Source organism: Mus musculus, chromosome 9 (assembly GCF_000001635.26).
Source record: "Mus musculus strain C57BL/6J chromosome 9, GRCm38.p6 C57BL/6J".
Lineage (NCBI taxonomy): Eukaryota > Metazoa > Chordata > Mammalia > Rodentia > Muridae > Mus > Mus musculus.
Window position 1 is genome coordinate 96,943,169 of NC_000075.6, and position 127,409 is coordinate 97,070,577.

The 127,409-nt window shown below is 47.3% G+C and overlaps 1 protein-coding gene, 2 long non-coding RNA genes and 1 pseudogene across 6 annotated transcripts; 1 reads left to right on the forward strand and 3 right to left on the reverse strand.

The window, feature by feature from the left end:
* Window positions 1-313: 313 nt before the first annotated feature.
* Window positions 314-75,187, reverse strand: Spsb4 (splA/ryanodine receptor domain and SOCS box containing 4). The gene is made up of 3 exons (NM_145134.3): window positions 75,026-75,187; window positions 52,407-53,253; window positions 314-1,536 (listed from the first exon to the last, which is right to left on the reverse strand). Exons 2-3 carry the CDS (start codon window positions 53,098-53,100, stop codon window positions 1,409-1,411), a joined length of 822 nt encoding a protein of 273 aa, NP_660116.1. The 5' UTR covers window positions 53,101-53,253; window positions 75,026-75,187; the 3' UTR covers window positions 314-1,408.
* On the forward strand, window positions 71,197-79,047 carry Gm16010. Of its 3 annotated transcripts, none has more exons than XR_871043.3 (3): window positions 71,197-73,173; window positions 73,459-74,598; window positions 74,825-79,047. It is a non-coding gene; the product is annotated as a predicted gene 16010 (long non-coding RNA). The 3 variants fall into 3 exon arrangements; XR_871044.3 differs by having other exon boundaries at window positions 72,459-72,860; XR_003948079.1 differs by lacking the exon at window positions 71,197-73,173 and having other exon boundaries at window positions 73,182-74,598.
* On the reverse strand, window positions 99,073-99,701 carry Gm18291 (predicted gene, 18291; annotated as a pseudogene).
* On the reverse strand, window positions 104,993-112,041 carry Gm19325. Of its 2 annotated transcripts, none has more exons than XR_871045.2 (3): window positions 111,544-112,041; window positions 110,524-111,445; window positions 104,993-105,322 (listed from the first exon to the last, which is right to left on the reverse strand). It is a non-coding gene; the product is annotated as a predicted gene, 19325 (long non-coding RNA). The 2 variants fall into 2 exon arrangements; XR_871047.2 differs by having other exon boundaries at window positions 110,524-110,634; window positions 111,233-112,041.
* Window positions 112,042-127,409: the final 15,368 nt, after the last annotated feature.

Below are 127,409 nucleotides of genomic sequence, written 5' to 3' on the forward strand. Positions count from 1 at the left end.
GCAGCAACCAGCACTGCTCCCTGGTGGCCAACTGCATTCAGCCCCAGAGCCAGGTCTTGGGTTTACCCTGACTGACTCTGGTCACCTTGAACATCTAAGGCTTCAGCATCAGGGCTTATAGGAGTCTTTGAAGATCCTGGGGACAGAGTGTCTTCCAGATCGGGTCTCTACATCTCTGTGGTTGGGGTTCGAATGTGGACGTTTGTGTGTGTGTGTGTGTGTGTGTGTGTACAGAGAGGCACTCCCAGGTTTGATGTCTGTGGATCTGGGGACAGACCAGGGAGGATGATGGATAGAGCACTTTACACACAGCTGAAGGACAGAATGACAAACTTTTATTAGAAATGTTCCTTGCTTGTAGGTCACATTCACATTACAGTGTAGGCTGCACTGTCTGGCTCTGTATCCTACTCTGTGATGATTTCCAGTTAAAACTGAGTCTGGGTGGAGGGTATCTTGGAACACACAAAAGATGCCAAATGGTGGCGCTGGCGGCAGCAGCAGCAGCAGCAGCAACATTCTGTGAGAGGATAGGTCTCAGGTCCTGCAGAGACTGTTATACCCACCTTTGCAGTCCCAAGGCCACACCGCGGGGCCCCAGCTGATAAATAAACGGTGCATCACACACATATTGGAAACGAGAAACAAACTGGAAGTCTCCTACAGTGAAAAAATAATTTGCTCAAAGAAAGCTTTGTGACAGCCAGGCTTCACCCTGAATGATGGCTGCCAGAGCCCTGGATACTCAGGGTGTCTCAGACTTGGTGTCACGAGGGCCCCATCTTCCTTAGCACCTTTGGGAGAAAGCCACCTTCACCACACTCCTCTTTCAAAAAAAAAAAATGCAAACACTACTTACAATGATCATACCCAAGAAGAAACTCTGTCCCCAGGGCAAGTCATCAGATTCATGTCCCTGAATAAAGTGGGGAGGGGAATGGCCAAAGAACTTTATCCATGACGGAAGAGGGCAGGAGGGGATGAGGAAACCGGCTCAGAGAGGTAAGGCCAGGTGCTTTTGCCCTGCTGTGGGACCCTGGACTCATCTCTCAAAGTGGTACCAAGTCTTAAAATGGAGGACAGTCTCTCTGCCCTGGCCAGGGGCAGGCGTGGAGGAGACCATCAAGGGCTGGCTTCTGTCATTCATTATTCAGAACCCATTTTCTCTCCACTGGCCAATTTTCCTGGGTCTGTCTGCAGTGGGGAACTAACTGGATGCCGTCTCCTGCCCAATGTTTTATTCATTCTCTTGAGGAAGATAATGGTCTCTACACTCTGGTTCACGAGGTGGCCTCCTGGTCCTGGTCGGTGGCAGCAATGGCAACAGGCATTCCTTTTCCAAGTCACTGATGTGTCCTGACGCTCTGGAGCTGTGTGACCACAGATGACAGCCGATCCTCAGCGCCGCTCACTGGTACTGCAGGTAGTTTTTCAGAGACTGAGGCAGGGGCAGGGAGCCGATGTCACGCAGGCGCTGTCGGCCCAGGGCTGAGCGGATGGATCGCCGGCACAGGTCCATCAGCGGCAGAGGCTCAGCTGCAAAGACAGTGAAGCAAGCGTGAGTGCCCACACCTCCTCACTCCGCCTAGCTTGCCTGCTGCCTACCCTTGCCCCTGAGCTGGCTCAGTGCTCCCTGCTACTGAAGAGCCATCCCTGCTTGCAGTAAGAGGCACTCAGCAATGATTATGAAAGGCAGCTGCAGCTGCTCAGACTATAACGTTTAGAACAACCGCTAAATAGTGGTATTTAAAGATGAATAGTGGAAACAAAGTTATCCACTGCCAGGGTAAGTTCTGATGTAGAATGTGTGGCTCAAAACGTTTAGGATGATTTATCTCAGGGTACTCAGGAGGCTGAGGCGGAAGGATCATTTGAGCCCAGAAGTTCAATACCAGCCTGGGCAACACAGCCAGATCCCGTCTCAAAACAAGCAAGCAGACAGGTTAGATTCCACCAGGCTATTGAGATTCTTTCAAACCCACACGCTTTCCCTCCAGTGTTTATGATGGGCAATGGAAGGACACATTTTCTTACAGCACTCAAGTTCTGGGGGACGGGGGAAGGGAGGTAAGTTAAAATCCACCAGGGACCTGGAAGGTGGCTCGAGGGATAAAAGTGCTCCCCACACAAGCCTGATAACCTGACAGTGAGCACCAGAAGCCACTTAAAAAATCCAGATGCAGCTGCGGGCATCTGTAAGCCCAGCACACCAGTGTAGAGATGGAAAACAGATGAGACTCTGACTCAACATGGTAGGAGCGAACCCATTCCCCAAAGTGGCCCTCTGACCTCCATACGCCCACTGTGGTGCGCTGGCACCTCTCGATACAGGACAGTTTACTGAGTTACACCAGCTCACTGCAGATACACATATTAATTCTTTCCTCTTTCATTTCCTGTGGTAATCCTAGGGATACAGAGACAACTCAGCCAGGGCCAGAGCCAGCCCTGGAGGTGAGCTTGTGGTCTGGGATTTCCTTATGACCTAAGATTTTTAAGTGAATGAATGGTTTTGTTTTTGTTTTTAATTTTGCATGCATGGTGCTCTGCTTGCATGTATATCTGTGTATCATTTGTTAGCCTTGTGCCCAAAGAGGCCAGAAGAGGGTGTCGGATCCCCTGAAACAGAAGTTACATACAGGTGGTTAGGAGCCACCATGTTGGTTCTGGGAGTTGAACCCCTAGTCCTTTGGAAGAGCAGCCTCTTAGCCTCTGAGCCATCTCTCCAGCCCCAGCAAGTGAATTATTTTAAAAGTGTTAATATAGGAAAGAATTCTGAGCGCAAAGGGACAGAAACTAGGCAGCTTCCTGAAAGCTTCGAGGAGAGAAACCTGAATAGGGTTTTGAAGTATGGGTAGGAGTGTTATAGGCACACTGAGGCTGGGCAGTGTTACAAGTAGAGAAAACAGACAGGGATCAGGGATCAGGGAGACAGGGAAGCTGAGGGCAGGGACAGGGCTGGTAGCTGAAACAGACCAGTGGAGAAAGAAGATGACAGTGGTCCTATTCACCTGTGACTGACATATGGCCTCGATGTTTTGCGCTACAGCTAAGCATCCTTTCTTTTCTTTTCTTTTCTTTTCTTTTCTTTTCTTTTCTTTTCTTTTCTTTTCTTTCTTTTTTTTTTATTTTTCAAGACAGGGTTTCTCTGTATAATCCTGGATGTCCTGGAACTCACTCTGTAGATCAGATTGGCCTCGAACTCAGAAATCCACCTGCCTCTGCCTTCCCAAGTGCTGGGATTAAAGGCGTGTGCCACCACTGCCTGGTTCTAAGCATTCTTTTGGCAACAGAGTACGTAGGATTGTGGTCAAATTATAAGGAGCAAACACAAATGGTCCGCTGTGTGGGAATGGTATCAGGAGGGAGGGGCGAGCAATGGCAGCTGGGGTTCGAGGGAACTTCTTCGAGAGGTGCAGTTCTAATGGGCCACCACCGGAATCCAAGTGGGACTCTCATGAGGGCCAGATAATACATCCAAGGCCACATCTTGCTGTCCTTTGCTGAGGCCAGACCGCAGGCTAGTAGCTTCACTTTCTCCTCTTATCTTTTGATTCTCATACAAAAGGAGGCTACCCAGGGAATGCCAGCCGTGTATCCCAACCTGCCCTGCCCGGCGCGCGCGCACACACACACACACACACACACACACACACACACACACACACACACACGTTCTTTTGGGGGGCTCAATTCATGCAAATGCATGTATCAAAAACTCATAACAACCCCCGGGGCCAATAAATATCATTATCATCTCTATTTTAAGGAGGAAAAGTCTGAAAGAGAGTACACAAGCCATCTACCTAAGGATGCACAGCTGGTAAGTAGAAAAACCAGGACTCAAACCCCTGGAACCAGAAGTGGGAATTTATCTTCTATCTCACCCATGTTTACTGAGCTTCTGCTTGGCCTGTTGCAAGGGTGAATGTATCTCACTGAGGTCTTAAAGTGACCATCTGAAGTCAGTGTGACTACTCATTCCTGGCTGAGAGAGAAGGAAGCTGAGGCTTGGAGAAGAGAGACTTGTGCAGAGTTGTAAAGCTTGCATTTAGACTGTCATACTGCCCCTCTCAAAGAACAATAATAAAAAGGTGGGCCCAAGGCCAGAGTGAAGGTGGAAAGGTGGAGCCACCTGTCTTCCAGACTCCTGGCAGACTGCGTGAGCCACAGCCTGAGACTCTTGTCTCTCCCTTCCCCCCTCCATGGCCACTTTCCAGGTCACAGCTGCCCACCTCCCTGACGATACTGTAACAGAGGCAATGGAAGCAGCCCTGTTGTTGCTCCTCACCAGTTGGGTGCCCAAATCAACTCTGTCTGTTCACAGAGGAGAAAACAAATCAGCTCTGGGCACGAAGGGGCCCCAGGTACACGTGAACCCAGGGCGAGCCTCTCATGCATAATTTTAAGTGAAAGAAAAGTGTGTCATGTGTGACTCCCCAAAACCCTGTAAGTTCAAAAGTAGCTGATGACATTCAGGGCATGGCTGGTGATGCTCAGGGCGTGTCGGGTCATATTCAGGATTTGGTGACTGGGGTGGCGGTAAAGGCAGAGGGGTTCCTTTTAGATTTGTGTTTGGCTTTGCTGGTCAGCTTGCCTTGATGCCGGCAGGCAGCAGCTTGTGACCTGGACACTTTCTTTACCTAATATTCTTCAAAAAAGTTACATCTGAAAAAAGGAGTTCACTTCCTGAGTCAGGGCCTTAGTCTCCTGGGACAGGGAGCAGGTGTGAACACACAGACGGACAAGAATAAGTGAAAAGGAGAAGAGGCTGGCTCGGAAGCCCAGTTCACACTCAGTCCTCTCAGCCAGAGGCAGCTGGCCCCTCCTCTCCCAGCCACACATCTGTCATCTGTAAAATGGGACAGGATGGCATCACTTCAGGATAGGGTGTCGATGGCATGGCATAGCCTGCCCTCTGCCTTAACAAGGTTCTTGCTGAAGAATGCTTTAAAGCGGTCAGCGCTAGAAGCATCTTTGAAAACATTGTTACACATTGTTTCAGTTTGCTACCCTTATGGACAACCACTTTCTGCTCTTGACAAAGACTCCCCCAGGCAGCTGCAGAGTGCCCAGTTTTATGCTATAAACATCCCAGTCCTGTTGAAAATCTGGGGTAAAATTTCCTCAGTCATCTGTCACTAACCCCTGTGTGACCTATAGAGGACCACAGGATTTCCAGAGACTCTGTTGCCATCTGCAAAAAACGGTAAGTTAGCTCATGGAGTTAGCTCAAAGAGTGCACTGTCAGGAATGTAGACTGGTGGAGAGTCTGGCACAGAGACTGAGTTCATGGCTTCAGCTGCTCCTTCGGGCTTCTTATGTCTCCCCACCTGCCCTGAAACCCGCCAAGATGTGAGCCACCAGCCTACCATCATGCCTGTGTGCACCGTGTAAGTCATGAGGTGGGTGTTAGTCAATCGGAGGCAGATGGGAAAGCATTTGAGTGACAGTCCTTAAAAGCTGATCTTAGAAGACCTGGGCTATAACTGTTTGGCTTTTCATAAAGGAAATGAGATACGCAGCATACACAGGTGTCTTGCCTGCATGTATGTCTGTGCACCACGTGCACTCCTGGTGCCCCATAGAGGCCAAAAGAAGGCACTGGGCCCCTGGAACTAGGGTTACAGACAGCTGTGAGCCATCATGTGGGTACGGAGTCCTCTGGAAGAGCAGCAGTGCTCTTACTTACTGAGCCCTCTCTTCCTCCCCATCCACTAGAATTGTTCAAGTGTGAGGGTGTTGGGTAGACAGTAGTGAGCTCCATGGAACAGCCTGGGCTCTACGCTGGTGCCCTTCCCAGCTGAGTGACAGAAATGATGTGCACACTTCTCCTGTGTGTGTATGAAGTTATGCCACATCAGAGATGGAAACCAAGGAAGGCAGTGGCAGGCTAGACAGCTGGGCAGACTCTAGGAAGACATAAAGCAAATGTGACAGGGTGGTGGAGACGTGAAGCAGTGAACCTGACAGCACTGGCCACTTGGGGTGAACCAAGGTTCAGAGAAGCCACGAGCTCCACAGACCACACATTGTGAGAATCTACAAAGAATAGTCAGACGCTTGGGGCAATGGCATTCCCATCACCACCCTAGCAAAAGCCTGAGTCTGCTAACTGTCTCAAGGGAAATGGCCTTTGGCGGGAAAGCCCTGCTCAGTGTGGAGGGAGGGTCAGCAGAATGGGGCATGAGCAAACACTTCAAAGTGGATGGAGGAAGGATGACTGGTGGGAAGGAAGGCCATTTTTATACAGGTAAGAATGGAAGACCTGAACTCTGCCCCTCAAGTGGCAGGGCTGCCTCGATTTTCTTCTCCAGCTCCAGTGTCACTGCCAGAGCAGCAAACGGCCTGCTGTGACAACCTATGTGCCTTCCCATGGGTTCAGGTTGGCAGGACAGATTCGCACTGCGTCCCCGACAGTGGAAGCCTTAGGGAACCGTACCAACTTAGGTTTCATAGGAACAAATGCGCAGGACAAAGGGAGCTGGGAGGGATCTGGAAGACGAACATGGGGTGGGCCTTGGAGCCCAGGGCTGTGCTTGCCAAGCGTCTAACTGAGAAGAGGCAGATATCCAGGATCTACGTAGACAGGGTAGGCCCCAGGGGGAAGCTGGCTCTCAGCGGCACTCTTCAGAGGCAAGACTGCTCAGAGGAAACACTCAGCTCTCTCACCAAGGCCAATTTTAGGCACTGGTCTACAGGGCCATTCTCAGAGGAGCAAGGGATCTATCTATCTGCAGACCTGAGCCTGTACATCATGTCTCTGTCTCCAGGCCTTGTCTGCCTCCTGGCCAGGCTCTTGGGTGCGTGTTCACTTCTAGCTTTGCTGCATACCCAGCCCTGTTGGAGTCAGACGCTGGCGGCTAGCTACTGTGCTTCTGCCAGCTGTGAGGAGGAATGGGCTCTGGGAAGTGTAGCCATGCCCTGCTGGCCGTGATCAGCTCTGATGGGCCTTTGCAATCTCTAAGCCAACGTGGTTTGGGGTTGGGGCGGGGTGGGGAGAGATGGGGATGAATGGCTATTACGTATCTAGCTTCAGAGAGCTGGGCTGGGGTATAGAGGCCGGTACTAGAAGGAAACCCTACTTCAGCCTGTCCTTGGTTCACGGCCAAAGCCAGATGCTTTCAACAACAAACCTGAAATCTCTCTACTAACAAAAGATATCATATATATATATATATATATATATATATATATATATCTGCAAAGTGACAGAAAACCAGTCTTTGAAATGAAAGGAATTCTAAACATGTGTATTTCTCTTTCTTCTACTTTCCTATTCCTAAATTCTGATCAGAGCGATCAATGGCAGTATTTCTGGTGCGTTTGTGATGTTTCTGCCTTGGGAGGAATGACGTGCCCGTGAAGGTTGTCAGAATCTAAGTGAGGTCACCATTGCCAAGTCCTAACAACAATAAATAAAGCGCTTGGTTATAAAGGAGAAGGCTCTGTGCATGTGTGGCTGATCACAAGAACTGTGCACAAAAGGACCCGCCAGAAGTGTCACCTCGCCTCATACCAAGGCCACCACAACTTTACCCAGCCCCCAATTCTGCAGAGACATCTTAGGCAAGGATGATTGTCTGAAAATTGCTATACCACCCATACTTTACATGGCTTTAGCCTTCCCACGGAATGCCCTGCTGTTCTCAATTCAACGTCATCATTCTTTGGTGAATCTCTCCAACTGCTGTTCATGTTGACATTCCCCTCAACTTAATATTTGCTTTGCTGCTACTCTGATAACATTAGGGCCATTGTTACCCGGGACCTCTACCCTCGCTCTAGGCTGGGACCTTCATTAGCTTTGCCGAGTCATCTGTATGGGTTTCACATGGGGCCCTAAGATTTGGGATCTGGGGGTTCATGCTGCATCCAGACAGCTCTTACACATTGTTCTACAGGCCAGGGTGCTCTGCAGAGATCACCACATTCTTTGAGGGAGTCAAATTCCCGTGCCCTGTCCCCTCCTTAGGTTGGATCCCTATACTTTGAGCTCAAATACCAGGGTCCCTGGCCCACTCCCAAGCCCCTGCCCAACTCATGTTCTCTCCTAGTTTCTATATGTACTCTGAGCCCTTCGGTCTCTTCCGACGCCACCATGAAGCAGCCTCAGATGTCCACGCTACCCTCTCAGACAGCTCCAACCTGTCCCTCTGCTCTTCCCATCTCACTCCACAGCAAGACCAGCATCATTATGATGACCAAGCCCAAGAATTCTGAGACAAACTGCAGTTGAAATACTCTGCCCTACTTGCAGATCTTGTCCTAAGTAGGAGTTTGGGGGAATTTGTTTTCCCCATCCCCAGCTCCCATCAAACCCTGAGCTCTTGGGTCCATATGGAATCATTTTTTTGTTATCTCCTTCCCGATAAACTCTGGCTCCCATAGGCAGGACCAGGTATCATCCCTGATGCCTGGTCTTACTGAAAACGGCAAGGTCATTAAGATGGAGAAGCTCAGGCTGTGGGAGGCAGAAGCAGCTTAAGTGAGCCTTCTTGTCTATAAAAGGTACTGAAGCACATCAAGCCAGGTAATGAGTACTAATAATAGAAGGTAGCCCTTTCCTGGGAGATGCTCTGTGATCACCGTACAAGTGTCAGGACCTGAGTCTGGCTGCTTAGAGCCTATGGGAGGCTGGACGTGGTAGCTTGCACCTGCAATCCCAACACTCCTACTGGCAAGTGGAAACAAAGATTGCTGGAAACTCACAGGCTAGTTAGAGATTCTGATGCAAACAAGATGGAAGATGAATACGTGTGTGTGTGTGTGTGTGTGTGTGTGTGTGTGTGTGTGTGTGTGTGTATGTGTGTGTGTGTGTGTTGTGTGTGTCCCAGAGCTTCGATGCAGGATAGCTTGATGTGCTGGTCTTGGGCAAGGACATCCCTAGTCACACAAAGAGAGAGAAACTGCCCTCCATGTTTCCTCTTCTGATACATCCCTGGGGCTACTTGCTGTCTAGCAGATACTAAGATAACTATGCCCACCATGGGTGGGGGTCAGGGCTGTGCTCTCTGAGACAGCTGGTGCTATGGGTTGGGTTGGGGCCCAGGAACGGGGTTCCCATTCCCAGGGTGCATCTGTTCCCATGCTAGAAGAGTGAGGCATGTGGGGCAGCCAGACCTGTCCCCTAAATGGGAGGTTAGTCAATGCCATGAATCCAGGGTGGTCCTGATGAAGGAAGAGGTAAGTAGACAAACTGAACAAAGAATCTTGTAGGTATGCATATGGATGCTGAAAATCAGTAAGGAAAGAGCAAAGGAAGAGTAAACAGAAAACTCAGCCACCATCACGCAGCAGGGGAGTGTGGGAAGGAAGGGACAGAAATAGGCACAGAGGCACTCGGTTGTCAACTCAACGTTCTGATCTTCCATATGGGTGGTGGATTCGGGCATGCACAGTAAATCTCAAATGAGTTGATAAGCAAATAAATAAGGAAGTTACAACAAAAGAGAGCAGGGCGGAGGGGGGGGGGACTGGCGGTGACAGTGAGTTATGTGTAAGGTCATGGCTGAGTGACGGAAATGACCCTGGGACTCAGTAGTGTGAGATGCACTCTGTCGCTATCAGAAGTTCAGTTAAAAATAGCAATGAGGAGAGAGCAAAACTGTATGAGAGAATTAGAGTCCTGGTCTAAATCAAACAAGAGCTTGGCCAGAAGATGAATTGCAGCTAATTCTAGCTAATGAGTAATAATGAAGTCACTCCTGCCGGAACAGAACTCAGCATTGCCTAAGAGAGAGAGGCATTACTACAATGGAGAAACAGCCCTGACCTGCAGTTGAAACCTAAGTTGAGTTCAGGCTTGATAAACCTGGTTGCTTTTTTTTTTTTTCCCCGTTTGGTTAAATAAGGTCATCCCCTGCTTCACAAGGAACAGTGGGAAGATCAGGTAAGGGGCAGAGTCCAGGGACTTACTGAAGGTCCTGGCCTTTGTGGCACTCAATGACAGCTATTAATATTTCAGAGCAGCCAGTGTCCTTGGGACCAAAGCAGAAAATGAGGCAGTTCGTGTAGAAGGTAGGGTCTGCCTGATGGGGCAAAGCCCGTGTTGAGAGCCACAGATTGGCTCTAAACTAGCGGTTCTCACCCTTCCAGATGTTGCAACCCTCTAATACAGTTGTGGTGACCCCCAACCATAAAATCATTTTTGTTGCTACTTCCTAACAGTAATGTTGTTACTGCGATGAGCTGTAATGTAAATATCTAATATGCCATCCCTATGAGAAGGTCAGTCTACCCCCAAGTCACAGGTTGAGAAACACTGGGTCAAAACACATCCGAGCAGGCCAGAACGGCTACCATGTGGGAGAACCAGGGCTCAGCAGCTCTGGGACTGGAGCCTCTGCCAGCCTGCTGTGGTTTTAGGAGCCGTGCTCTAGTTCTTCCATCAGAGGACACCTGGAGGGGCTCACGACTGTTGACACACTCAAGACCCTTTGCTGGGCTCTTGAACTCAACTTCTGCCATCAGTTATGAGACAAAGAGCAGTTAGGTGGGAAGGTTCACACAGCACTTCCCACGTCACGGAACTTTCTTGTGGTTTATAGCCCTCATCTTAGTTAGTTCTCACAACAGCGCAGTGAAGCAGTGGTTTATGTAGGCCCATTTACAGATGTGAAGAAACTGAGGCAGAGAGGGGTCGGGTAACTAGCTCAAGGCCACAGTTGAGTAGTGCTTACTGTCTGATTTGGGAGTGTGTGTGTGTGTGTGTGTGTGTGTGTGTGTATGTAAAAGCAATCTGCCTTCCAGCCCTGAGGAGAGTGGCTAGCTGGTCTCAGGAGGCGCCTTTGCCTTGTCTCTCTTCAATACCCCTTCATGTGGTGATGTCATCTGGTGTGTTGTGCATTAGCACTGAAGGTGGCCCTAACCCCAGCAAACCCGGGCTGGCAGGAGAGCCCGTGTTCTGACCCAGAGGAAAAGAATTTTTGCCCACTATCAGACGGTTAACAAACGGGTCCACATGGGGTCTGGACCCCTATCTGAGGTGTTTTTCCCTGGAGTCCCAGTGACAAGGAACACATCTTTAGTCCTTGAAGCAGCCTGGGTTGTGCTACTCACAACTGCTAGGCTAGCTGGCACCGTTTCCAAATAGCCAAGGTCAGACAAACTTCCTTCCACTTAGGCAATGTTACCATGTTACCATGTTAGCCTCTGGCTAATCAGCAGAGGCCCTGGGGGCTTAATATGAAGGCCTTCTAATGGATTTTTTGCGTCCACGTGTGAACTCAGAGACAAACCGGGAAGCTTGCTTTTCTTAAGTTCTGCAAAAGTGATGAGTAAATTGGATCCTTGGATCCAGTCTGCTGCTTCTCTCGCCCCTCCCCACCTCAGCCAAAAGATTCAATTATGCTCAGGAGGAACCAGTCTTTCTGGGCAAGACAGCTCCAGAAGAGGAAAGTCGTGTCTGCTCAGGAGCGAGCAAGGAGCTCTGTTCGTCAGGATGAGCAGTGCGCCTGCGCCAGGATGCAGGATAAGGATTGGCAAATTCAGAAGCGCTGACTCTGTTTTCACTTCTGGCTTCATGGGGCAGGTGATGCCTTATGTTGGCTAAACTTCAAAAATGTTAATGCCCAGTGCATGAATGAAAACCAGCTTGAGTGGCACATATGTTATAAGGTCGGGGGCTGCAAGTTTCAACCTAGCAGGACCAGGAGTCTCCTAAGAACATCCTGAAGAGCGGGTGTGGAGAGTGGCAACAACACCCAGCAAAACAAAAAGCACATACCAGAGACCGGTGTCTGGCTCCAAGCAGGATCGTGGGCCCCTGTTGCCAGGCTCTTGAGGAAATGCCAGCAGAGAGACCATGTGGCTTCCCAGTTTACCTAGACTTCGTAAGGGCAGACAGAGCTTTGGGGGTCTAAGACCTGAACTCTACAAGACACCACTCAATGACAAGAAAACTGATATAGTGGATATAAAACGCCTACAGCATCTGTTTTCCCACAGACCCAAACATCTTATTTCTTATTTTACAACAGAGACGGTATGGCAGACATTAAGGGTTTATGAGCCCAAATATGTTGGCAGGAAAAACATTGACAAGGAAAATTAATTATATATGTTCTAATTAGGTGGTGACAAAACCAGTTCCCCAAAGTGGCCCAGACTGAGGATCCTGTTGACCTTGGTTGGTCATTGCCCAGGACCTGTCGCAGCTGCCCTGATGACCCCTGCCAGCATGTCCCCTGGCCTGACTTGGTTCAAACTTGGCTTCTTGTTGGGTCCTACTGCCATGCCAGTACCACAGCCTTGCTTGACCACTCCAGAGGACTGAGGGGGAAACAGAATCTGGCACCCCCAGACCCATGCAAGCTCACTGACAGGATGGTCAGGAGATTGGGCAGAGGACACATCTGTGAATTTAGCTGCACAGTCCTGGAGACGGCCAGGGATACCAACTGTATCACAGTGGAGTGTGGATCACTACAACAATGAGGGCTACGACAGCAGCCAGCTCCCGCGCCACGTCTACTGCGGCAGGTGCTACTTTAACCCGCTAGAAACCTACTCATCTACTCTTCATACGCCTCAGCAGCTTCAAGTACAGGCAAGGAAGGCTCTGTCCTGCCTCCACACCCAGGGAGCCTCTGGGCTAGGGAGGAGTCCCTGAGGATGCTCACCCAGGAGAAAGTCTTAGCCCGGCGGCCATGGCCTGTGATGTCCTGAACCATGGCTCTCCACCAGTGAATAGGTTGGAGAGCCTCTTCTGCCAAGTGGGCAAAAGCCTTTTGCAGATGGCATTTTAAGAGAATCAGGGTTAGGGTTAGGGTTAGGGTAGCATCTAAGGGGAAGCGGCTTTGGACAGGAGACTCCTAGGTACCCACAGTAAGGAAAGACCCCAAGGTCTTCCAAGAAACAGGACTTTAGATCTGTCTTGGCAGCTCCGTGATGTGGGATGTGAAGGAAGGTAGTGCTGAAGACTGGCAGATGGGAAGAGCTCACTCTTTAGATTCAATCAGGACGAGGACACAGCAATTCTTATCCTTACAAAGCTCTGTCTTTTCCAAGGACCTTTACAAATACCTGTTTACTGTAGGAGTGTGAATCATTCCAAAAACTTGCTCCAATGAACAAGACTAATGAGGCCCCAAAGAACCCCTCTACCGGAGGACGGGACATGCAGCAAACGGGGAGAACTGCTGACTTGGTTTTGTACCGGCAAACTGAGACATTTCCACGCCTTTGTGCTTTGGCTGCAGCTCCCATAGTCCATTCCCCTTCCTGATTCATCACCCCGGCCTAGGGCCCAAGGAGAACCATGTCTTGAGCATCCACTGTGCAATGGACTCTGACACAGCATCTTTCATAATCTTCCCTTTAAAGAGGAGTTGGGTAAAGACTGAATTAAATAGCACATACAAAATTCCAAAAGGGCACATAGCAATGGATGTCTATTGACTTCCTGGTTCCAGGCTCAGTTCCTCTAGGCACAGGAAAACACTTAACTTGCCTTGATTTAATGAGTGATCTGTCATGACTTAGGAAGTACTAGCAGGAAGGATTTTAAACACTCACAAAAATGCTAATGTTTCTTCAATATAGTCGATCCCTCATTCCACACTGGCTTTGATGGGGCATCTGGAGAGGTTGGCGGAGTCTGGAAATTTAATTGTGACCCTTGGGTAGACAGCCTGAGAACTCAATTCCTGATAGATGTGTGACAGAGCAGAACAAATATTCCCAAAGGCTGGGCTACAGAGGGCCAGTGACTGTCAGGCTGGAAAGGCTGGGGGCCTAGCTAGTGACAGCTGCTAGAAAAAACAAAACAAACAAAAAAAAAAAAAAAACGAGGTGTTTCCCCTTAAGGAGGAGGTTGAGAGAGTGAGGTTGGGGAGGGAGTCTCTGTGATGAAAACTCTGGATGCCATGGGAGCTAGCATTAAGACCCCATTTAGCAACACCGATTAAGGAGCTAGAAATAGCACCCAGCTTGTCTCGAAGGCCATAAGTAAAACATTCTTTCCTGCATTGCTTCTAGCCTTCAGCCTGCTTAATTGAAGCCCAAAATAAAATACCTGGAAGGCCTCTTTCTGATGGAAGGCCCTTGTTGTCATAGTGACCAGACATTCGGACCAAGATGAGCTGAGGCTTGGTGCAGGGCTGCTGGGGAGGTGGGGAGAAGAGGAAGAAAAAGAGGAGGAGTGGGGAGAGAAAGGGGGAGGGAGGAGAAGGTTGTTAACAAAACAAAACAACCACCAAGGCCTCCTGAAATCACAGTTCTACACTGAAGGTTGTTATGACATCAGCCTATTGCCTGCAATGTTTACAAGAAATGGTGGCCTTACCCATCACCTTTCCCCACTCGTGGTTTGACACACTGTGATCAAGGAGACAGGAAACAGACCTGCCAGGGCGAGAGCGGATGTAAGAGGCAGAGGTCTGAGTTTTGAGTCCTAGCTCAGTCCTCGAATAGCCAGGTGACCTTGGCTCTGTACCTACTACTGTGTAAGAGCTGCCACAAGACAGAGATTGAAGGAGGTTCCTGAGTTCCTGGAGCATAGCCTGGGGCTCTAACTGAAGACAGAGATTCTCCATCTGCTGACTCACCTCCGAGGTGTGCCCCTCAGGGTGTGCGGTATACCCTGCTGCCTGTACCTGAGAGGAATATACAAAAATCCAGCTGCTTCAGTGGCCTCTGGGGAGGTGGCAGAACACAGGAGTGGGCAGACTTAATGATTGTCATGTTTAAATTAAACCTTATGGATGCATTTAAATAAGGAAAAAAAGAAATTAAAAAAAAAAACCACACCCAAGTCAAGATTCCCAGGTTTTGACGGGTAAAGCGCGCCAGTTACATTAGGAGTTCCGCTGCCCTGAACTCTCTCGGGGTCTTGCTGCACTCTCCCTCCCACTAAGAGCCCTTGCTCAGATCTCTGGCACTCTGCAGTGTCTCTTTAAAGCCTCTATGCCTTTGTAAGCCTTTGTGCCTTCACACATCCTGACCTGACCCCTCCTCTGACAAGCCTTTCATGGCTTTCTCCACCAAGCAGTCTCTTCAATGTCCCCTCCAGTATTCCTGCCGTGTGTCCCTCCACAGTTCTCTCTCGGGGGCCCAGATGGTCATTCTCTCTTCACTGCACTGCCTACCCTTTATTAATGCTCATCTGACCAATCCTAACTCGGTAGCTGCCCCAGTGAGCTGGGGGCTCTTTGAGGCAGGACCTCTGAATGAGTCCTGGTGGCCTTTGAACAGAAAGCTGCAATCCTACAACCTCTACAATCCTCTGCAGGGATAGTGCACTCATTGTTCAGTTGCTTTTCTTGTTGATCATCCACCCAGACCCTAGGGCTCCTGCTCTCATCCCACCTCTGGCCTCATCAGCATGCCAGGCTAGTAGATTATTAACATCTGGAGCCAGGCACGGGGAAGAGCAAGCCCCTTTGGCAGGAATTAAACCCAGTAGATTCGAGCTTATGGGCTTTTCATGAGTCTGTGACCCCGTGCTAATTCATTCTGAAGAATGCCCATGGGAAGGTGGTGGGGGTCTTCACTTAAGCTGCCTCTCTGCTGGGTGCCTGTGGTAGCCATCCATCCATGGGAAAGAACTACCAAGCCTAGGTCCCTGGTTTCTATAATTTAATCCATTATGTGACTCAACTAAGACCCAGATCATTTTTAGACCTCATCTTTAGGACAAGGCTCAGGACCATGAGTCTCTAAGAACCTAATCACCTCGACCTTGTGTAGGGATTTTTCTTTTTCCGGTAGTGGAAATCAGACTCAGGGCTCCTCCTGTGCTCGGCAAGGGCTCTGTCACTGAGCTACACCCCTAGACGTCTTTCTTAGCTTTGGTTTTGAGATGTGGTCTCACTAAGTTATGCAGGCTAGGCTGGCACTCTCTCTGAGTCTCTGGTGGGCCTGATCCACGTGATCCTCTTGCCTCAGCCTCCTGAGTTGCTAGGGTTACCGGCTTGAACCAGTAGATCCCACTCTATCTGAAGGCTTAACACTAATCTTAGTGGGGTAGAACAGTGAGAGGCCACTATGAACAAACACAAATCTTCACTTCCCATCAGGAGACCAAAAGAGGGAATGGAAGAAGATCATGAGCCTCTAGGATGGGGTGCAGATGTCAGGCACTTCTGGGGGGGTACTCACAAGCCTGAGGAAATCCCTCCCTCCTAGGTCTCTAAGTAAGGACACCTGGGGGATGTGTCTTCAACTAGACTGTTCAAACTGACAGCCAGGAGAGCAGGAGGCAGGCTACAGAACACAGACAATCTCCTCTACCTCTAAAGCCACCCTTTGGATGAATGAAATGGCACTGCCAAGGCCAGCCTAGATTTTCACTGTGGTTTTATAATGTAAATAAATACAATGTAAACCATTTATAAACGTCTATCCTGCTAACCCTTATGTCGGTTACTGATGGCTTTCTATGATTTTTGCCCACTGCTTCCTCACAGTCTCACTCCTGCAGGCGCCTTCAAGGGTGACTTGGGTTGGACTTCCTCTCAGCCCTGAAAGAAGTTGAGCAAACCAGCACATTCCAATGCAGCGGCCACGGGGATTGGTTCAGGGTGGCCATGTGACCGAAGGGACCTAATCAGTGTGCCCTATAGGACTTACACTGGGCAATGCTGATGCAAACTTGAGGTTCCTTAGGGCCCAGAGTTGTTTGGGGATCTGATTCCAATCGTGCTGAATGGGTTCCTGGGGCAGACAATCTAAGGTCAATATGGAACACTATATTTGCATGGGTCTTTCTTTCTTTAAAGATTTATTTATTTATTTATTTATTTATTTTGTGTGAGTACATCGCTGTCTTTAGACACACCAGAAGAGGGCATCAGATCCCTTTATAGATAGATAGGTGGTCACGAGCCACCATGTGGTTGCTGGGAATTGAACTCAGGACCTCTGGAAGAGCAGTCAGTGCTCCTAACCGCTGAGCCATCTCTGCAGCCTCTCCGTGGGTCATTTTATTGCATTTTATTGTAGTTTTGAGAGCATGGTAGCTTGAAGTTCAGTAAGCTGCCTCAATGAACCAGAAGGGAGGGGAGGCCAGAACTGTTCGGAGCTATAGTAGAGAGAAAAACAGACGTCAGGCAGAGAGGCCGGAACAAGGTTTAGCCTAGCACTAGTCTTCCAGAAAACACATCCTTTTCCTTTCTTAACTGTGGCTCTGCGGGTTATGGGTTCTGTTCCTTATAAGAGAAAAAAAAATATCCCCCTCTGTGCCAGGTTGCTCTGGACCCTGACCTTGAACTACAGAATCACAGGTGAGTCTGATGAAGTACGGTAGCATCCCTGCTCTGCCCTCTAGAGGCAGACATAGTCATTGCCTTTGTGTCTGTGTTGGAAGACTGGGTCCAGGGGGCAACAGACACATTGGCTCTGGAAGAGTGGGACTGTCGCCTGACTATTAGCTTTCTCTTCCCCTTCGGTTCCAGCCTAGCCTCTGGGCTAGTGAATAGTGACACACCTACCTGGGCCTCCCTTCCCACTTGCTCTACCAGTCCTGTTTGGAAAGGCCCTCTCAGAGGTTAGCTCTGTGAATTCTAGGTTCTTGCCATCATCTTGGCCAGGTTGACTATCTAGATTAACCATCACAAGGGGAATGGGATGCGAAGTGACCTAAGGGGTCTGGGATCAGAGGACAGCAGAAGAGGACCAGGCCAAGGGCACTGTTGGAAGAGTTAGTGTGACTTTTAGAAAGGGGTTAAGAACTTGTGAAAACCCTCCACGGCCTTCACCACCGGAGCCTCAAAGCCCGTCGCCTGAACATTTCTCTTCCTGTTCACTGTGACATAGGAAGGAAATGAAGAGTCAAGGGAGCTCTGGGTTTGGAGGAAGACTCCAGCGAGGTCAGTCGACAGAGGGCTGCATAGCTAAAGATGAGCCACCCAGGAAGCTGAAGGGGTAGCCTGCCTCCACTGCTGTGGCCAGGGTACAACACTAATGGGAACTTTGGGCTCCAGTTTTCAAGTGGGGGTCTCTCCCATTGGCTCCAGGCTGAGGTGTAGCTGTCTTTGCTCGTATTTACGCCCCTGCAATGCAAAAGCAATGCCACCAGGTGGCAATGAGGAGTTACCTTGAGCGGTGTGTGTTATTCTAAGTGGGCATTTTGGATTTGCTCCCATGCAAATGCTTTTCGGTTTCAGCTCAAAGGGTACTTAGAATCTATAACTATGATCAATTTGAGTATCGCTTTAGTAGCGAGCCGCTGAATTATAATTGGGGTTTTTATACATGGTCCCCTCATCTCCTCTACACTAACCCTCCTCTCCCACTTCTGTGCTAGGGATTCATCCCAGGGAGATGCACGCGCTAGGTAAGAGCTCTACCACCAGGCTGCATCCTCGGTCCCCATCCTATGGCCATCTTTCTAACCCTGAGTGGCGAAGCTCTGCCAGATTCTAGCTGTGTGTCTGGAGCAAGTCACTTATCTCTGAGCTCAAAGCAAATCTCTGCACTGTGGGGGGTGGAGTAGGGAGATGGGGGTGTGTGTGTGCACGCACTCTGCACAGGGCTTTCTTGAGGCACACAGGACAGATTAATGCAAGTGGGTGCCTAGTGAAATACTCTATGTAACTTAGGAAGTACCCGACCAGTGACAGGTAAAGACAAAAGGAGCAGGAGATAAGGGGAGGCCAGAAATCACAGTTCACAGTGTATGGGTGGCTACCTATAGACACACCTCAGGAAACTAATCCTTTTCAATTGCAAGGCAAAGCCCTTCCTGCCAGGTATTTTAAGGCCAGAGCCCTTCTGGAATGCTCTTTACCTTGTGGTAAACTTTGCAAGAGCATTCCCACCAGGTGCCTTGCGGATCTCTTAAAAGGTAAAAGGGCCTCCCTCACCTGTGGGAAAGCCAGCCTTGAGAACACGATGCTAAAGTCTCAAGTTCTTTACCTGACACCACCCTCCAGTCTCACTGCCTCTGTCTCTTCTCTGTTCTCCACCAAGTGGCTTGGACAGGAGTGTCCCGCCAGGGGTGAAATCTTGAGTCTGCCCCTCCCCCTAGTAGAGCCACAAGGCCTTGGTCGAGAGCACAGCACTTCTGCAAGGGAGCACTGGTTCACTTCAGACTGTAGCGGTACAAATCATGTGACGCTTTATTTTCCTCAGCTTGCATGGGCAGAGCTAGCACCTCATAAAGTGACGGGGAAATATGTGGCTGGTTTCATAAACCAGGGCTACAAAGGCTCACTTGTGCTGGGCCAGCCACGCAGCCTGTGTAGGCTCCAAGGATGCCTCACAAGCCTGCCCAGGTCTGGGCAGTGAGGTCCGCAGACAGCATGGCCTGCTTGACACCGGCCACCTGTGTGCAGACCACGGGACCTGGCAGCATTTCAACTGTGCCACGCCGCCGTCACCTCTAACGGACCTGCAGATCCTCGGCTGCCAAAAGCAATAGCCACCAGGGGCCATGCCGAGGGGATCCTTGAGCTGGGCCTGGGAGGCCTCAAAGAGGCTTCTGTGGCCAGTCAGGGGGAACCACCCAGGAGCTGTCCACAGAGTGGCAGTGTCCGGGTCACTGGCTGGCTCCAGCAGGCTCCCCTCATAGAATCCACCTACAAGTTCCCTCCTGCCAGACTCTTGTCTTCCTCCCCCTCCCCCAAGAAGTGAGGACTGTCTGGCCTTCCGACCATTGCTCCTGTCTGGTGTGCCTGGAACATCTTTACCCCGGACCATTTTTGCCTGCACAAGGGCCGCCCCTGTAACGCTGCACCCATAGAGACTGGTCCTATCCACAAGCTGACAGCCCTCACTGCCTGTATCCCTCACTCAGCCCCTAATCATTCCCTTATGGGTGAGGCTTATTACTTAATGCCAGGATTATTTATTTCACCGACACCTCACTGACTGAAAGCTGCTGGAGAAAGAGCCCTTTCAACATCCGTGGATTTTCCTGATCAGCTCTCATCTTAAGCAACCAGTGTGTTTTTAGCTTGATCTCTTAGGGTGGGGATTTGCTAAAATGCCCGTGCCCTCGTCTTGAAAACAACCCCTCTAAATAATGGAATCCATTTTGGACGGCTCAGCATCAGAAGGGGAAAAGGTCACTTTTGGTACCGCGCCTTGCTCTGTGTGGCTTCTGAGGTTGGGGCTGCTTCTTCAGAGGGCCTTCCATGACTATTCCAAAAGGTTCTTGCTCTCTTCCTGGAGGCAGGTAGTCAGACTGCGGAGCAGCAGTGGGCTGGGGCCCCTCTGGCTTCACTGTCTCACGTTCTTGATGCTTTTTCTCTGACTGTAGCGGGAGGCAGCTAACCACAAGTGTCTACTTGAGCTGCTTGTCTGTGAACTTCAGAGAGCTTCTGGGGAGACTTAAACAGACTGCAAGCTCCTTCCAAGGCCCCGAGGAACTTTCCCAGCCACTCTAGCGGGCATGAGCAACTAAATCTGTTCCTGTGTCCACACTTGCTTAGTTAGGGCCCCGCTGTGGCCACCCGTGCCTGCCCTGAGTATCTCAGGAATCTGTCCTGAGTGACTTGCTCCGGGGGTGTGGCTTCTCTCCAGCCCTCCACTGTGGCATCCTGCTTAGGATTAATTGCATTTTGGAAGGGCAGACTGGACTAAGACCGGATGGGCTCAAAGCATGCATGACCTGGCACCATCTGCCAACTGCTGTCTTTAGAGGGATGCTGTTTGACACCTTCGGGGACTCTATAGCCTTGTAGCAAAGAGTGGTTGTAATCCCTGATCTTGGAAAGACAGAGATGTCAAAGAGATTTAAGTAACGCATAGGACAGGCACAGCCACTTGGGGATATTTCTGGCTTGTTGTTTTGTTTTGTTTTGTTTTGATCTGATATAGGCTGAGATGGAATCCTCCTTCCATGTCACAGTTCCAGTTGAGGAGCTAGCATTGAGCACAGGCTGACGGGATACAGGGGCTTTGGGCAGGAGGATTAGGGGAACCCTGGAGTCCAGCCAGCAGGGACAAGGATGAGCTGTGGCTGTCTAAACTCTCCTTGGTGACGCTGTCCTTGTGCAGCCATTCTGACCGCAAGGCATTCGGAGGTGCCGTGCCTGGTCCTGGGCAGTAATAATGAATACAATTCCACTCTTCCCCTGAAGTATCCTCATTGAAAACTCTTCCAAGTTGAAGGTTTTACTTCTTGTACGCTGGCTTTGGCATTCAGGGAGCAATGCTTGTCTCCACGGCCTTGCTTCCCACCATTCTCCCTGCATGCCACCCACCGCCACCGCCTCAGCCCTGTAATCTTACCTCAGGGCCTTTGCCCAAGCTCATCTTTCTAATGTGAATAATTTGTCTCTCCCCATCCCATTTAACAGACTCTTACTAGGTAAATCTGCCTCTGTATCTCACAAGGTCCCTCTGTTAGCCTTCCATGATCCCCAGGACAGACCAGGCTCCTGTTATACTCCTCTTCTGGACCACAATTTCTCCTATATGCTATCACCATAGAAGTAACTACATGATATTTTCTGCAATTGCTTGGGCTATTTGTCCTCCCTGCTAGGTGTCTTCCTTGGCTGGCATCCCCTCTCTCTGTCGCGTGCATCATCACAGGAGCCAGCATGAAGCATACACTCAGTGAAGTGCACTTTGGCAGGCAGTGACTGTGCCTTTCACTTGTCTGGGCCACTCCAACCTGCTACCTGTTCTCAAGCCCTGTCTGAACCCTGATCCCTTGGTCTTTCTACCCAGACACACCTTTTGCATTAGCCACTTTCCTATTTCTGTGATAAAAGACCATGACCAAGACAACTTAAGGAAGGGAGGGTTTATTTGGGGCTTACAGTCCCTGAGGGATAGGACAGGAGCCCATCACCACTATGGTGGAAAAGCATGGCAGGAAACAATGGCAACTAGAACAGTAAGCTTAGAGCTCACAGATTTTTTAAAAATTTAATTTATTTAATGTATATGAGAGCTCTGCTGCATATATACCAGCATGCCAGAAGAGGGCATCAGATCTCTTTATAGATAGGTGGTCATGAACCACCATGTGGGTGCTGGGAATTGGATCAGGACCTCTGGAAGAGCAGCCAGTGCCCTTAACCACCAGAGCTCACAGCTTGAACTGCAAGCAGGAAGCAGAGACACTGGGCAAAGCCCACCTCCAGTGGCATACTTCCTCCAACAAGGCCATGCCTCCTAAGCCTTCCCAAACATAGCCACTAACTGAAGACCAAGTGCCTGAGACTTGGGGTGTTGGGGGTGGGAGACAACATCTCATTCAAACTATTACACATTCCTTGCCCACTGCTTGCCGTTTGATGAAGGAATGAATGAGTCACGTGGGAGCAGGAGGAGCTGGAATGGCAGATAAGCCACACGAGAGCCCCAGGTGCTCCGCTGCCTGGCTGACATGTCTGGAGGATTATCTGTGGATCCCAGGACTCAGGGGTGAAATGGCAAGCGTCCTTCTAAGCATGAGGGAGACCCTGAAGTGTCTCCAGTGAGCCACAGCAGGTAGTGGGAATGAATAGTGGAGGGCCATGAGGACTGATTTAAGGCCCACAATGCACTATTGACATAGTTTGTGTTTAGCAAGAGGCTAGCTGTCTAGCTTTTTTAGAAAGGTAGAAAATATTCAGATGGTGGGAAGAGCTGATGTGTCCATCACTTAGGAGAAATAGCAAGTGAGTTACTCCAAGAGTCCTTAGCAGGGATCACCTCCTGAGGTCGCTAGCCCTGTGCTGGTAGTCTACCTGTTATGCTATTTGCACCTCAGATAACTATAGTAAGTGTGGGTTGTTATTTCCACTTTAGAACTGAGACAGGGGTCTGGGATGGCTGAGAAATTTGTCTGGGGTTCCAGAATTAACATGGCCCAGATAGACAGGTGGACTCTCAAGCCTTTGTCACAGCTACAGAATGAATGAGGTCAGGCTGGTATCCCCAAATCTAAAAGTGCACATGTGTTTAGGAAGACAAGTTCCTTGGATTATTTTTGGTCAAAATTTCCCCAATCTCGCCAGACTAAGGGCCTAGAATGCAGAGGAGAACCAAGGAAGGATGACCCCTTGGGTTGCTTGGCCCTGGGAATTATCGAACAGCCAGTAGGGGATGTAGCCATCTCCAAAGGTCTGGGCTATTGGGTTTCACTGCCCTTTCATATACTTCCGGGTAGTGTTTCTCTGAGTCAGTGCCCTTGACTTACAGCAAGCCATTATAGCTACAGGCCTTAGAGGAAGGTACTCTCTACCCCTTGTTTAGCTTAGCAGAGCAGCAGCTCCTTTGTGGGGTCCTGACCACTTCATTGGGACTCTCTGTTGGGTTTACACCATGCGTTCAGTAGCAGGCCGCTATGTGGTTGCTCTCCAAGTGCCATGAGTGCCCAGGGTTCTTTCCCCTCATCTCCTAGGCACTGGCCACACCCAGGGCTACCAGACCCCAGAACTTGAGGGACTCAGTCCAGAGACTCCCTTCCCTTTTCATCTCCACCCCACCCTGAGACTCACCTACTACTCCGGCCATCTCGCTCATGCACCTGGCCCCTTTGCTTAGAGAGGTTACACATAAACCCACGGGCTGGTTTCCTGATGGTGCCAAAGAATGTCACAGGTCGGTGCACAGAAACATTAAATATTAAACAACGGAGATGTGTTGTCACAGCTCTGGAGGCTCAAAGGTTAAAGTCAAGGCATGGCCAGGGTCACCATCTTCTAAGGCTGTGAGGGAGACTCTGCTGTGCCTAGTCCCTAGCTTCCAGTGGCTCGCCAACTGTATATGTTTAGTGTGACTGATGTACGCAACCTGCTGGTCTCTGGCCTATGCCTTCATGTTCCTATGATTGCCCATGTGCATTTCCCTGTCTCCTGAGAATACCAGTCACAGAAATTAATGCCTCCCAAGTGATCTCATCTTGATTCACTACAACTACAATCTGAGTAAGGTCTTGAAGGACTTCAGTTCACAGCCCCTCTGCCTATGTGAAGCAAGAGCTGATGAGGGTTATGAGGGAGAAGAAGTCATCCTGGAAGCATGGGCTAGGTTCATAAGATACTTACTTCCTGGGAAATCATGAAGGAAAGAGGGAGACATGAGTACAGCTCAGAGGTGGCCATAGGAGCCACTGCATGTGGTCAGCACAGCCGCTGCCGCAGATGGTGGCTTCTTGAGCCTGGGCTATCTAAGACAATGCTGGGTACATGTCTGATCACGTGTAGTTCACACCTGTCCCCGACAGAAGGAGACTCTTGGAAGGAGGCTGACCAGGGCAATGTGTTTTAGACCTCAGCTCAAGTGAAATCAGGGAACTAGACTTGAGCCAGCTCTGATGCCAAGTCTTGTTCTTTGCTAAATCTAAGTTCACGATAAAACCCTGTTCCAGCAATACAAGTAAGTGAACTTCATGGGTTATAAATTCTCCTCTAAGGAAGTGTTCCCCAGTCCTGAGATTCTGCAGGAGACGAACTGCCATCAGATGCTAGGAAGTGCATACTTTAGATTAGAGGACAGAGAAATCTTTTCTGGAATATCAGGTAGCATTCAGTACTGACAATCTCAAGACAGTTGACTGTCTTTGGCTTAGTATCTTTTACTTCTAGGGAACTTACCATGCAGAAATGAATTCAGTGGTTGGAACGAGTGCAAGAAAAGCATTCTGTGCAATGTTATTTCTAAAGAGGCAAGTCAGCAATGACCTCAGTGTACAAAGTACAGGACACTGAAGTTACAGTACAACCAAATAGTGACCTATTAGTCATCAAAACCCAATATGATTTCTACAAACACTACCATTATCTAGTTCTGGTATCTAAGCAGTTAGGTAAGAGGAGGGAGACAAACTGTCATTATCTATAGGCAATACAACAGTATGCCTGGACCACCCTAGAGAACTCCAAGAGAGCTTAACTAAGGGAATAAGAACTCAGAGAGGCAGTTCATTACTGACTGGTAGGATCTGCTTCCTTCCGAGATAAACAACAGTTTAAGAAGTATAACAGAAAGTAGGAATCTTTTCGCAATAAAAACACAAAGATGAACCACCTAGGGATAAGCAGGACAAGAATTGACTATAAGAAGACTATTATAAGGACAAGAATTGACTAAGACTCATAAGAGTAACAATGTAGACAGGCTGAAGGCCAAAACTGAGAGCTTGAAAGAAGTGGTGTATTTTATGTTTGGATGGGCGTGTTCAATGACTGGATACGTCAACTACCCCCCTACCCCTGCCCAAGGATAATGTCTAAACACAGTGTGAGCTCAGAATACCAACAGGACTTCTGGAGACCTTAACCATAACTGATTAAAATTTATCTGGAAAAGTAAATACAAAAGAAGGAACGGAAAACAATGCTCTGAGAAATGACTTGGGTGTGGCCCTGCCAGCTCTTGACACATATAATCATGGCATTACAGTAATTAAAGCCATTTAGTACTGAGCTCAGGACAGGACTGGACAGACCCACCAATGAGACTTGGCCTTTCAACACAAATTAGTAAATATCTATTGGCTGATGTGGTAGTTTGCATGAAAATAACCCCCATGGGCTCATATATTTGAATGTTTGGTTCCCAGTTGGCAGACTGTTCAGGAAGAGTTAGGATGTCAGCCTTGTTAGAGGAGGTGTGTCACTGGGGGTGGGGTCTGAGGTTTCAAAAGCCCAGTCCAGACTCAGTCTGCTGTTTATGAATGGGATAGAAGCTCTCAGCTACCTCTCCAGTGCCATGCCTGCCAGCTGTCATGCTTCCCGCCACGATGATCAGAGATTAGCCCTCTGAAACTATAAGCAAGTCTCCAGTTAAATGCATCTTTTTAGACATTGCCTTGGTCATAGTGACTCTTCATAGCAATAGTAACTAAGGCGACTGGTAAGAAAATAGTCTAATGAGAAAGAATGGACCTGAGGCCAGCTCCCATGACCTGACATCTCTGGTATCTGCCCTGCGTCTGTTTTTGTTTTATGTATTATGAGGATTTCATAAGGGTCATGTATGTGACGTGCTCAGGAGTGAGCATTCGCCGACAGTCACTGTTAGCATCAGTGTGAACACTGAGAACCCCAGTGCATGCCTGAAGCCACAGGACAGAAACCATGTTAGTCACTTTTCTTGTTTCTGTCGAGGAAAAAAGGTTTGTTTCTGTCTTGCGGTCCAACATGGTGGGGCTCTGGTTGTGATGAGAGGCAGTTGGTCACGTTGTGTTTGTAGTCATAGAGACAAAGGAAGAAGTAGGGGCGAAGGGAGACAGGAGGGAGAGACGGAAAGAGACAGAGACAGAGACACACACAGAGGCAGAAACAGAGAGAGAAAGACACAGAGAGAGGAATGTTCCATTTGCTTTTTAAACCTTTTCATTCAGTACAGGATCCCAGCCCATGGGAGGATGTGACCCATATCTCTTCCTCAGATGAACCTCTCTGGGAACAATCTTACTCTAGACCAGACCAACGTTTTGTTCCTAGGTGATTCTAAACCTTGTTGAGTTGGTAATTCCGATCAGCTATCACAGAGCCCAGTGATCCAATACCTTTTCCACCTCAAATGTCCCAGACACTGTGGTTCTAACTTTTGGGGTCTGAGGTGTAGCAGCCAGGCTCACAGCAATTGCTTTCTTCTCTCTCACTATCCTACAGATTCATTCATACACCTTAGCAATCTCACTATATCCTTTGCTTTCCTTCCCTTAGTAAGTTGAGCCTGTTTGCTCAAAAGAAGGACTTAACACATTCTTTGTAGGAAGTCCAGATTGCTAGCATCCTTTTCCTGCCACTTTGGAGCCACTCTTCTGGAAAGTAAGCATTCCTTGAACAGGCACTAGGGTAGGTCCCTAACAGCTGATCCCATGATTTGACAGTTCCCGAGAGACTAGCAGGCAGGGAGGTACACAGCATAGAGATAGCAGACAAAGGGCTACCTCGGGTCCTGGGTAAGCTAGAGTGGACTGTGAGAGATTTCATCATGCTACTCAGAATGGCATGCAATTTAAAGCTTATGAATAATTTATTTCTTGAATCTTGCATTAAACACTTAGGTACCATGGGTTGTTTTTGTTTTTGTTTTCTCATTGAACATTGTAGAAGTCAGGGGCCTGGTTCTTCCTCCCATCCCCCCCCGTGCTCTCAGAAGTAAGACTCAGACTCAGAATACCTTGGCCACATAGCTAGGGTCTTCTCTGACTAGATCATAACTTAAGATAACCCATTTTGCCACTTGGCTGGCTACCTGTGCTCAAGTACCATACATCTGTCTTGTCTCCTTACATCTTCTGGGCGGATCTTCCTGTGCCTGGCTCTATCCCAGAATTCTTTCACCTCTTGGATGTCCCACCTTCCATTTCCTGCCAGCATGGGCCATAGGCTTTTTAATTGACAGGTGATGAATCCATACAATACACAAGATATTCTCTCTACGGAAGATGATCATTTTGCTACGTGGTTAGAAGCTTACTGACCTGCTCTATGGTACTAGGCATGTGTCGCCTGCTTGTCTGGCTCTCCCTCTCAGGTGCAGGGAACCTGCAGATCCTGTCCTGTGTCATGGGGGAGGTCAATCTGTCTCCTATGGACAAACAGCAGAATCCACTGTCCCTCGTGTAACAGGAGGAAGTCAAACTGTTTTCTATGCCCAACGTCAGAAGGGAACCAGAGCCTTTGGTGAGAAACATCATCTCCATACGCATCCTTCCTGAGGTTTCAGGCCATTGGTGGGCGTCTAGTCTAGTCTATAGTTCGGTTCCTTCTACCCTAGGCTCGTTAAAGACTAGAACAACTGTGAGAACGGAAACCCTCGAATGACAGGTCAACAGAGGCCAAGGCTGGCTGCAGTGATGGCCTCTGTAAGAACAGAAAGACAGTGGCTCACACAGGAGCTGAGAGCCCTGCAGGTAGCCTGGCTCCTGTCACTACCACAGACATCAGGGAGGTGGAAACAAAGAGAAATGGTATTTCAGGGTGATAAATTGGGAAGCCACTTACAGACCGCAAAAGGCTAAGTAAGCATGGGAGAAGTAGTCACAGAAAGATCAGTGGGGTACATTCAGCTGACCAGGAGTCAGGGGAAAGTGCTGCCCACCTTAGCTACAAGCCACTCCATGTAGACACAAGCCTTAAGTGTCGCTTTCCCAGGACCTTAAAACACAGTGAAACCTGGGGAGAACTGGTGGGTCCAAAGATAGAAAGTTGCAAAGTTAAAATAAATATACATTTAGTGGAATTATCTGTTGGGCACTTCCACACAACTCATGACTGGATCCACTGAGCTCACACCCACTGTGGCTAGATTTATATATTGTAACACACTTACGATGCTGTCCCCAAATGTGTGACATGTGACGAAGTGTCAGTCTCTGTCTGGCCTCCACCTTCATGATCACATGTAGTCTACATATTTGTCCAAGTCTCCCCATCTCCTAATGACATCAGTCAGAGAGATTAAGGCCCACCCAAGTGACCTCATCTTAACTCACCATATAACTACAATGACTTCATTTTTAAGTAAGGTCACTTTTTGAGACACTGGATATTAGGGCGTCCACATATGAATTCAGTGCAAGCTAGACTAGACAGAGGACACAGGAACAGAGAATCAGAACCCCGGTGGTCTCTGAACTGACCCTGGATACAATCTATTAGGGATTTCCAGGCCTTGACTCTGAGAGCAGGTTGGAGCAGTCCCCTGGCTTCCAACCAAGTAGACCCCAGATTTACACTAGGGCCACATCCTGGTCCCTCCCTCAGGGTAGAAGAGTGGCTCTCTGCCCTTAGGACTGTCTAGCCTCCATGCTCCTTGGACCTCCTAGAGAGCTTCGCATTCCAGGTCCTAGATGCTCTTAGGCAACTAGGGGAAGCCCCCCCTGGCATTGGTTAACAACCACCAACAAGCAGCCTACCTGCCCAGGGTCTGTTCCAACTGGCAACAGAGCCATCAGACACAGGAGCAACACAGGGGTTGATGGTGCACACTCTAGTGGAGCTGGGGGGTGGGGGGGAGAGGGGCAGGGAGCAGGTGGGCAGGCAGGCCTGTGTGAGTTCACTGGAGCTCCCGCCAGGCTCAGACTTTATGCGTTTGTATTCACCGTAGCCATGGCACTCCAGGCAGGGGTCCAAACAATACAGAGGACACAGCTGCAGAGGCGCTTAGAGCCTCACATTTTCCCCTCAGAGCAGCCCGGAAATCCCTTCCTGAACATGCCAGTGTGAAGACTCCCTCCCAGGGTGCAGGGCAGGTCTGATGGCATCCTCGTGACTAGTGTCAGGCATGTGCCATGCAGTGGCCCTGGGAGGGTCTCTGCTTTATCCTTCAACAGGCCTCACTCCACTGTCTTGCACCTCGGCCCTGGCCCTGGTCCAACCTGCCTAATTCCTCACCCTGTCCTCCATCTTAACCTTAACCTCTTTCCCTGCTGCAAAATCAAATAGAAACCATGTAGAGTTCAACCTACCAGGGGATAGAATCCCATCCTAGCTGGCCAGGCCTGGACTCCATACCATCCCTTCCCTGTGACTAAACACTTCCTTGTCTTCCCAGGCCAAGGCGAGACCCTTCAAAAGCTCCATATTTCCTATAGGACGACGGCGCCTCATATGAAGGCAGAAAGACAGACAAGCCCAGGCAGGGGCACTCTCAGGCTAGCTCATGCAAAGAGTACAAGGTCTGGGCTAGAAACCACTTAGGGTAATGCCCGGAAGAATAGGACCTGGGGGGTGTTTAGTCATGACAGTGAACAAGGGCTGCTCTCAGGGATAAAGAAAAATCTGGACAACCCTAGTCTGAGAAGTATGGCCACTAGAGTCTAGAGTGTGGCCACTGGCCAAGAAGGGGACAGCCAAGTCAGCATCAGGGGCCCCAAGGATAAAAGGGCCTCAACTAGCCTGTATCCCAGCTTGGCAGGTAACTAGCTTCCTCCTGGAATACAATCAAATGGTTGCTACTAAAAGCCTTTCCTTATAGCCCTTTGAGGGTAATTAAAAATCAAAAAGGCCTTGAAGCAAGCACAAGCTAAAACCTGCCCTCATCAAGGCCCTCTCAAGGATTGTCTTCCAGCAGCCTTCCGCTCACCAGCTGCCCTCTGAACGGGGATGGCTCTCCCAAGGAGATTGTGGGAGCCGGCACAGAGACGGACACAGCCAAGTTCATCATCAACGATGCATTCATTCCCAGCTTCCCACATGCTCCCTCTGCTTACCTCGTGCCGGAGCTCACAGAGGCAGCTCAGCAAAGCTCACCGACAAGGCACGGGAGTAACAGAACAGCAGTGGCCCATGGCAGGCAAGGAGGAAGAGGACACTGGCGGTGCCAGCCTCCAAGGGTGACCATGCCAACTGCTCCCAGGTGGTGAGGCTGTGGCAGGAGCTGCCATGAAGTACAGAGAACACATCCAGCTTCCAGCCAAGAGCTGGGCAAGCCAGGATGACACAGGTCACTTTCAACTGCCTGCTAAGTTCTGCCTGTATCTTTTACTGGCATCCCAGAGTAGAGTCCTGCTCATCTCTACCGCCTAGAGAAGAAACCAAGGTACAGAACAGGGCTGTGATCAGAAAGAGGAGCTGTCAGGAGACAATCATTTAGTCCAAGTTCAGCAAGGCATGGCTTGGGCTCTGGGTGGCAGGGGAAATGGGGGTATATACTCTGTGTCAGTTGACAAGGACATGCTGGCTTCTGGTTTGAGCCTCTTCTTGTAAAGCTACAGTCAGGTCTGAGGAGACACTGGCTCTGTCACTAGTGAAGGTTTCCACATAGCATGTTCTGATCAGTCCTTCTCGACTGGTCACCTGTCGCTGGTAGAGAATAACAGGCAGGTGAGTGGAGGAAAAGACGACAGAACTTAGACTGATTTCTCCCTGAAAGAATCTCTTCCCAGCGCTAATAATGTTAATACTGATGGCACTGGTGATAGCCACTATTTATCAGGTTCTGTCACTTTCCAGGTCTCAAGTTGTGCAAAAGAACCCAGTGTCACCCTGGCACATGCATAGAGGATGCCAAAGTGCATAGGGATACAATAACTTGTACCGGGTCTCTGACCTGGTGAGAAGGGACACTTAGGTTTGAACGCAACTCCATCTAGTTCAAAACTAATGTTCCGGCTTCCTGCAATCCCAGGCTTCACCTAACCCCATCCTGCTGGTTCTGGCTCCCTCAAGAATTCCGGAGTCATGGTCCTTAATGTTTGGCTCTCCATGGACTGAGTAGCCATGTGGGTGGAGCAGTCTGCAGGTCTGCGCTGGAAGAGGAAAGTGACGCAGAAGTTACAAATGTTGCACTGTCACCTTCTCCATGAGTCTCAGACTGGGTCCCTCAGCCACAGAGAATGACCCCGGCCCCTGTGCCACCTACAGTATTGCTGTTGGGCATAACCGTAAGCAAAGCTTAAATCCACCTTTTTTGCTGCTAAGTGGCACTTGTTATTCTTTAACGAAGCCACTGGTCAGTGTTAACAGGTAGTGCAGGGACCAGAGAAATAGAAGTCCTTGCTGAGACTATTATGGAGTGGACACTCAGCACCTCCCTCTGTCTTTGATCCTAAGCTTCTCGCTGATTTGATGTGGGAGACCTTTAAGTCCTATTGCTCCAGCAGTTTCGAAGGTTACCTGTGTGGCAAGTCCAGTGTGGCAAGTGGATCTCAAAGATGGAGAACTCAAAGGAGGCAGCACTGTGCTTTTGAGATGATTATTCCTCTCCTAATTGGCAACAAGCGCACATGTACAATTGCACAGGGCTACGGTGACACTGACGGGTGGTGCTGGGGCCTGACCCTGTTTTGCAGAAGGAGAAACCGAGGCTTGGGTTTTAAGCATTATAGCAGCTTCACTCCTACCTAGGTCTTCCAGCAGAGCTATGAAGCATCTTACACTGACCCTCTACCTACACAGCTCCGTTTGGGATGCCTGATGGCCTGACCCTCTTGTGTGGATGTCCAGCTCCGACAGCCACCCCCACCTGCAGTCCTCCAATGCAACTCCATCGTCTGGGTTGCTTGGACACAAGGTCTTGTCGTCAGCCTTGATTCTTCTCCCAGTTTCATATCAAATCCAGCATCCACATCCGGCCATTTCCCTGGGTCTCTTGACTAGCCGCCATGATTCTCACTGTATGAGTGCAGCCTCTGAGCAGGCCTCCCTGCTTCTACAATGATTCCCAGCACCATATAAGAGTGTTAAAGTGATTTCCTGCCCTCTACCCCTAGAAACTGAAAGCTTATTATGTCATTTCTTATCCCCAGAGTTTGCGGAGACCTCGAGTCCCACTCACAGACACTACACTTGGCCTTCCTGTCTCTGCGCCTGGCTCTTCTCTGGCCCCATACCTCATCTCATCCAGGTTCTTATGCCATGACAGCGTTTTTCCTGAGAGAACCATACGACTCATTTCCTCTCTTCGACTTGGGTTCTTTGCTCAATGTTACCTTCTCAATGAGGCTGTCTGTAACTACTTACACTGTCAGCTCCAGCAGCCCCTATATTCCGTTCTCTGACCTTTTGTCTAGAATGATTATCATTAGCTGAAGTTTTGTTGTGTGCTTACACCGACTGCCCATCTCTACCAGTGACGTAGAAGCTTCCCCAGGGCAGGTAGCTGTGGCTGGTTTGTTTGTCCCAGCTGGTCCACATCCTCAGTGCCCATCCTATACAGAAAGTACCCAGAAGATAGCTGCAGAACAAGCAGGCATTCATTCTGTCTTAATTTACAGAGTTAATGGCGATACCTATCAAAATTGCAACATTGCATTCAACATTCACATGAATTCACATGGAACCACAAGAGACCAGGGGTAGCCAGAACAGTCCTAAGGAGTAAGAACACTGCTGTAGGCACTACAAGGCCCAACATCAAATTACATTTCAGAGCTATAGTGATAAAGGCACCCTGGTACTGGCAGACAAGCAGACCAATGGGACACACTACAGGACCCAGAAATTAAAAACAACAACAAAAAGAATGCTGCTGGCCAATGGCATTTCTACCTGCAGAAGAATGAAATTAGACCTTTATCTTTCACCTGGTGCAAATGTCCATTCAAAATGGAAAAGACTTTAATTTGAAACTGTAAATACAGAAACATAGAAAACGTAGGGAGTACCCTCCCAAGATACTGGGGTAGGCAAGAATGCCAGCAGTCCGGCAACTAGCCCTGAGCAATCAACAGATGGAGCACTGGAAGATAAAATGTTTCTGCAAAGCAAAGGAAATGCTCAGCATTCAGATAGCCCACAGGATGGGAGAAAATCTCTATCAGCTACACACCAAACAAGGGGTAAATATCCAGAATTTACAAAGAACTCAGACATTAAACAGCAAAGAAATAAAACTGCCAATCAACAAAGGGGCAAATGAAGTAAACAGACAGTTTTCCAAAACAAAGAAACACAAATGGCCAATAACTGTTTTTACAAGTACTCAATATCCCTAGCCATCAGGGACACACCAATTAAAACTAAATGGTGGAGATGCTTCAGTCAGACGGCTTTCATCAACAAATCTGACAATAAATGTTGGAGAGGATGTGGACAGAAAGGGGTCCACTGTTAGTGGGGATTAAAAATTAATATAAGCACGGTGGAAATCAGTTTGGAGATTAAAAAAAATCAAAATAGAATTACGATATGTCCCAGCTACTTGACTCCTGGGCATCTACCCCAAGAACACTACACCTACCACAGAGCTATTTGCCTCCCACGCTTATTGCTGCTTTATTTACTAAAGCAAAGAACTGATCAACTTAGTTGTCCACCAATAGATGGGTGACTAATGAAAATTTAGCCCATATGTAAGTGGAATACTAGTTAGGGCTAAAATAAATAAATAGATAACAAAATCGCAAAAGTTTCAGAAACACTAACAGGCTTTTTAATGTATAGTATTGAGAGAAGTCACACAATCTCAGAAAGAAAAAAGCCCTCGTGTTCTCCCTCATTATGGGGATGTAGCCAACACTGCTTATAGAGACTTAAGCACAGTACGTGTGTAAAGAGAACAATAAAGGCTACCCGTAAAGGATGAGCAAAGACTGAGGGTAGGCACTGAAAACCAGTGTGAAAAGGGATATAAAGTGAATTGTGTTGGTACATGGTTTTATTTGCAATTTTTTCAATACATAAGAAAGTTTGTAAAATTAAAAAAACAAAAACAGGTAAAACCCAACCACACAGGAACTAGATGGTGGAGAGAGCTGGGGAGGGGTTAATTTGGGAAGACACACACATACACAGACACATACACAGACACACACACAGAGATACACACAGACACACACACAAACACACCACACACACAGGGCAGGGCAGTGAGGTAAGATGGGAATTCCTGCTCAGCTTCTTCAATCAGAAGCACTTGGCAGGGGGACAGGTCCAGTATCACTCACCCCCGCAGGCAGGGCGCATGCTCTGACCAGCCTGTGGCTTTGTAAGAAGCGAGAAGAGTGATCCTGCCACAGGCCTTGAAGGGACTCTCCCAAGGTCACAGAGCTGATTAACAGCAGAGCTGTCAACACCCACAGATTTTGGACTGATTCCCGTGAAATCCCTGAAAATTGGTTTTTCAACGATAACAAGCTTTTGACAAATTCCCCTGAAAATAAGGGATTGCTTGGTCCAAACGCATCCATCCCTCGTTGGGCGGCTGACCCTGAGGCTGCTGGCAGTCATCAGCCTGCAGCCAAGATATCCACTGACTATGAGTCTTTACTATAGGGCCGGGGTGTTGGGAAGGTCATGGCCCGGGTCACTGGCAGATTGCCTGGCTAGCATGTGAGTTCCATCAATCCCTCCATCCCTAGCATTGGGAAAGGGAAGGTGATATGGCTGTGGTCCAGGCAAAGGAGCCTCAAGACCTGTTCAGACTCACTCACGCCCCACCCTAGACTCTGGCTTCTGGTGCAGCCTCATCCTCCTGCCAGCCCAGGCTCCTCCCGACTCTGCCCCACTTGGCAGGATGGACAGTATCACCACCTCTGCCCACCCCAGGCCTCCTCCCGTTTCTAAGGTCAGTGGCACCTGGGATCCCTCTGGACTGTTTTGCTGGGCATGTGGGTTGGACCAGGTCTGGGGGTGGGGGGTGGTGCACTCTGTTCTTCTTCATAAAGGTGGGGGAAACTTGATCAATGCTGGGGCCAGATACTGACCTGTCAGAAGGGACAAGGATTCCTCAGATTTCCCCCCCCCTTGAGGGTCACCATCTAGCTGGACGAGTCTCAACCATGGTGTGGGAGGCTGAGGCTGTCAGAAAGGCCTGGGCACCAGCCTCCCAAACTCCTCCTACAGAGTCTCATTCAGTCACCAGGGAAGCAAGCTGTCTATGGGGGAGTCCAGCGCTATATGTGCCCTGAATACCAAGCACGTGTATGGGGACTGCCTCTGTGCAGCTCCATGGGAAACTGCTCCAGAAGGCCAGTCTTAGCTTGGATTACATCAAAGACGATCTAGGAAAAAGTAGCTTTGGGAGAGAACCTTTGGAAATAAAACTGAGTTGGGGAGACCAGGAAGGTAGGCAGGCAAGCAAGAAAGCAGCCCACAATGGCCCTCCCTTAGACGACGCCCTTTGAGCCCTGATATAGAATGCCTCTCAGAACTGCCGTACAAGGTCCCTTGTGTCCTGGGTTGGGGGAAGCACAGAGTGTTAACTTCTATAAATCTCGGCATCATCTTGTTGGCTAGACACTGTCTGAAGAAGGGCACAGCAGGCTGCGGCCACAGGGGTGAGGACACACAGAACACGCAGGGGGCATTAGACTTCTTGTCTTTGTACACATGGATTCAGAAAGCATTAAGAGGGCCTGGGAGGATGGTTGGTCATTCAGCTTCCATATGTATGTAAACATGTGCACATGTACACACACACACACACACACACACACACACACACACACACACTCAAAGTAAAGGCAGGGAAAAGCAGGAAAAAGCAGGAAAAGTCAACTTTCTTCTTGCTGCCAGAGACAACCTTGGCTAAACTGGTTGAAGTCAAACAGACCCCCTTACTCAGGGTTCCGTCTTCTTCAGGGCCGTGTCCTCTTTGGGTGAAGATTCCGTGGAAAACCCCAGCAGTAAGCTGTTCATACACGCTCACAAACGCAGAGACGTTTTCAACATTTACTATGGTGCCTCTCTATGTCACCGCTCATCTTGGTTGACATCTCGTTGTTCTTGTCATCTTTAGACTTAACTGTAGCGCAAGCCAGACTGGAACTTGGTGGTAATCCCACTGCCTCCGTCTCCCAAGTGTTGGAATTAACAGGTGTGGACTGCCACACCTGGGTCTGTTGTGTTGCTAATTTCTTATGGTGACTATGTTATAAATTAAATTCTGTCATGAGCTTGTCGGCCTGGGAAGGAACACAGAACACCCAGGGCCTGGTGTGGTCTGCAAATGTACGGATTCATCAATCTGGGGATGCAGCACCCCGTAAATGAGGGGGCTCCTAGATGGCCCAGTGGGCAGGATTTTCCATGATGTATGCTTTTGTGGTGCCTGTCACTCTGGGCTCTTTTGTGTCCCCTAATGACCGGGTGACAGCTTTCCTGGAAGCCAGTGCTAATAACAGGTCGTATCAGTGTGAAAGCCCCCTGACCTTCATCCATTTCCAAGAGAGGCCTCCGGGAGGGTTCTGGGTCCAGAGGGCCTGCGAGGTGGGGCACCACTGGCCACTCCCGCCGCCCAGCAGAAAGCAGATTCAGCACCCGGCCCCACCCTCTGCTGTAGCTCTGGCTCTTTGTCAGCAGACAGCACAGCTTTAAATCTCAGCTCTGGGGTCACTTCCATTTTCCTGCTCACTGGGCAGAACCAAACTTTTGCTTCTAAAGAAAAACCCATCATTCAGGGTTGTAAGTACAAAAGTGTCCTGTCCCACACCAGCCACCGACACGGCCAGAACCATCGCCCCAGTCAGTCTAAGCAGGTGCTAGAGACTGCCTTGCCTCCAGACTTCTCTTACGTGAAAGAAATGCAAACATCCCGTTTTTGTTTAAACCTAGGTATTAGTGGTTTGGATCACCAGCAACCAGACTCAGTAACCACCGGCACCCTTCAAAACTCCCACCGTAGGACATGTTTCCTGACTAGCTGATCCTGAACCCCACCAGGCTGCCTCCCCTGTGCCTGCGCCACCCCTACCCTCACCCCCTGAGCTGTTCCCGCTGTCAGAATGCCGCATCTCCTTAGCAAATACCAGCTTGTCCACCCAGGCCAGCTCCTGCAGTTAAGTAGTCAGCCCTGTTATGCCCACACTGGGGGTGGGGGTGGGGGGTGAGGTAAGAGGACTGCTCAGAGTTCTACAGTAGCCTGGACAGCCTGGGATATAAGTTTCGATCCTGTCACAAAACAAAACAAGATCCAGCCAGTCTGGGGAAAGCTGCCCTGGAGACAAAAGCTGTGGTACATCTTCAGAGTTCCCATATGCTCTGGGTCTTCAGGTACCCCAGCCCCGTTCCTATGGTTATCCAATGTAGAGCTTTCTATGGGAGTCCTAGTAACAAGCACACTGCCCTGCCCTCTCCTGAACCCTGGCAGAAAGTAGAAAGTAAATGTTTATAGAAAGAATGAAGCCTAAATGAAGACACACAAAGGGACCAGGAGAGTGTGTGGCCAAGGAGGGCTTCCAGAAAGAGGAGGGTGGCCTGAACATGGGCTGTGCCCATTTGGGCAATGAGCCAGGCTGCTAACTATGGCCTCGAAAGCACACATTGCAGACCCTCAGGAGATCTTTGTGTGACTTAATGAAGCATAGCCACAATGCCTTGGAGAACCTAAGAGTGGTCACAGCCCCCAGCTACAATCAGTGATTGACAGGGCAGCTGCCTGCAAAAGCCCCAAGCCCAGGGCAAGGAGGGGGCAGGGATGATGGCGAGCACTGGGGGCTGCTGAACACAGCTTAAAGGATTGCCATCTGGGGTAGGTCAAAGGTCTCCAGGGACTGTTTTGATTTATAGGCTGGGGCAGCCACCTAGGCGGCATGAGGGGCATGTGGAGAGAGCCTGTAAAGGGGAGGGGGAGGGGGAGAGAAGGGGCTATGGGGGTGGGGTGGGAGGCATAAGCTTGGGGCTGAACAACCACCTGCATCTGAGCCCAGCTTTTAGATGTTCTCAATACAGAACGTCGTAAAAGAAAGCGTGGGATTGAAAACGCAGAGAGGCATTGACTATGTGTCTGCTGTCTACCTGGGTGGGTACTGGTGTTCCCATGGGGGAGAAGCAAGCTACATGGGTTCTAGGTGGTGACACTTGGTCTTTGCCTCAGAACGGCTCAGCTTCCCCGCCATAATTATTATACTTGACAGATGATATCCTGTGGCTGAGTTCTACAGCTTACGATAGCAGAGCTGTATGCCTGGCCCAGACTTCCTACCCAGCTGTAGACCTTCCCTAAGCCCTGGCACTCGTCGGAAAGGGACACTGGCTACAGCCTAGTCCCACAAGGAGACTGTCAGCCCCCTTCTGTCAACTGCAAATGTGTTCCAGCAGCCAGACAGTATGGACTGGGTCATGAAAGAGAATTTTAAACATTATGGTATCATCTCAGAGCCTCGAGGGAGGATGGTTTTGAACAGATGGAGAAAAGGGGTGACATCCAGGCAGGGAGTAGAGAAACAGCAAGCGTGGAGGTCAGGTCTGGGAGGTCAAGCTCTCACGATGGAAGAAAGAGCTAGTGAAGTTGTTCTGGTGAGGCAGACCACTCAGCGCACCCATCTCCCAGGTCTTCTTGGAGGAAGAGGTTAAGCAATGGCCTCAGCCCCTAGCTACAGCCTTCTCCGGGCAAGAGGAGCTAAAGGCTCTAGCCTTTAGCATGTACCGTGCTGGACATGTCTAGGAACCATGAGGACTGTCCCAAGGCTTCTGGGATGGTAGAGTAGGAAGCATGGAAATAGCAGAGGTCTTCATGGACCTCTAAGCCAGCCTCGGGAGATCATGTGCCTTTCAAGCACTCTGGAGATGCAAAATAATCCAAACAATTCATTGTCCAGAAAGGTCCAGAGTCCCAAGCCCAGCTCCGTACACACAGGTTGCTAAACCCAGCTTAAAAGCCAAATCTGGAAAAGCCCCAATTACCGTTCTGAGGCCAAAGCCGGGACGGATACTGTGGAAGACACTGGGTGAGGAAGACTCATGGCCCAAAGGTAGGGTCAGATAGGCCAGAACCCAAATGTCAGTTCTGATCAAATAGGAACTAACATCTCACAGCCTGTGTGACTGACTGGTGACTCTAATTTACCTATGCCATAAGTTTCCCTGGCAAGAGTTAAACCCTCTCTGTTTTGCCTGTCTATGGCAGGGACTTCAAGAAAACCAGCTTTAGACCTGAGCAATAAACTCAGACCAGGGTTGAGGTGTAGCCCAGCACTTCAACAAATCAAGAAGAAAGGCTGCCTTCAGCAAGGCCTGTCTCAGCCTTGGGAGGGCAACAGTGAAACCTGATTCCAGACTGCTTTTCACCAAGACATCCCAGGGGGAAACGCTGTCAAGGCCCAGCTCTGGCCTCTGCCCTCTGACCTGGATTTGTTTATACATGGAAGGGTTGGGGGGAGGATCAGAGCTGAGGTGAGCCAGGGGTTCAGAGAATGACATCCAGACCCAGCCAGATGCTCAGATGTGTCGCAGACAAGGCAAGTGTTCAGCAAGTCTCAAGCATGAATCTGAGGCTGAAAGGCCACAGGGTCAGAGGGAAAGAAGAAAGGCGATATTCACCTCCCTGAGTGGCAGCCAGCAGTGCCATCTGTCATAGAGGGACTGCATGGACTGTGAGAGGCTGTTGGGTGTTCAGGGCTGTGGGGGACAAAGGAGGAATGTACTGTCTCCTTCTCCAAATACTCTTTGGCCCTATTGAGAAGTCAGGATAGACACCCTAAAGTCACAGAGGAGTGTGTATCTGCATGTGCGCGTGTGCCCGCACTCATACGCATGAATGTATGATCACAGAATGAAGTATGATGCTGTGTGGGTGGCCTACCCATGTACGCAGGACTCTTGAGTCTTATTTTACTTCATCCCCAGCACCCATCGTGCCTCTTCTTCACATCTCACCTACCAAGAGGCTCAGTGGGCTTATGGATTTGAGCAAATTACAGAGTGAGGTGCTGACAAAAGGCCTGGCTTCTGGGTAGTGGCAGACATTGCAGCTGGGGCCTCACTGCCCTGGCCACCTTGGAATTCCTGGCATTCCTCCTCCCCAAATAGTATGCTCTCTAAGGTTTCCTGTCCCTCCCACCCTCCCTGACTGGCTCCCAAGGCCTGAAAGAACTCACGAGTACACCTGAAGTCCACACTGCCTAGTAGTCCCAAGGAAAACCATATCCTTGCTCTGTCCATGAGCCCCCATAGTTGTCCCCAGAGTCTTGAAAGTCTCAATTCCTGAGTGGTGAGAATAGCCCTGTTCTCCACTCTCTAAAATGGTAGCTACTATCTATGCATGCTAGAGGGCATCTGAATGTGGGCAGGCCAGGCCAGGAACAGAAGACCTGCTTTATTTCACTGTAGAAGTCACCTGTAGCCACCTTGTCACAGCATGGGCGTGAAAACTATTTATTAAACAAGTCAGACGGTGCAGACAATCAACAGCAGAGATAACAGAATGGTAGAGACCCTTGAGATTTTCTTATCCAAACTTCTTTCCCGGGTGGGGAAACCAACACACACACAGAGACCATTTGCCCTATCTGAAACCAGCTGTCCAGTCTCTTGGATCCCAATCCCGGATGGTTCCCCAGGGCCTCTCTCACTTCTCCTCTTCACATCTAGCACAGACTCAGGGGATGTCAAGTTACTTCAACTCAAGAGTGCATTTTAACTTCCTTTCACACATCTGAACAATCCATTTTGGCTCAGTATTCAGCAGTCAAGGAGGGTTGCCTGTGTCAGCCAAACAGGAAATAGAGGCTCTCAATCCACCATACCACTCTGGGGAGTCTGAGGTGAAAGAGACTCAGACTGTCCGTGGGGCTCTCTCATCTTGGGAGACACAAGGTATAGGTAGAACATACCTGATGGAGCCTTGAACTGGCACCGCCTCCCCCAGAACTCTCCAAGGATAGAAAGGATTAGAAGCACTGTAGACCTAGTTGGCATATGCCCTGCATCACCTGCCCGCTGCTCCAGACGGGAGGAACTGAAATGCAAACACCTAGCCAGGGATCAGCTGGCCGAGGCTCATCCTGGGGATCCTCACTGCACAGAGGCGTCTGTGGGCCGGACCTCCTAGATGGTTCCGAGCAAACCTAATGAACTCTGTTCAAACCAAAGTGAACCCTGAATCTGGCTCGGAGCAGAAGCGAGATGAAAGACCAATCAGCAGAGTTCCAGCTCCACTCTGTGGCTCACTATAACCCTGACAGGTCTCTCAGCCACTGATTTCTCATCCAACTTGTGGGTAGAAGAGAAAATAATAAGGACTTTGACCAAGGTGCCTCTTCAACAGCTTTACCACAAGCCATTCTGTAGAATCAGGAGGCAAGTGCCGGCAGAAGAGAGAAGGGTGGCCCTGCTTTCAAATAAAGTTTGGAATACCTTTTCTTCCAACAGTGGACTGGTAGGAGCCGGACAGGCAATGCTGACCCTGAGTCTCATGGTACCCTCTTCCCAGGGTGCCCAGTGCTGTTGGCAAGAGGCTCATCCCTACCAAGCTACTCTCCCTACAACCTTCATTGGCCCACGGGTGTCATCGTCTAGGTTCCTCTCGGTCCCTCTCCCAAAGGAGTTCCCAGAGAACAGTTGCCAATCGCCCCTTCTTGATCTATTTTCCACATATATCAATATCCACATTGATCATAAACAGGCATTTATTTAAGCGCTGTTCCGTTTCTTGCTCAAACTGTCATCGAGTGGTCCCAGTGATGAACATACAACAGATAGTGGAGAAAAGAGTTATGTAGTAGTTCGCTGATAAAAATGACAGGAACAAAACCCGTCCTAATCCCGAGGGCAGGCTGGACAGCAGTGGAAACCAGGTCTCCAGAGCTCTCACTACAGCAGCCTGGCTCTGGCTTGTGTCAGGACAAACACCAGCACTGACTACTGGGTTGCAATGACTGCCCAGATCATGTCTTTGCACACACAGCAAGTAAGCAGCCAGGGGGCAGGGGGCACAATTACTGTACATTTAGAATTCTTCACTAACTGCCAACCTCTCCGCTTCCTCCCCAGAAGCATCAGTGAGGAGTGTGTGCGTTCCTGCTTCCTGCTTCCTGCTTCCTGCTTCCCGCAGGTGCTGGAGAAAGGGAGCAGTTTCCCAGGACCACGTGGTCATGGTTGCTATTCACACCACTGTCCTAACTCTCAGTTAGGTAGCCATTCATGCAATTAGCTCTTACTAAGACCCCACCAAGGCCCAGAAGCTGGGACACAGGGCAATGGATGACAAGGAGATGGAGAGACCTGAGAGCCTGAGAATATCCCCCACTGACCTAGAGGGTACAAAAGAACATACAAGAATGGGACTGGTTCTGGGGACCTGGCTTTGGGCAGGGTGTCCACACACTGCCCATCAACCTAGAGGTCTTGAGGCTATCCTGAGGAGATACTCATAGAGTATGGACACCTTTCCAAACAGTGGTACCCATCACTTAGGCACTATAGACATTTTCTCCCTTGTAGAAAGGAAAGCAGTTGAATTTCTGCTAAGCATCTTTGGTCTCAGAGACAAGGAGAAAGCTTTGGAAGGTAGATCTTCACTTTCGCCTTGGACAATGTTCCCCAGCCAGTTTCTAGAAACTCAGGATACCACTCCTGGCTCTGCTCTGTCCACACTCTCCCAGCAGGGCATCCCAGATGGCGTGCTTCAAGCCAGTGCCGGGTTCCTGACACAAACTGACTGGAAAGCTTGAAACACATGTTTCAGGGCCACCACCGGGGATTCTCCGTTTAGCAGGTGATACGTGGTACAGAATTTCAGCTGCTCCAAGAGAGGTGGGTACCAAGAGAGCACACTGAGGATGTCCACGTACTTCCACAGGTGACAGGCCAGCCAAGAGACCCTCCCAGAGGGAGACAATCAGAGGGCTACAGAGCCAGGACCAAGAACTTAAGATCAAGACCTGAGAAACAGAGTGTCACCTAGGACATATTCAGTACACAAAGGAAGGGGCAGGGCAAAGAGCAGCCAAGTAGCGCCCAAAATGATAAGAAAAGAGACTGGCAAGCTGGGCAGGGGGTTTGGGGGGATAGTCTGGGGCCAGTGTGTAGCCAAGGCACACATAGGATGTCAGAGCCCCTTCCGATCCTGTGCCCACCACCACCACCTGCAATTCTAATGTGATCTTACGCTCATATCCCTCCTAAGGAAACCGGGCTCTTCTGGGTTCTAGATTTCCAAAGAAGCCTTAACATAAACATCCCATCTGACTCGTAGCCGGTGGCCTAAGTTTCAATTCTAGCCTTTCACTTCTTGAGACAGCCACCCACACAGCACTGCTAGCAAGGCCCCAGCCTCAGGCAGAGGACTGCTATCCACCTCACTAAGCACCATGGGCAAATGTGTTTCTGCCCTGGGGCACCCCGCTGAAATAATGAGGGTGGGGCACCAACAGAGGGCAAGCACTGAAACTCAGTCTGGGTCCACATGTGGGTGCTGGAGAGATGACTCGGAAGTTAGGGGCATTTGTTACTTTTGCAGAGGTCCCAGCATCCACATGGCAGCTTACAACCCTCTTTAACTCCAGTTCCAGGGGGTCAGATGCACTCTTCTGAACTCTGTAGGCAGTAGACATGCAAATGATGCATACGCATATGTGCAGGCAACACATGCACATACAAATAATCTTTTTTTTTTTTTTTTAAAAAGCATGTCCTAAAAGGACTTTGAAATTGGGACAAAGCTAAGTCTTTTGCTAGTACCTCTGTCCCCCACTGTAACCCAGTGGAGCTCTAGGCTATGTTAGTGGAAGACAGAGACCACGTGCTGGCCAGGTGTGCTCTCAGGGGCCCATGGTAGGGCAGCCCTTGCCTATCAGGGCTCCCGGCAGGCAGGTCACGAAGCAGGTCTCACAGTTCTATTTATAGAAGATGGCCTCTCTGAACAGGATGGACTGGGAAAGCCAGAGAGGCAGTATTTTCCAAGCTCACACTACCTCGGCTTAATTTCATCCTAGGCAAATAAATCATTAAGGAGGCCCCAAGTCCCGGAAGATCTGACGAAGAAGGCCATTACACAGCACAGCCTTCCCTTGAATTATGGAAGGCCTCAGACAGCAGCCTTATTAGTGTCTGGGCCAGACTGTAACTCACGCTAACCACTCCCTTGCCTTAACCAAAGGACAAGACAGGACGAATCAGCTGGCTCCCTGATGGAAGGCAGATAAATGCTGCCGCCAGCCAGCCTTGCAGGCCACAGCTCTCCCCACTTACTGAAACAGCTCCTGTAAGCATGCTCATTCATTGCTTTCTGGGCACCTCCTACTCAGATTGGTCACCAGGGGCGTGGGATAAGAACGGGTGCAGTGGGCTGGCCTGGGATGGAGAGTACACAGGAGTGGTGACAGTGCAGGTTACTAATGCCAACTTCAGCAGCATCCTAAAGTATAGTATAGCAACGGGCTTGCTGTCGCCACACAAAACTGGACGTGACCCTCAGTGATCTAGTTTGTGAATTACCAGGTAAGTACTAGACAGCCGCCATGAGCTGGCTTTTCATCCTCCTAAGTCCCCAACATCCCATGCGCAAAATACGTTCCTTCCTGACAGAAGGCCTTGAGCAGCCATGGATGTGTCAGGGAGTCAAGCAGCTTCATTTGTAACCCTTTCCCAGTCATCTAACAACAAAACTCTGCCATAATCACGCGAATTTTTCCATGTGGTGGATGGGGAAGGGAACACAAGATGGTAGTGAGATGGATTGGAGAGGAGGAGATGCCGAGGGCCTCCAGGGACAAGGTGCAAGGTCAAGGACCTGTCCTGGTGTCAGCTGGCAGGTGAGACAATGGGTAGATGCAGACTGGGCAGCAACAGGCTTTGCTGTCATGGGCAAGCATGCATTTCTGTAGACCAGCCTAGCTGCGGGGTCACCTGGGAAGGAAGGGACAGGTGGGAGGTGAGGGTTTCCGGGCCAGGATGTGATGGTGAGGACCCCTGCTCTTTCTTTTCCACACCTTCAACCATTGGCATCAGCCCAGAGTTTGTTAGAAACACAGAATCTTGGGCTTCCACAGACCTATGAGGTCACACATAATCCGCACCGTGGAAGGATCCCCGGGACAAATGCCACCCTACGGTCACACCCTGGTGAGGATTCTGAGAAACACATCAATCAGAAAAGCTATACCCATGTGGCCCACACAGGACACAGCAAGGTTCTTTCCCCTACTGCTTAGACATCGGTTCCAGTGTCCAAGTATCTGATTCCAGCGTCTACAGAGGCTCTGGGCAGCATCTCTGACTGGAAGGGTCACCGGGAATCCAGCTTGGATCTCTCCCTGTGTGTATTCGTGGTCAGAAGAGCATGAAAGGAGAGATGCGGGTCGAATCCCTGTGCTAAAGGCCTTCCCCCAAAAGCCTTCCTGGTCCTTCTAGTCCTTGCTGACCTTGGCAATCCAACCTCTCATATCCATACCGCGCATGGGACACCAGCTTTCCAGTACAGAGCCACGAACCACAATGGTGAGTCTCTCTCTCTCTCTCTCTCTCTCTCTCTCTCTCTGGCTTTGGAGCCTGGGCTTTGACTGTGGTTCTGCTGCTAACTGGTAAGTCACCTTGGCATGTCCTCCTATTCCCTGGATCATTCCATAACAGCCTGTCCAATGTAGCTACCAATTGGCTACAGGATCCCACGTCTTCGCATCCTACTGCTTGGACACACTATGCCTCCTCCCTTTTCCCCTACCAATGTCCAACAGTAGCTGGGCAGTCCACCTATCACCTCCTCCCGATAGGTACACACATGGGCCACAGCAGGAGTGGTGGTGCCACTTGTCTGCATGTCCTTGGTACATGTTCACCAGACAAGACACCACTGGGAGCTATAACCTGACAGAGAAAGACTCGAGCAAGACACTCAGAGGGAGACCTTCCTGGAGAAGGTCGAACACATCCAACTCATCTGGGATGAAATCGCACACAATGGCGCCTCTGAACTGCTGGTACAGTTTCCACCACATATCCTAAAACCTCCAAACGCTAGCATAGTCCCTACTGTGAAATCCCTCTGATTTCAGTGTGGGCCAAACTTTACTAACAGCAAGTGTCCACAGTGATCCTTCAGGCCATGGAACACTAAAAGGCCAAATGAGTAGTTTTATGTCTACTATTTTGTGAGTCCCTACTGTGTGCCCGGAAATAGATGGGTCACTTTTGATACATCGCTTGCTGGCTCCAACACCTCACGGCAAAATAAATTTCTCTTTCTCAGATGAACAAACTGAGCTCAGAGTTAAAATGACTTCCTCAGGTGACAGCTAGGTAGAGAGACCTGGACCCCAGGGTGCCAGCAGATCCTGAGGCCAGACCTACCTCCAGACCATACTAGCCCACACTGACATTTAGAGTAGCAGTAGTCCCTCCCACACCTGATTTCAGATGCTGGCATCTACATGTCAAAGCCCTCGGTGACAGGCAGGGCTGTGTGGGATGGCTCATGACGATTAAACATGGAAATTCCCTCAAAGCAGGACAGTGGCAGCTGAGTAAGGCTCTTTCTCAGCCGAAAATCTGTTCCTTTTATGCAGAATAAAAGGTAGGGGTCCAGTTTCTGAATGGCAGGGTCCTGAATGGAACTGCCTGGCCTATCACACCGCCTCCAGCTGGCCTGAATGTGGGGACAGATGTGCTAGGCAAAGCACACAATGAGAAGCTGGGACGGGTCACGCACGGGTCACACTGCGAGAGGGCGGGCAGTGATCACAGGCAGCTCCTTCGACTCTGGCCAACTGTGACTTTCACAGTTGCCTGCTGTGAATGAAAAAAAGGAAAACTATTCAGGCCATGAGAGGCCAAAGCCTTCATGTGCATTTATGTGCACTTCCTAAGTAGCCTGGGCATGGGTGCTATGAGAGAGGCAACTATGAGAAGACTAAAATGCAGTTACCACTACGGAGCACCTACTGTGTGCTTTTCCATGGGGTGCTATAAGGAGGGGTAGACAGGAAGGCTAGATTAGATTAGTCTCCATTTCAGAATCAGCTGGTTCGGCTGCAGCGTTACCACAAAACACACAAACCATGGCCTATTTGGTGCAGGCAAGGATGCCAGGTTCTCATGGTGTCAATGTCCATCCTACATCCGGACTGGCTGGACTGGACAGCTGTGGCTAGCTCAGTGCAATAAGATGTCCACAGCCTTCTCAGAATCACAGCCATATAACCCTACTGTCCTGTCAGCTCGAAACCAAGTCACCCACAGTGCTCACTAGGTGCCTGAGAAGAGCTCAGTGGGACGATAGGAAATGCGAAAGTGTGGTGGCAGCTCCCATGGGGACATCTGCAGTGGGCCACCCATGTGCCGGGCCAGGCTTCACATTTGCATCATTTTTACAGCCCTTTGCATGGTCTTCTAACCATCCCACTGCATAGATGGCAAAACTGAGGCTTTGAGAACCTTAAACAGTGGGAAGGGAGGAAATAAATGAAATTTGAATGAAGATTAAAAGGTTTATTCTTACAGGAAACGGCCTGGCTGTACAAAAATAGGGATCTGAATAATTAAATTATGAGACAACCATACTATGAAAATACATGCAACTGTTAATAAGAAATGAGCCCGCTCTACCGTAACTGATACTTAAACAATTGCCAAGATCCATTAAGGTGGGGGAGGGAGCCATGAAACAGAGCCCTGCTTACAGTGTGGTCTAAAAATTCCCTGTCATAAATATTTCTGGAAGGATACGCCAGAAACTGCTGATGATGGCTGGTGGCAGGGATGAGAGGGGGCTGGGGACTGGAGGAGATGGTGGCAGTGCTTTAATACACGACTGTGTGTATTGTTAACAGCGGTTAACCAACCTACATCTTTACCTACTAAAAGGATCCATGCATGCATCAACTCCTGACGTTTTCCACTTGTCGCAAAGGTCTTCCTGTCATCATCCCTGCCTGAATACTTCTCCATCACTTGAGTGTCTCTCTGGTTAGTAATGAGCTGGGGTGACCAGCTGATAGAGGATGGGGAGGTCCGACACAGACCTTGTTGGAGCCACATTCGGTCATTAGGGAAGTTGGGAGGACCTCAGTGCCCACGCAAGACTCGTGAGTGTTGAACAGGGAGGCGGTAGGCTCGGCACGGAGCTGGAGCACAATCTGACAAGGGGAGGATGTCCTTGTAGTCACTCATTCTGTGGAAAACCTCTCTGGTCCCCATCAATACCAGAAGCTCTGGCCAGCTGCCAGCCTCCTCTGCCGCACTGTTGCACCAATAAATACTTGTTGGCAGATCGATTAAACCATCTAGGAATGGCGTCTGGAAACATAGCTCCTTCTGCTTGGCACGGGTGGAGGACGCCTCTCGGCCAGCTTCGTCCCTGGATGATGCCACACCTGAACTCCTACACTCCAGCCACAAGTCAGTCCTGAGCACCAGGGGGCCCTCTGGACAGAACACCCCTGAACCAGCACCAATCAAACACCCGAGTAAAACGTACTTCTGTTCTGGCACGTGGAAAGAGGAGCCTTCAGACTAGGGCGCAATTCCAGACAGTAGCCAGAGCACATCACAAGGCCAGTCTACCCGAAAGGTGAACATCAGAATAGCTGGGGCACCTTCCATGACACTGCCTGCTCAGGGGTGGGGCACCTGACTCCAGGGGCAGCAGAGGCATCCCCTGCATCTAGCCTAGCTGTTCAGCATACTCTCCAGAGTTCTTTGAGGGCTGGGAAGGTGGGAAGGAAGCAATTCAAAGAGAGAGAGAGAGAGCACCGGACAGGATGGCAGGATCTCATCTAAGTTCACCAGAGGGCACCCAGTCAGGTGGAGCCGACTGACTCTCCCCCTGCCTGTCTGCTAGAGTCCCCACAAGCATCGCACACAATTTGCTTCAGCATGCCTCCAGGTTCCTCAGCTGTGAGCTGTGTGATTTTGAGCAACCTGCTTAAGCTCTCTGCTTAAAGAGAATTTTAGTGATTAATTTTATAAAGGGCTTAGAAAAGAGCCCAGAAGGATGAGGTGTTTCTAGCTAGTATTATTATTGTTATAAATATAACTATATTTAAATACAAATATATATTTAAATTAAGTAAATGTTTAAATATATATAATAGCTAGTATTATTATTGCTGTTATTAGGCTGGCTCTAGACAACTGAGACAGACAGCCAGGGCATGTGCCTGGCTTTGGCTGTATTTATCTCATCAGCTACAACCCTTAGGCATCCTGTAGGTCTTTGCAGGAAACTCCCACACGCTAGGCTGTATATTCCATGGTGTAGCTATTCTACACCATGTACGATTCTATTCATCAGGGGTACCAGGGCATCAAGCATTTGCAAGAGGAAATTGCACGGTCAGGACGCTCTTCCTATCAGGACACATATCAAATATGTGCTTCAGGGTCCAGTGACTTTTTAAGGCTTGCTTTTATAGTCATAAAGAATCATACATTGAAAAACAGTTACCTATTAACAACTTCCATTGCAAGAGAGGAAAATGCTTTACAAAGGCCACTCTTTGTTCTATCCATGACCCCCCCCCCCCCCGGCCCTCCCTCAGCTCAACTGCTTAATTACAGCAATGGGCTTTAACTCCTGGGTGTCTGCTCAATGCTGGTGTGCCTGATTACCCCAAGCACAAGAGGGGACACTGAGGCTTTGAGAAAGGAGGACTTTCAGGGAGGTGACCTTAAGAGGCAGGTTTCTTTATTCCCAATGATGCTTTCAGTCCAACCCCCAACCCCAGTCAGGTTACCATGTCTACAATCAACAAAATCTCTGAATTCTTTCAACCTTGGGCCACCTATCCTACCTAGGGACTCTCTAGGGCCAAACTATTTCCCTCCCGGGGATCCACAGTGGAATTTGTCTCAGGTCACCTTCTACATACCACATAGCTCTTTTCCTATCATCACCCAGCCCCGAGGCGCTACCAGATGGAGCTATGTCCTACCGCTTTGTCCTACTTTTATGTCCTGTATGGCTGTGTCCTACCATAGTCAGAGCTGGTTCCAAGCACTGGATCAGACAAACTGACCCTGTCATCAAAAAGGAGATGCCACAGATGACATCATGACGTCCTACTCCACCATCGCAGTCACTCCTCCCACTCTCCTCCACTTCCTGAATCCTGCTTCAGATTCTGCCAACCCCAGCCATTCCAATGAGGAGGAAGATGAAACCACCCCAAGGACCCAGCACGCAACTACCTTTCCCACCCAGCCTCCTTCAGCAGTGCAGGAAATCCCTGACTCTAACAGCCACAGGGACAGCATGATAGAGCCTTGTTGTTGAAGACCAAGCAGTTAGATTGGAGCAGATCAATAACCCAAAGGAAGTGTTCTTTCTTTAGACTTTCACATCTGCATCTTCCCTGGTGGTCAATGTCAGACATTTAGTCCTGGCTACCACGTGGATGTTAACATTCAAACTAAGAAAGGGAGCTGATGTCCCACTTTATAGATGCAGTGTGGATCTTAGGGAATTAGAATGACTCTCTGGAGACACAGACCTGCTGTCCTGGCGATGTACAGAGGTGGGGGACACACCCTCCCGAGCTTGGTGCAAGCCCAAATTAATTCCAGCAGTAGATTTCCCGGCTGGACGGGAGTGCTTACTTATGCCCTTGTTTGCCTCACCATGTCTATCTAAGAGGATTCCAGACATCTCCCACAAGGCACCGTGATGATAGAATCACCCTGCTCAGGGCAGACTCATCTGCGCCAGGGTTTTACAGTTAAACAGAAAATGGAGCACCATTCCACCATTCATCTGAGTCAAACAACCACAGAAACAAATACCAGGAAAAATGCCACCAAGTATACCCTTGTCGGGAGCTCTAGCCATTTTTGTGTTTGCTTGGCACCCTTGAAAAAAACCATCAGCCCACATTTTGCTCAGGCAAACACAAATTTTTACACAAGTCAAACGTTGACTGCGGTTTCTTTTTTTTTTTTTTCTGGAGTGTTAGTTACTCTTGGGCTCTCAACTGAAGAGGGAAACATAAGAAAATGCTTGGTCTCAGAGGCAGACATGGGCGAGGGTGGGGGTGGGGCTGCTTATGGTTCTTGATCGCTACGCTTCAGGTTTTTGTTTATTGTTTCTGTTTTCTCTCTCTCAAAAGACAAATGGGATCTGTAATCAGCCACACTGGCTGGCAAGTATATCTCTCATTTAAAGTGAACCCCGGAATTGGGGCTGCAAACTCTCTGTAGGTTTGGGAAGGTGTGTTTGGGAGGGAGTCTTCAGATGGGGGCTGGTGGATGGGGACACTAGTGACTTTTCGCACTGCTGTGACCAAACACCTGGTTGGTCAAAAGGAACGTTAACGGTGGGCTCACCTTGGCTTAGGTTTAGAGAAGGGAGAGAAGGGATATTGTCCCCATGACAAGGAATGTAAAATTAGCAGCAGAAGTGGGAAGCGGGTGGTCACATGATATCTACAATCAGAAAGCAGAGAAATAGCTGACCTGAAGTGAAGCCAGGCTATCAAAACTCAGGATCCAGCCAGCCAGTGAATCCACTTCCCTCTCCAAGGCCCCGCTTCCTAAAGATTCTGTAACTTCCCATAACCACCATCAACTATGGACCACGTGTTCAAACATATGAGCCTGTGGAGGACATTTCCTGTGCAAACCCCAATAGCTGGAATGTGCGAGCGAGCAAACAGGACATAGGGTTGGGATTCAAGTTCAGCCATGGGGCCATGCGTGCCTTTCCTGGAGGCTACCGGGCCTCCTCTGGCAACCGTTTGTTACTGTGACTTTTAAATTGCCTCAGAGCTTATGCATTTTGAATAAAGAAGGACTTCATTGTTGCTGAGGAAACCCAACAGCCCACTGAGGAGTTTGACTTAACCACACAGTCTTTAGCAACTGCTGGGACAGTTCACACAATCTAGATTTCTGGTTTCCTGGGGGTGGGGGTGGGGCGGCAAAATCCCATAGCCAGGGCTTCATTTTCCCGCGGTTCCAGTCAGCTAGAGGTAAGAAGTGGTTTACCTCCTTTGACAGCTTCCGGAAGGAGCTGGAATTTGGGTGTTCAGACCTGCATGCAGTAGGTGGCAATAAATGACAACTGCTAATACTACATCTTTTTTGATAGCTGGTCTCCCACCTAGGGTCTGGGCAAGGGGGACACTCTCTAGCTGTGACCAGGTTGGGTCGGTTCATAAATCACTTCAGCACTCAGAGCCGTTATCAAAGTGCCCTTACTGTTCTAAGCACACATATTATCCTACATGACCCCCCTAAGTGCCCTGAGTTAGGTTATGACCATCATGCCACTTGTAGATATGATAACTGAGGCACAGTCCCCAAACGTCAAACCTTCAAAGAAGTCAGAATTCAAAACCACGCCCTGACCCCTGCTGCAAACTTTAGGATTCCCCAACTGTTACTTGTTTTACTTGCTCCGCTCCCCCTCTCCCCAGCTCTCCCCGGGCAGGACGTCTTGGCACCCCTGGCCACCTAGACTAGGACACTTACGGTCAAGGCCGTTGATGTAGCGCATGGTGACTTCGCAGTGACCCCACACAGCACTCACCACCGGGTATAGTTTCTTGCCCTTGAGGCCACGGAAGGCCACGCCCAGGTACTGGCCATCCACGATGAAGCTGAGCGTGCCCTCGTCCATGTCCAGTACGACCAATAAGGAATCTGGCAGAGCAAAGGCTTCATCTGGCCCCAGGAAGGCTGGGTATGCCACCCCAGGCCGGTTCTTGCCGTCGTGGTAGAGGCGGCTGCGACCCAGGTCCCAGCCCCACGACTCGGAGTCACTGCCCACCAGTGCGGTGTAACCCACAGAGTGCAAAGGGGCTCGGGCCGTGGCCACGCCCACCACAGCGTGGGTGCCCCGCTGCCTAGCGGGCCAATGGATCTGCCATGCGTGCAGACCCCGGGCATGGCCCACCTTGCCACGGATGCCATCTGTGCTCTGGGCTACTGGGTGCCGGTGGAAGGTGAGGCGGTCGTCATCCTTGACAAAGACATTGAGGGAGCGGTCCTCGGGGTTCCACGCGTGTCTCAGCTGTACTGCCAACCCTGCCGCAGGCATGTCCAGCAGCTGGTCTAGACGTGCCGGTCGCCCAGGTTCTAAGCCGCGGAGCTCCCGCTTAGCTGGCCGAAGCGCTGGCTCTCGCACCTCCACAGACTTGAGGCTCCCAGAGAGCTTCTGACCCATGGTTCACTATGGGGAAGGGACCACTGCTGGCCACTGCTACCTCGCAGATGCCTCCAATCCTGGTATCCAAGGATGGACCCTGAGGCTGGGAACCAGGCTTCTTGATGGATGACCTCCACAGCCTCTGCTGGGCTGTGGCAGGGACCCAAGCTCCTAGAAGGAAGCAAAGGGCATGGGTTATGATACTACTCATCCCTTCATTTATGCCCAGGCCTTGGTAGGGCCCTTTTGCAAGTATAATAATTAATGTGCATAATAATTAACGATACTCTGGATCTCACAGTTTCCAAGTATATGAGATATGGCAGACACTGTCTTCAATGATTAAGGTTTCCCTGTTCATCTACATCTTACGGAGGCCAGTGATTAGCTAGTCTTACAGGTAATAAGTGATGAGCTACAGTCAAACCAAGGTCCTCTGCTCTCAGTCTGTTCTTGGCACCAGAGCAACCACTGGAAATCACTGTTCCAAAGGAACTGACCCCCAAGCAATGGCAGGGCTAAGGCATGATGCCATACAATTTAGGGTGTGGCTCATGGGTTTGGAGCTCCAGTTGTCTTGAACTTAAAAAAAAAAAAAAAGTCTTAAAATGTAACCAGGCTTGGGAAACAAGACATAGAGCAAGTATTTAGCAGGGTCACCCAGGGACAAAGATGCCAGCATCCTTTCATCCTTTCCCATGTTGCTGCCACAGGAAAATGAATGGCAGAGAAAGAGGGAACAAGAATGGGCCATTCCAAACTGTGAAGCCAGACAGCACTGTTCCAAACCCCTCATTACTTTAAACCTCGCTTGGACTCCACTTTCCTCCTCTGTAAGATGGGATAAAACAGCTCCCTCCAGGTGGTATGAGAATCTGAAAGAGGGTATGATTAAAACTCAGATCTAGGACGCTGGAGACAGGCATCCTCTTGCCTTTGTTCTCTGGACATCCCACAGGGAATTATTTCCCTTGGTTACATCAGTGTTTCCCCTAAGTATAAAAACATCATTTATAACATTTATTCCAGTGGGCATCCCTTAATGCACGATGGCAGTTTCCCAGGAGGTTGAGGAAGGCTACCGGAAGGTCAGGCAGACTCCAGGGAGCTTAGGGTGCTCAGATGGCCCTCAGTATGGGGAGAAAGAAAGGTTGGGGTTTGCCTCGACTCCCACTGCTTGGCAGAGAACAAGCATGAGCCTTCTTCCTCCCAAGTGTGTGCCTTCCTCCTCCCTAGTCTGAGAGTAGCTCAGCTCCGAACAACTTCCCCAAGACAACTGTCATGCTCTGTCCTGCCAATCCATAACTTCCTGTTGGTGATGGCTAATCTTATCAACTTAAGAAGCACCTATGAGACCAATACGACTTACCTCTAGGTATATCTGCCAGGACAGATAGGGAGAAAGCTCCCTACTGTAGTGTAATGGTTTGTATATGCTCGGCTCAGGGAGTGGCACTTTTAGAAAGTGTGGCCCTGTTGGAGTAGGTTTGTCACTGTGGGCTTGGGCTTTAAGATCCTCATCTTAGCTGCCTGGAAGCCAGTATTCTGCCAGCAGCCTTCGGATGAAGATATAGCACTCTCAGCTCCTCCTGCACCATGACTGCCTGGATGCTGCCATGTTCCCGCCTTGATGATAATGGACTGAACCTCTGAACCTGTAAGTCAGCCCCAATTAAATGTCCTTATAAGAGTTGATGGTCACTGTGTCTGTTCACAGCAGTAAAACCCTAACTAAGATATGTAGGCATGTTATATTCCCCCAGACCTTCCTGGCCACCATCACCAAGATGTGAGCTGCCATGCTAGGTCATGCTCTCTTAGACATGATGATCAGAAATCTCTGCAAGGAAAATAAATCTTTTTCTTCAGGTCATTTTGCCAGGCATTTTGTCACAGCACAAAAGGCACAAACACAGCAACTGATACTGGGATGCAGCTTGTGCCGTGACTCTACCTGAGCACACGGTACAGAAGCCCGTGGCACTGGTTTGTAGGAAGAACTCAGAAAGGCTTGGAGAAGCCAGCTAGAGAAATTCTAGAATGCTGTAAGCACAGCTTAATGGGTGATTCTGAGGAGACCATAGGAGACTAGGACACTCATAGGAAGGCCACCGAACAGTCCAGGCAGAAGCAATGTCTCATGGGAACTCAACCAAGGTCATTTGTGTTCATCTCTGGAAAAGAAGCTGTACACATTTTTTGTCCATGTCCTGAGACTTCACAGAGACTGAATTTAAAGCTGAAGAAAGAATTAATGTGAGGGAGGGCTTCTCAGGGCAGCCCAGTGTTGAGGCTGCAGCTTAGATCTTTCAGCCATATTTACAGTGAGTTCTGGGGGCAAAATACACAATGGGGTGATTCAAACACTTCTAGTTTGTCCAAAAAAGAAACTTCCAGAGGCCACCTCCTGTAGCCAGGCAGGACTCCTCAGTGGAAGGATAAGGATATTAACCAACCTACAAAACTTTTGACCGAAAATTTGTGCTAAAAGAAATGCAGTGACAAAGATGGAGCAGAGACTGAAGAAATGGCCAACCAATGACCAGCCCATCCCATGGGCAAGCACCAATCCCTGACACTGTTAATGATGCTCTGTTAATACTTACAGACAGAAGCCTAGCATAACTGCTCTCTGAGAGGCTCTGTCCAGCAGCTGACTGAAACAGATGTAGATACTTACAGCCAAACATTGGATGGAATTGGGGGACCCTTATGGAAGAGTTGGGGAGAAAGATTGAGGGCCCTGAGGGGGCTAGAACCCCACAGGAAGACCAACAGTGTCAACTAACCTGGACCCCTGGGAGCTCCCAGAGACTGAGCCACCAACCAAAGGGCAAACATGGGTTGAACCAAGACCCCCAGCACATAAGTAACAGAGGATTGCCTTGCCTTGCCTTGCCTCAGTAGTAGAGACCTAATGTGTCAGGGTTGGAGGACACCTAGGGGCACCAATCTCTCAAAGTCCAAGGGGAGGGAGCATGGGGGAGGGACTCTGTGGGGGAACCATGAGGGTGGGCAACTTTTGAGATGTAAATTATATATATATTAATTAAAAAAAGAAGCTTCTATAGTTAATACTGATTGTCAACTTGGCAAGATCTAGAATTGCCTAGGAGACCAACCTCTGTTTATGCTGGAGGGGGCAGTTTCTGGGCTGGCCTGGGGTAGTAAGACTCACTCTAGAATGTGGTCAGCCATGAGCTGGGGTCCTGCACTGTCTACAAAGGCGAAGGTGAGCTGGGGCGGTACTCACCCCTCACTCACTCATCTCTCACCCCTCACTCATCTCTCACCTCTCACTCATCTCTCACCCCTCACTCACTCATCTCTCACCCCTCACTCATCTCTCACCCCTCACTCACTCATCTCTCACCCCTCACTCATCTCTCACCCCTCACTCACTCATCTCTCACCCCTCACTCATCTCTCACCCCTCACTCACTCATCTCTCACCCCTCACTCATCTCTCACCTCTCACTCATCTCTCACCCCTCACTCACTCATCTCTCACCCCTCACTCATCTCTCACCTCTCACTCATCTCTCACCCCTCACTCATCTCTCACCCCTCACTCATCTCTCTCTCACCTTGGCCACCCTGCCCCACAGTCCTGCCTTGGGCTGTCTCCGAAGAGATGAGCAGGATGTAGCTAAAGCAAAGCCTCACCTTCCTTAGGTTGCTTTTGTCAGGGTTGCCACAGCAACAAGAAAAGTAACAAATACAACACCATGGAAGGATGGCCTCCAAAGAGACTAGAGCAATGTTTCTCAACCTTCCTGACACTGAGACCTTTCATACAGTTCCTTATATTGTGGTGATGCCCAATCATAAAATTATTCTCATTGCTACTTTATAGCTATAATTTTGCTACTATTATGAATCATAGTGCAAATATCTGATATGCAGGATATCAGAGACTCAACCTCTGTGAAAAGGTCATTCGACCACCACAGGGGTCGCAACCCACAAGGTGAGAGCCACTGGATTAGAGCCATCGTAGAAGGACATCAGCAGAACGGGAGAGATGTCTCAAAAGCATTTTGGGAACTGGCTCAAGAGTGTGGAGGTTTTCACTTATTTGAAAGACCGTCCTAAGAGGATAACTCCAGGATACCCTTGCCTGCATCAGGTACCTAGGAAATATTCCCTGCTTTCAACCATCAAGGCACTCAGAGACCATTTCATCCATGGTCCAAGATGCTCTAGCTGTTGCTTAAGGAGGTAGCAAATACTAGCATTATGCTGGTTTTACTGGCATGCAGAATGCAAGAACTATTGGACCGTGGAGGCTTAAACCTAGATTACAAAGGAAGGCCTAGGTGGCTAGACAGCCTGGACAGATGTGGTTTCCCTGCAGGCAAGGGATTCCTAGAAGCCAAGGGACTCTTGGACCGTGGAGGCTTAAACCTAGATTACAAAGGAAGGCCTAGGTGGCTAGACAGCCTGGACAGATGTGGTTTCCCTGCAGGCAAGGGATTCCTAGGAGAAGCCAAGGGACTCCTCCCATTGGGTGATGCATGAAACTGTGAAGGTGAAATCAAAGATGGCGGGAAGGTAGGATGTCTGCTGAAGAAGACAGGAGTGTGAGCACAAACAGGCATCCCAGAGGTGAGGTGATCTGCAAACAACAAGGTCATAAGGGCTGTTCAGAGCTGACACCTTGTGCCCTGTGTTTTCCCCTAAGAGGTTCCAGTCTTCATTTGGTTCAGTTTTTTCTACCCCCCCCCCCCCGCCATCTGTTGAAGTGGGGGATGTTTAGTCTGTGTTGTCTTATCTTCGAGGCATGTGACTTGTTTTTGATTTTGCCGAGGCTCATGGCTGAATGTGGGAATGGAGGTTCAGAGGATAATTTGGATTTGAATGGTTCTGCCGCTGTTGAGACTTTGGGGATACACAAGATGGACTGAACACATTTTAAGACATTATAAGAAAGAACTGAGCCTTTTGGGCACCAGAGATGAAATGTAGCTTGCCCTATTAATTGATATGAGGTGAACTTTTGATAATTTCTTTTTCAGGTCTGTGTGTAGGTAAGTAAGCCAGAGGTCAACCCTGACTATGTTCCTCAGATGCTGTCTGTCTGATTTGTTTGTTTGTTTGTTTGTTTGTTTGTTTGTTTTTTGTTAAGGGTCTCTCACTGACCTGGAACGCACTGATCAGGCTAACCCAGCTGATCAGCAAACCCCAGGCATCCATCTTCTGTTCTCACTTCCCCAGGGCAAACCACCGTGCCTGGCTTTTCCACATACCTTCAGGGAATCAAACTCAGGCCCAGCAAACACGTTGCCACCTGAACCATCTCCCCAGCCCCATGATAATCTTGAGCGTCAACCTAATTGGACTCAGAAATGCCCCGGAGGATGGTCAGGTGCACATCCGGTGCTACCGTGGGCGTTCCCATGGTGCCTCTGGCCTCCGGAGATGAGATCCGATCTCTGGCACTTCTCTGCCACAATGAACTGAAACTCTGGGACTGTGAGCCAAAACAAACCCTTCTCTCTTAGGTTGTTTTCTCAGGTGTTTTATCAGACAGGAAAGTCTGACAATGCACCACCCTGACAGTAGCACACCCCAACCAAAGTCCAGAAGGCAAGGAAGGACCCCCGCTGCCGCGCAGCGTGGATACATTCTTTTGTGCCCTCCGGTCTTCAGCTCTGGTTCTCCGCTTTCTATAGTCAAGACTCTGCTTCAGCCGGAAAGTTCTGGGTGATGTTTGATCTGAGAGAATATTAGATCACAAAAACCCCCACACTAGACAGCTTAAAAGGTGGCAGAATAAAAGTTACTTCGAGTTCTTATTTGAAAATCACCCAAAATCAAGGAGAAAAAGAACTAGAAATGCGAACGCCCTCTTCAGCAAAACTGGACACATTTGTAACCCAAACCACAGCTTACAAGGGAAATCTGCCAAACACAGCCTGAGGCAGCCCAGAGCAGCAAAGATCAAAGCCAGTCCAAAAACACCTCGAGAAGGCACCTAGCAGGTCAGGGCTTGGGGAAAGCCTGCAGAGCGGGCCAGCAGCTGGGATTCTTGAAGGAAGAATCCAACGGTCTAATCAACAGCACTGGGCAGACGATATGCAGTCTGGTGTCTGCCTTTGGCTTCTCAGGGAATGGGAAAGCAGGGCAACAGGAAAGCAAAACTAGCCTTCTTCACAGTCAGCAGTGTCCAGGAGGCCAGGAAGGAGGAGGGCATGGAGCAGAGAGAGAGACAGAGACAGAGACAGAGAGAGACAGAGAGAGAGAGACAAAGAGAGAGAGAGACAAAGAGAGAGAGAGACAAAGAGAGAGAGAGAAACAGAGACAGAGAGACAGAGACAGAGAGAGAGAGACAGAGAGAGAGACAGAGACAGAGAGACAGAGAGACAAAGAGACAGAGACAAACTACAGCTACAGTTTCTGTTGACTGAAAAGAAGCGACTGCTAAAAGAAATTACTGCCCGAGTCCCAGAACCTCGTTTCTTGTGAGCCACAGAGCAATCCTGTGCCCCTTGTGTAATTTCCAGCACTCCTTGCACATACTGTCTGCAAAATCCTGATCCAAGGCTGCGTACTGTGATCCGCAAGGAGCCATTCCTAGGTCTAGATAAGGAGCTGCCAGCCCGGGTGGCTCAGGTAGTCAGGTGCTTTGCGCCAAGTCTGCAGACCTGAGTTTGAGCTCAGGACGCAGGAGATGGAAGGAGGGAACCAATTTCCAAGTTGTTCTCTGACCTACACACACACACACACACACACACACACACACACACCACAGCATACTCACACCCCTCCCCCCACCCCACAAACACAAAATAAGTAAATGTCATTTAAAAATTTTAAGATGCTATCAGAGAGACAAAGGAGGTAAAAAAGAGAGAGAGAGAAAAAAAAGGTAAATCAAGAAAAGCTGCCATTTAAAACAGCTGCTATAAAGCAGCTAGAACCCGTGATGGAATCGGTAAACAATCTTTGCAGTTACTCATTTTAGAAGGCAGACAGTCTAAACAAAAGATTAAATTCATTCTACATAGTTATTCTAAAGATAACTTCCACAACCAACAATAAAATACAAACCTTCTAAACTGTCAGAAGGAAGGCAGCCCAAAGTAAAACAGACCCCGTCCCTGAGGGCTTTGTTTTAAGAAGCAAGAAGACATCAAGACCTAAGACCGGATAGTAAAACCAAGACCAAAGTAGTAGCCATAACAATGTGCTTGCTCATAAGCAAAGACTGAAAAAAAAAAAAAAAAAAAAAAACGAGGAACAAGTCAAAAATCCCCAACCACATACAACACATGAGAACCATACCATAGCAAAATGAGCCAGAGCTGGGAACAATGAGGGACAGACACACAGCCAAAGCCGTGTGTAAATTCACACCTAACAACCTTAGCATGAGAAGAGTAAAGTGGAGTTCAAGGCAGAAGTCTTACATGAAGTAAAGGAGTCTACTTTGCTGTAATAAAAAACACGATCCACAGCTGAAGATCAAACGCATCAGATGGAGCCCATAATTGAGAGCGGAAAAAACTTGGGGGTGGGGTGGGGGGGGGCTGCAGGACAGGTGACTGTGATTCTCAGCCTCCAGCTCACAAGGGATCAGCTGACCAAGTAGAACACAGCCAATGAAAAGACACAGCGTACATAATTAAGATGCCAGATCTAACCGATGTGTGCACTGGGGTCTGTGCCGCAACGGTGAAAATGCTGTTGCTCTTCCTGGTCTTTTGGGAGCCACCAAGAACCTCTCCTGCATCCTAGGCTACAAATAAAGGCTCAGAGTGACCATAACACAGGATCTGGGAATGAGGAGGAGGGGCAAATCACTCAAACAGACATCACAACATCTGATCCCTGAGCAGTTTTTACATTTTCTCAGATTTTAAATGTTCGTAGGCAGAGATGCCTGCTATCTAGAAAGTAACAAAAGTCCATCTATTAAATCTGTGGGCTGCCGGGCGTGGTGGCGCACGCCTTTAATCCCAGCACTCGGGAGGCAGAGGCAGGCGGATTTCTGAGTTCCAGGCCAGCCTGGTCTACAGAGTGAGTTCCAGGACAGCCAGGGCTACACAGAGAAACCCTGTCTTTAAAAACCAAAAAAAAAAAAAAAAAAAAAAAAAAAAAAATCCGTGGGCTAAGAGGAAACCACAGGTAATATGCTCACACGGACAATGTTTTAAACATTTGCTGATTTATTCGGGGGTGAGGGGCATGCACCAAGGTGAGCGGGTAGAGATCAGAGGGCAACTTAGGGGGATCAATTCTCTCCTTCTACCACCGGCGGCCTGGGATTGAACTCAGGTCGTCAGGCATTGTGGCATGTACCTCTCCGTCCTGGGTGACCTATCTTACTAGACCCCCATACTGGTGACGTTCTTCAAATGAAAATACATAAACTAAGCATAATTAGGTAGAAAGCCAGCCTATATAAGAGAAAATCCAAGCCCTGGTTCTTTTTTGTGAAGAGGGTGACTAGCTGTCACGAAACTAAAAGTAAGCCAATAACACATATCACTAACACAACTTAATCAATCATACTATGCTTTCTAGTAGCTATAGCTACCTGCTATGCAAGCCTATCACCGTGGCCTCCTTCTTTCCCAGACACTGGAAGAAGCACACACTCTAATCGTAAGGATAACAGAGCAAATTCCAGTTGGGAGGTTGGGGGACCAGAAACACCCAGCCAGCACTCCTTCCAGATGTCAAGGTCACTAACAACAAGAAAAGGTCAAGAGACTGTGACAGTTCAAAGGAGCCCAAGGAGACATAAGGACCGAATAGAGCATGGGTTCCCTAGCCAAGATACTGGAACAAAAAAAGAACTGTAGGCAAAAACATTTGAACAATAATGTAGCAATATTGGATGGTTAATTTTACTAAATATGTAATATTAGTGTAAGAGGTAACTGTAGAGGAAGGGTATGTATGGGGGGGTCAATAAATGAGATCTCTCTCTATGTTGGTTTGGTCCTCTCCCCCACCCTCCCACTTTCTCTCTCTTTTCCTCCCATACTGGAGATTGAACCCAGGGCCTCATGGAGACGATGTAAGTGCTGAGTTTTTCTCTAAGTCTAAAAGTATTCAAAATGTAAAACTTGCAATTAAATCTTAAATCAGTTTCTCAGTTTGAGAAAATACCAAAAAGTGTATACTAACCAAATGTCACCGTGCACAGGTGGCGCACACCTTTAATCCCAGCACTTGGGAGGCAGAGGCAGGCGGATTTCTGAGTTTGAGGCCAGCCTGGTCTACAGAGTGAGTTCCAGGACATCCAGGGCTACACAGAGAAACCCTGTCTCGAAAAAACACCCCCAAAAAAAGAAAAAAAAAAGAATTCCTAATCTAAAAGATTTAGATGCATTTTTTTTGGTATTGTCTGTAAAATATTGAAATATAGTCTGCAAGATTTCTTTTTAAAACCTTCCCAGACCTTTATTCAGGTCCTTTTACCTAACACTAATTAACATCTTCATGTTTTACAAGGTATACTTTAGATGAATGTCTTCAATGACCAACTTTTAAAATGAAAAATAAAACATTAACCATTCAACCTAACTTTAAATTCAAGAAATAGAAGACATACTATAGAAAACAAGAACCAAAGGTGGGAAGCTGGGTGTGGTGGCGCACGCCTTAAATCCCAGCATTGAGAAGGCAGAGGCAGGTGAATCTCTGTGATCAAGGCCAGCCTGGCCTACACGAAGAGTTCCATGACAGCCAGGGCTATGTAGAGAGATCCATCTCAAGAAAGAAAGAGTTGGGGGGCGGGGGGGGGGGGGGGGAACCAGAACTGACAATGACAGCTAGGAATGGGGGTGAAGGTTTGTTGACTGAGAACTCAGTAGTCTGAGGTAACAGGATCAGAGATCTGAGGGAAGGCAGGGCTATATAGAGAGAGATCCTGTTTCAGTAAAAAAAAAAGGATGGGGCAGTTAACAAATTGGTCTTGCAAAAAACACTCACTCATGAAGAAGTTAGACATTGTTGTTTTAATATGGGGAAAATCAAAGTGATTTGAAACCCGAAGTAGGTTTTAGAGACCAAAGAGGACCAGTGAGAGGTGGGTAGAAAGAATGGGAGAGGGTAGGAGGGAGGGGACTAGGAGAAACATACAATGATACATATGTATGGAGATGTTTATGAAACATACTATTTTGAGTTCTAACCAAAAATAAATAAGCAAATAGAAAGAAATGCTCTCTGTGAAAGACAGTGTGAAGAAGAAACAACTTGTTTCTGCAGTGAAATGTATTTTCCTTCCTTCCTTCCTTCCTTCCTTCCTTCCTTCCTTCCTTCCTTCCTTCCTTCCTCTCTCTCTCTCTTCTTTCTTTCTTTCTTTCTTTCTTTCTTTCTTTCTTTCTTTCTTTCTTTCTTTCTTTCCTTCTTTTTGTCTTTCAGATTAGTAAAGATCCAAAGTCAAATGTTTTGTTTTTCAGGAGGTATAGAAAAGCTGCCAGTCTTGTACACCATGGAACTGAATGGAACTGAATGCATTCTGGTCAACTCAGTGGATGGTAAAGTAACTCCATCTTTCAAAATGACAAATGTACTTCATCTAGCAATTCCACTTTCCCCATTTATTTACCTGCATCCCCAGTTGTGCACAGCATTTTACATCCTGTGCACACTCAGCACTGTTTCGGTAGTAAAATATTGAGGAAAAGCAAATAGGAGACAGATTAAGATAACAATCAACTTACCTGCTGTGTCCTCCATGGTGTGTGTGTGTGTGTGTGTGTGTGTGTGTGTGTGTGTGTGTGAATGCTTGTTCCCCAGGTGATATCACTGTTTGGTAAGGCTGTGGAATCTTTAGGAGGAAGAATCCTTTGGAGGAAATGGGTCTGGGAGTAGGGGGCGGGGGTGGGGGGTGGGGGTGTTCTTGAAGTTTCACAGCCAGATCCACTTCCTATTCACTCTCCTTCCTGACTGCAGATGCAATGTGACCTGCTGGCTTCCTGTTCCTTCCACCATGCCATTTCCAGAGTGATGGACTGTATCCTTATTGAGTCTGAGCCAAAATGAACTCTTTCTCCCTTTAGTCACCACAGCAACAACAAAGAATAACTAATACAGAACGCTAGTAATGAAAAGTGAGGCCATCGATAAATCTGGCCATGTGGTCCTTAGGCTTTTGGAATTTTTCCAGAGGAGAAATGTGGAAGAGTTTGGAACAGTGTGTAGCAAGTATTTTGGCTCCTTAAAAAACCCAGTTATGTTATGCGAATATGTTTTTAATCCCAGGTGTGGGATGGGGGGCTGCTTCAGATTGTCCACGGAAGCTGAGTCTGATTGTCTTGTATTCTAGGAGGGGTGTGGTCTTCACCAGCTCCAGATAGTTTATGCTTGGAATTCCGGGAACTCCTGAGAGGGTATAAATGTGAGAACCCTGAGAGGGCCAGTGGCGGTGGCTGCTCTCCTGCTGCTGCCTTTGCGATTACTGGATTGTTGGATTGCTGGTTGGAGATACTCTGACAACAGGCAGATTGAATTTGCCCCAAGTAAACTGACTCCCCTAATGAGCAGTCTAAAAAGGTCTACAACCCTTTCCTTATACGCTTTCTTTTCTATCTAGTATTGGATGGGGGTGGGGTGGAGTATGGGTTGATGACAATAGAACCCAATAAAGCAGCCCAAATAGTATACCAACAACACTGGATTACAAAAAAACTAACAAAGAACTTAACTCTGGTGAGGGTCTGGAAGACCAGATCCTGAGAGAAATGCGGGTAGTGAAGGCCTCAGCTCACAAGGTTGCAGGGCAGAACCCTATAAGATCTGAGCTAGAGGCCGCATGTGTGCTACTCTAACAAACAATATGGTTTCACCCAGCCCCTGTCTTGAGAACTTGAGTGAGGCTAAATTGAAAAGTAACAAACTAATGTGTTTAACGGAGGAAATTTTGAGGGAAGGTAACTTCGGGGTGGTGGAACCATCACTACCAACCAGTCTTACCCAGGTCTACAGTGAAAATTAGCAACAATGGGGCAGAAGGATACTTTTTTAAATATGTAATTTGGCAAGAAAGCAAATGAGTGTGCTGGTTTGAATGAGAACAGCTTCCCTAGGCCCATTGGCATGCTTTGCCCCCAGTTGGTGGAACTGTTTAGGAAGGACTAGGAAGTGCTGCCTTGTAGAAGGAAGTGTGTCACTGGGGGAAGGCTTTGAGGTTTCAAAAGCCCATGCTATTCCTAGTCTCCTCCCACCTTCTGCTACTTATGGATGAGGTGTAAGCATTCATCTACTACTCCAGTGCCAAGACTGCCAGCCTGTTGCTATGTTCCCTGACATAATTAGCATGGACTCTAATCTGTAACCATAACCACCCCCTCCAAATTGAATACTTTCTCTTATAAGTGGCTTTGGTCATAGTGTTTGGTCACTGCAATAGAAAAGAAACTAAGACAGTGAGTAAGTTTAAAGTTGCAGATACAGAAGGAGAGTCTCTAATGGTTTTATGACTCCCCACCAGGGAGAAATCTCCTGCTCTATACTAGGACAATAGGACAGGTCCATACACCTCAACTTTAATTGAAAGGAGAGAACCTGAACCAAGAAAGCATTTAAAGTGATTCCCTGATCCAAAACAACTTCCTAGAAATTTCAGAACTAACAACAAAACATTACAGAGACCACTATCGCTGTGACTAATGTAAGCAGGCTATATCTCGAGTTGGAAGTATTATTTTGTTTATAAGGTACTAGTTTTATAGGCATTAAAAATGATAGAGGCTTCCTCCATGGTTCTAGAGAGCCACTGAAACCAGGCAATGCGTGGCAAGGTCAGAGTTCCCAGAGAAGCCACTGCTATGAGGCTTTGAAGGGAAAAGAGTTTATGCTGCAATGGAGAAACCAGGATGCTAGAGATGTCAAAAGTATGGGACATGTACTGAGGAAAACTATATGTATACAATAGATCTAGCCCAAGAGAGAGGCTATATGTCTTGAAGGTGGAAGTTCTGATGGGCTGGGCTACCTAAGCTCTTTGGAGCCCAGATGATTTCAACAAGAGTCCCAGGTGCTGGATATGGAGATCCAAGCTCTGATGTTTTCCTTGCTCTTCCCTTGATAATTCTCTCTGTTGTCTCTACTTCCTGCCTGAAAGTAACCGGCCCCTTTGCATTCCTACAGCCTACTCTTTCCCACTAGGACATGCTGTGTCCTCTTGAACTATAACTTCACATACACTCTTCCTCAAATTTCTTCTTGCCAAGTATTCTCTGTCAGAGCACTGAAAAAAAAAGTACCTAATATATATTTTACAGAATACTATGAGGAAGAAAATATACTGATATTGGAAGACTTTAGAGGCTGACAAAATCTAACAAACAAGGATCAGAGTGACCTGTGTGTTATGCTGTTATTATTGTGGAGGGAAGAGTTCAGGGAGGGAGGATGGGATAAAAGCTGGGCTTCCGAAGTAGCAAAAGTTGATGTCCTGGTACAGTTTTAGAAGACAACTTGGTTTTGTCCTCCTGCTCTTCCTATTGATTTTATCCAACCCCAGAGCCTCAACCATGTTGGAAAAGATGCACAGATTTTTGTGTGTGAAGCACAGCACCTGAACACAGGAAGCAATCGCTAAACCCAGCACGGGTCCAGGACTCACCTGTGAGTCTCTATAGACTGCCCAAGGGTGTAAACTGGGAGGCACCAGGCAGTGTGCAGCAGGGTCAGAGTTCCCACAATGAAGCCCTGAGAAGCCACTGAAAGAAGCCATGAAGGTAAAGACTATGAATGCAGAAAAAAAAAACAAAAAAAAAAAAAAACAAAAAAAACAGGATGTTAGAGATGCCAGTCAGCCTGGCAGCTTTCCCACAGGCACTGTGAGGCAGACCGCATGCTCCTTCATTCAAAGGACATAGCTTCAGAGACACAGCATAACGTGACCCAAAGTCACCTAACTAGTTAAACAGCAGACCTCGAGTAGCTGGGTGGGCAATCCTGGACTCTTACATCTTCCTCCATACCATTTAGCACAGGTCCCACCAGGGCACTGTCATCACTCTATGTGACTCCCCTCCCCCACACTACCTACTTGATCCATTTCCACAGCATGACAACTTTGCAGGTGCTGTGGTTTGGGGATTCCCTGGGGCAGCTCCTGACCAGCTCTTGACTGTCTCTCGCTGGGTCATCGTGGCAGTCTCCCACCGCGTCTTTATTCCTCTAAGGGGCAGGCAAGGCTCCTGAAGGGTGTTCAGGATGTTCAGCATATGACAAGATGGGCATATAAATAGACTGTCCTTTTGCTGTTCCCCAGTGCAGGGTCTGTATGTGTGTTAGTGCTGAGCCACTAAAGAAAACCAGCATCCGTACTACAGAACACAAGCCAGGGACCTACGTTGGTCTGCTGGGCCCTGGGTGAGGATTTAACTCCTGAGACTCAGCACTAAGGCGCTGTTGATTCCTTGCTTGCCTTTCCTGCCTTCACAATGGGTGGAGCAGTTATCAGTAACATCCCAATCAGGAATCCAGGGAACGACATCCGTGTGAGGTACGTGTGTCTTCTGTCCCTATGGTAGCATTCTGCTATGAAGTGAATATCTGTGCAAAATGCCCAGAGCTCACTGTGTGGAGGTGTTCAAAGGCAGGGTCCCTGGGTGGTGACTTCTTCCACCTCTTTCAGGAAACCTGCCCTGGTTCCCCTTTAGTCTCTAGAGACCTACTCCCAACTTCAGTACATCCCAGAGTAGTCAGGAGGGTCATCTTTCTAGACCTTGTCACCAGCTCTTTGCTGAGGCCACCTACCCAGAAACAACTTACACTTCTTTTGTGTTTGTTTGTTTGGTTTGGTTTTTTGTTTTTTGTTTTCCGAGACAGGGTTTTTCTGTATAGCCCTGGCTGTCCTGGAACTCACTTTGTAGACCAAGCTGGACTCGAACTCAGAAATCTGCCCCCCTCTGCCTCCTGAGTGCTGGGATTAAAGGCATGCGCCACCACACCCGGCAACTCTTACACTTCTGTGTCTCCCAGGAAATGCTTCCTGTCTTCAGGAAGGGCCACAGGGACTGCACACAAGGCAAGCACACAGGTAGGCCGTTGAAAGGAGGCACCCAGCTCAAGGAGGCTCTCTGCGGGCTCGTCCAGAGAACGGAGCAAGGAAAGAACCAGGACTTTTGTGAGGCAGGGAGGACACAGAGCCCTGCCCGTGTCATACTCTCTCAGCAGCTGGCCGTTAACTGTAACGTGCTGGTCTCTTCCACACAGACTGCTCTGCACCTCCTCCGCTTCATTTATTCATTCAACAAACACTTAGGAAATATCCAGTGTATGCCAATGCCAAGCAATACGTAGGCGAGAGCTAAGGACACAGCAATGACACTACCAGCCTTAGTCCCTACCTCCTTCCTCTAACTAGCCACATTTCTTCTCCGGTTTCTACTGCAGCATGTGGCACCCGGCCAGGCACACAAGGACGCACAATAGAATCTAACTTCCAGATGGGAATAAACCCAAGAAGCAGCAGTCACCCTGAAGCATGCCAAAGAGTTCCGAATCCACTCCCCAAACTGAACCGAGAATGTTTATGCCACGCTCTGGTGGCAACGCTTAATGACATTATCCTGCCGCATCTGCCTCATTCTGAGGCTCCAATCATGACCGAATAGGAAGACAGAAAACTCAAATTGTTGATGGCCTTCCCCGGGACACTCAGCAGGGCAAGGAGGCAGCACAAAGCAGCCTTGCCACAGTTTAAAAAGCCACAGGGTTTTCTTTGCACATTTGAACACACAGTCCACAGTCAAACGGTCTTAGAGGTCTGGCTGGCTCAACAGGGGAGGGGGTCTGTCTGCAAGGGGCCTGATGACTATAGGCATTTGGTGATGGCTGAGTGATGTCCCTTCCTTTCAGTGTGGCCTCAGGGTTTAGCCTTACTGGGGTCAGGGACCAGGGCAAGTTTCATACCTTTTTTAAACTCTCGGTAATGATGTCCCCCCTGAGGATCCACAGCTACAGGAAAAGTATGAAATCCAATTACTTCCCTCTAGGGACGTGCACCGCAGAGGGTCAGAACTGGTGATGGCTGTGAATGATGACAGGGACTGCCAACAGCAAGGGGTTTGACACCAGTGAACTTCCTCTAGGAGATGGTAACGTACTTTTATAAGAACACACACCTGGCCAGACCATGCTCTCTGCTTGCGCCTTGTTTGGTTTTTTGCTGTTGGTGGTGGTGTTGGTTTGGTTTTGGTTTTTGAAAACTGGGTCTTTTGGTATAGCCCTGGCTGTCCTGGAAATCGGAGTTCTGCTTGCCTCTGCCTTCCAAGTGCTGGGATCAAAGGCATGTGCCGGGTTCACTTCTAAGTTAAACTTGAACCCTCTCAGGATTCCCCAGCCCACTACCCTCCGTGAAGCCCTTCTCTGTCTCTCCCATGGACTGCCCCCTCCCAGTCTCCCACCTCCATCCTTGCACACCTTCCCACATGTGCTATCTGTGTAACTCGGTTTGGCCATCAGGCACCACCCCTGCCTGGCTCCAATCTCGCAGAGGCCCGTGCTTGTCCTCCCTGCAGCACCTGTCCTGAAGAGTGGGACTGGGACTCCTCTGAACAGGAGCTGAGCTTCCCTGCTTGAGTTCCCAGGACCTCACCCACAGGGTCTGGCATAGAGAGAATGGTGGGTGAATATCTTGGGAACTGCAGTGTGGACTCATGAGTAAAGTACCATGCTATCCCTTGCTCTTCCAGATAGCCACCTCAGGGCTAAGGAGGCCCACCTGGTTAGAAGGCCGATGGACCATTCGTAAGCTTTTCTTGCTACAAACACTAAATTGGATGGGTATTTTACTAAAAGATGGTCGCTCAGAATGAACCCACTAACAGTGAATAAACTCTGGAACCCCCAGGGCTTTAATCACAGATGTCCATTAGATTTTCCCATAATGCACACAGGGAGCTCATGCTACAACTGGTCCACCTCTTTCTCTCCCAGCACTCTTAAAAGCAGCCATCTGTCCAGCCCAGGTGGGGCCGACTCCTGCCTCCTGCCGGGCCCCATCTTCCTAGGGCTCAATCAATGAGGCTTCCCCAGCCTCGCCTCCTCCTGGGGTTTCCATGGGAATCCTCCTCCCACACAGAGTCCAAGGCTCCAGGGATAAAAGCTCAGCTGTCAGCCAGCAAGAGCAGGAGCTGAGAGGGAGGAGGCTCGCTGGGTGGTAACCAGGCCCGCCTGCTTGCCAAGGTCATTTGAAAGAGACCTAGGACAAATCCAGTGGGGCAGTGAGCAGTCCTGGTCAATGGTGTGGCTGCCCCAGGTGCCTGTGGCTCGTTTCCTTGCAGGACAGCTGTCCTCTGTGAGGCCCAGCATTGGTTCAAGCTGAGGCAAAGCACGGAAACACAATCTGAGGAGTGTACTGCCAGTGGGACCCTCTAAGAAAATGTCTACTAAAAGAACCCACTAGTCTGCAGGTCCAACCTGTCTTTTATCTCCCAAGATGAGCATAACTCACTGGTTGTAATGGCTTGCTTGAAAACAGGTTTTCTGGAAAAGCAGGACCATTCAGGCATCATGGTTAAATCCAGAGGACTGCAATGCGGACTCATGAATATCTCTGGTAAACTTGAGGTATCTTTGTGGGTGTGTGTTGAATACTAGACCTGGAAAGGGGAAGGAGAAAGGAAGATGCAGGAAGGGGGAGGGGCCCATGCGAGGTGGGAGGGGCCCCGCATGTGAGGGGGAAGTGCTTCATCCTTAGGACTCAATCACTCCCTCACTTACAGACCTTGGCTCACAGGTGGGATGTCTTTATGGGCCAGCGAACTGGGCCAAGTTCACTCATTCTTGGAAAAGGCAGAGATTGCGGTTCACCATAAACACAGTTCACCGGATCACAACCCAGATAGACGCCGCTGCCGCTGCCCTGCCCTTGGGAAAGTAGAGTGTCTATACCAACTTTCCTACCCGTACCATTAGTACAACACCACCACAAGGCTACATCTTGGGCTCTGCCTCTTCCTTCCTTTCTGTGTATCCTTTCTTAAAACTTGCCCTACTAGCCTTCTGAGGATGTCTCCTGACCAGCCCGCCCTCCCTCACTTAGCCTCTGGCCACTCTAGATGCTCTTTAAATGACTTTGTAGTGTTTTCTTTCCATCCTAAGCTTCCCACTGAACACCTGTCTACCTTCTCAACGCTGTGGCACATCTGGGGTCCACTAGAACGTGAAAACCATGTGTCCTGGGCTGAGCTCAGCCTCTGCCATCTCCATGATCCAGGTTCCACTCTATCTATGGCTTCTTCTCAGTAATATCTACCTCCTCTTACTTTACACCTTAGCACAGGGGTTCTCAACCTGTGGGTCATGACCTCTTTGGTGGGGGGGTCTCATGACCCTTTCACAGGGGTCTCATATCAGCAGCCCTCCATATCAGATATTGACATTTTGATTCATAACACTAGCAAAATTACAGTTATGAAGTAGCAACTCAAATAATTTTACGGTTGGAAGTCACCATACCGCGAGGAACTGTATTAAAAGTCCCTGAAGCAGCAGGATGAAGGTTGAGAACCACACTGCTTTAGCAGGATTACTAAAGCAGTCTCCTAGTGAGGGCCTGTGATTTCCTAACCCACCCACCTTGCCGCCTGCTCACTCAAACAAGCATCCTTTGAGCTGACACCCAAGGGTGTCACAGTCAACCTCTTCTTGTAGTCTTTCTCCAACCAGTGACACCAGACTCTCAAGTCAGCTCACCTTCTTCTACCCCAAGCTTCTGTCTGGGACCTGTTCACTTTCACTGCCTACATCTCTCACTCTTGTGTGCCCACCTCGGCATCCTCCCTCCATCTTTCTGCCCCACGATGTCATTCTAAAAGTTTTAGTCCCACTGACGCCTCCTGCATCACGTGCTATTCCTAGAAGCCAATGCCCCACTAATTGCCACCCGTCTTTTAAATCAGTCCTGGACACACTACCTGTCTGCAGCAACATACTTGCCAGAGCCAGGTACTGCAGTCCTAACACTTGGGAGGAGGGTCTGGAAGATTAAGAGTTTGGGGCCAGTCTGAGCTACCCTGTGAGGTCTAGTCCTGCATGGGCTGCAAGGTGAGAGCCATCTCCAAAAAAAAAAGGTTGTTGGACTGAATAATTTGTGTTTTTACCATCAAGGTTTTTGTTTTTGTTTTGTTTTTTCACAATTGAAGTATACATTTGAAACGTGGATTAAGTTCCAAATTCAATGTGCAAAGCAAGATTCCCATGCAATCAACACTCCACAAAGTTTATGACAGCTCAGCTGGGGTCTTTCCCAAAGGATAGGCCTAACTGATGCTTTCTGCAACTTCAGAACCGATGCCTGTTTCTGAGCAGCAGCAGGAAAGAAAGGCAGCCCCCCACATGGAGGGACCATGTTTTATTCAAATGTGCTGCTAGATTCTTAATTTTTTATTATTGATCTTTTTGCCAAGTATGAGTGATCATGTTCACACAAGTTAAGTGCAGACATTAAGTACTTTTTTTTTTTTGAAAAAAAAAAAAATGATTACCAGGAAAGACTTCTAATGGACCTAGCTAGGTCCCTCTAACCTCCTGATTTTCCACATCCAGTTTCTTGTTCTATCTAGGGAGCTCCTGGAGATCTTTTGTTACCGTGCCAACAGAGGAGGGCCCTTTCAGGAGCACCGATGTGTGGCGGCGAGCCAGCTGAGCCAGCCGGCTTAGAAAAAAATTAACTGGAGCATGGGGGTGTTGACTGGGTCTTTCTCTCAAAGGGCAAAGACCTTGCCTCAGGCCTGAGCCTTAGCCACATCCTGGGACATGCTTCCATGACAAGGTTCCGATCCTGTGACCAACTTGGGGTAGGAATGGAAGTCAGGAAAGGAATAAGCCCTGGAGTGTTGGAGCAAAACCAAGATCTTAGGCCAGGGTTTCAGGGGTGGGGAAGGGGGAAGTGACAGAAAAGAAGGTGGGGTCAGTGAAAGCCAGGCCTAGAGGGCAGGCCCAGTCTTCACTCCTAGTAGTCTCGAGGAAGTTCTAGCTTTAGAAAGGAATTTGGACTATTTACATTTTTGAGGATAAATCCTTCTTGCTAGTGAATGGCCATTACTATTTGCCAATCTGATATCTGAAAAACTGAATCTTCTGGCTTTAGCACACGTTTTTCTTATTGAGGTAAGGCGCATATGTGTTATTTCTGTTTCACTCTCTCTGGGTAAATTGTCTGTAGTCTTTGTCCTTTGGGGCTCTTCCTTGTCTTGATTCTTTATACATTTTAAGCTGAGGCTAGAGCTTAGGGGTGGAGTGCTTATCTTGTATGCACAGAGCCCTAGGTTCCACTCCCAGCACACAGACACCCCAAATCGGTTCCCAATTGGAAGCTACGAAGCCACTGCAGTAAGTAGCATTTCTTTCCCAGCTCTGCCGTGACTTTTGACTTCTTCTGGTTTTTCCTTGCAGATTTTATTTCTATGTCACTGAATATCCTTAAAGTCGAAGAGAAATGAAAACTGAAGAGATATTTGCATGGCATAGCTGGTGAATCTAATTTTGTTCGCAGCTTGCCAGAAGTGGCTTAAATTCTTTTTACCGTCCTTGCTGTGGAAATCTGAAACATGGATTCAGGGTGTGTGTCTCAAAAACTGTGGCCGTCTGTAAAGGATGTCTATACCACACTTTTGACATTTTGTTGTTCTGCATAGAGGGTTTATCGGGCAGCCCAAAACCAATTGGGAGAGCGAGTGGAGCAGCGAGGTTGAAAGATCCTCCATCACCCTGAGCAATAGAAACTGCAGGCTTTAGTTGAAAGACAGAGGTGCCAAAGTGAGGAAACAGACAGGAAGCCTCAGGGGTTAGTCGCTTTCCACAGGGCACAGTGGGAAGTGAACTTTCCCCTTATCTCTTCTAAATCTAGATAGGCTCAACAACTGTTAGGGGCAGATGAATGGAAGGATAAGAGATGTTCACACCAATTCCTGGAGTAGGGAGGGAGAGGAACCAGGAGAAGGGGAAGAAAGGGGGAGGGGAGGAGGGCGAGGGGAAGCACAGAGCAGCGGACCTTAGAAGAATCGCTCAAGGTCACACCGCGGGATGGAGCTGAAAGCCGAATTCAAATCCAAGCCCGGGACTGCAGGACTGAAAGTTCTAGATAGAGCCACACAAACGTGCTCTCTTCTCTCTTCTTGACTCAGCAGCTCTCGCTTGGCCACGGGGCGGTGGGAATCACACTTCCTGGGCCTTTCTAGCCGGGAGTTTGGGGTCCCTTGTTTTTCCTGGACTTATTTGCCGCACTCCGGGCTTTGGCTTCCTCCTCCCTGCTTCCCAGAGCAGAATCCGGAGCCACCTATTCTCTCCAAGTTTGTCTCGCAGCCAGGCTGGGAACCGTGCGCGAGCGACTCCCGGACCCGGCAATCAGTCTTCCCTGCCCCAGCGTCGGAGACGAACAATCACCACCAGCGGCTGCTGAGTGCTAGACGCTTTACTCCCACAGCTCCAAAAGCCACAGACGAGCAGACCCCCAGAAATTAGTCCTCGCCACTCAGATGAGGCAGCTCTGCGAAATTGGATGATGTGCTTGGACTCACAAGGCTAATAACGCTAGTTAGTATCTAAGTGCTTTCTGAATGCCAGACGCGGGTCTCCGCACCACCCCAGCAGTTCCTCCAACACTCTAGTAAAAAAGGGCACACTATCACCCCCATCTTATGGATGAGGAAACCGTGGTTGTGGCACCTGGCCCAAGGTCACCCCAGAGAGTGACGGATATACGACCGGAACATAGTCGGTTGAGTCTGGGTTCAATTTGTGTGTGTTGTCTCCACTACAGGGAGAGCAGCGGTTTCAAACCTACAGTACCAGAGGCTGACCTCAACGCAACGCCCGAGGCTGGGCGCAAACCAACCAGTTCGGAATGCCATAATTCACAGAGACATTCCCACGGACCGGAACCAGAGAGTCCCCCAAGAGCACCGAGTGTGACCGGTACTGGCGGACGATCACCCCTTAGCAGGAGCTGGAGAACACTTACCATAAAAGAGAGGGCGAGCGCCTGCCTGGGAGGAATCCCCAGCGCTGGCAGGTCCGGGACTCCCGGGAGAGAGGTCTGCTGCCACTGCCGCCCACGCAGGGGCGCCCGAGCGACCCCGCGGATGCTGGCTGCTGCTTCTCAACCAGCGGCGCGTCCTCTCGACTTGTATCCGGCGGCAGCGCCCTCTCGCTCCGCAGGGTGCCCTGGAGTTAGGGACGTTCTTGGAGAAGTTGACGCTCGGGAGAGGCCGCCGAGGTCCGGTCCCGAGTAGTGAAGTGCCCCACTGCGCTGATCTCAGCGAGATGCGGAAGCCCTTGCCCTGATGGCCCTAAAGCTTGGCGCCTGACCTGGAGAGCGACGAGTCCCGCGCTCAGGGCACACGGGCCGCACCTCGGCCGCCCGTCCCCGGAGCACCGGGTTTCTTCCCTAGAGCACTGAGCACACGCCGCGAGGGCTGCAGTGGTGGCCAGGGCCCGGGCAGCTGTGCGCTCATTGCCTTCCCCAGGGGCTGAGCGCCTTTGTGCGCCGGGCGCGCCGACCGCCAGGGCCAGCTCTGGATGCTGCAGCCGCCGCCTCCCCCTCCTCCTCCACGGCCGCTCGCTCCCCGCCTTCCCGGCCGGCCCGGAGGCTGCAGCTGAAAGCCGATCCGGCTGAGCTCATCCCTGAAGGCCACTAATCCAATAGCCGCGGAAGGCGCGGCCGCCGGGAACGCCCCTTCCCCCACCATCCCGCGCCCCGGCCGTCCCAGCTCGGGCCGCTGCCGGCTCTGCCACCTTCTGGAGGCCACCAGCTGGCGGGAAAGGGAAGTGGAACCCTCGCCCGCGCCCCTGGGCCGAAGTGGCGCGGACGCCATTCACTCATCTGCGGACTGGCTAGCCTAGACACTCGCTCACACACGCGCTCATTCATGCGCATGGGTCCTCCCCCATTCATTCAAGCGTGCCTAGAGAGCCACGGTGGGTGTCCCTAGGGGCGGGGATGAAGAGAGGAGACATCACGGTCGCCAGATAGCTTTGGAGCCTGTATTGAAGGCCTGCGGGAAACAACGACTGGGAAAGAGAATGCTTTAATATACCCCCTTGCCTTAGGCACACACATGTCCACACTTTATTTCTGAGGCCAGACTCCAACTCATCTTTCAGAATCCAATTTCACGCAGCACCTGCTCCATGGTGCTTTTCCCCTGACCACCTGAGGCCCGAGAGAAGGATCATCGATCAGAGGGCTACCGAGAGCGCTGAAGGATGGCGGCTCCCTCGGTAACCAGAGCGCAGAGATAAGAGGGCGTGGCCAGAGCGAGGGATGCTCTGTACCTCCAAGTTGGCTTCCTTCCAGGCCAGGGCATCCTGCTTTCCATGCCAGAGTTGACATTAGGTCCATTCCATAGTCTTAACTGACCTCACCCCTCAGAAAGTGTCCTTTTTTTTCCCCCCATGTACACAGAAGATAAGCACCTGTAATTCAGCCCTGTGAGGGAAATGTGTTGACCAAGGCTCCAGGGTACCTCTCCCAGACTGGGGAGGGCAATTTGAGAATGTTTCCTTGTGGAAGTGTCTGCATGAATGAGCTGCTAGATGCAGAGACATCATAGTCTCATGGTAGGTACCTGTAACAGCCTGTGGTATGACTGGAGCCAAAACAGGAGGTAAGATGAAACGAGAGTAGGTACTTAGGGTCTTGGAGAGCATCCAAAGGGCTTGGCTTTTCCCCAAGATCAGTTTGGCAGGCCTCTTGACCTTCACAGATTTGCTGTCCAGAAAGATAATCCAGTGGCAGGATGGATAGATGGATGAATAGCACTGGCCAGCTTGGAAGCTGCTTCAGAGATCCAGGCAGTCAATGATGCTTTGTCGATTAGGACAGCTCAGTGGTGTGGCAGAGGGGTATTCTGAGCAAGTATTTGTGGCGCTCTTGGTTTTATTTGGGCTGCTTCATCTATATCTGCATGTCTGTCTCTCCGTACCTGTGTGTCTCTGCTCTTGGGACTGCACAGAAGAGCTGCTGAAGGGAATGTGACCCATGCACACATTTCCTTGTCCCCCCGAGTCCCCTCCCTCCCCAGGACATTTCTGGAGTACGTGCTCTGACCACGGCTGTGGTGCTAACAGAGCTGGACATCGTGAAATGAGAACCGAGGAAAACTCAGCAAACAGGAACTTAAGCAAGACTTTTCAAGGACTGGAGAGATGACTCAGACGGTTAAACCAGGCAGTGGGTGGTGCACGCCTTTAACCCCAGCATTCACTAGGCAGAGGCAGTCAGATCTTTTAGTTCAAGGCCAGCCTAGTCTACAGAATGAGTTCCAGGACAGCTATGGCTACCTAGAGAAACCCTGTGTCAAACAAACAAACAAACAAACAAACAAACAAACAAACAAAGTACTTGCTGCTCTTGCAGAGGACCAGGGTTCAGTTCCCAGCACTCACATGGTGGGTCACAGCTGTCCAGAATATCAGTTCCAGGGCATCAGATGCCTTCCTCTGACTTCCATCAGCACCAGGCATGTAAATAACACACATACATTCACACAGGCAAAGTACTCATACACTTAAAATAAACCCTGAAAAAAAAATACCATCCCCGGCTGATGGTTTTTCTACCTGGACCCCAATACAACTGCCAACACTCATTTCTTCCTTCTTTCTGGAAGACTTCACAATAGCTCTAGAACAAGGTGAGGAAGGGTCAAGGGTCACATTTTGAGAAACTGCTCCCCCAAATACATACCTGTGTGCCAGATAAGTTCTCTACACAAGCCTTTGTGACTTGCCTTGGGTATCAAGAAATGGGCACAATGGCACCCCCAAATATCACTAAAGTTCCCCCAAATCTTCCACCCCCTGAATAGCATAGGTATGGTGTGTCCCCAAGTTTGAAATGTGAACAAGTATCTGTTCATTCCACATAGGGTATCTATGGTGGAAATAATTCCACCCAAGCCTATTTTGGTGATCCATTAGTGTTACTTATAGAAGCACGGGAGGCACAGAGATATCACTAAAAAGCCCATCCCGGGATGGAGAGCAAGTGGAGCTCTGTGCACAGCTAGCGATCAGAAGAGCCTGCATGCTCCAGCTTTTACAAGCTCGAGAAGGAGCCTTGTGAATCTTGTAACTTTCATGAGCTTTCCGAGCCTTCTAAGTTTTATTAGCTTCCTGAGTTTTAGTTTAAAAAAAAAGAAGAAAAAGAAAAAGTCTTAGTAAACCTCTCTGAGAGAATGTTTCAATTCAGAGGAAACAACCGCACAAGAAGAAGGAACAATTGCCATTTGAGGAATGGCCTGGATCACCTGACCAAATGTTCTTTAAACTGAAGCTCGAAGCCTATAAACTGGCCTCTGATAATCTTTGACCCTGGATTGCCACATTCTGTCTCCCTTCCTCGGAAATGCAGGCTAGACTGCCTTGCTTTTCACAAATAGAACACAGTAAGACAGACATGCTGTCTTTCCCTCCTGGGATTGGATAAGGAAAAGGCTCCAGGCTCTGGGCACACATCATCTCTCTTGCTCTTTTGCCTTTTGCCCCCCACAAAGGAAGTCAGGTATTGTGTGGGGAAACTTGGTGAAGGATTGAGGCCTGCAGCCATGGAACTGAGCTAGGTAGCACATCCCCTTCCTTGGCTGAGACTTCCAGTCAGGCTTCGATCCTTTTGATGTCTTGAATACATTCAAGACACCTGAATCAGAGACATAAACTAAGCCACACTGATTCTCTCAACTGTGGAAATGCTAAGAAAATGATTGTGATTTTTAAGCTTCTGAATCTTGGGATTTTGCTAATCGGCATCATATATACAAGAAATTCTTAACTGCCAAGGAGTGGATCTAAAATAAATCCCTGATGAACTCAGTATAGTCTTATTCCAAAGAACACACAACATCTCATGGACATATAGCTGTTGTTTGGCTATAGCTTTAAATCTCAGTTTTAATCTCATGTTTCCTTTTTAGCCTTCTCGGTCTTTTTTTTTCTTCAATGTGTTAGTTTATTCTTGGAGTAAACACTTCTTTTTTTTAAAGATTTATTTATTTTTTATTATTATATGTAAGTACACTGTAGCTGTCTTCAGACACACCAGAAGAGGGCATCAGATCTCATTACAGATGGTTGTGAGCCACCATGTGGTTGCTGGGAATTGAACTCAGGACCTTTGGAAGAGCAGTCAGTGTTCTTGCCCGCTGAGCCATCTCTCCAGCCTCGCCTTCTTTATCTTAATTTGGGTTTCTATTGCTATGAAGAGACACCATGATTAGAGCAACTCTTATAAAGGACAACACTTAACTAGAGCTTGCTTTCAGTTCAGTCCATTATTGTCATGGCAGGAAACATGGCAACATGCAGGCAGACATGTTTGTAGAGACAGCAGAGAGCTCTACACCCGGATCAGCAGGCAGTGGGTAGTGAACGGCACACTAGACCCGGCTTGAGCATTTGAGACCCCTTAGTGATGCACTTCCTCCAACAAAGCCACACCCACTCCAACAAGGCCACACCTCCTAGTAGTGCCACTCCCTGTGAGTCTATTGGGGCCATTTCCAATCAAACCACCACAGTGGGAAAGAAGATATTCTTCTGAGTGTGGTTTCATGTTGTAGCATGTTACAAAGTGAATATTCAGTAAGTCTTTTCCTTAAGCTGTTTACCAAGAGACCAAAATCTGTAATATTAGAATTTTGGAATGAGGAAGAATCATGCCTGAGGTAGAATGTATATAAGATTGTGTCTAAAATCTCTTTTAGGTTTTTCATCCATACAGATTTACGTAGCACAATGTAACAAGTGGACATATGAGAACCATGAACCAGCCTTTTCCGGCCTCTTCTCCAGGTTTTGGTTTGCTGTCTACTGCCCAGGTGCCGGCTGTCAAACCTTGGACTCTTTCTTGGTCTTGCAGAAGCACTCGGTGTGGTTTTATGGCAGCTGAGGAAAAGCTGTGAGTTCTGTGGCATTTTGGAGTGCAGAGCTTGCTGGAAGGAGATTTGTGACAGGGTAGGAGACAGGGTATGTAGGGCAACCTGTCTTCAACAGGAATAGACTGCCCAGCTTGACCTACAGCATAGGATGGCTCAGGGCAAGGGCCTTGACATTTAGATCTTGTTCTCTTCAGTTTGGTGCCATCATCTCTACCAGGTGTCTTGGTGGTCTTCAGGAAAAAAAACCAAAAACCAAAAACAAACAAACAAACAAACAAATAAACAAAACCCTGACACATCATCAAGGCTACTGCCCTGCCTCACTGGATGGTCTGCCTCATTCACCTCATTTCACTCTTCCCATCTGGCCCTGGGACAGGACATTATCAGCCACAGAACCCCTGAAGTGAGCCCAGCTTATTCTCCCCAGCACTGGGTTCACCACCTGCAGACTCTCTTCCCTGATGCTGGCTTGCCCCAGGAACCACCAGCATGCATTTCAGCCTGCAAGTATCACATTGCCAGGAAGCTTTCTTTACTCCAGGCTTGACAGATGCTCTGCAGTGTGTCTTCTGTCTGTCCTACCCTTGATGCTGCTTCTCCTGTCCCCAGCTCCAAGATAGGAGCGCTTCAAGGGCAAAGTTGTCTTTTTCATCTTTATAGCTTTTGTAACAATCCTACATTTTTCTTGTTCATTTTGCAAGGTACAATGATATATATATATATATTTGTCCTGGCTTTTCTTTCAAAATCCCACAGCACTTGGTTCTGACATCTTGTAAGCCCTCTGGGATTTGTCAGATCACATTCTTGCACCTGGCACTGGCTCCCTTCTTTAAAACAGAACAAAACAAAACAAAAACAGACCAACTGAAATGCTTGTGAATATTTATGTCGTACAGTTAGGACAGTGAAGCTTTAGGACCGTCTGATTCACCCCAGTGCTTCCGACATTCTGCTTAAAGCCTGCCGCAAAGTAGATAACCAAGGAGGCTTTAAGGATGAGTGATTAGACAAACAGAGGGAGCCTAAAAACAGTGGCTAAAAGAAAAAAGGCAAGCGGCCTTGTCCAGCTCCGCTCTTTCCTTGTTTCTTTCATATGTAAGATACCGGATAATCACAACTGGATTAACCATTATCTTTAGCTCCTGATATACCACCGTCATCAGCTTATACAATGCCCTTAGTGTTAAGTACTTTGCCTCTGCCATGATAGAACAGTTCTGAGGGGAAAAAAAACTTTCCCAATAAAAGTGTTACAGTTCTGGGGGGAAGACTTCTCCAAAGGAGGTGTTAGCGTTCTGAGGGGTAAGGTTTCCCCAGTGGAAGTGTTAACAACTCCCAAGAGGAAGATATTCTGGCGGTTGGGAGCCAAGGAGCGCCACAGAGTCACACCACACAACAAACCTCACACACAAGATTTCTTGGGAGAGCCACAGCGGGAGACGGCCTCTGCTCAGGTGAGAGGCAGCAGGGAGCGGAGCAGGAGACTTGCTTAGGGTTTGTTGGGGGAGGAGTTTTCCAAGGGTAGAGATTTCTTGGGTGGGGATTGGTGAGATTTCAGGCCAAACACAGGGATTAATGGAGTTTAGAGCTCAGGGATTGGGGGATTTTTGTGCTCCGGGATTTTCGGGCTCAGGGATTGGTGGGTTTTAGAAAGTCTTCAAATCTCAAAGGAGGCTTGGACCTTTTATTCTACAATTTCTAAGGGAAATTATAGAAAAAAAAAGAGTTTGTGGGGACTTGCTAAAAGTTTCAGAGAATGAGTCCATGACCGACTGTCATGGTTGGGAATAAGGCAGCAGGCAGGCAGGCCTGGCCCTAGAGAGCTTTCATCTGTAAGCATGAGTTGTCGGGGAGGAAGAGGAAACTGGGAATGGTGTGGGCTTTGAAAACCTCAGCCCCCAGCCCCAGTGACCACAACTCCCCCAACAAGGCCACACCTCCTAATGTAAGGGTCTGAAAATCGTTGAAGGAAGACCCCAGACTCAGTATGCAAAAACAAAGAGCATCTATTTTGCAGGAACAACCAGCATGCGGGAATCAACCATTCTTTGAAATGGCAACCCCAGACAAAGGCACGCACGCTCTATAAAAGGATTAGGTAATCTCAAATTTTATTGGTGGGTCCTAGGGGGTCACAGGTGGTCAGTGGTCTATATTCCTATGTCATGAGTGTTCAACCATGTGATGACATAGGGCTGCCCAGCACAGGTGTCCCCTACTGAGATAAGATATTTCCCCATTTTTGTGGTTCTCCTCGGGCTGTTCTTTGGGAGAGCGTTTTATGATCTTGTTCTGGATTTTATCGTCTGTTCCTAGAGCTGGTGCTTTATAACTGTTTCTGGGACTGGTCTGGGACTGGTCTGGGACTGGTCTGGGACTGGTAGTCCACTCCTGAAGCTGGTGCCTTATGGCCTGTTTTGAAATCAGGTCAGGTCCTCAAAATGAGGACAAATGAAATTTATTTTGCTTTTTCACTAATTTTTTTTTTCAAACAAATTTTACCAACTAGGGACAAACAATCTGATATACAAGCCTGTGAGGGTTATTCTCATTCAGGCCACCAATTTATTTATTTATTTATTTATTTATTTATTTATTTATTTATTTATTTATTATTTGTCTTTTAAACATTCATGAACTCAATACACAGCACAAGATCTGGAGATTTCCTGTGTGCTCCTTTTTATCATTTATCCTTTTGTGATTTTGATGGTTATTGCTGATTGTCAATTAGAAGGCTCTAAATTTACCTAGAAGACAAATTTGTAGGCATGCCTGTGAGAGAGTCTTAAGATCGGACTGAACAAGGCGGGAGACCCACTATAAATACAGGAAGTACCATTTCATATGGTGTCCGATAGCTCTCCTTTCTTGAGTCTATTCTCTATCAGGTAAAACAAGAAGGTTGCACAGTACACAGTAGACGGCCAAAATTCATCGCAAAGAAAACACACACACACACACACACACACTGAGCACAGGATGCGATCTAGAGCTAAAGCACCTTTTGTTGTCTCCCTTCCATGTTTGACCCTTTAGATTTTTTTATACTGAGCAGCTCTGAACTGACTCTCTTTTGTCCTCCTTGAATTGGGTCGGAATGCACTTTGTGGGTGGAGTCACCTTAAATAACAGAAACCAGACAGATAAGATAAGGGAGGGGACTTTTGGAATTATTGAGAAGTTAGTTACCCTGGGGTAGGGAAAACAAGGAGTTTTCCAAAAGAGAATTTCTTTTAGATAATCAATCAAACAACCAACCAAACAAACAGAAGTAAGTTAAGCTACCCAGGATTCAACCCGGCACCACTGCTTTCCTTAACTCTCTACCTACTTAAGAATTAACCATCCAAGCCGGGCCTGGTGGCGCACGCCTTTAATCCCAGCACTCGGGAGGCAGAGGCAGGTGGATTTCTGAGTTCGAGGCCAGCCTGGTCTACAAAGTTAGTTCCAGGACAGCCAGGGCTACACAGAGAAACCCTGTCTTGAAGAACCAAAAAAAAAACAAAAAAAAAAAAAACAAAAAACAAAAGAATTAACCACCCCCCACCCACCCCACCTCCTGTCTTCCCTGACAATGACTGTGGTCGTGAGCTGAATAAAAAGGAGAATTCAAGCTGAACACCAGCAGTATTGTTCTCTGCTTCCTGACTGCAGGTGCCTGATGCTCTGTGGGGATGGACTGTATCTTTAAACTGTGAGCCAAGCAAGCCCTTCCTTCCTTCAGTTGCTGTTTGTATGATGTGTCACACAGAAGCAAGAAGAGTAACTCAGGCAGAAAGATGGTGCTAGGAAGTAGGGTTGTGATAAAAGTGATCACATGTTTCTTCTTTTTGTGAATTTATTTTTATGTATGTGAATACACGGTCGCTGTCTTCAGGCACAGCAGAAGAGGGCATCAGATCTCATTACAGATGGTCGTGAGCCACCATGTGGTTGCTGGGAATTGAACTCAGAACCTCTGTAGGAGCAGTCAGTGCTCTTAACCCCAGAGGCAGCTCTCCAGCCCAATCACATGTTTCTTAAGCCTTGGGAAGTTGTTTTTAGGAGAAATGTGAAAGAGTTTGGAACTTTGGTTTACAAAAATCAAGGATGCTTGTTGTGTGACAGTTTTTTTTTTTTTTTTTTTTCCTGGAGAGATACAACACACTACTTACCCCAGAGAGGAATCCCACAACACACCAAAGTACAATAAAGATCCTATCCAAATCCAACTTGGGAAATAGTGAGTTTTGTTAGAGTTACTTAGAGGAGAGGAGTTACAGAAGCAGAAATGACTTAAAGACAGCCGCATCACCAAAGTCCACCCCAGCGTGGGTGACAGCTCAAAAGCCTGAAGATCTGGAGGTCACAGCAGAGCCTGCAGGCAGGTAGCTCGAGAGGCTGGAGAGTGTGCTTGCCAGGTGACTCGGTTGCTTGGCTGGTTTCCGCTTCTTTCAGGCAGCTGGCCTTACCTCAGAGTCGCCTTTGCCCCGTCTGCTCTTCTGTGATTCTTCCTTGCAGCTGGGATTCGTGCATCTGAAAAGGAAGCTCAGGTCGGTTCACTCACTCTGTTGGGAAAGGGGCTTGGTGAATGTGGTCAGTTTGAAGGATTTCCTGAAGGTGTTCTTTACCTTCCAATTTACGGGGCGTGCCTGCGGGATGGAATATTTAGATCTCAGAGGAAAGTATTGGCATAACAATGCTGTAAACAACACTCACTGTGTCATTTAGGTGGGAGTCTGGAAGACTAGAGTGAAGAGAAAAAATTGAACATGAGGTCTCTATTCAGAACTGGTCTAGAAGCTATTCGAGTTCTATTTTACGAAGATTCTGGTTTCATTCTTGCCAGTGTCCTGAGATATGACCAAGAGTGAACCTAGAAGTGAAGATCTGCTGTGTTTGGCAGAGAAAACTGCAAAGGAGGATGGCAGGCTTTCAGACTGGCAAGTGCTCGCCGCTCTTATTTTTTTTTTTTTTTTTTTTTGGTTTTTTCAAGACAGGGTTTCTCTGTATGGCCCTGGCTGTCCTGGAGCTCACTTTGTAGACCAGGCTGGCCTCGAACTCAGAAATCTGCCTGTCTCTGCCTCCCAGGTGCTGGGATTAAAGGCGTGTGCCACCACGCCCAGCTGCTCGCCGCTCTTATTTAGAGAAAGGGCAGAAAGTCGAAAACTGTGAATGTCTTGTTTTAGGAACAGCCGAAAATGTGCTGAGGACAAGATCCCACCCACTGAAGGGTCAGACTTGGGAAAATGCAAGATCATTTGAAAAGAAGCTGAGAATGCCTTAGATGGATGCCTTACTAGAAGGTAGTCCCCAGGGGAAGACCTCAGGCTGCTGCACCTGCGGTCCACATTTCAAGCTACCGGAAGCACTTCCAGTGCTGTTCAAGTGGTACTGGCTTTAGAAGGATGAAAGATGGAAACGATCATGGAAGCTGTCGTCAAACTAGGCAATGTGTGGCGGGGTTGCAGTCCTTAGGATGAGGCTCTGGGATGCCCTCTGTGAAGCTGTTAAGGTAAAGCTTAAATTAACAGTAGACACCCCCAAGATATTGATGCCAGGACTGTCAGAGCGCCCCTACGAAACCCAGCCAAGAGAGAGGCTATGTGTACTGTAGGCAGCTGAGCTGGAAGAGTTGAGCCATCCATGCCTGTTAAGCCCAAATGATTGTATCAGGAGCCATAGACACTGGACATAGAGCTAAGAGAGTTGGCGTTTTCCCTTCTCAGTTTCAGTCTTCTTGTTGGATCTTCCCTTGCTATGCCCCCATTCCTCCATGCCAAAATGGGAATGTTGATTCTGGTCTATTGCATTACAAAATCTCCCAGGTAAGAAGAGATTGCCTTGAAGCAATCCAAAGAGAGTTCAGGAGGGCCAGAGGTCTCAGCATCTAAGGAGGATTTTGGAAATACCTAAGTTGGTCTACTGTAAGAAAGACAGGTGGGATTCATGGCAAAAGTACCCAAGTTCATCCACGAACTTAATACAGGATGTATGCCCAAGTCTATATCTGCAGTAGAGCACTCACATGCATAGAGGCCTGGGGACACTGGGACGTGGTGTGAGAGGTGAGAGGATGGCACAGGATATTCAGGTTTAAATTTATATCACCTTCATTTTTTCCCTTACATAACATGGAGGGGATGACCTCCACTATTACGTGGAGTTGTGAGGATTAAAGGTGATGTATGTAAATAATGGCTTGCCTGTTTCTTCTTCAAGCAGGGATCTTGCATGTTATCAAAAGACAGGAAGTTGAGATTCCAAGTCCATAAAATAGAAGTAATAGATGTTCCTTCTCTGTGACATTTGTCACTTTTGCCCGTAGAGCAGTTGAGCTACTGGGGTGGTTTGAATAGGAGTGACTCCCCCATAGACTCGTATGTTTGAATGCTTGGCTCATAGAGAATGGTACTCTTAGGAGGTGTGGTTTTGTTGGAATAGATATGGCCTCGTTGGAGGAAATGTGCCACTGTGGATGTGGGCTTTGAGGTATTACATGCTCAAGCTATGCCCAGTACAGCACACTGTCTCCTTCTGTTGCCTGCAGATCAAGGTGTAGATACAATTCTCAGCTACCTATCCAGCACTGCGTCTGCCTGCATGCCGCCATGTTTGCACCATGACGATAATGGAGTTAACATCCTAGTGTAAGCCGGCTGATTAAATGTTTTCCTTTATACAAGTTGACACAGTCATGATGCCTCTTCACAGAACAGAAACCCTAGCTATGGTGGCTACCTTCCTGGACCTGTAGGATTCCTTGCTGCTATCACACTATTCAGCCTTCTTAGATCTCTCAAGCTGGAACGAGCTGTTCTAAAAACCCAGGATTTGAAAGAGCCCATTCTGATGGATTGGCAGTCTTGCCAATGGCCACTTCCATTAGCTGTGATGTCTGCCTTCTGTGACCAGGGACCGGGGCTCTTTAACAGGTAGGTCTGATGTGTGCTGTTAGCTGTAGTTCTGCGCTCTGGATTGCTGTTCCTGTCTCCCCCTCCTCATTTGTCCCTCCAACAGTCCATGATTTTCCCAATTTCCTTTCTTTCTGAGTCTGCTCACCGTAGAGTGAATCACACTGATTGAGTTTTGAATGTGGAAGGAGGCTTTGATTCTTGCTATAAATCCCTCATAGTCATGATATATTCATCCTCTTTTCACTTTTTTTTTTTTTCTGGAGAATTTCTATGCAGGAGCACTGTATTGGCATCATTTTTGTCTTCCCCTCTCAGCGCCCCCTCCAACTTCGCCTCTGCTCCCTGTACTCCCTCTCAAATTTATGACGTCTCCTGTGTTATGATTGTTCATTTATATGTATATACAAACAATTATGGAGTCCATTTTTTGTGTTCTTGGGTTCAGTCTTTGTGCCCATGAGGTTTTATTTGTTGGTTTAAGCTGTGCTTTTCTGGTAACATCTTGTCCAGAGTCAGCAGCAGCCCAATCTGGTTTTAAAGAATGAATTTTTTTTCTTTTATTTTTCTGGGAAAGTCTGCATAGAATCGATGTCATTGGCTCCTTAAATGTCCCGTAGGCTGAGCACGGTGGCGCACTCCTTGAACTCTGGCACTCAGGAGGCCAAGGCCTGCACATCTTTTTAAGTTCAAGAGACCAGCCTGGTCTGTCTGACCATCCAGGTCTAGGTCACCATGGTTACATAGTGAGACTATGGCCCCCCAAAAGAAAAGGTTTTGTAGAATTTACTAGTGAAATAATTTGACCTTGGAACTGAGAGGCCAAATCTTTTAAGTTCAGATTCTATTTTAAAGAACCTGATCTAAGTTTGAACTCAGGTAACTAACTGGCTGGTACCTAGTTTCTAAGTTGCCCCTCAACAAAACCTGAGCCTAGCTCCAGTCCCTAGGCTAATCCCTAGCAAGACCAGCATCTCCAGGTTATTCCCCCAACAAACCTACACCCCCAGGTTACAAGCCCACCCCCTGCCTAACGATCACCAATGCAGAGGGGAGCAGAAGTTAAGTTTATGATCTGACTCCCAGCACCAGCCAATTGTGTTAAGGCCACAGTAGCTTTCCAATTAGATGCTTGCACACTTACCCCCTGCTTGCTGCTTACTATAAAGCCTTGCCCCGATAGATATTTGGGGCTCCCCACCTCCAAAACCATCCTGTGTGATGGCGATGCGTTGGAAGGGTCCCGAGCTAGCTTGAATCAAATAAAGACCCTGTTGTGAATTGCATCAGATCAGTTCCTGTCTGTTTTGGGGGGAGAATCACTTCTCTTCCCTGGAACAACAGGATCTTCTCTCTTTTAAAATAGAAAGTGATTATTTTAAAAAGATATAGAGCTATTCCAGTTATCCATTTGTTTAGGGGCAAACTGTGGTCATTTATACTTTTCAAGAAATTGTCCCATTTCATGTCATTGTAAATAAAAAAATAGAAACATCAAGCCAGGTTTATGATTCTCTTATTATCTTATAATATCTGTGTAGTATCATTAGCAATGCCATTTCTCTCATTTCTGGTTTTGGTAATTTGGCCCCCTCCTCAAAGCTGGTACTGTCTTCTCTTTCTCCCCCTCCTCATCCCTTCTCCTCCTTCTCCCCATCCCTCCTTCTTCTCATCCCTTTTCCTACTCTACCCATCCCTCTTCCTCTTCCTCAGCCCTCCTCCCCATCCCTCCTCCTCTCCATCCCTCCTCCTCCCCATCCCTCTCCCTCCTCCTCAGCCCTCTTCTTCCTCCTCCTCCTTATTCTCCTCCTCCTCCTCCTCTATCCTTTCCTCTCTTCTCCCCCAACCTCCAGTCTCATTAAAAGCTCATCGGTTTTATTGACCTTTTCAAAGAATCAGTTTTTGCTACAATGTGTTTTTTATTTTCCTGGTTTATATTTCATTAACTTTGAAGCAGAGATCACTGACTTGAGACTATTTTTCTTGTCTAATGTAGGCACTTAGCTAGACAGATTTCCCTTTAAGTGTGATATTAGCTGCATCCCACAAATTTTATGTTGTGTTTTCATTTTTCTTACACTGAAAATATTCTGATCTTTAACAAATGTATCCTTTGGCTTTTTGTTACTTAGAGTTGGGTTGTTTTTGGGAGATTTTCCAGATATCACTGCAACATCTTTTCCAATTGAGCTTTGTTTAGAAGGCTTTCTTCATGTGACAAAAATTGTTCTGAATTTACTTTTTGGCTCAGAATGTAGTTGTCCCTTGTGAATGTTCATGTGCACCTGAAAAGACAGTGTCCTCTGCTGTTTGCTTTGGCAGTGAGTTAGGGCCCAGCCCTTCAGAGCCCTACTGTCAAGCTGCTCTTCTGTTACTGAGAGATGCTGAAGTCTTAGCCTATAGATTTGTCCCTGTCTCCTGGCAGCAGTCTTAGGGGCGTACACTCTTGGTTTGTTATGTTCTGTTTTAGGATTTTATTGCTGTGAACAGACACCATGACCATGGCAACTCTTTATAAAGGAGAACATTTCATTGGGGCTGGCTTACAGTTTCAGAGGTGTCCTAGGGTTTTACTGCTGTGAACAGACACCATGAACACATCTTAGAAAGGACAACATTTTTTTTAAAGATTTATTTATTTATTATATGTAAGTACACTGTAGCTGTCTTCAGACACTCCAGAAGAGTCAGTTCTTGTTTCAGATGGTTGTGAGCCACCATGTGGTTGCTGGGATTTGAACTCGGGACCTTTGGAAGAGCAGTCGGGTGCTCTTACCCACTGAGCCATCTCACCAGCCCGAAAGGACAACATTTAATTAGGGCTGGCTTACAGGTTCAGAGGTTCAGTCCATTATCAGCAAGGTTGGAGCATGGCAGCATCCAGGCAGGCATGGTGCAGGAGGAACTGAGTGTTCTATATCTTCCTCTGAAGGATGCTAGTAGAAGACTTGGCTTCCAGGCAGCTAAGATGAGGGTCTTAAAGCCCAAACACCTACTCCAACAAGACCACCCCTACTCCAACAGGCCACACTCTCTAATAGTGCCACTCCCTGGGCCAAGCATATACAAACCACTACAAGAGGCTTAGTCCATTATCATTGTAGTGGGAAGCATCTACATACAGGAAAACTTGGTGCTGGAGAAGGAACTAACAGTCCTACCTCTGGATCCACAGGCAACAGGAAGAATTTCTGAGATCTCAAAGCTCACCTCAGTGGGGGAAAAAAAACTCACATTTCCTCCAACAATGTTATACCTACTTCAGCAAGGCCACACCTCCTAATAATGCTACTCCCTATGGGCCTTTGGGGGCCATTTTATTCAAGTCCCACACGTTCCTTTAAAATATGGCCGTCTTCTGCCAGATAGTACTCATCACTCTGAAGTCTACTCTGTTTAATATTAATATACCCACTCTAGGTTATTTTTGAAATTAGATTAACATGGCATATCTTTTCCAATATGTTGACTATGGATTTAAATGGGCTCTTATGTTTAAAATAAATATGCTTTAATGGCTTATAGATATGACTTGTTTTTGCTGTCGCATATCTGTTTTGTCAAGGGTATTTAGATGATTACAGTTAATGAGATGATCAATTATGGGGTTTAATGTCCCATCTTGCTATCCATTTAGTGTCTATACATTAGTTCTTTGTAATTTTCCCTTTCTTGGCTTCCTTTATCATTTTTGAGACAATTTCATGTAGTTCAGGATGGCCTTAAACTTGCTACTTAGCCAAGGATGGCCAGTCTCCTGCTTCCAGCTCATTTTGAGTATTGATACCAGCATGCATCACCATGATTGGCATTTAAGTTTTTAAGTATTCTATTAATTTTATGAGTTTTTTTGCCTGAATGTATGTCACTATATTTGTGCCTGGTTCCCAAGTCCAGAAGAGGCCAATGGATCCCCTGGAACTGGAGTTAGCCAGTTATGAGCTGCCATGAGGATACTGGGAAATAAACCCTTGTCTTAGCAACAAATGTTCTTAAAGACAGACTCACCTCTCCTGGCCCTGAGCCCAGCTGGCTTTAATATTTTCCTTCAGCATTATTTCTACTCACAGTGATTTTAATGGGTCTAATGTATGTACAATGTGTCTCATGTATGTGCAATGTGTCTCATGTATATGTTTTGTATTCTTGGGTTTCATTGAGCATTTTGGCTCTCTGGAAAAACAGTTTTTATTTTAATGAAAAATTTCCTCCTCCTCTTCCTCCTCCTCCTCTTTTTCTTCTTCCTCTTTTTTTAGACAGGGTTCTACTGTAGCTCTGGCTATTCTAGAACTCGATACGTAGACCAGGCTGGCCTCTAACTCACAAAGATCTGCCTCCTGCCCCTGCCCCTGCCCCTGCCCCTGCCCCTGCCCCTGCCCCTGCCCCTGCCCCTGCCTCCTCTGCCTCTGCCTCCTCTGCCTCCTCTGCCTCTGCCTCCTCTGCCTCTGCCTCCTCTGCCTCTGCCTCCTCTGCCTCTGCCTCCTCTGCCTCTGCCTCTGCCTCTGCCTCTGCCTCTGCCTCTGCCTCTGCCTCCCTCTCTCTCTGCCCCTCTGCCATCTATCTCTCTGCCGGGATTAAAAGTGTGTGCCACCATGCCTGGCTTCATGGGAATTTTTGTGGAGGACATTGTTTTCTGTTTTTGTTTTGTGTGTGTGTGTGTGTGTGTGTGTTTGTGTTGTTGTTGTTGTTGTTGTTTTCTGAAATTCTCTGCCTACTCTATTAACGTCAAAGAACTCTGTTTATCCTCACAGGCTGCCCAAAGTTGCCCACAGCTGTTAATCTGTCCCTTTTCATCCTTTTCTGTGTGTATTTCATTTTCTGTTGTTTCTGTTTGTGTCTTCAAGTTCATGTCTTCCTTCTGCAAGTCCAATCTGTCATTAATCCTGCCTACTGTATTTTCCATTTCAAGGTCTTGGTTCAAAACAGCTTAGGTCATCATTACATCCATTATGTCTTTCCTTACCATGTATTCAGTTTCCCCTCTAGTTTCTTGAAAGTCTGGTATATAGTCACGGTAGGTTTTGTTTTGTTTCATTGTCTGCTAATTCTCCTCTCCATGTCATTTGGGAATCAGCTCAAGTGATTTTATTTTCTCTCCATTTGGGGCTGTGTATACTCACTTCTTTGCATACTTAGTAATCTTTTTTCCACTGAAAAGATTTCTTTCTTTCTTTCTTTCTTTCTTTCTTTCTTTCTTTCTTTTTTCTTTTTTTTTTTTTTTTTTGAGACAGGGTTTCTATGTATAGCCTTGGCTGTCCTGGAACTCACTTTGTAGACCAGGTTGGCCTCAAACTCAGAAATCCACCTGCCTCTGCCTCCTGAGTGCTGGATTAAAGGTGTGCGCCACCACGCCCAGCTGAAAAGATTTCTTGATAATTCATTTCACTTGAGACCCATCTCAATGGTAAGAATTTTTCTGTATTTAGTCCTATTTGAATTCCAGAATGATCTTCTGAGGTTTTTGGTCGCTACTCTCCAGGCCTTTGGTACTGCTGGTCTATCCTCGGCTGAATCCTCCCGAAAGTCCCGTGTAAATCCCCACAAGCCTCTGAATGGCTTTTTCCTTCCCGGCATTCTCCTTTGCAAATAGAACCACTTTGGCCTCCTTGCTCTCTGTTCTGTCTTCTCAAGTCAAGGACATAGCTGAGCTTCATCTGGCTTCCCCCATGAGTGGAAGATGCTCTCTGCACGACAGCTTGTGTCAGCGTAGGAGTCACCATGGTTGTCTTGCATCTCAGAGATCCGTCTCACAGCGAATTGTCTAATAGCTCAAGGACCACGGCTTCATGTATTTTACTGGCTTTCCCATTTTTTTTTCCCCATAGCGGGGGACACATCCAGATTCCACTATTCCATTTTGGTTGGAGGCAGAAGCCTTTGTTTTGGACTTCCTTTTGCACCACATAGCCTGAGTAACTTTCCATTGATTACCATGGAGAAGACTAGCTAAAACACAGACCCCGAGACTAATGAGAAGAGAGCAAATTACAGAACATCCGTGGAAAGCTTGGGACAGTCCCAACACCGGGCAAACATTTGCTGGATGTTGGCGATGTATTTATTAGACAACATTTGCTGTGGTAACAGACAACCTCCACATCTCAGGGCTGACCAAGCTAGTTCAGTCAGTCAACAGGTTCTCCAGCGCAGGAGTGAGGATTAAAAAAAAAAAAAAAAGACAATTAGACAACATTGTAGTGTGACCCCAGTCAATTCCGAGACTGAAGGCAAATTTTTATTTTTCAATCCACTTTTTTTTCTTTTTTTATTAGATATTTTCGTTATTTACATTTCAAATGCTATCCCAAAAGTTCCCTATACCCTCCCCATGCCCTGCTCCCTTACCCACCCTCCAATCCACTTTTTATACCGTTTTAATTACATGTAAGTATTTTGGGCAAGCAGTACAATAAGGAACTAACAAAGCAGCAAGCAATTACTCCCATGATAGTTGTTTAAAAGGGCTTGTCATAATGACCAAAATACTTGAGCCCACTTCCTCGTCCAAGCCCAAAATCTTGCCTGAAGCTTAGTTCTTCTGTTCCACCCTAGGACTAAAATTCCTGCCTTACCTTATTTCTCTATTAGAGCCTAAAGTTAGATTCTTGCCAAAACTTACTTCCTTATTATGCCCTAATGTCAGATTCCTGCCTGAGCTTACTTCCAATGTCAGATTCCTGCCTGAAGTCCATTTCCTTGTCCTTGGCCAATGTCAGACTCCTGCCAAGCGGTACCCCAAAAGGCTTTCCACACAGGGCTTACATAACAAACAGTTCTAGTTGCTGCATCTGCCAGCCAAGTGGCCTGCTGAACTCTGCAAACCTCGACATCATTTGCCCGGAGTGCCAAGATTTCTCATTCTAGGATTCAAGCTGATAGAAGCATTGTCCAAGACACACTGTTCCCATGGTACGAGACAGGGCGTGAAGCCAAATAAGCCGTGAACACTCACTTAATGTTTTTGCCCCGGTGTAGCATTTGTTGCATCTTTTCATATGTCACTGCCCAGAGTAGGTTACATGTAGTCAGGCAAATCTGTGAGAATCTGCTGTACTCCACCCAGAGACAGTCTTGGCAGAAAAGGGATGTACATACAACAGAGATGAGACTTGGGCGAGTAGTATCATCTACCACAGCTAATGATCACCGTTGACAGATGCCTCTACAAGTAAGCTCTCCTCCACATTCTTGGAGATAGCGGCTCTTCGTTATGAGTATCGGGGCCAACATACCCTTGTGCGTTGGGCTAAAAAGGCCACCCTGATAGAAACACTGCTTGAGGAGGACAGTGTCTGTGGTCTGAGCATGGCGAGAAGACAGCGCTATGTTATTCAGTATTCACTGTGACATTTTCATCCTGAGTGCCTGAGGCTTTACTCCTTATCATGGGCATAGGGAAAGGGCTTGGGGCTAACGTTCTTGTGCTGCACCTGAGAAAATCAGCCCATCCCAGGAGAGTGCCAGGCACATCCTTTGTCAACCCGTAATCCCTCCACCTCCTCCATCGTGAATGGCTCTGCCCTACACTAAATTCTAAGAACCTTGTTTTGGATGGCATTTCATTTGGCAGCGAATTATAGGCTGTCTTGTAATAGGTCTCCTGTTATATTATTTAACTGCCGTGTGGCTTGATGATGAAGAGACTCAGATTTTCCAAAGTGCTTGCTCTGTGCCAGGTCTCTAACATGAGTAGCAATTTAAAACTCATGATGGCAGGGGTACCAACGGCCCTATTTCTGCCTAGGCTTGGAGAGAGACGCTAAGTGGTTGTTTAAGGCCGCAGGAGAGTAAATGGCAGAGCTGGAATTTAACACAGTTCTGTCGGTTTGGCATTGTGATCGAGGGCATTTTTAGTTCTTGGAAAGCAAGAACCAAAGATTTTTATCCTTTTTTAAAAATATCACTCAACAGAACCCAATAAGGAGACTGCGAACTGGGTGGGTATCTAAAACACACTTATTAATTTTTCTTTACGACGAGAGAAGCAGGTGGTTCAATGTTCCTTAAGTCCTAAAAAGTATGCTGAGCATGAAATTGGGAAAAAAAAAAAAAGTATAGTTCTTTTTGGCTCCTGTTCTCTGCTGATGTCATCCTCAGCTGGCTGATGTGGTATTAAACTGAGGTCACCGTGGGGTGAAGAAACCATGGACAGACAGGGTTTGGTTGGGAAATCCATCAAGTCACACGGGGAGAAGGGAGTCATAGTCATGGTGCCTGTGGGCTTGGCTTTCACCATCCACCATGCCCTTGAAGGCTTGCTTTATCTTTGGGAGGCAGAGTGTTTTACTTACATTTAAGTGCATCATGAAGAATAAGGAACTGAATTTGGATTTCAGTTCTGATATAGCTGACTCTAAAAGGCTTGACCACAGCTGATAGACCTTGGATAGCGTTGCCTTGATGAGAAGTTAGGTCATGCCATCAGTGAGGAAGGCCTGTGTTGAGAACACAAGGAATTAATAACAGGGAATGTGTTCCACCCGAATACCAGGAGTCACCCACATCACGCTACCTGATCTATTGCTCTCTGTGACCTCTTTTTGCTCACTATTACTGGTAAGGCATTCAAACATTTTGTCTATTTCATTGAATTATGCCCTTCACATTATCATTCTTTCTTGCAGAAAACCCAAAACAAGGTGGTCTAAGGTAAAACAACAACAACAACAAAACGTAGTTACAATGCCATCTCTTAAAGGGATCTTCGAATGTGTATCAGTTAAAGAACACATGCTGTATTGGTCAAAACCACTCGTTAATGATAAATTCGAACTCATTGTTTGAGCAACAGCATAGACAGATTTGTATGGTCTTTCCTGGAGTCACAATGGCTTATATGAGACTCTGAGAAGTGAAAAATCCATCTATGCCCACACATCTAGTACTTCCAAGAACTCAAAGATACACATTTGAAACACATTATCTGGGCGGAGAGATAGCTCAGCTGTTAAGAGCACTGACTGCTCTTCCAAAGTTCCTGAGTTCAATTCCCATCAACCACATGGTGGCTCACAACCATCTATAATGGGATCCGATGCCCTCTTCTGGTGTGTCTGAAAACAGCTACAGTGTACTCATATACATAAAATAAATAAATAAACACGTTATCTATGAAGCTGGAACCTGTGAGTTTACAAGATTCAGAAAGGACTTAGCTAGTTTCATTTCTTTTTCTTTTTAATTTTTATTTTATTTTATTTATTTATTTATTTTTGGTTTTTCGAGATAGGGTTTCTCTGTATAGCCCTGGCTGACCTGGAACTCACTTTGTAGACCAGCCTGGCCTCAAACTCAGAAATCTGCCTGCCTCTGCCTCCCGAGTGCTGGGATTAAAGACATGCGCCACCACACCCGGCCTTTTTAAAAAATTTTTTTAAAAAGATTTATTTATTTTATGTATATGAATACACTGTAGTTATTATCAGACACACCAGAAGAGGGCACCAGACCCCATGACAGATGGTTGTGAGCTACCATGTGGTTGCTGGGAATTGAACTCAGGACCTCTGGAAGAGTGGCTGGTGCTCTTAACCACTGAGCCACCTCTCGAGCCTGCTAGTTTCCTTTCTGAAGTTGGCTCTCCTGGGCCATATATTGTCCCTACACCTTGGAAGGCTCTTCTCCCTGTTTTGCCCCTCCTTCCTCAAGTGTTCTCCAAAACTGTCTCATGTAGCGTGGCAAGTACTCCTGGCTAGCCATCGAAAAGCCTCCCTCATCTCTTATATTAGCAGAACAATGTTCAGTAGTGATGTCCTAAATCTCAGGAGATGGTGTCAGCCATCCCTGACCACATCTCCCTTCACCAGTGATGGATGTAGGAGCAGACAAGTGACTAGTGAAATTGGTCAATGCAGTTGAAGAATGTTTCTCCTGGGGCCTCCCAAGGAAGATTTTTCTCTCATGATAGACTGGGGAGAGGAAACCTCCCCGTATTCATTCCGTTTCCTTCCAGAGTGAGACTTTTCCTTGCCGCAGTATGATTGAAGTCACAGACCTTTCTCAGCTGTGAAGACAAGCCCGGGAGACGTGGAGATGCTAATTTAGCACCCTCATCGCGTTGGCCAAAGTCAACCATGGCTGTGCTGCCTCCACACACGCTCAGAACTTCTCCTGGCACTAAGGACAATGCCAGGGGACATCAATGGCTTTCATCCTTATAGAGTTTAGACAGTGGGAGGCAGAGTTAGACACTCACCACAATGTAAGAGGAAATAATGAGAGGGTGACAGGCATTATAAGGACAAAGGAAAGTGAGGGAGACTGCAAATACTGGAGCATCCTGCAGAAGCATGCAGCTGGAGCTGGAGGGTGGGGTTCCTGGTGGCTAGGGGGAGGCCCCTGCTTTGGGAGTTGCAGTGTGTTTGATTGTGCTGAGACCAGCATGGCTGACCCTTCCACTGAAACGCTGAACCACCCAGCAAGGCTGAAGCAGAGCCCTGCTGCTGCTGCTGCTGCTGCTGCTGCTGCTGCTGCTGCTGCTGCTGCTGCTGCTGCTGCTGCTGCTGCAGTTGATATTTCTGTTATTGGGAGTTCTAACACAAGAAGCAATTCCACAGCTTTTCTGCCTCAGCCGTTAACAGGAGACTTGTCTGCTGTGTGCTGTCAAAATGTTCCTAATCATGGCCATGATCAAAAACCAAACAAGCAAAAAACCTCCTTAATTGGCTTCCCATTGAATAAAATACAAACTTCCTGACTCAACATAAAGATCCTTCATGAATGGATGAATTCCCAGCCTGACTTAATGCCTTCTCAGTTCTCTCAAGTCCCAAGTAGAGAGAGTGTCCTGCCCATATACTAATAGAATTTGGCTATTCAGAAAGCTTGGCATGTTTATTTTTAATAGGATCCTCATACATGTTTATAGTGATAGCATCTATGTAAGTAACATCCATCATCCATCCATCCATCCATCCATCCATTCACCCATCCATAATACATACATGTTAAATTATAAGATATTAAATAACCTTCTGGGCCAAATACCCATATATTTTTTATACAGGGTCTTAGTGTATAGCCATAGTCAGCCATGGAACTCACTATGTAACCCAGGCTAGCCTCAAACTTGAAGTGAGCCTTTTACCCCAGCCTCCCCAATGATGGCATTACAGAGGTATTCTACAATACCCAGCTTCAAATATGCTCTTTTTAAAAATACCAGGAACATTCTAGAGTGTTAACACAGAATCCTCAGGCTATCCAATTCCCACTCTGCTTTTCTTAGGCCTCTATCTTGGATGTCTGCTTGCAGGGAAGTAGCAGAGCCTGTCATATACTTGAATACTGGGACCTCTGGCAGCCTCCATACCTTGCTGGCTTACAGACAAGAGCTCAAATATTTAAAGAATGTTTTACACGAACAAATTGCAAACTCCAGGAAGGAAAAGAAACGGTAAGAAGGCACATCGTGCTCACAACCAAACACTTTGGCTGATGACTGATCATTCCACTCTTCTGAAATGAGAACTCAAGTCAGTATGAACCATTTTTAAATGTAGAACCATGCTGTGTGCAGTTTCTTTACGTGTGTGTGTGTGTGTCTGTGTGTGTGTGTGTGTGTGTGTCTGTGTGTGTGTCTGTGTGTGTGTGTGTGTCTGGGAGAGAGAGAGAGAGAGAGAGAGAGAGAGAGAGAGAGAGAGAGAGAGAGAGAGAACTTTTCTACTTGAAAACACTACAGTAAAACAAACCTGATGTATTTCACCCTCTTAGTATTCACAATTAGCAGCTATGACTCTGAGCTGCCCGGAGCAGTTGAGACTAAAAAGAAACTCCACACATCACCTAAATGCTGTCGGCACCCACAGGCACGTGTACATGTGAACTAAACTCTCTAGATCTGGATGGCCACAAACGCCACTCTGACCCTCTGCGCTGCTTCTTTGGTTCCTCTATTCATGCTCGGAAACACTCTGTCCTTTTGGTTTTGTTACTTTGCTTGCCTGCGGGCATCTGCACCTGCTGACCCTGTGGGGGGCGGGGGAAGAGGCTGCCTGCAGTCCTTTCTTTTTTTCTTTTTTTTTTAATTGAATTTTTTAAAGATTTATTTATTAATATACATAGGTACACTGTAACTGACTTCAGACACACCAGAAGAGGGTGTCAGATCTCATTACGGGTGTTTGTGAGCCACCATGTGGTTGCTGGGATTTGAACTCAGGACCTTTGGAAGAACAGTCAGTGCTATTACCCACTGAGCCATCTCGCCAGCCCAGTACTTTTTTAGACTACTTTTACGCGGTCTAACCAAATGTGTGATCACCTTAGTGGCTCAGGATCTTGTAAAGCCTGTGGAATAACGGCATCACATACGTAGAACCAGGCTGCCTTGAACCACAGCCCATCCTAAATAACAGTTTGAAACATGGAGACCTCTGTGGGAAATCCTTTATGCAAAACTTCAACGGGATCGGGAATCTTTCTACTACTCTTTCCTCCGTTTGTCTCATTGCATCCTGACCGTGCTCTTTAGCAAGGCAGGCTGGTTTTAATAAAGCACAGGCTAGTGATTTTATGTCATCTCAGCCACTCTGCTCAGGACCAGGCTGTGCACTGATGCTGGCATATCCAGCAGTGACCATGAGATATTCGTGTTCTCTGTACCATACACATGGCCTAGTCTTGTTGTCTATGTACTCGTTGGTCAAAGCAAAGTCTATAAGGAATAGCTTACTACAGAGATTTCCAGTGCTGTCAGATTTGCTGTCTCTGGGCATCAAGTTCTTTGTATTCATATATTCATTTCTACTGATCAGCGAACCTAATTCCAGTTTCCATTGTGAATCTTTCTGAACAAAAATTTAAGAAGTCTTTAAGGGTGGTTCCTAGAAGATCCCATGACCCACTCATTAAAACCTTTTTTTTCTATCCATTTCATGGTCTTTCCACACCAACTTAAGGAATAGTACAAGGCTATTGTGGCAATCATTGAGGTTCAAAAGAGACCTAACTGTGAATGGACAAGACAGCCGAACCCAACAGTGTGGTGTAGAAGTGTGGATAGCAGCATTTCTGGATTTGTCTGGCAAAAGGGCTGCAAACAATTGATGCCCTGGTGGTAATGAGCACACACAAGTGCAAAATCCCTGGTTTCTTAAAGCCATTCTCTACTCTGAGGAACCAGGAACTTCAGAAGCGGCTGACGAGAGGATGGAGACAAGGGAGATGCAAGATAAGCACTGAGTATCAACGATGTCACGAAATATTAGAAACATGCATGGCATATGCCAAAGGGGACCCCTGAAGACACAGAGCACTGAAATATATGAAATGATGGCTTGAAGTCAACTGGGCTCGTTAAGAACTCATATGTAGGGGATGGAGATATGGCTCAATGATTAAGGGAGTGTACTGCTCTTACAGAGGAACCAAGTTTGGTACCCAGGACCCATGTCAGGTAGCTCACAAATGCCTGTAACATCTGTTCCAGGGGATCCAACGTCTCTGACCTCTGCAGCCACTGCACTCATGTGCACATAACCTCCACTCCACATATGTATAATTTAGAAGTAATAAAATAAATCGCTAATAGAATTTATAGCTCCACAAACACACACACAGAGGCCAGCCCTTTCTTACTGGAGAGCAGCAGTTAATACGTGCATGTTTTAGGGAAGCGACATTTTGTTATCATCTCCATTGTAGATCCAGATAAGTATGGCCAAGGGAACCAGGCACGGTGATGCTCTCCACAATCACGTCTTGCTTCCTTAGATGTGGGCTCCACATTTAAAGCTTACATCAGACTACATCACATCCTTGCTGGAACCATCCACAACTTCTGTTTTGTTCTTGACTTCTTCTAGGATGCCACGAAGAAAATTTTAATTTAAACTCAGCAAGTGTGGGAAATTCTGTAAGGCTGAAAACAAAGAAACTGGACTTGTAACTTCACGTGCTGGAGGGCTGTTCTCTTTATCACATCAAAAGATCTCATCAGTCAATAAAATGATCAACATCTAGTAACAAATTCCACACACAATAGAGAAACACGGTCAGCAACACAGAAGTGTAAGCAAAACATTTGCCTACTGTTGCAGGATTTTCCCTGTCCATCACATTAGGGCAGTGGGAGGCTTGTGATTGGACAGGAGAAAGGAGGTGGAGTGAGGAGTTAAGGAGACAGAGAAAGAGGTCTCAGGAGGAGGGAGAGCCAGAATGGAGGTTGATGTGGTGTTATCAAAAGGTTGGAACAATTGTGTTAAAGCTTTATCATTATCATTTGGCTCTGAAATAATTGTATTGGTATCTTGTAAATTGTGTTATTATTGATAAATAAATCTGATTGGCTAATTAAGCATTAAGAGTCTTGATTCAGGGCTGAAGAGATGGCTCAGCGGTTAAGAGCACTGACTGCTTTCCCAAAGGTCCTGAGTTCAAATCCCAGCAGCCACATGGTGACTCATAACCATCCATAATGAGATCTGACATCCTCTTCTGATGTGTCTGAAGACAGCTACAGTGTACTCATATATAATAATAAATAAATCTTAAAAAAAATAAAAGAGTCTTGATTCTATTGGGTAATTAAGTATTGAGATAGCTAACCAGGGGCGCATGGGGAAATGGCCCAGTGGGAGCCTTGTGATCCTTGAGGAAGCATGGTCTGGACCCACAGAGAGTTGGTGGGTTCATTTTTTTTTAAAAAATATTTCCCACAACAGTCTACAAAATGGGCATAGGTTAAAACTTTTGAAGCTACATACCACGATGATGCTTCAAGGACTCCAACCATTTCCTACATGGTTGGTATCCCAAGGCTATCCTAAGGCCCTTCTGAGACCCAGGCTTCCTTACTTTTGGAAATGAGTTCCTATATGATATAAAATATATATTCATTCGCATTAAGTATAATTTTTGCTGATATTGAAATATTGAAGGAGTTTTTCCAGTTTTGCTCTTAGAAATGGCTATCAGTAATTCTCATGATAGACTATTTAATTTATTATAAGCTATTTAATTTATAATAGTCTACTTGACTTATGATGGACTACTGCTGAGCAGTTATATATACTTGTGAATTCTTACACAATGAACAAAAAATAATCTACAAGTTGTTTCCTAATATAATAATTTTTCTATGACTAATAACATTAAAGTGTAGGGACACTTAATTAAACATTTATTGATCTCAAATGCTGGGTTTGAGTGGAAAGCTAATACTATTCAGTGACTGAGCATGCTCACAGACTCCTGATAACAAACTGCCCCTGAAGAGTCACTGGTGAAAAGGCCACACATGCATTAGCATGTCTTGGAGGATAACTGGACAATGCCCATCAAAGTTGTGAATGTTGGCATTTCTCACCAGCAAACTCCACTGAAATGAATTTATTCTACATGTGTACTCACACATGTGCTCAAACAAGTCTTTATAAGAGAGTTCATCCCACTGTGGATTGCAACAACAAAACATAAATGATACATTGATAACCCCTTAGTTATCAATGGGATAAGGTGATCGTGGCAATCCCTGTATTGGAGTGCTATGTGTCACATAGAAAACGTGGTGTGTCTCTAACCATGGTGATGTAGAAGTCAGCACATATATCAAATTCGAGAAACAAAACTAAACACCGTATGTGGAATCCCAATCCCTTTTCCTGCACAGGACAGTTTTGTTTTATTTAAAAAAGCAGCTATACACTTTTTTTCTATGTGCTAGTGTTTGTGAAATTGTTCTAGAATTATACACGGAAAACCCTTAATAGCAGTTGTCTCTGTGGGGAGAAACAGAGACCATGGAGGAGATGCCAATGAGCACTCTTTGAATTAAATCTATGAATTATTCTCACAATAATTTAACCAAGAATCATGAGACAAAGGAGGATGCAGTAGTGGAGGGGGCTGGAGAAGATGGCTCGGCAGTTAGGAGTGATGGCTGTTCTTGCACAGGGCCCAAGTTTGGTTCCCAGCACCCATGTCAGCTGTCTCATGACACTAGATCCAGGAGGTCTGACATCCTTCCCTAGCTTTCAAGAGCAAGCCCTTCATAGAGACATAAATAAAAATAAAAACAAACTTTAAAAATACAACAGGCAAAAAACAAGTATCACAAAACCAGCGTGTCTACATGAAAGACAGTGCGGAGATAAAAAAGGGTGACAATGATTATAGAGGGAGAAGTAACAAGTTAGGCATTTCAGGAGTCGATATGCCTGTGCTTCATGCCATAAATTTAAAAATTATAGAGCAAAATGAAGAGAAAGTATCAACATTTTTAAGGACACACCCCAAGATTTCAGCACCACCTCTTTTTTTTTTTTTTTTAATCAAAATGCATGTTATGAAAGAGTTCCTGATGATGTATGGTCCTGGGGGAGCAGAACCAGGAGAATTGGTGATCTGGGTCAGAACCAGGAAGCTTATAAAATGATTGGGACAAAAATGATGTCATCAAGTCTGGAATTTAACTTCTGAGGAAAAAAAAAAAAACCAGCAAGATCTCGTCCACACTATTAGCAATGTTGATCTGGCGATAGCTATAGCACAGCCTGCAGAATAATGTTTTTTTTTCTTTTTAATTTTTTTACATTTATTTATTTATTGTGATGCACACGTGCACGTGTGCCCTCTGGGGATTGGATTTAGGTCATGGGCTTAGCAGCAGCTGTCTTTACCCACACAGCAATGTCACTGGTCCAATGCATGCCTTTACAAGTCTACGGAATATGTTCACGGAGACAGAATACACAATACAGTATATACACAGAATACAGTAAATTTAAATACATCAAAATCACACAGGTCAACCTATTGACATTTAATTCTACCTTTGAAGAGCAGAATATACACTCTTCCTAAATGGACTTGGAAAGTGAAAGTAGGCCATACACTGAGTCACGAGACTAATCCAATCTTATTTAAAAGAAGCTACAAGAGACAAAGCCAAATCGAGAGCAAGAGTGAGAGAGAGAGAGAGAGAGAGAGAGAGAGAGAGAGAGAGAGAGAGAATTAAACTAGAAATCACGAAGTGAAGGATGCCTGAGGCATGTACTATTTGGAAATTATGCAACAAAGCTCTTAATAACAAATTAAAGAGACAGTCTCTTAAAAAATTAAAATGAAATGATAAGAAAAGTAACATAGTGGGTGGAGAGATAACTCAGTGGTTAAAATACCAGGGCAACTCAACTGCAAGCCAAAAATAAAAATAAGAAATAGAATACTACAAATTAGTGGACATGGAAACAACAAAAAATGTAAATTAATTAAATGCAAGCTTTTTTTTTTGTTTGTTTTTTGTTTTTTGTTTTTTGTTTTTTGTTTTCGAGACAGGGTTTCTCTGTGTAGCCCTGGCCGTCCTGGAGCTCACTTTGTAGGCTGGCCTCGAACTCAGAAATCCGCCTGCCTCTGCCTCCCGAGTGCTGGGATTAAAGGCGTGCGCCACCACGCCCGGCTGCAAGCTTTTTTTTTTTTTTTTTTTTTTTTTTAAGAAAAATAAGATTGTTTAAATTCTGGCCAAACTAATCAAGAAAAATTCACTCTCATTAACAAACGAATAGATGTTAATTAGCGAGACTTATAAGCATTATCAGGATGATAACAGAAAACCTTTTATCTCACTGTTAGTTCTGTACAGGAAATGTGTGTGATTTTTTTTTTTTCCTGAAAGAACGGAGGGCTATCAACCCGATAAGGCACCCACAACAGAAACATGCAACAGTCCAATCTTGCATAGTGACCCCGTGAGCTTCTTGGCTTCCATACATGACAACAGCGAGGGGCTGTTTACAGGATGTGACGTCAATGGTAGCTGCATCGCGGAAAGATCCATCCAGCATGGCCGATGACGGTCAGAGGATGCATCCCTCGTGCTCCCTGAACAGCTGAACCCAGCTTCCCTCTGCAGCAATTGTAACACGTGCAACTTGTGAAGCTTGTAACTTCCGTTAGCTTCTGGGGCTTGTAAGTTTTGTTATCTGGCTGAACCTCTGGGAGAGAATGTTTAGTTTGGGGGAAACTTAACAACACTCCTACAGACTCCTATGTTGAAAGCTTGGCCCTCACTTGTAGAGCTGTTAAGGAAGGTGCTGGAACTTTGAGGAGGTGGAGCATAGCTGGAGGAAACAGCTTTGGAGGCACCGCCTTGGGGGTCATATCTTGCTCTGGGCCTGCCTGCCCTTCTGCCCGCCCGCCCGCCCATGCCCATCTGTCTGTCTGTGTTTAGCTGCTATGAGACTCTGTCCCACCCTAGCCTTCTACGGAGACGAAAGATCCCACAATCCCCACAGACCAAAAACAATGGAGACAGAAACCCGGGCTGAAAGCTTTGAAACTGTGAGCCAAAATAAATCTTCCCTCCTCTCGAGTGTTCTTCTCAGGTAATCGTCGCAGTGGTGAGAAGTTAACGCACGGCCCTGTGCACAGCTTTAGGAACAGCGTTGTGCATTTGATAATACAGAAGAAATGGGAAAATGCCTCGAAAGATCCCGATGTGCACAACTCCATCCGCAGGAAGCAGACATCCCGAGAAACTGTCTGGAAAAAAGAATTTAAATTCTGAGTTAAAAATGTTTCCGCAAAAACTTTCCAGTCCCAGATGGCTGCACTTGTGTTTTCTACTAAGCCTTTATGGAGAAAATAACGCCTGGTCTACATAGATTCCTCCGGAAAAGGCAGCCAGGCAGGCAGGCCTCCCAATTCACTCGGAAAGCCGGAGACGTGGTAAGAAAAGAAAAACAGACTGTTGTGAACACAGACGCAAATATCCTTTTTAAAATTAGCAAATTAGGGGCTGCAGGGATGGCTCAGCAGTTGCGCGCACCTGTTGCTCTTGCAGAGAATGCGGGTTTTGTTCTCAGCACCCACAAGGACCCAATCATCTGTAACTCCAGCTCCCAGGCCGACACCCTCTTCCAGCCTCTGTGGGCACCAAGCACTCACGTGGCACACACACACACACACAATGCAGGCAAAACATTTATTTATTTAAAATTAAAATAATCTTTTAAATTAGCAAACTTAATTTTAACGTGTATTTAAGAAAATAGTAATACAATAAAACCAAGTAAGATTTATGCCAAAGAGCTGGAGGTAGCGGCTCACGCCTTTAATCCCAGCACCTGGGAGGCAGAGGCAGGAGGATCGCTAAGTTAGAAGCTAGCCCGGCCTAGGGAGACACTGTCTCCGGAAAAACTAACAAAAAATGATTTATGCCAGAAATGCAAATTGAGTCAACATCAAGGTTCAGAAATCAAGCAATGTAATTCAGAATACCAGCACACTAAAAAAGAATTCTTGATTATCAAGGAAAAACATTTAATAAAATTCATTTCCCTCTTAATGATTTTTTAAAACCTCTCAGGGAAAAAGAAACAAGAATAAAAGTAAACAAAAGCAAAATTCCCCACCTGATAGTGACACCTTCTAAGATATTTTAAATCCACTCACAACGCGGATGAGAGACTGAAGGATCCCTCCAGACAATGGGAAGAGCAGAGTTCAGCCTTGGCATACCTATTCAGTACTATACTAGAGATACTCGTAAGTACAGTCAGACTGTGTGTGTGTGTGTGTGTGTGTGTGTGTGTGTGTGTGCGCGCGTGCATGTGTTTGTGTGTATGTGTATATATTTATGTGTATTGTGTATGTATGTTTGTGTGTATGCATGTGTGTATATGTGCATATGTGTGTATGTATTTGTGTGTATGTGCATATGTTTGTGTCTGTGTGTATGTATGTATGTGTGTATATGTATGTGCATGTATATGTGTGTATGCATGTATTATATTTGTGTATATATGTATATGTTTGTGTGTATGTATATGTGTGTATGTATATGTGTGTGTTTGTGTGTATATGTATATGCACGTATATGTGTGTATGTGTATATTATATTTGTGTATATATACATATGTATATGTTTGTGTGTATCTATATGTGTGTGTCTATGTGTTTGTGTGTATATGTATGTGCATGTATGTGTGTGTATGCATGTATTATATTTGTGTGTATATATGTACATGTTTGTGTGTATGTATATGTGTGTCTGTATGTATATGTATGTGCATGTATATGTTTGTGTAAGTATATATATGTGTATATATGTTTGTGTGTATGTCTATGTGTGTGTGTGTGTCTCTGTCTCCAGGGTTCCAGACATTCCTCTCTCACCTCTTCACCCTCATTTCCTCCTCTTCACTGTGGCCTGTTTTTCTTTTCTTGAGGCCATCACAGTTGGCCTGCTGCTCTCTGGCCAGAGCTGTCCCACACCTTCCTTCTCCACCCAGGAGATCCCTCAGCTACCCCAGCTTTTACATTGGGAATACTAGTGACTGTCCATATCTAAACCTCTCACTTATGGCTTCAGATCACCTTGACTGACAGAATGAGTGGAAGGCCCATTTTCCAGGGAAGAAGACTGAAGCCCATGCCTGCCACACTAGGTCACACAGCCCATCCATGAGCAAGCAATGCCAGCATCAGCTGCACGTCTGTCAGGAGTCTGGTACCTGCTGAGGCAAACGGAGGCTCTGGAACCAGACAAAGCTGGGCCTGCCTCAGCCTCGGCCACCTGCCACCTGTGTGATTGTGGGCAATTCTCTGGCCTTCTCTGAGTTCCTGTTTCCTGTGTTTTGCTGGGAATGAAGCTGTCTGCCTCACAGGGCTGTCAATGGCAATCAGATGTATGAAGTCTGCAGCAATCTTCTACAAAGCGCTCATTTGATTTCTTTCTTGGTGAAGGCAAATTTGCTTAATGATTTTTGTGTCTTTCGTCACTCATTTGGCCTTGAAACAGTAAAGCCTGAGTGTTCAAAGTCATATATGCGTATAAATACACATGGAAAACCACCGCTTGCAGTATTTCAAACCAGCCTTTTCCCTCATTTGTTTCCATTTCTTTTCCTCCCCTCATCCTCCTTGTCCCTGCACATAACCACACACCACTCCACAGGTTCTCCCTCTACAGAGAGCCTAATCCTGCTACTGTAAGAGTCAAGGAACTTCCTTAATGAATGCCCCTAACCACAATGCATAATTGATGCCCAGCAGGGAACACACAGACAACCTGGAAAGAGACAGAATGAGCTGTATGTGAAGCATCGATACACACACACACACACACACACACACACACACACACACACACACGACTCTGTCAGGTCAGTCCCCATACATGGTCAGAACCACCCTGTGAGCAACCATTGCCAACCTGAGCTCAACAGCAAGGGAGGGCAAGCCCAGGCCACGGCGGCAACCCCTGTCTTTCTGTCTCCCACATCCTTTTCCATGTGAGCCCATCTGGGCTTGGCTCTGAGTGAGAGAGGCCACAGGCATATACAAAGCCCGAGCATCCTGGACATTGTTTTTGAAGGAGGCCCTCCCTGCACAGCCCCCAGGCTGGCAGAGGTGGAGCAGGCTAAACTCATGTGGCAGCTGGCCTTGGCTCGCCGGACAGATGGTGAACAAAACGTACACACACAAAGGGGGCGAGCCACATAGCTCAATTCCCACAGGGAGCCCTGCCTTGCTGCCCTCGGAGGCACATGGTATTCTGGAAGCAATGGAATACAAAAGGGAGGGGAAATGGCCATTTGTGGAAAAATCCAATTTCTTCATTTAAATGCCATAGCCAAATCTTCTCCCACCCCCACCTGGTCATAGATGTGGAAACTGGCTTACAGGAATGCTTAACCCACTCAGGATTGAAACCAGGACGTCTGTTTCCCAAACCCTACCATGCTCCATCTAATTCACCAGATTATTTCTAGATGGTGAATGGTAAACTTATGGCTTCTTGTAGATTCAAAGAAAAGGCATAATGCAAAAAGTACCCTGTGATATCAAAAGTGGAGACAACTGGAGCCAGATGCCAGACTACTTGACTCAACTCAGTCACATCGTAATAGAAAAAAAAATTTAAAGATTTGTTTATCTTATGTATATGAATACACTGTCACTGTCTTCAGACACACCAGAAGAGGGTATCAGATCTGATTACAGATGATTGTGAATCACCTTGTGGTTGCTGGGATTTGAACTCAGGACCTTTGAAAGAGCAGTCAGTGCTCTTAACTGCTGAGCCATCTCTCCAGCACTGAAGTATTTTTTTTTATTTTACATTCTTTTTTTTTAATTAGATATTTTCCTCGTTTACATTTTCAATGCTATCCCAAAGGTCCCCCATACCCACCCCCCAATCCCCTACCCCCCACTCCCCCTTTTTGGCCCTGGCGTTCCCCTGTACTGGGGCATATAAAGTTTGCAAGTCCAATGGGTCTCTCTTTGCAGTGATGGCCAACTAGGCCATCTTTTGATACATATGCAGCTAAAGACAAGAGCTCCCGGGTACTGGTTAGTTCATATTGTTGTTCCACCTATAGGGTTGCAGTTCCCTTTAGCTCCTTGGGTAATTTCTCTAGCTCCTCCATTGGCGGCCGTGTGACCCATCCAATAGCTGACTGTGATCATCCACTTCTGTGTTTGCTAGGCCCGGCATAGTCTCACAAGAGAGAGCTATATCTGGGTCCTTTCAGCAAAATCTTGCTAAAAAGAGTTTTGACTGAGTACACTTGGACTGAAGCACAGCTAACTTGCCAGGCGCACTGGATGAATTCGATAAACACCTTTTGGTGACCTACACAGTTTCCATGTAGCAGAATACATCAGCCTCCTAGTTTTATTGCTACAATTATTATTGCCAGTTCTAAGGCTACCTGATGCCAGGATGGGGAGAAGATGGTGATGCACACATATGCAGGCTCTAGGGGACTCTGAAGTCTGAGGTCCGTGTCCACACAAAAAGAAGGGATGCAATTCACCAGAGAGAATGGAGGAACAGCTTCCTTCATCCCAGGTTTGAGTGACAGGAACTTGAGAGAGCGCACTGAGACCTCAGGTAGGCATCTTCATTTACAGACGAGGAAGTGGAGGACAGGTCACGGTGAAGTGATAGAGGGATCAAGTCCCTCCCCTTTGGTAGCCATAGTGAGCTGTTGCCTGCCCCACTCAGCCTGCTGTGGTTTAGGGGAAGCTGTGTAGCTCTAGGGATGGAGGACTGACCAAGTTGCCCCCTCACAGCTTTCAATTCCTGGATCATAGAGGTACGGTTTGATGCAAGTCAGCCAAGGGAAAGGGGATTCTGGGACTGATCATATTGGGAGAGGGAAGACCCTCTTGGCTGGAACCGGGGCGGGGGGGGGGGGGTTGGAAGAGAGGTAGTGGATTTCCAGAGGTCAGGCTTCCTGATGAATAACCTCAGAGACCAGGGGCTGAGAGATCAATGGGTCAGTTGGGTGTGGAGCTTTTCAGCAATCCAGTTTGGGGTTAACTCATCAGTTCTCTTTTTCTTCCATTTTCCCATTATTTTCCTGAGCCTCCTTCTGTGCTTTGTAACCTCAAGTCAGGTGGGAGGTCTAATGCATTCCTCAGGCAGGCATGGCCCTTGAAGGCCCAGGAAGGCCTAGGAGGGGCTGAGCGCAGGGTGTACACACAGGCAGCTTCCCACCGCCCTGGCAGGAGAGTGTGTCCCCTAACTTCCGGATGCTCTTCCATTTTTCCTCCCGCCTCCTCTCATGGGCTGTTTCTGCTGGAGCATTTTAAAGTGAACCTAGATATATCATATCACTGCACCTCCAACAAAAACTTTTAAAAAATAAACAAAAAAACCCCAGTGAGATTGGCTTAATAACATCAGGTGACCTGCCAGTGTGAACAGGGGAACTTCTCCATGGTCCCACCTCTACGTGAAGGGCTGCGGGTGGCCAGTGTCTGCTGGGAGAGCGAGAGAGAAGCCATTCCCTCCAGGGGTGTTTCACATGCAGGTGTCGTCCAATCCTGAGCTGCCAGCCCTGGACACATGAATATGAGCAACACTAAATGTATGCAGTAGGTTGTATATCATCATAATAAAGAAGATAACAGGAATTTGGAGTTTGAAGGGAAAGGGCACACAAAGGATTTCAGGGTGGGGGATGGTGGTACAGATGTGCCACTCATGTGAGGGTCTCAATAAAATAGAACTTAGCTAACTCAATATTTAAAAATTAAGAACATTAGAAAATGTCACAATTGTACTCTCAGTGATGCCTATTAAAACCTGTCTTTTCCAGGTTCATAATTCCCTTTTTGTCTTCTTAAGTGTCTTTCTGCTGTTGGCTTTTCTAAATGAGAATCCTTGGTCTCATGCTGTCTTTGGCGCCTCCCACATCATCTGAATCTGCATCCACAGCCAATTCTACATCACATCTCACCCCACTATAGACTGAAGAAACCAATCCATTTCACCTGCAGATGCCCCAGCCCCCAGAACTTGAAGGACTGTGTCCCCACACCGTTTCCTAATATGCTCTTTCACACCTAAAAGTGGAGGGATGACTGGGAGGCTTGGTTTCCATCAGGTTAAAGTACGGTTTCCCAGGCTGCTGGGTAGTTTCTGTGGCCTCTCACCTAGAAGCACGTGACGCCAGGGCAGTGTGCTTTTCCAGTGTTAAGGCTCATTAAAGCTCAAGGCTTCGATCGTCTGGATGTATCCATCACTGCATGACCTCAGCTTGCTTCAGACCATGAATGGCTGTGGCTCAGATCCATGATGGCCTTGGGACTTGCAAAAAGTGGGGGTCCAGGGAGTTCTGATTCAACCATCTATTAGCTATGATTATCCTATAAAGGTAAAATAACCATCAATTATTTGATTACTTTGGGATATAGTCTACCCAGTGAAGTCAGAATGCATATTTCTACTCGATTCTTTCATTTACCTTTTCAACAGTAAATGGGGAAACCAGAGTAAGTGTTCACTGTCATTTTACAGCGTGTTAGACTGGAGGGCAGAGGAGACGGCTCAGTAAGTAAAATGCTTCCTGAACAACCGTGAGGGCCCGAGTTCAAGTCTTCAGCACCTACATAAAGAATCAGACTCATCCTTGTGCACCTGCAATCTCTGTGCGAGGGAGGCAGACGGGGCCCCTGGGCTTTTGGCCAGACAATCCTGCCGAATCAGTGAACGCCAGGGGTTTAGTGAAAGACCCTACCTCAAAAAATAAGGTGGAGTTCTTTATAAATTTTGGTTATCAGTCTTCTGTCAGATGCAGGGTTGGTGAAGATCCTTTCTCAATCTTGGGGCTCTCGGAGACTGCACCACTAACTGGAGAACATACATGGGCTGGACCTAGGTCTCTCCGCACCTATGTAGCAGGTATACAGCTTGGTCTTCATGTGGGTCCTGAACAACTGGAGTGGGGGCTACCCCAAAAGCTGCTGCCTGTACGAGGGATATATGGGATATGTTCTTCTAGCTGGGCTGCCTTGTCTGGCCTCAGTGGGAGAGGATGTGCCTAGCCTCAGAGACTTGGTGTGCCAGGGTAAGGTGATACCCAGCTTGGAGAAGAACGGGAAGGCGGGGGGTGGGGTGGGGGGGAAGGCTTGTGGGAGGGAGTAACTGAGAGGTGGGCTGTGAGAGGGATATAAAGTGAATAAGAGACAAATAATAAATACAAAAAGAGAAATAATAAGGTGGAAAGCAATGGAGGAAGACACCTGACGCTGGCCTCTGGCTACATGTATAACCCCCCTCCCCCTGTATACACATGTGATATACATACACTATACACAAGGCAAGCTAAAAACAAAGTGTCTGAAAACCATATGTTCCCATATATTCTAGTCATTATTGTTTTTGATGCAGAAGCCACTTTGTCTTTGGCCATCAGAAGTGTTGGCCTTCTAGCTGGGCTTCCAGTATGTCCCGTTTATCGGCTCTGGTTTTCTGTGCTCTCTGGATGTGAGCTATCCCAAACTCTTCTTGTATATAGACGGTCCTGCCCTGGCCCAGGATCCCGTCAGCCATCTTTCCCAGGAGCCCAGGTTTCTCTGGATGTAAATGGTGCTTGAGGGAGAGATGTCCCTTAAAAAGGATGTGGTGCGGAAGGGAAGGGCATGAGAAGCTCGCAGATTCCTCACTTAGAGCTTTACGCATCTACGGGAGGCAGATGCTGCAAGGGACTAGACTATGCTCAAGAGTTTGGCCGCTGGCTGCCCCTGCCGGAAAGGATCGCAGAGAAGAGCCCAGAAAAACCAAACCCAGCTGTCTCCGCATCCTTCCCGCAGAGTTGGGGGCCAAGAGCTGACAGGTGTGAGGCGGGTGTTTTCCTTGAGACTAGCTTCCTCTGCTCACTGAACTGTGTGCGGAACAGTGCGCCGGGCTTCCTGACGGGAGGGCCCAGCACTGCTTATTGTTAAGTGTGTAACGGGGCAGGAGGAGGTGAATCTAGTCAGGGCTTTGGCAGGGCTCTTCTTTAAAGTTCATGGTGACTCCAGAGAGTAGGTTCTATTTCTGTCTTTCGTGTACAGACAAGAAAAGGATAGCTCAGAGGCTGTCACTTGGCTCAGGTCAGCACACAGTGGGTGGAGGGGCCACAATTAGATGGGATGTCTCTTGAATGGCACAGGCTTTGTTCTTTGAAAGGTCATCAGCTCTCCGTCCTGGGAGGAAGGCATTTCTTCATTATCGACACTCTGAGCAGGTCATTGAGATCACTAAATGCCATGCCAATGTCCTTCCTTCCTTTTTTAATCACTCCTGATTTCATCCCATAGAACAATGCACTTCAGCTGCAAGATGGCTTTTCCCAGCCTCTTTTAACAGGAGGCGGGACAAATGGATGAACAGCAGCTGTTGGATGGGGCTTCTGGGTAAGCTCCTTAGCCAGGGACAGACAGCTGCAAGGTACCCCTTTGCCCTCCTGCCATTCCTAGCTTCCTGCGCAGCCTGTGATGGCGACGACCTGCGGGCCAGTGTCATCTTGGACCCAGCCTTGAAAATGAAAGCTTGACATTAAAGATAAGGGAACAGAGGCATAGGAGCCTGGGTCCCCAGCGACTGCCGGAACCGCCGTGCCAGCTGCAATCACTTTTCCTTGGATTTCACTTATGAGAAAGAGAAACAGAACTCCGTCTTGTTTAAACCACTTATTAGGGTACTTCGCTGCAGGGAGATAAGCATCAGAAGCCGGGCTGGAGACACTTCTCGGCAGCCAGATTGCTTCCTACCTTGCACGAAGCTCTGGTTTGACCCCAACGCCACCGTAAAGCAGGCACAGTGATGCATACTGTAATCCAAGAGCTTCGGAGGTGGATGGTGGAAGTTCAGAAGGTCAAGGTCATCCTGGGCTACGTAGAGACTTTGAGCCCAGCCTGGGAAGGCTGTCTGGAGTGGGAGTGGAGGCAGAAAAGGGGAAGAAAAAAAAAAAAAAAACCACCAGGAGCAGTAGAGAATCTAGACCCTCCCAGATTTTTAGCCTTCCTGATAAAACCTCCCCTTTCATGAAAAATAGTTTGTAGGGTTCTCTTTAATCATCTTGGAATAAAATTATGCACAGTATACTCAAATCCACATGCAGATGCCCCTCGACTTAAAATGGGGTTATATTCTGATAAACCCACCAATATTGCATAAGTGGAATGCATTTAACACACCCAGTGTTGAGGACATCAACGCCCCCCACCCCACCCCCCAGCACAGGAGTGACAGTTTACTCTCATGATGGGTGGCTGGCTGTGGGCTCAGCTCCCTGCCTCTTCCAGCTCTGCCACAGCACACTATCACAGCTCTGACTGCCTGGCCACGGAAAGAACCCAGAATGCAAAATCTGCAGTGCTCTTTCTATTGAAAAGGTGTGGCTTTTATACCATTGTCAAAAAATCCCCAGTCTTATCAGGAGTGGTGGCACACATCCTAGCACCTAGGAGACTGAGCCAAGAGTTTGAAGATGTCGTGGGTTACATAGTGAATCGGAGGTCAACTAAACTACACACTAAGTTCATGCCAAAATGTATTACACAGTAAGACCTTGTCTCAAAACTAACAACAACCTAAAATCATAGGTCATGATATTCTTAAGTCAAGGTGCATCTGTAATACTATAATTGTACCATATGGGAGAAATAGAGAAGAGTCATTTGTGGTAATGTAATGCCCAAAATTAACCTGTAAGCCCCATCTGCCCAAGGACCAGGTAACTTCCTGGAATGCTGGGTGTTGTAGTCATTGGAAAATAGCAAAGCCTCATGGGAAAGTAGGGTGTCCTGTAGGCTTGTCTTTATAAACCCTTGTAGCACACATCTCAGGCCATTCAGCTGGGAAATGCCAGAGAATGGTCCTGATCAAAGTCCATCTCTTGGTCAGTATTTAATATTTAATAAGACATGCTGCCCCCAATGGAGGAGCTAGAGAAAGTATCCAAGGAGCTAAAGAGATTTGCAACCCTATCGGTGGAACAAGATTATGAACTAACCAGTACCCCAGAGCTCTTGACTCTAGCTGCATATGTATCAAAAGATGACCTAGTCGGCCATCACTGGAAAGAGAGGCCCATTGGTCAGGCAAACTTTATATGCCCCAGTACAGGGGAATGCCAGGGCCAAAAAATGGGAATGGGTGGGTAGGGGAGTGGGGGGGAGGGGGTGGGGGACTTTTGGGATAGCATTGGAAATGTAATTGAAGAAAATACGCAATAAAAAAAAAAAAAAAAAGACATGCTTCAAATTTGGCCCAAAATGGTGGGGTTGGTTTTTCTCTGGAGACTATCAGAATTAACAGTAATATGTACTTCAGTATGTGAATGTTTGGGTACAACTGGGCTAACTGCCGGAGCGTAGCAGTCAGATGCTAAGATGTAGGCAAACTCACCCCATATAGGGTTCCTCCATTTCAGGAATGAGTTATTTTCCATTTAGATACAGAGCTAGTATTGCTATAAGTTTTGTGACTTTCTGAAATGATAAATGTACCGCAGAAAACTTCAGTCTAATAAGACCAACTGCAGTGATTTATGCTATGGGGCTACATCTTTTGAAAACACGTCACAGATTAGAAACTTACAGAAATCTCTTCCATTTATATAGAGAACAGAGGTGTCCATCGAGGTGGATTCTGGGGGGATGCTAAGAACTCCTGTTGGGTATGAGGCAGGTCAGCACTGCCCTGTCCTTGATAGACATCCCTGATGGATGGCAACTCTCTGAAATCACACATCTCTGAAGCCTGCAGAACAAGCTCACAACAAGAGGTGTGTCTCCACCTCCTCCATGCCTTGTGACCTGGATCCCAGCAGTGGCTTTGGGAATCTGTCATCTCTGCGTTCCCATTTGTCAGAGGAGGAAGGAGACACTGGGAACTTGCTGGTGCTTGAACAGTTGTGTTTTTGAGCTGCTGAACAATTTAAGCCCCAGACCTCTAAACGATCTAGCACAGAATAAATACCATAATCATTAACACGATGTCTGTTTTATCCTGACACACAGGCAGTGCTAGCCACAGCTAGCCAGTGCTAACACATTTTTTCTCATAAGATTCATCAATTAGATAATGTCAAATCACAGTCTAATGAGGCTTTGCTGAGGGAAAATGCCTGGCACTTGCTGATCATGACATCCTTTGGCATATGTACGGCAGCAACTGCTCATCCTGAGACATGGTTTGGAGTGCAGGCACCTTGTGTAGTCACATGGGCAGCCCTTACTGCAGGGCCCCAGGAGCGCAAGCTCAAGCAGAAGCAGTATGCCCAGCAACTGTGCTGTTCCTGTCAGAGCTCTGACCGACCCACCTCCTTTCCCTCCCTTTTTTCCTTCCTTTCTTTTCAAGAAAGGGTTTCTCTGTGTAGCCCTGGCTTTCCTGGAACTCACTTTGCAGACCCTGAAACTCAGAGATCCACCTGTCCCTGCCTCCCGAGTTTTGGGGAATTCAAGGTGTGCCCAGCTCATCCTTATCTTTCAACATGGCCTGGGCCATGCAGAAGTTTTGACAGGTGAACTTATTATACATTATGTGTATTATATATTATTATGTGTTTTTCTCCCCTTGTCCATAGATGCCAAATATGCAATTAACTGACTTAAATGGTTTCTCATTGTGTGTGTGTGTGTGTGTATATATATATATGTGTGTGTGTGTGTGTGTGTGTGTGTGTGTGTGTGTGTATACACATTTCATTTTCCAATCAAGAAAAAATGCTTTCTTGACCCATTATCCCCTTTCCAAAGCTGGTTGTATTTTCTTTCTCAAAACAAGAACGGCTGAGAGCACAGGAAGATTGTCGGGTTTGAAGGAAGCTACATCACAGGCTCTCCCCCACTCGGGGCCATGAAGGATGCTGTAGCTTGGCTCTCCCTCTGCGCATCAAGCCTTTGCATAGTGCTTATCAAGTTTTATGCTGTGAGCAGTCCTGTGGTTCCCATCATCTAGTTTTATAGTCGGGGAAACAGAAAATAACCTCGAGTTTCCAGAGGAGGTGACAGACACTGGGTTTGAAGAAGACATGTCGGAACTGGGAAATCATGCGATCCAAGCCATCAGTGGGTTACTGGTTGTTTGAATGACTTTGTCCCCTTCCATGTTTCACATGGGGACAAAGAGTAACACTGCCTTGTTGAGTATAGTAATGTGCTGGGTGCCATGGGCCAGATTCCTGTCCTTGGTATTTGTCCCATTTCCTAAGAACTCCAGCACACTGTAAATCCAGACTCTTCCTCAAAATGGCACACTGGCTAGAGCTGGCTCTCTCCTGGGTATAGTGAGAGTACAGTTCAGTGGTATTTCACCATATGCTCCCCAGAGTTCTGGAACGAAGTTCCAAATGCTGGCCAGCTCTGCATGGACAGCTCTAATCAGCAGATACTTGCTGATCATAACAAAAGGGATAAACAAGAAAATAACGACTGCGTTCTCTGCTTCCCCGGGGCTGTGAATAGTCTCGGGGAGTGATGGATAAAGAAGGGGCTGGGATGGCTACTGAAGGCCTGGGCTCTTCTCTTCTGTCCCACCTGCCTTCAACTGAAACCCCCAGGGAACGAAGAGGAAATTGCACCAATAAACACAATACTACTTTAAATCCTTGGTTTCCTGAGTGACATGGCACAGTATTCTGCTCAAGTCCGTGTGACATCCCATCCAGGGAAAAAGGGAGAGGAAGCAGGCACTTGTCTCAGTTGCAACTAGATAAGAATTATGTTGCTTTTAAAGATACAGTGTTGATGCTTTGTAGAGCCCTTTTCTGAGAGCTGGGGAATCTGGGAATTCTTGGCTGCTACTTCCCACACTACAATCTCATTCCAGCTGAATTAGAACATTCATTCATAGACTGGTGAGTATGCCACACAGATGTGGATCTATTCAACAGTGCTAATAGTGTGGGGTCTTGCTCATTGGTTTGTTTTGGGACTCAGGGTCTCACACTGCAGGGAAGGCCAGCCTGAAGCTCAGTATGCACGCCCTGGCTGCCCTCAAGCCTGTGGTGATCTTTTATACGTGCTGGGCTTACAGGCATGAGCTACCACACCAGCCTAATAGAATGATACCACTGGGTAAATGCCTAATGGTAGACATTTTTATTCAAACTACATTTAATTGGCCTTTACTACAGAAGACTGTAATTCCCTATTTCCTTTGTGTTTCAGTGACTATAATTTATCAGACTTCTGAGATCAATGCACGATGCTGTCCCCAGGTTCTGCAGCTCCTGGTGCCTGATCCTGAGGGCAGGAAGAAATCTACTAGAAGACCAGATAGCAGCTCCAAACCACACAGCAGGTGCTGGCACGCCCTAGAGACGTTGAGAGAGAACGGTACCTCTCTCAGGCCAGTTCTAAAGCCAGGAAAACTAGGACTAAGGTGGGGCATTGGGACAGACATTGGGATGGACATTGGGACGGACAGCTTTCTCTGAATCATTTTTTATTAAATTAAAAAAAAAAAGATGCCCTGGTAATTAATTATTTTCTAATTGCTTCAGGAATTACCAACTCTTCAAATATCTTACGATAGTACCATCGAGATGTCTAGAGAACAAAGCCCTTCCCACGGGAGCCTGACAACCTGACCTTGATTCTTGGGACCCACAGTAGAAAAAGAGAACTGAAAGTCGACATCTGACCATCACACATGCTGTGGCACACGTGCTTGTGCACACATCATGTGCATGTAGATATACACATGTAAACAATAAATAAAATTAGAAATTAAAAATACCCTGTAATAACATGCTTTTCCTGTGGTATCTCCTCCCTCCGGAACTTCAGTGTAAGCATACACACAAAATAAGACTGTAAGTGTTCTGGGCGTGGTGGCGCACGCCTTTAATCCCAGCACTCGGGAGGCAGAGGCAGGAGGATTTCTGAGTTCGAAGTCAGCCTGGTCTACAAAGTGAGTTCCAGGACAGCCAGAGCTATACAGAGAAACCCTGTCTCCAAAAAACCAAACCAAACAAAACAAAAGACTGTGTGAGTCACTCTACACAAGAGCTAGCCTGTGCTCTAGAAAATATCAGTGTCTCAAGTGAAAGATTGAAAGGGATCTTGCAGAAGGATAAAACGCTGTGAGCTATATGGGATTGCAACAGGCACGACTGAATACGTGTTGAACGAAAGGGATAGCTGTACTGCCTGATACCGGTTTTCCTGAACTACATCATTACTGCATTGTGACTGAAAGAGTGTGCTGATCCCTATGAAATGATCAAAACAAAAACAAACTAAAAACAAAAACAACAAACAAACTAACAAAAACATAGAAGGAAACTGAGTAAAAACACATAAATCTGAGTAAAAAATGACCCTCACGCTCTAGTTGCCCCAATGTAAGCTTATCCTTCTAGCGGATAAATGAATAAGACTCAGACTATGGTTATTCGATTTGGCCTTGACAATTATCGGGGGTCACCCCTGGTCTACTATTATAACTGCTGGCCTGGCTACATCCCCGGTGGTGGACCCCAGATACTTGCTGTTTCTCCTGGCCAAGGGCTCATGGTCCATCTCCCCTCATGGCTGCTTCCTCTTCTCTCCCTGTCCTTTCATCTCTCTCCCCTCTCTGCAACTCCAATCCGGTAACTCCAACCCTGTAATTGGTTGTAGCCATTTTTATCTAACCAATAGTTGTAAATTAAGGAACAAGGTTTGCACAAGAAAAGCTGGTAACTGTGAGAATTCGCTCCTAGGCAACTAGACCTTCCGGTGAGAGACCAAATCTTTTAAATTCAGACTCCATTTTAAAGAAGCTGACCTAAGTTTAAACGCAGGTGAACTAACAGGCTAGTACCTAGCATGAGTTCCCATGTTGCCCCACAACAAACCCCAAGCCTAGCTCCAGTCTCTAGGCTTACCCTCCTCCCCCGACCCCCGCATCTCCAGGTTATTCCCGCAACAAATCTGCACCCCAGGTTATAAGCCCACCCCCTGCTTAACGGCCAGCAACGCAGAGGGAAATGAAGTTTATGATAGGACTCCCAGCACAGCCAATTATGTTGAAGGCCACAGCAGCTTTTCAATCAGATGCTTGCACACTTACCCCCCACTTGCTGCTTACTATAACGCCTTGCCCTGATAGATATTCAGGGATCCCTACCACCAAAACCATCCTTCGTGACAGCGGTGCATTAGAGGGGCCCCGAGCTAGCTTGAATAAAGACCCTGCTGTGGGCTGCATTAGATCTGTGTTTTTGAGGATCACTACTCTTCCCTGGCACTACAGGATTTTCTTTATTTTAAAATAGGAAAGTAATTATTTTTTTAAAGATATAGAGCTATTCCAGTTATCCATATGTTTTGGGATAAACTGTGGTCGTTTATACTTTTCAAAAAATTGTCCCATTTCATATAATTGTAAAAAAAAAAAAAAAAGTACCATCGATCCAGGCTTAGGATTCCCTTATTATCTTTTTGAGTCAATGCAGAATCAATCAGTAGCAATGCCATTCCTCTCATTTCTGGTAATTTAGCCTCCTCAAGATTGCTGTTGCTTTCTTCTCTTCTTTCTCCTCCTCTTTCCCCACTCTGCCACCGCTTGCTGCTTACTATAAAGTTTTGACCCAATAGACATTCGGGGCTCATCACCAAAACTGTGTGACAGGTGTGCTGAAGGGCCCATGCAAGCTTGAATTAAAAGGCCCTACTGTGATTGCATCAGATGAGGCCTCTGGGGAGTAAGGTCACTGGATATGTCCTTTTTTTTTTTTTCTGTTGCTGGAATAAATCACTCTGACCTGGGGCAACTTGAAGGCAGAAAGGGCTTACTTAGCCTACAGCATATGGCCCACCGTGGAGGGAAGTCAGAGCAGGCCCTGAAGCAGAGAGCACAGAGGACCAGTTTACTGGCTCATGTTCCCTGGCTTGCTCATCTAGCTTGCTTACGTAATTCAGGACTACCTGCTCAGGGGTGAATCTGCCCACAGAGGCCTGAGACTCCTCTCCATCCATCAGCAATCAAGAAAATGCCTCACAGACATGCCCACAGGTTAATCTAATGGAAACAGTTTCTCAACAGAGATTAGCTTTTCCCAGGTATGTCAAGTTGACAACCAAGATTAGCTATCACAGGGTGTGTTTTTGTAGGGGGATGCTGGGATCCTGATTCCAGATGCTATGAAGGGAGTGGCTTGCTTTCTTACCCATGTACACTTGCCCAGATATTCTGTCTTGCCATGGAACCAAGTGACGGCTCTCTGAAGCCTCTAAAACCATGAGCCAAAAACACACCTTGCTTGATACAAAGTGATTTTTCTCAGGTCACTGCAATACAGGGCTGTATAATACAACAAACTACCACCAACCTAGTGGCTTTAAGGAACCCAGACTTACTGTTTTGTCGTCATGAAAGCCAGGGGTCTGAGATGGGCCCCACTAGGCTGCATTCTTTTCTGGAAACTCCAGCCTTCTTTTTTTCTTGGCCTTTTTCAGCTCCCAGAATTTGCCTGAATTCTTTGGCTCACGGCCTCCTTCATCTAAAAACACCGGTAAGAGCTGACTGAATCTTTCTCACAATCTCTCTCTGGTCCTGATTCTTCTCTCTCTTTCTTCCCAATTACAAAGACACTCGTGATTGAACTGGACTTGCCTTAGTAGCCCCGGATAGTATCTTAGCTTAAGGTCTGCGGACTAGGAGCCTGAATCACTCCTTGCCATATACACATGTCCTGACATTAGGATGTGGACATCCTCAAAGACTCTCACTTAAGACACAAGTGTGTGCTGTGTGCATGCACACACACAGAGTAAATGTACCAAGATGTTAACAAATGAGTTTATAAATGAAGGGCATAGATTAAAAACTTCTGTAGGTTTGATTTTTTTCAAGATGCGAAGTCTCATTTGGAAAAAGGAAACTTCTCTCAATGATGGATATTTCAAGCAAGCACAAATATACAATCTATTGTCTGAAATTCCAAAGTTCTTAAATGTGACCATTCCTCCTCCTCCTATTCTTTATAACCCCACACTACTGGGAACTTTACAGCCCTTTACTCTTTTGTCATGGCAACACATTTCACCGCAGAATGGCCCCAGCTTTTCTCTTAGTCCACACTGCTTCCCCTGCTCATGTGCTGGGTGGGTCCTGGGTCAGGCACCCAGATGTAAACGGGGAGAGATTGGTTAGTCAACCTGCCTAAGAGACAGATAGGGTGCAGTCAGAGGATGGGGAAAGATGAGGAGCTAGAGAGAACGGGTCCCCAAAAGTGCTACACACCAGGCTGTTTCAATGGGCAGCGTGGTAAAGCATTTAGGGGTTTAGAGCTTCCCTGAGGGGGGAGGGGGAATCAAGGACAAACTACTGGGGGATCCAGAACCCTCAGCCCAGTAATAACGGGAAAGTGTGGAAGCTGATCCTTCCTCAATTGCCTCTCTCCCCTCCTGGCAGATCCAATGCCACTTCGGAGAGTCCTGGAGGACCCAGGGTTCTAGTCCCTGGAAACTAAGTGGTGAGTGACTATCCTATTATTTAATATCTGAGTGAAGTCTGGGAGTAATTTGTTATACAGTGACAGAATAGAAAAATATTTTCTCCTGCCCCAGATGACTATCATCAGGACTTGTTTACCGTTCTCTTGGCTTTCATTTATCATATTGACGGGCACCTGCTTGCCTAGATACATGGTTGTGTTCCTCAGGTTTTGATCTTTCAGCCTTGGCTTACTTTCTGTTTACCGTTATGATCTACTTTTCTTATTCAAAACCAGGCTCCTGGACCAAGTCAGGCTGCTCTTGGAGTTCATTCATTTTCCCTCATGTGAATTTCTGCATTCTCCTGTTCTTGGACAGAGAGAGTGTTTTCAGTGTTTTGCTATGGCAACCAGGCTGCTATGAACATTCTTGTGTGACTCCTGGAACATCTGAGCTATGTTTTCTCTAGGGTCTGTGTCTAGGAGCGAACCGGCCAGCTTATATGCTATTAGCATCAACTGTAGAATGCATATTTTTCCCTGTGTTGATAGTCTCATTTTAGGCAACTGCAGCACCTAAGAATTTCTTTGTCCCTCATCCATTTGATATCGTCCTATTAGATTCTGCATTTTTGAAAGATTTAAAATCACATTTCATTGCAATTTAACTTGTTGTTTCCTAATTGCTAAGATGACCCCCCCAACACACATTTATTATGGTATATTAGGTTTTATTCTCCTGTAAAATGCCCACTTTTGACCTTTGTCCAGATTTTTTTATTGGGTTGCCTTTAATGGACTGATTCATAGAAGTTTTTATGTATTCCGATTCTATCCCTTGACAGTTGTATACATTGCAAATATTTCCAGGCTTTGGATTAGATTTTCCTTTTGGGGAAGTATTTTGAGGAAAAGACATTCTAAAATTTAATGTAGACTAATCTACCAGTCATTTCCTGTCTGGCGTGCACTTTAATATTGAGCACAGAAAAGCCTTTTCCTCCACCAGTTTACAGGGACATTTCTCCTATGATTTCTTACAGTTGTAAAAGGTTAGCCTGTCACATTTAAGTCTAACCCACCTACAGGGATAGTCTAGGACATGAGGTGTGTATCAATTGGCGACGACTATCCAGATTGCTAGCTTTTCATGTGGATAACCACAGAGCCAGTACCATTTTGTTGGATGGTCCAGCCAGTTTTATGCTATTTCTGACCCAATGAAGTTTCTTTTGTTTTCTTCTCCTTTTCTTTGTCAAGTGTTTTGTTATGTAGTCCAGGCTGGCTTCAATCTCTGAATCTCCTGCCCAGGCCTTCCAAGCGCTGGGACTGCAGGCATTCACCACCACACCCATCTTCCAGTCAAGATTCTGCTTTAAGCATGTGAGTCTGTTCTTGGCTCTGCCTTAATCTCCATTGTTTTTTCTATATCCCCATACTCAAGCCCTATGGTCTTAAATTATCCCAAACTTTGTAACTACAATGTGACCCTCTCCTCACCTCTGGACAAGCATCAAGGCTGTTTAGGCCTTTTGTTCTACCGTGTATTTTGGACTTTTATGTGTGTGTGAGTGTATGTACACTCATAACGCCTGAGTGCATGTGGAGGTCAGAGGTCAACCTCAGGAGTTACTCAAGAGACTTCCACCCTTTTGAGGCAGGGTCTCATGATGGAGACCTAAGACTTAGTGATTAGGCTAGGCTGGCTAGCCAGTGAAGCCATCTCCCTAGTGCTGGGGTACTATTTTAAAACCAAGGAAAATTTCCCCTTCTCTAATTTGCAAAGTTTTGCTGAATGCTTTTCCATGAGGATCATGTTTTTTCTTCATTAAACCTCTGGTATAGTAAATTTACACTAATAACTTATTTAACAGTGATCCTGGAATTCTTGGGATTAACCCAATTTTGTTATGACTTACTATCTTTTTTCTTTTTCTTTTCTACAAAATACCATGAATAAAGCTGGTGAGATGGCTTAGTGCTTAAAGTGTGCTGCGGCTCTTGCTGAGGTCCAAATTTTGGTTCCCAGCACCCATGTCAAACAGTACACAACTTCCTCTAACTCCAGGTCCAGGGGATCGGACTCTCTCCTCTGACTTCTGCAAGTAGCTGGATACATGGGCACACGTGTATAACAGATACTTTTTTGAATGTCATGAGTTTGAGGCATGGTAGATCAGATTTGTAATCCTAGCATTCAGGAGACAGAAGCAGATGGCTTTGAGTCTGAGTCCAGCCTGGTCTACATAAATAGTTCCTGGCCAGACTGAGTTAGAGATCCTGTCTCAAAAGAAACCCGAAGACCTTTAAAACGCCAGGAGTAGCCTGTTTGCTACGAGTCCATGAATGCAATCGACCTGCAGCTTTTCTCACTTTCATATCAAGTGAAACTAACCAGAAAGAAGAGTGTGCAGAGGACGGCCTGTTTGCTACCCTCTGGGAAAATGTGTAAATCTGGAGAACAGATGGCTAAAACCTCCAGGGATACTTGTATGTGCAGACAGGTATTGAGAGTTTTGGTGATCCTTGTAATTTACAATTTTATTAACATTTCCACGATTATATAATTAAGATGAACTGCATCTTGCTCATTTTTTTCCTTTGTAACAGGAATCCAAAATCTAGTGATTGAAGCAGGTTTTACTTTTCTTGTGCATGAGCGGTGGGTTGTCCAGAGGGTTGTGGTAGCTCCCCTATGCTCCTGGCATCCACATTCCTTTCTTTCCATTCAGTCCCATAGCATGTGCTTCTGACTGCCTTGTCACTACTGGCTGGGTAGCTTCAAGCATGATGGTCTCATTCCAGACAAGATGAAGTAGAGAGAACAAGACGTGGGCAGAGTGGAGAGAGGCACACTGGTCTTTATCCATTGTCAAAACCAAGGAGACAAACACACTGAGTATGCATCATGCGTTTGAAAAGCGCATATGCATGGACTTGGACAGCTACTACCAAGCTCTCCAACTGCTCTAGCCAAGGCTCAGTGATTAGCAGCTGAAAAGCAAGAATGAAATCCAGTGAGTAGCAGCATACAAAGAATCAGCTTCAAAGACTAAACACCTAACCAAGATATGTCTGGTATGTCCAGGCCAGAGCTGTTGGGAAGGTACAGGACCTAGATAGGCTCATCTACATGTGATGCCTCTGGAAAACTTCAATTCCTACCCTAGTGCTCAAAATAGGTACCAGACCAAAGAAATCTACTTCACAGAGATGGAGACATCCCTGGGTCCATCAGCATGATCGGACAGGTCTTATCTAGCTATTGCTGCCACCTAGTGGCCGTCTTCCTTTAATGGAGGCCGAAATCTAAATGCTAAGCATGGTAGGTTCCTTGAGGCCAGGAAACCACAGAGAAGCTGGCGATCAACTTACATTTGAGAAGGTTCAGGAATGTGTTCTAAAGGAACTTGACTTGAATTTCATGTGTGTTTGATTCTTCCTGCCTGCCTCACGAGGACCACCATTTGTGAACTAGGAATGTGGTCTGCTTGTCAAATGGGCCACTTCAAAGGGAAGAGTGTGGGAAATTGGAACTATGACCACAGGCCTCTTGTATCATGTACCACACCTAAGCTTCTGGCATTAAAGGTCTTTGCAATGGTTTAACGAAGGTACATGTGAAGACTTAGCACACAAGTAACACTCAAAAGTAGCATATACACACTGAAGATGAAAGATTATGTGGTTCTTCTGCAAGGGGCAGAGTCACTCAGGGTCCTTTTGGGCCCTGCAAAATTAGAGGCCCAGATTTCCAAAGACCGAAGTATTTCTGCAAAGGTAAGTGTCTATTTGAATTATAAGATTTGCCACAATGGCTCTGTATATCTAGAAGCAGGAAGAGCCATCGGTTTAGTCAATGGAACTGACTGTCATAATTCAGTGAAAGATTGGAACTTGGTTCTTAAAATAACAGGTTGGAATATGATGGTATGTCAAAGATCCACTTGTGGTTCTGGCCCACTTTCTATGGCAACTAGACAGCAGACTCGTTTTCTAAAAGGGGTACAGTAACCAGATACCAGTCCTTTCAGATTTTTTTGGTTTTTTGGGAGGTTTGGGTTTCACTCAGTGCAGTGTCACTGAAACTCACATTAAGAGCTAAGGGGAGGGCTGGTGAGATGGCTCAGTGGGTAAGAGCACCCGACTGCTCTTCCGAAGGTCCGGAGTTCAAATCCCAGCAACCACATGGTGGCTCACAACCACCTGTAACAAGATCTGACTCCACTCTTCTGGAGTGTCTGAAGACAGCTACAGTGTACTTACATATAATAAATAAATAAATCTTAAAAAAAAAAAAGAAGATGCGCACACACGTGTCTGCTCCATCATTTCCTCCTTAAAAAAAAAAAAAAAAAAAAAGAGCTAAGGGGAATCTAGAATGTGGCTCTGAGACCTGGGGTTGGGACTCATCCCAGCAGCTGTCCTCCTAATTCCTTCACAGGAAGTGCCACACACACTGGAGTCTGGAGCTGCCTCTGAAACACAAAGGAAGGAGCAGCTGTTGAGTAGTCTGTGATGATCGGAGATGCACTGTGCCGACTCATTTCAGAGACTTTTGAATTTCCTCTGAGCAGCTACAGCTCTTGCTCTCGGCCCTTCAGGCATCTGCACTTCTTTTTTTTTTTTTTTTTAAAGATTTATTTATTTATTATATGTAAGTACACTGTAGCTGTCTTTAGATACTCCAGAAGAGGGCGTCAGATCTTGTTACAGATGGTTGTGAGCCACCATGTGGTTGCTGGGATTTGAACTCCGGACCTTTGGAAGAGCAGTCTGGTGCTCTTACCCACTGAGCCATCTCACCAGCCCGCATCTGCACTTCTTATTGGATGCTTCGATGCTTCTGGTCACACTAACTGGAGTCTTTCTTACTCTTGTTGATTTTACAGATGTTTCTCATTTTCTTAGTGGAC

Bases quoted from the DNA above. Each gene is read 5' to 3' on its own strand.
- Spsb4 (NM_145134.3), bottom strand. From the start codon at position 53,100: ATGGGTCAGAAGCTCTCTGGGAGCCTCAAGTCTGTGGAGGTGCGAGAG. The intron at 1,537-52,406 runs GTAAGTGTCCTA...CTGTCTTTGCAG, and splicing joins CTACATCAACGGCCTTGACC to CTGAGCCTCTGCCGCTGATG.